The sequence below is a fragment of the Stegostoma tigrinum genome, chromosome 9, assembly GCF_030684315.1.
Source record: "Stegostoma tigrinum isolate sSteTig4 chromosome 9, sSteTig4.hap1, whole genome shotgun sequence".
NCBI classification, from domain to species: domain Eukaryota; kingdom Metazoa; phylum Chordata; class Chondrichthyes; order Orectolobiformes; family Stegostomatidae; genus Stegostoma; species Stegostoma tigrinum.
The window spans coordinates 88,505,616-88,649,794 of NC_081362.1; the positions used below are offsets into that span (position 1 = coordinate 88,505,616).

At 45.1% G+C, this 144,179-nt stretch overlaps 1 protein-coding gene across 2 annotated transcripts; it reads left to right on the forward strand.

The window, feature by feature from the left end:
- The first annotated feature begins 3,815 nt into the window (after nucleotides 1-3,815).
- On the forward strand, nucleotides 3,816-69,098 carry thbs2a (thrombospondin 2a). Of its 2 annotated transcripts, none has more exons than XM_048536419.2 (22): nucleotides 3,816-3,961; nucleotides 4,217-4,411; nucleotides 4,521-5,074; nucleotides 5,297-5,375; nucleotides 22,442-22,638; nucleotides 23,329-23,469; nucleotides 32,018-32,111; nucleotides 38,860-39,030; nucleotides 40,578-40,754; nucleotides 42,103-42,276; nucleotides 42,848-42,975; nucleotides 43,077-43,229; nucleotides 44,628-44,846; nucleotides 48,949-49,056; nucleotides 49,188-49,347; nucleotides 50,016-50,134; nucleotides 51,114-51,348; nucleotides 54,214-54,441; nucleotides 55,415-55,686; nucleotides 60,561-60,658; nucleotides 66,499-66,638; nucleotides 68,238-69,098. In XM_048536419.2, exons 2-22 carry the CDS (start codon nucleotides 4,339-4,341, stop codon nucleotides 68,246-68,248), a joined length of 3,531 nt encoding a protein of 1,176 aa, XP_048392376.1. In that variant the 5' UTR covers nucleotides 3,816-3,961; nucleotides 4,217-4,338; the 3' UTR covers nucleotides 68,249-69,098. The 2 variants fall into 2 exon arrangements, with proteins under 2 accessions (XP_048392376.1, XP_048392377.1); XM_048536420.2 differs by having other exon boundaries at nucleotides 4,334-4,411.
- Nucleotides 69,099-144,179: the final 75,081 nt, after the last annotated feature.

Consider the following 144,179-nt stretch of genomic DNA (forward strand, 5'->3'; position numbering starts at 1 on the left):
CTGGTTTATCTTCTACCTTAATGCCATTTTGCTGTATGATCCGATATCCCTTTTTTAATATGTGTAAATCTATCAAACCTTGTCCTTAATATACTCAATGACAGAGCCTTCATGGTCCTCTGTTGTAGAGAATTCTAAACATTCACCACCGTCTGAGAGAAGATATTCCATCTCATCTCAATTCTAACTGGTCTGTCTCTATTCTGAGACTCTGTTGTCTGATTCTAAACTGACCCGGACACCCCCAGACAGGGGAAATACATATTCTAAATCTACCCCTAGCGAGCCCTGTTAGAAATTTGTTTGCTTCAGCAAGATCACTTCTCATTCTTCTAAACGTAGAGAATAAAGGCACAGTCTATTTAATCCCTCCTCAAACGATGATCCCTTCCTCTCAGGAATTACGCTGAATCACAGTTAATATATTATTCTGAAGGTAAGGAGACCATAGCTGCACTCAAACCAGAGCAACAGGAGACCATTTGGCCCTTCAAGTCTATCTCACAATTCAACAAGGTCACAGCTGATCTTTCTATCTCATCTATACCTTCTCTGACTATCCACAAATCTTTAAATCTCTTCACATCTCAAGCTCCATTGATTTCTGCCTTGACAGAGCCTTTTGTTGTAGCAAATTTCAGAATTTCACAAGCCTCTGAAGAAATTTCTCCTCACCTCTGCGCCACCTGTCTCCTGAAATCCATTTCGGATTTGTTAGTATCTTATACTGATGCACCATCATTGTGGTCTCCCTCGAACAAGGGGAAATATTTTGTCTGCGTCTATCAGATCAAACCCTGTAAGAATTTTAAAGTCTTTTGAGTCAGCTCTCAGGCTCCTCTTTTACTGAGGGATTGAAACATTTTCGATCCCTGTCAACTTAATGAAAACAAGAGTGCATAACACTTCATCTAATTCTCCTTGTGAGCACAGGTCCACAGTGTGAAGCTATCCTATCATTCAGGACAAACTGGCACCGAGCTAGCCATGCACCTCATAAAGAATGCTCACATAAAATTCACACTGGCACTGCATGGGGTGTGCTGCTGGGGTGTGTGGCTAAGAATGCACTGAGGGAAAATTGTTTGGTGCCTGACCTGCTTGACTGTGGGACGCTTTGATGCTGGTGTTGGGCGTCAAGTGTAGAAAGATGTTGAATTCCATAGCCCTGACTCCTCGTACATCGTTGGACAGAACTTGTCGCCTTCCAGTCTCCCCCACAACAGGCATTAGTGAAATATGAAAGTGGGAGGGGGTTTCAGTTCATGCTGTTTTCAGAACATTGTCCTGATGCAGCAAATATGACGTGCAGATTGCGTAGAAAATAGTGCATTCCAAAACTATTCTGTCACTCAAGTCAGAAACAGAAGTTGTTTTGTTTCCCACTCGAAAAGAGTTAACTCCTTGAACCAAGCAATACACTCTTGACTGCTGATCTCTGTGAATAAACAATTGCCTTCAGTAGCCATCTGAATCAAGTGAAGCATAAAGTTTGGAAAAGACTGATTGGGTTTTGATTCCTCATCTGTCTATTTTCTGTGTGTCTGATTGAGGCTCGGCTCACTGTGAGAGAACATTTCCTGATACAATGTCATCCTTCAATTATAAGCTAAAAACATTGGTGGCTATTACACATGCGAAGCAGGAATGGAATTGTACAGTCTGCTCTCACATCAAAGTTGCTTCAATCAAAATATTTAATAATACTCTAAAACAGCATTTACAGATTGACATATTGTTTTCATTGGTTTATTCAAAAGTTTGGGTGATTCAAAATGTTTAAGCACCTACATAAATAAACAACTTTAAGTTGTCAGGCCAGGCTGTAGTGTGGAAGGAATTATTTTACAAACAGTAGTGTAGAATGGAGATACCAAGGTGTACAGCTAAATGAACATAGCAGTATCAGAGGAGCAGGAAGGCTGGCGTTTCGGGTCTAGACCCTTCTTCAGAAAATGGATACTGGATTTATAGTGAGAAATATCATTGGCTGTCTATTAAACCATGTTATTTCTTTGTGATACCATTACTTTGTGCAATAGTCAATGGAGGTGATGATCCAGTGAGGGTGATGATCCAGTGAGGGTGATGATCCACTGAGGGTGATGATCTAGTGAGGGCGATGATCTAGTGTGGGTGATGATCCATTGGAGGAGTTAATTCAGTGGAGGAGTTAATCCACTGGGAGTGATAATCAAGTGAGGGTGATAATCAAGGGGAAATGCTAATCTAGTGGGGTGACAAACTAGTGGAGGAGTTAATCCAGTGGGAGTAATAATCCAGTCGAATTAATCTGGTAGAGGTGCAAATCTAGGAGATGAGTTAATCCATTTGAGATGTTATTCTCAGCAGATTATCGGATCTGGCAGAAATGCTGATCCAGTTAGTAAAATATTCCAGTGGAGATCCTTATCTGGTAATGCAGTTAATCCAGTGATTCTGGTAATCTATTGAATGACTTAATCCAGTAGAGAGGCAAAGCCAGCGGAGGAGTGAATCCAGTTGCCAAATTAATCCAGTGTACTTGTGGACCCAGTGGAGGGGTGAATCCCGTGGGGATGCTGAGCCAGTGGATAAATTGGATGCCAGCCCAGTAGAGATGTTGCCCTGATCAAAGTGCGGGTCAATGCATGAGGGCAGCGAAGTTGTACGAACGAATTAAACTAAACCCATTTCCCAGCCAGTTTGGAATAGTATCTATCAGGAGGAGACCAGTGGAGGTGTATTTGTATCTGCACTAATAAAGATAATCGCTGGGAATGTCGATGACCCAGTGTCCACCTACAGTTGGTCTCCAGTAACCCAGTGTCGGAAATACATAGCAGATTGTGAGAGCGGAGGGAGGGGGGAAGCACAATTTCAACATTTATTGCCCAAAGAACCTAAACTGCCTCTGCTCAGCGACTTTTGAATGGGATTTCCATAAATATGGAGCACAAATTTGGAGTTTTCATCTATAACATCAACACATCAAAAAACACAAACATTGAAGGGCATTCACTGGTAAAGAGCTTCGCAAACGGGCTCGAGACGGGCTGGGAGAGTCCCCGGGCTCCACATTGACAGCGCGCCCGGATTTCGGGAGACAGAAAATTGCTGGGATCCCGTGCGGAGTATATTTTTGACCGGATTTTTCATTCAAGCAGGCAGAAAAAGAAATACATGCGTTTTCATGGGAACAAGGAGATTTGTGAACACTGGGGACCCAAGCCTGCGTGTGTGTGTGTGTGTGTGTTCGTGGCTATGAATCCACTATCAAAACCCTTAGGCAAAAGGGAGGGCTCACATTTATCTTGTTTTCCTCTCCACGTGGTAAAGTTGTGGGGTGTGTGCAATCCGGTGTGGCTTGTTATTTTTTGATATGAATATCACAACAGTTACATTCATATATGCATTTCACAGACGAGGTGGTAGGGGGAGGGGGGGGGTCACTGTACACAGTCCGTCCCTCTGCCCACAGAGTGGAAACTGGGTGGATTATTTTTGGAGGTGTTTGGGGGGGGCGGGTGGTAAAAGGAGAAAATGAGGGTTAACAGGACCCTGGATCCACAACCCGCAACAACACTCCCCCCTCCTCCACCAGCCCCCAGCCCACGGGGAGGGAGGCTGCAGCAACGAAAAGCCTCGGGTCTGTGGAGGGCAGACGGATTATGTAACTTTTCCTGAAAGAATGAATGAGCCGCATTTCCTTTCTGCCCTCCCTCCACCCCCCCCCAACCCCCTTCACCAGCGACTTCCCCAGCGTGATTGACAGCAGCCTCCCCTCAGTCTATATAAACACCATGCAGGGAGAGCGTTCCGCCAGTTCACGCTGTTGAACACAACAGACGTCCCAGCAATAATCTGAATCGCTAACTTCCCCATCACTTCATCACCCCACCCCACCCCCCCCTTCCATTCTCCTCTCCACCACCAATAACTATCACAAAGTTGCTGCTTCCTCGGGAGCTCCGAACGCCAGGTGAGACTATATTTGTTTGCATTATATATCTATATATATCCTAAATATATATATATATATAACACATTTATGAAAACAAACTTATTTTTTAAAAATGACTTTACTTCCAAAAAGTTGCTTGCGACCTTTCTGGTTTGCAATTCTCTCCTGTGCGAAATTGACTCGAATTCGCAAGTTTCAAAACGCGAAATGATGCAGATTTTCATTTTCATATCTTTGCCTGCTGCATTAAATGTTGGTATTCATTTTAAACAGGCAGTGCTGTGTGGAAGTTGTGAAGGGGGTTTGGGGGACGGCTGCTGGCCGCTCGCATCGCTTCCTGTCGCGGTTTGAGATAGCTTTCTGAAGGTCCTGTGTCCTCTTCCTTCCCAGGACTGATGTTACTGAGGAATGGGTTGCAGATGTTACTCTCTGTCCTCCTGGCGCTCGGAGTCAGGAGCCAGTCTCTCGGTAAGTGTCCCTGCTGCTCTTCAGCCAACTACCTCCACTTAACATAGTTGCTGTGTCTTCTCTTACTGATGTCTTCTTTCTCCTTCCTCCTGTCTGTCCCCCACCCCAGCTGTTCCTCGGGATAACGAAGCAGTGTTTGACCTCTTCGCCATCAGCAATGTGAACAAACACACTCCGGGAGTCAAGCTGTACCGAGGTCCCGATCCCAGCAAACCGTCTTTCCGCTTCTCCCGGTTCGACAAGATCCCGGCTGCCTCTGGCGACCAGCTGCAGGCCCTGGTCCGCCTCATGAACTACCATGAGGGCTTCATTCTGCGGGCCAGCGTGAGACAGGACAGGAGGAACCGGGGCACGCTGCTGCTCATCCTGGGACCCGGCTACAAGCGCCAGCTAGAGATTGTCTCCAACGGCCTGGACAACACCCTGGACTTGCAGTACTCGGTGGGGAACTCCCAGAGCCTGGTCTCCTTCCAGGATGTCGACATTGCTGACTCCCAATGGAAAAACATCACTGTCCACGTCAATGGGGAGAATGCTTACCTGTATGTGGACTGTGAGCTGGCAGACAGCTTTATCCTCGATGACCCCTTTTACGAGCAACTCAGTGCGACCAACAGCAAACTCTATGTGGCAAGAGGACTGAACCCAAGCAAGAACTTCAAGGTATGTGTCCTGCCTCCCTTTCTGACACCCTAACACTGGCAGAGCTGCAGGTATCTCCAGTAATTAGACTCTTCGGCACAAGTATGGTGTAATTGAGAATATTCCGTCATTCCTAACATTTTGCTGTCCAAAATGATGCCCCTGTACAAGTAATGCATTTGCTTTTTTCAACATCTCAGGGCTAATCGCTATAAATTAATGGTGTTTCTGTTCTGTCTCCAGGGCTACTTGCAGAATGTACAGCTAGTATTTGGCTCATCCATGGTGGATATTCTCCAGAGTAGCGGTTGCCTTCAGATAGGTAAGGTTTGACTTCTGAGCTACAGCTGTGTGGTGGAGTTGGCTCTGAATTGTTTCCCAGCTTTTGAGTCTTGCTCTGATTTGAAATGCAGCAGTGGGAACACTCAAGATTCCAAAGGGGCTTGACAGGGTGGGCACTGAGAGGCCCCCCAACCCTGGCTGAAGAATGTAGACCACAGGCAAAGCCTCAGGGTAAGAGGATGGTCACTGACGCTCGAGAGGGTTGTGCAGCTCTGGAATCCTCTAGGCTGTGGACACTCCAGTGCTGAATGCACTTAAGACGGTGAGAGGCAGATTTTTTTATTGTTCTCCCAAGTAATTGATGGAGTGAACGGGAAAGGGGAGTGCAGGTTCAGCTGTGATGAATGGTGGAGCAGGCTCAGTTGGCCAAGTGGTCTACATGATCCCTATTTCTTATAAGGCATATTCAAAATGGAATTGTTCTCTATTCCCCATTAATCAGAGGTTATGCCTTGCCGCATTTATGGTGCTTGATGCGAGGGTGTCACTGGAAGCATTGGCTGCCATTGGCTGATTGAGTAGAGTTTTTTTAACCTTGGCTACACTCAGAAAGCTAACAACAATAGTTTCCCGTTTTACTTCATTTCACAAACAAGCAGATTTGGAGAATGCTTTCAATGTCAGGTGTTATTTATGGGAAGTGTTGTCAAAGAAGAGAGGGAACTGCTGTCTCCAGTTTAGAATGTGTGTCTGTTGTCAAAGGAGTGGCTCATTTCAAAGTCAGTCAAAGATATGCTTGATTTATGGTTCCTTTGATGAACTGATGCTTTCATTGGAATAGTATTTAATAAAAATATGTGGATTGTTAATATCTCAAATGCTAGTAGTTATGCCAAAATATTCATTGTTAATGGCAGAATATAGAAGGGTGTTGCAGTCCAAAAAAGTCCCATGCATTTACTGTAGAGGACAGCTCAGAATGGTTTATCTTGACACAATAGCTTTATTTCAAACATCAGTAAAATAAATATTTTCAGACAAAGATAGTGAGATAGTAAAGACTAATAATGGAAGAGAAAATGACATGAAGGTAGGAGATATATTGTTTTTCAGTTATTTTGGCTCATTACAGTCTTTGTAGAGGAAGTAGCTTGAAGATCGATCAGCTACCTGCCCCTACAATGTGGAACTCTGTCGTCATTCTCCTAACTGGCTCAGGATTTAGACCACGTATTATTTGTTTTCCAAACTGGTTTAACCATTCCCTGCACTAGGTGGCAGACAATTCCAGAAAGGCAAAGCAACAGGCTGCCAATGTTGGAAGTCTGACGTTGGAACGGCTCCCCATCTGTGGCGAGGGCAGCTGGTGTTAGCATTTCAGATCCATTTCTGGCGACTGGCATCCTTGACCGTGTGCTGCTCACTCTGCTGGTGCTGCCTGGCTTGCTGAGGGTTTCCAACATTCTCGATGCTGAGAGTTAAACTTTATGAATAGCTTAAGCCTTTACTAGTTCCTGGATCCAATGGCTCTTTTTAGATGGATATCATTTCAAAACCTTGTACAGTGTTCCTCCTCAGGGAAAGAAGAACCTAGCTCCCTTTATTCAGAGACGCACACACTTATCATTAAAACACCGGACATACGGTTGTAACACTGTTGCTTTTTAGAACAGTGTCACCAGTTGCTGTATCTTTGTTGATATTTGTTGCGTTTCTGTCAAATCATTGTGTAAGGGACCAGACTGTATAATGACAAATTAGGGAGATCCAAGACACTAGAAACGCCAGCTACCTCCAGATATCCTCAAGTTTTTAAAATGTATTTTTATCTTTCCTGTGAAATCATTATGACAGCTGAGACACAGCACCAGGGAGCTGGGTTCACTCCTAGCATTGCATGACTGTCTGTGTGGAGTTTGTATGTTCTCATTGTGTCTGTGTGGGTTTCCTCCTACAGTCCACAAAGATGCATGGGTTAAGTGGGTTGGCTATGTTAAATTGTCCTGTAGTGTGCAAGATAATTGGGTTAACTATGGGGATTAGGTAGGGGAAGGCACCTTGGACTGGTGCAGACACATTGGGTTGAATGGCCTTACTCTGCATTGTGGTGACTCTATGAATCTGTTTTATACGCAAAAAATATCAAACGGAGCAGGCAACACTGGGAGAGAGATAGGGAGACACAGAAACTGAGTTAATGTTTCAGTTGGGTCACCTGCTTCCAGAACACTGAATCATGGCTTTGAAGTGTTAACTCTGATACTGTCTCCACAGTCGCTGCTTGACCTGCTGAGCGCTTCTGAAATTTTCTGTTTTTATTTCAGACTTCCAGTATCTGCAGTATTTGGAAGGTTAGGTCAGAGCATTTTCTAAAGGGAGGGCAGTAAGGAATTGTAGAGGAACAGGAGATTTAGCAATCCCAGTGCAGATATGATTTAAAGCTAAACCCGATGTAAAAAGAAATGTAGTGGCTACTGGAACTTCTTAACGTGGCTGGGTCCAAAGGTTTTGGAAGTTACGCTCGAGTAGCAGAGATCTCTGGTTAGGCTGTCGCTGGATTATTGCACTGTATATAGTGGGCATTGTACCTCAGGAAGGATGGAGTGACCAGAGGGGAGGTGTGAAATCAATTCACCAGAACCATTGAATAATGGAAGCCATTCACCTCATTGAGTCTGCACTGGCTCAGTTACCTACTGCTTATCTCGTGCCTTTTCTCCATATTCCTGCACGCCATTACAATCCAAATAACGATTGAATGCCCTCTTGAATGTCTCAATTGAACCTGCCTGTGGCACATTTCTGGACAGTACCATAACTGCTTGTTGAGTGGAAGTAGTTTTTTTTATTTCATCCTTGCTTCATTTGCCCATCCTTTTAATCCAACATAATGTGAGGCCTAGAGTTTAGTGGTAGATTACAAACATTGAGTAGCGTTCTGCTATTTTACCAATCTCAGCGCCTAGGTGAAAATCCCTGAATTTTAGAAGGAGTGGAATAGGTACATGCATTGCTGGTTGAGTAACTCACCAGCCTGTGCTTGGTGCTGATAGATTTATTTCCTTTTCATTTACCGGCATTACCTTGCCTTTATTCTGTTCAGTCTTCAGTGGTTGTATTTTGCATTGGTGCTGTCCTGTGTCCTGCAATGAAACATACATGATTCTTAGGGAAATTTGACAGAGTGGTTACAGAAAGGTCATTAGCCCTTAGTAAAAAAGTTCAGGACCAGAAAGCATCATTAGAGAATATGGGGTCACCTCTTTAAAATAGACACGAGGAGGGTAGTGGGTAGTGAATCTGTGGAATTCTTCACCGCAGAGAACAGTTGAGGCTGGGCCAATAAGTAGATTCAAGACCTCGAGATTTTTAAAGCAGTAGGGGAATCAAGGGATAAGTGGATTTGAGGATTCCAAGATAATAAAATGTGAGGCTGGATGAACACAGCAGGCCAAGCAGCATCTCAGGAGCACAAAAGCTGACATTTCGGGCCTAGACCTTCATCATAGCAGGCCTGCACTGCCAGAGCTGCTGTACTGCAAGTGCGGTGCTAAGCCTGGGCCCCTGTTTGTTGTCTCAGTTGGACACAAAAAGATTCCACTGATTTAGAGAAGACAAGTGTCAGAGGGTGATCAGCAACTGGAAGATTGCCCTGAAGAATAGCTGAAGAATGATCAGCATCAGCAGCTAGTTAATGGTAGTGCATAGAATCATACAGTATAGCACTTGCCCTTCAGCCATCAAGTCTGTATATCAACAGTGTACTACTGACTACACTAGTCCCGCTTTCCCACACTGCCTTGGATGTTCAGACACTTCATGTGCTCATCCCAAGTGCCATTTAAAACTTGGAATGTTTCCTGCCTCAGCTACACCCCCTCTAGGGCACCCCAGCAGTGCATTGGGTGATAAAGGTTTTCCTCAAACCTTTTGTCTTTCACTCTAAAATCACACACCCCCACCCCCCACCTGTAAGATTATACCCTTCTGCTGAGGGGAGCGCATTGATGTACCGGAAAGCTACAATGAAGCAGTTTATTGGGCCTTTTAGCCCTCACGGGCCCTATACAGCCTTTGTGTTTACTGGTTTCTCCCAGTCCACAGCAGCCAGTCTTGGCTACGGTCACAAGATTGGCTCAACTCCAGGAAGCATTCACGTTCGCATAGTTCGCATCCACATTGAGCAATGTGCTCAGCGACTGAGCCTGGTGCCTATGCTAGAACCCACTGCGAGCCAGAAGTTTCAAACCACTACTGCAGTAATTACGTAGCTGGTCTCGAGTGTCACTGCCGGCAACCCATCAAGCACACGTGCGAGTGAAAGAGACACCGCTTGCTGCCAGCGACTACTCACTGCCGCTCTTCTCGGGTATCAGCAGCAGTTTGGTTTTCAGCACTCGGTGCCCGGGAGGGAAGGTGGGAGCGGTGGAGGGGGATTTAAACCCATGTCCTCAGCGCATTTATCTCTGGATTTCTAGTCTGGTGACATTCCCATTTCACCATCAGCTGCAGGACAGGATAATTTTGGTTTGTTCCCAATCAGCCTCCGACAAGCCGACCTTCCACTATTTATATCTTTGCACTCCAGCTTGGAGCGTGTCAGTCTGAAATCGGAGCTGTGGCAGCGTGAGACAGCGGATGGAGCTCAGGCCTGGTTGAGAACAAGCCTGCTCTGTTGTTTGTATTCCGCACTGCATTTTTTGCCACTGTCTGTAGCCTGGCTGTGGTTGATCTGGGTTCAAAAGGCTAATCAAAGCAAATGCCCTTCATTACAGGGAGGGATAGTCCCATTGGAGATGTTACCCCTTAGCAGAAAAGTGCAGGAGCAGAGGCCAATATCAGAGGATATGGGGTCACCTATTTAAGATAGACACGAGGAGGAATGTGGGGAGTGAATCTGTGGAATTTTTAACTGCAGAGAATGGTTGAGGCTGGGTCGTTAAGTATATTCAGGACTGAGAGATTTTTTAAAAATCAGTAAGGGAATCAAAGGATAAGGGGATTTGAGGATTACCAGATCAGTCATAATCTTGTTGAGAAGTAGAGCAGCTTGGATGGTCTGAATCCGATTGGAGGTATCTATCACAGTGGCATTCTACTTCCCAACCAGATTACAACCCATGCCACTGGATTATATTAAGCTCTGCAAGCTCTTGTTTTTGTCCAACCATGTCCTGTGCAGAGGGCCATTGGCAAACCCAATTTGATGATGTCTGCAGGCCACCCCTGCCCACTGCGATGGCAACATCCTCAAACCAGCTGGATTGATTTGATGTGATCTCCCTGTTTCAAAGCCGGGACCATCACACATGGGAGAATCAAGCTGAACAGAAAATGTACAGAAGAGGACAAGATGAAGAAATAACTTAGTCAGCAACTTAAGATTTCTGGGCCCCTTTCCCAAAGATATAAATAGTGGAAGGTCGGCTTGTCGGAGGCTGATTGGGAACAAACCAAAATTATCCTGTCCTGCAGCTGATGGTGAAATGGGAATGTCACCAGACTAGAAATCCAGAGATAAATGCGCTGAGGACATGGGTTTAAGTCCCACCACTCCAGCTAGTGGAACTTAAATTCAATTAATTATGTCTGGAATTGTATAGCCGGTAATGGTGACTATTAAACTATTGATTTGTTACAAAGACCTGCTCAGTTCACTAATCTTCTCTGGGGAAGGAAATCTGCCATCCTTACCTGGTCTGGCCTACATGTGACTCCAGACCACAGCAACGTGACAGGGTGAGTTGACACTTATTGAGAAAGTTAGGGCATTTGGGGGCAGACAACAAATGCTGGCCTTGCCAATGACTCCCACATTCCATGAAGGAAAATAGAATAAAGGAGAGGGGTCCCTGAGGAATCATTGGTACATCCTGTTTCTGTCTTTATTACAGGAAATGCTGTGGGATTAGGGTCAGTTGTTGTTATACTCCTCACTAAGATGTGCCGTAGATGATGTCAAATCATGTGTAGCTGGAAACCAAGAGATTTCAATAAAGCCATGCAGCCATCTACCTTCCAAAGAGTCAAAGAGGTCTACAGCATGGAAACAGGCCCTTTGGCCCAAATTGCCCATGCTGACCAGTTTTCACAACTAAACCAGCCCCATTTGCCTGCGTTTTGTGCATATCCCTCCATACCTAACTGAATAATAAATGGTTGTTAACTGGTTTCCAGCTCTTTCCTATTGAAGCTGCGCAGATCGCATGAATGGCATTAGTTGCAGGAGGAGAAAAACAGGAAGTCTAATAATGGAAAGAGAGTATTTTATAAAGCTAGTAGTATTAAAGATGACAAGACATGTCCCAGTGAGATATGTCCTAAGTAGATGAGGAAAGTAAAGCTTGAAGACATTGGAAGCTCCACCCATACTCTTTCTGTCATCTTTGAGTCTCTGATCAGTGTGGGAATGCTGGAGGAGCACACAACAACATTGGGCAGTAGATACGTTGGTGCAGTGGGCAGGAGAAGGCAACGTGACTGCCAAAGGGATTTCATAATAAGTACATAAGAAGTGAAACAGTGAATTAGGCATTTAAGTCAACTCTGAGCGGGGAATTCAGGAGCCGTTATAACGTAGTGATAGAATTAGTTTGTATGAGACACCTTGTAGATTCAAAGCTTTTCAAATCTTAACATGATTTCCAAAGCACAGTTGCCATTTACTTAATTGTAATTTACGTAAGTGTTCAGGCAATATTGGGGCAAGTTCAGGAAGAAATTCGATATTCTAAAATGCTGAGGTTGAGTTCTGGCTTATCAGGATTCCTGCAAACACATAGAATGACGTACCAGGGTGGGTGGGCAGTTGTACAAACCCCTGCAGGCTGCAACAGGAACACAGGAGTTTTGAGAAGTGAGAAAGACTGTGGCAAACTTAACTCTGAACATCAGGAATAACTTAGAACTTCAGAGACTGATCATCTTCACAATGGTCTTCTGGCTAATTTTGTGGCAGCAGAGGTTCAATCAGAATCCAGTTGGATGAGGTAATGGCAGTTTGTGAATTTGACTTTCCAGGTGGATATGTTGGATTTGCACTTGCCTCATCAGCACATGAAACGGACTGAACCTACTTCATGAACACTGTAGTTTCCATTGCAATGATATTTGAATTTCAACTCATTCTGTTGTGTACATAGTACATTCCCAATTTAGGTCTCTTGATGCCAAAGGGAAGAGAGCTGTTTGCAGCAATGAGATGACAAAGTGTGGGGCTGGATGAACACAGCAGGTCAAGCAGCATCTTAGGAGCAGAAAAGCTGACATTTCAGGCCTGGACCCTTCATCAGCAATTGGTCTAGGCCCGAAACCTCAGCTGTTCTGCTCCTAAAATGCTGCTTGGCCTGCTGTGTTCATCCAGCTCCACACATTGTTATCTCAGATTCTCCAGCATCTGCAGTTCCTGTTCTCTCTGTTTGCAGTAATGAGGCTTTTTGAGTAACAACTCAGCAAAGTTGTGCTCTTGGAAACTGAACTAAAAGTGTGAAATTGGACTGTAATCGTAGGAGGCCTGATTCTATGAACATTGCTGCTGTCTAGTGAGACTTTGATCCAAGAGGACAGTGTCACTGATCTAGGTGTTTGGTGCTATCTTTTTATGTTGACTGCTACTCCTTGGAAATATCTTGATCACTGAACTTCAACAAAACATTTGGTTTGAATGAAAGGTAATCTTGCAAGTGTCAATATCTGATTATTGTGGTTGGATGTAGCACAGACTGATGTTTGCTTAATGCATTATTTAGAAAGTAATAACTTCAAAGCTGTTCACTGACCTTCAAATGGAGCCCCCTTTCTGGGAGGGGTGCGGAAGATAGAAACATGGATTGCTTTCATAACAGGCAGAATAGTTTCCTCTGTAAACCATTTTTTAAATAGTAGGAACTTGAGCTCTGAAATAAAAACAGGAAGTGCTAGAGAATCTCAGCAGGTCTGACAGCGTCGATGGAGAGAGAACAAGAGTCAACATCTAAAGTCTAATATGACAGCTTCAGCGTTTTTTCCAGCACTTTCACTTTTCGTGTGTTTTTTTATAAATTGACTTACAATCTCACTTCCAGTAAAACAGAAAGGAATATTCCCCCAGAGTGGTGTTGTTGTCTCAGGTTGTTTCTTGTTGTCTTTCTTGCGATGTGCATCTCACTGGCAGGACCAGCATTTATTATCCAACTGCTAATGGCCCCTGCACTGAGTTGCTCGCTAACGTGCCAGTCCATCACACCAGTCAGGGAGAGATGATGGCCTAGTGGCATCATCGCAGAGACCCAGATAATGTGCTCGGGATCCAGGATGGAATCCCACCACAACAGATGGTAGAATTTGAATTTACTCTTTTAAAAATGTGGAATTAAGAGTCGAATGATGACCGTGAATCCTGTATTAATTGTGGGGGGAAAGAACCCATCTGGCTCACTAATACTCTTTAGGGAAGGAAAGTGCCATCCTTACCTGGTCTGACCCACATGTGACTCCAGACCCACAGCAATGTGGTCGACTCTTAACTGCCCTCTGGGCGATTAGGGATGGGCAATAAGTGTTGGCCAAGCCAATTATGCCATCATTAAACTAAATTTAAATTCCACCAGCTCTGGGTTCCCAGAGCATTAGTCTAGGTTACTAGGTCAGTGATATGACTACAATACCATCACCTCAACCTAAGTATTGCAATGTTATCTCACTGATAGATATAAAACTGGACGTTGGAAAGTTTCAACAGCTTGATAGATTAAGCTAGTCCATGTTTCAGAAAAAAATCACATTTACTCACCCAGTTCCTTCATCTGTCCAGATAATCTTGCCCTGGATGTTGGCATAAGTGCAGAAGCTCCATGTCTTTAAGTGGAGACCTGTCTGCAGGTTAGCTGGAGGTTCCCTGAGGGGAAAGCACTGTCCTGGAGTTTCCTCAGTCATTGACCCTGGAAGTGAATTCCACATGCACAGAGCTCATGCACTGTGTAAAGTTCTCATACACTGAGTCGTGTATCTATAGTCACTCACTCTGCATCCCTCAGCAACAGGAAACTGTGCACTTCTAACTACCCTGTCCAATTCTTTTAAAGTTGTAAGCACTTCCATCATATTGCCCTAGAATTTTCATTCTTTATTTTCTTCATTTTGTGAATGCACATTCCCAAAGCCAAGTTATAACCTTATTTGCTGAATTTAAGGTGATTAATCCAATACTTTATCTGTATGGGGAAAATCCTTTGTATTTATAAAAACTTAGAGACTTTGTAAACCTTTCAAATCCTTGATATTGTCATTGATCCCGGTGATCATTGCAGCAGTAATCTTGCCCACTGTGATTCTTTATATGGACCAATATTGCCTGGGAATGATATTTCTGTTTCAGTCCATGCACGTATGCTGATTTTCCCTTTCACATACCATCAGGCAACAGTCGAACTAACTGAACCACGTGGGGTGGGGATGCGTCTCCCAGCTAATAACACCCCCTGCTGCTCATGCACAACTCTGCTGGGTCTTCCAAAGCCAATTTGCTGCCTGTTGGATTGAGACCTCCTGCTCTGTCAGTCCCATACCCCCATTGTCATTGGAAATCAACTGAGAAGGCTGAGCACTGTGTGGGGTTTTTGAAAGAAAGGGGAGCTGGTCTACTGGGAGTGTCATTGAGTTAATAACCAAGAGGTGCAAGTTGTTGCTGTGATAGCTTAGGTTCAAATCCTACCATGGTATATAGTGGAAGTTAAATTCACTTTGCAAATCTGGAATTAAAAGCTGGTCTCAGTCATGGCTACGATAACAAGGTGTAGAGCTGGATGAACATAACAGGCCAGGCAGCATCAGAGGAGCAAGAAAGCTGACGTTTTGGGTCTAGACCCTCCTTCAGAAAAGAAGAACAGTCAAGGCTGTTAGATCAGAGTTCCAGAGCTCTCCTTTCTTAACAGCTCTCTGAGTGAACCTACACTGAACGGACATTTGTAGTTCCAGAAGGTGGTTCATCAGCACTTTCTGCAATTGTAATGGGCACCATTGACAGCTACATGCTGTGAACAAATAAATTTATAAAAGCACATTGTCTAACTCTTGAGCATTAGTATAATGTGTTGTATTAACACATTGTTACTGTGCAAAGCTGAAGATTGGCACTGGATAATGATGCTCAGTTAACAAACTGGTGTACACACGATGGACAGAATGGCCTCCTACTGATCCTGTGGAGAAACATGCAGCTATTAAACACAGTATTTACTGGACACTAATTGATAAATATATTCCTTTAGCATAATATTGCAATATTTACATTACTCTAGGGTATTATTATGATATAATTTGCCAGTTTAATAATTTTATATTAACTTGGGGCAAAGTACAGTTATGATACAGTACTTTCAATTCATCAGATTATCACTGATCTTATCGACTCCCCAAGTATTTTTGCATCTCTTACAAAGTTGTGCTCCCTGATTTTTTTTTAGAAAGCATTCACAATACCCAGTAGATGGTTTTCTCAGCAAGCTTGTTGACTTCTAGTGAATATGCCAGCTGTGTTTGGAGGTGTTTAGTGTGTTATAGTGAGAGAATAAACTCTCTTTCAGACCTGATATTGGACAATTCCTTTAATGTCCCAGCAAAGCCAATGAAGGCAAAAGGAGCACAAATTGTGGAGATTTTTGGAATAAGAAGCTATATGGCCCTTGCAGTCCTGATGAGATGTCAATGTAAAATCTATGGCAGTGTGAATTAGTTAAGATGACCAGGTCACTGCAGAGGAGGTCAGGCAGGAAAAATGGACATGGTGTCGCGATGAAAGGGATAGAATAATAAGGTACACGAGAATGAGGAAGGACAACTACTGCTGCCCAAAATAAATGGAGCTGTTAGGCTGTAAGTGACAACTGTGTTAACTAATTCTCAGATAATAAACTATTGCACTTCTGGTCATCATAGGTGGCTGTCTGTTTCAGGTTTGGACATCATAAACTATGGAGGCTGCATTAACACTTCTCCAATGCAGACTCACCAATTCCCTCAAGTACCTCTGTGACATTTTTAATTAATGTAGGAAATTGTGAATGTCATTGTTCCTTGAGCCTACTTCATCAATCAATAAGATAATAGCTGAGCTACTTCAAAGTCTCCTTCCCACACTATCCCCATATCCCTTCAGTCCCTTAGTGTCCAAAATGCTATTGGCTGGGACATTGGATGCCTTCAAGGCAGAGATCGACAAATTCTTGATCTCAGAAGGAATCAAGGGCTACGGGGAGAGTGCAGGGAAGTGGAGTTGAAATGCCCATCAGCCATGATTTAAGTGGTGGAGTGGGCTTGATGGGCCGAATGGCCTTACTTCCACTCCTATGACCCCTGACCAACATACATTTAGTGACTGAGTGTCCTCCACAACATGGTAACAGAAAGTGATAAATGCAGTGCCCAAGTCAGAAATAGGAGCAGCCAGAATCTATATTGCGAAGATGAAGGATGCGTTGAGAACAAGAAAACTCAATCTCTTAGCAAGGAAAAGATTCTTAATATGCCACATTCTAACTGCTGTCCTCTGTGCCTTATAATCCTGGACAATAAGTAAATATCAGAGGAAATTAGAAATATGGATGCCATGAGGCACATTTAAAACTCCACATATAGACTGTAAGACAACTGAAGAGGTGTTTGAGCTTGCAAGAGTTGGAGAAGTCTCAAAAACAACACCCAGAACAGAAGATATCAGTTTTTCGACCTTTTGATCGGAGCTGGAAAGCAACAAAGATCTTTTCTGGTCGATAACAGAAGGACTGGTTGAATGGCGGGTGGGGGATGGAGGGGAGGGGCGCGGGGGGTGGGGGGGGGGAGGTGGTGGTGGTGTGGGTGACCGAGATATAGTGGATGATGGGTGTCAGAGCTGTACAGACTTGGAGATTTGAAGATCACACAGACAGACAAGTGAGGCATGTCACTGCTGGGGATCTGGTCAGGGTAGCTACACGGTGGAGTGAGAGGGAACCCACCACCTTCTGAGGGGAGAAAACCAAGAATTCATAATTCTTTGCCTGAAGCTATTTCTTTTCGTCTCGGTCCTGAATGGCTGAGCTCTTATTCTGAGTCATGTTGCAACATTACCATTCCCTCAGATATCACTGCAATAATGCACCCTGCAGAATATCATTCTGACATTAAAAATGCACCAGATGACCATTCTGGTGTGTATTAATTTCCTCAGTTACATTGTGATATGATCTTCCAGGCTATCATTGAAATAGTATGTGAACATGTATATGTCTTGTGTATCGCTCTGATATTAGCAACTAACGTTGATATCCTGAGAATTGTCATAGCCACAGGGTCATCCAGATCTACAGCACTGTATAAGGCCCTTTTGGCCCATCATGTCACTCTCAGTCAGAAACAACCACCTAACTGTCATGGAATCATTTGCCACTTTTAAACTGTGAGGTTCTCAGACCATTATAGGGATATTAACAGATCCCCAAAATGGTTTAACAATGTTATCATTTCCCCAGCATACCAAGGTGGCTCCCGGGTTAAGAACACATTTTGTTCCTGAGTACGTTAGTAGTTTTATTTGAAAACCCATCAGAACACCATCTAGTATAAAATGTCAGGTTGTAAGTACTCTTCACACGTTGGATCCCTAAAATGATTTTTACTACAGAATCTTGTTTGCGAGGTTGACACAGTCAAATATGCATTAGATTACCTACAATGTGGAAACAGGCCCTTCGGCCCAACAAGTTTACACCGCCCCTTGGAGCATCCCACCCAGACCCATCCCCCTATAACCCACACACCCCTGAACACTACGGGCAATTTAGCGTGGCCAATCCACCTAGCCTGCACACCTTTGGACTGTGGGGGGGAAACCGGAGCACCCGGAGGAAACCCACACAAACACAGGGAGTTTGCACAATCTCCACACAGGCCGAGGGTAGAATCGAACCCGGGTCCCTGGTACTGTGAGGCTGCAGTGCTAGCCACTGAGCCACCGTGCGCATTAATTGGGTACTGCCTGTAAATGGGATTCTGACAACATATCATTTTGATAATGTTGTCCATAATATTGGTAAGCATTCGACTCTTAATCCTGAACCATTAACTGGTCTCTGAATTAATAAGCAAGTGATAAAAACACTAGGCCCATATCTTCCTTTGTATCCCCGAGCACAGACTAATCTCTTTAAGCTGGGCAAAGGTGGAAACTATCATTTGGCTCTTGCTTTAGCTAAATGAATAAGTAATGTTACCCTGACATGAAACGCGCACAGTTGTCAATTCATCCTGTACATTTAGCGGGTATCAGTATCAACAAACACTCATTAATGACACGTTCGAGGGCTGTGCCAGGCTGGTCAAATGGTTGTAAGTCCAAAGATTAATTCAATGAGCCTTGAAGATTTGAGTGGGTTAGCAACTTATTGGGCAGCCTGGACTTTTACTGCCCACTAAGGCAGAAGTATCACCTGGTATGACAACTGAGCCACAACATGTTGTCACCACAGCTCTATTAGACCATAAGGCTGCTCATTCATTAGGGAGAGAGATGACGGATAGTGGTTTAACCTGAGGACCAGCACACCTCAGGCAAGGGGAGAGGCTGAGAAGGGATAAAATGTCAGGTTGTAAGTACTCTTCACACGTTGGATCCCTAAAATGATTTTTACTACAGAATCTTGTTTGCGAGGTTGACACAGTCAAATATGCATTAGATTACCTACAATGTGGAAACAGGCCCTTCGGCCCCTTGATAGTAATCTCAGCTGGCATGGGAATTGGACCCACGCTGCTGGCATCGTTCTGCATTGCAAACCAACTGAGCCAACCAACCTGAGCAGAATTATTTGAGCTGAGGCCCAATGATAAAGGAGTTGTTTGAAAACAGACGTGATATGGGGTGTGTGCTGACTGAATTAATGCCAAGTTGTTTGTCAGTGTTTGTCAGTGCTTGCATGTACTATCCGTTCTGCCTAATTAATGAGCAGTAACGGCCCTTGGCTAAGATAGCAGTTTGACTTATGTTCTCCTGAAGGGAAGAATCATGACTGGTTTTTCGTATTTGGCTGTATTGAGTCAGGAATCTGGAGTTGACGGATTTTGAGGCAGATAGGAAAGTGGAATCAAGACCATAAGCAGATCAGCCACCATTCTATCAGATGGTGGAGTGGTGCAGGGGGTTGGAAGCCCTGGAGTGGGACTTGTACCCACGATGCTCTGACTCCAGCATAAGAGTGCTATCAATGGTATTGTGGTATTATCCCATGTTTAGGCCTTTCTGCATTGGTGGCAGTACACTATTTGCATCACCATTCCTGGGAATTATTTAGCCGCTTGAAGGGCAAATGTGGACTGACCAGGGCACTCACCTGCAGCTGGACCGTCCCATTGTTAGTGGGCATTTTGAGACCTTGTCTTTTTACACTCCATCTAAAGCTTGATGCTGGAGCCCCCTGGTTCTGTACCTGGTAACACAGACAGCCCCCAGCTCCAGCCTCTTCCACCAACCGCCCCCCCGATACACATAAAAAGTGGCTTCCTACCCAATCTGTCTGTCTACTGACAGATCCAGGATGGAGTGCAGTTCTTCCCTAATAAGCCAGCCTTTCATTTATAGAAAAAAAAAACAGAAATTGCTAGAAAAGCTCAGCAGGTCTAGAAGCATCTATGGAGAGAAATCAGAGTTAACGTTTCGAGTCGAGTGACCTAAAACATTAACTCTGATTTCTTGCCACCGATGCTACCAGACCTGCTGAGCTTTTCCAGAAATTCCCATTTTTGTGTCTGATTTTCAGCATCTGCATTCCTTTCAATGTTCAATTCACCTTTTACGTGTACTCTGCCTTAAAGTTATTAACTTGGCATGCATGGTTCATTAAGAACCAGGATGTGCACTAGGCCACGTGTTTTTTCCATTTAGCTGGTTGGAATTTGCTCTATAATCCTGTCGGGACAAGCAAGGATGTGGTGGAGTTCACTATTATCGTAACATCTTGTACCACACTTCAAAGGATAATGAGGAAATAACAGCACAAGACTTGCGTTTATATTCCACCCACCCCTCGATCATCCCAAAAGCCCTTTTCAGCTTGTAGAATGTTCAGTTGCAGCGCACTCACTATTGTAAAGCACAACAGTCCAATTGGTGCAGAGCAAGCTTCCAAGGACAGCAATGCGATAGTGGCTAGGTCAGCTGCTCCTCAGCGATTGTAGGGTGAGGTTCAAATGTTGGACCAAAACCCAAGGAGAACCCTTCTATTCTGAACCAAGTATTGCAGTGAAATCCCGAGACAGCAAATAGGGTCTCACTGTAACCCACCCCAAACAAGCGACAGCACCTTGGATGAGATAGCACTCCGTCAGTAGTGCGGAAGGATTGAATAAATTCCAAGGTAGAGATAATGGAGAAATTAAACTGATATTTTGTGAAAGAGAGATTTGAATGCCTGACTAGGGAGACCTGAAATCTTTCTCGATGGGCTGCACCTGTTTGGTTTCTCTGATCCTTTTTGTGTTTCCTGGTTTCATTTTCACTCTTGAATGGAAGTGACTCAAAAATAATATTCCTAGCAGCATTTATAAGGATAACGATGGCACAGTTTGGTGGTTTTACTTCTGTCTGAGGGAGCTGAGCAGCAATAATGTAATATTTTGTCAACGGCAATATTTCGGATTTAGCAAGGAGGCTGAAGTGTCGAAAGGATGGTGTGTGTCGAGTTTCCAACCATTGGCAGTGCTGTAGTCTTCACATCTGGGCTGTGCTTCCGAAAATGCATCTGCCATCGTTTTTCCTTCATTATTGCACTTTCCAGTTCCCCCACAGTGATTTATTTTGGATGCATGCTGACTCTGGAATCTGGTCCCTAGTGAGTCTCCTAATGTGAGAATTGTATTTGTAAAGTTGGCAGCTTTGATTTCCGCTGCCCTCACTGGCAATAGATTCACCGTGCTGAGTCCCTAGAAATTCTGCCGATTCGTTCCCCGAATGCGCTCCATAAAAGCCAATCACCTGGCAACTGCAAGGAAATGCATTAGTAACTGTTGTTGGGTAGCTGTTTTGAGATTCTTTTTAAGTTCACACTTGGAATGTGGTAATGGGGTCGTGGTGTTGTAGTCATACCAGTGACCCTGGTAATCTGTCGACCCAGTCTAACTCTCTGGAGTCATGGGTTTAAATCCCATCGTGGCAGCTGCTGGAATTCAGTTAGTAATTCTGCAGTTATAAAGCTAATCTCAGTTATAATGGCCATGTCATTACTGAGTGCTGTCAAATACCCATCTGGCGCAGAAATCTGCTGTCATTCCCTGGTCTGGTTGACATATGACTTCAGACTCTGAACTGCCCTCTGAAAGGGCAATTAGGAATGGACGACAAAGTGCTGCCCACTGCCAGTGATGCCCACATCCCATGTAAAAACTAAGAGAAAAACTATTGCCCATTGCTAGAAATTGTCACAGTAAGGTGCCTTCATAAATCCTGCAGCCCATGTGGCATAGACACACACACCCATACAGCTTTCTGTACCAGTAGAGTACAGCTGAGTGACTTGCTAGGCCCTTTCAGGGATAGCTTCAGTGCTGCTGGTTGAGAGTCACAGACTGGCCTATAACATAAAAAGTCAAGTTGCCTTAGTTCTAGAGGACCACTCTTTTATTAAAGAGAGAAAACTGATGGCAGTGGTTACACCATGAGAGGTACATCACAGTAACCTCCGTCAGTAAAATGCATTGAACCCATTCTATTGGCTGTCATTCTACAGCTGAGTTAATTGACCCCCAGGTCCTTCCATATGTGATATGGACAGCAGATGTCCTTTGTTGAAGGATTAGTGAGCCAGATTGGTGTTTTGCAAGTATCCAGCAGTTTTATGATCATTCTCAACGAGAGCAGCATTTTATTCCTGATGTTTATTCATTGAATGTAAACTCCCCCCAGTCACCGGATTCGAACTGCTGTCTCCAGAACATTAATCCGACTAGTGCCATACTTTGTTTTTTCAGTTTTCTTCTGGGACGTGGGCATCACTGGCCGGCCCAGCATTTATTGCCTGTCTTGATTCTCCTCAGTGTGTCCCACCAGACGACTCCAGTGTGATGTGTGTTGACCCTGTTGTTCTTTCTTTCCTGGAACAGCTGAGGCAACCAACAGCAAAGAAAACCAAGAATTTGCCGGGGTTAGTCCTGCCATCAAGACCGATTTCATCGGGCACAAAACCAACAAAGTTGTGGATTTCTGCGACCACTCCTGCAGTGACATCGGAAACATGTTCAAGGAGCTACATGGATTGAGGGTTCTGGTCAGCAACCTGGCCGACGGTTTGGTCAAAGTGGTAAGTGTTGGTGCACCTTCCCGTATGTGTTGGAGGACCAAGCACGAGGTGACACATTAGGGCTAGAGGCAGCTGCCAGAAGGGACAACTATCTAAACCCCTGCCGCCAAAGTTTTTGTTTTATTCAGTCATGAGATATGGGCAAGGCTGGCTGGGCCCAGCATTTCTTGCCCGTCCCTAATTGCCCCCTTGAGAAGTTGGGGGTGAGCTGCCTTCTTGAACCGCTGCACTCCTCCTGCTATGGGTCGACCCACAATGCCTTCAGGGAGGGAATTCCAGGATTTTGACCCAGCCACAGTGAAGGAACGGCAATATATTTCAAAGTGGGGATGGTGAGTGGTTGGGAGAGGGGGTGGTGTTCCCATGTGCCTGCTGCCCTTCTTATTTTGATGGTAGTGCTGTTCCGGGTTTGGAAGGTGCTGCCCAAGGATCTTTGGTGAACTTCTGATGAAGTAAACTATGGTTGAGGATGGCCGGGGGTGGGGAGGTGTTGGTGGCACTGGAAACTATGAACCTGTATGTTTGACCTACAATAGATATGATAAATATTAAGAGTAACTGTAATATAGAGAGTAGCATCGGTGAGTATAGCACACTGTAACGGTGTTGTGAGAAAGCAATACTAAATATGGATCTAATTTTGACGGCTCAGAAACATCACTTTGCCCAGAAATCCTTTTATTTTTGCAGACTGAAGAAAATGTAATCATTCGTGATATTCTAGATGAGACTTTAAAGAAAGTGCCACCAGGACAGTGCTGGCACAGCGGACGCCTCTTCGACAATGAGGAGGAATGGACCGTGGATAGCTGTACCAAATGTACCTGTCAGGTGAGGCCAGTGCTCCCAGGCTCCCCCTCGCTTTCCAATCCCCTCCGTGCAAACACGTCGATGACAAAACATTACTTTATTTCAGCAGTCATTTACTTTATTGCTGGACAGAGAGACACGTAGCTGAAAGTGTTCATCTTGCAGTCAACAGGACAAATGTAAGAATTTCAAACAGTCACAACAGTGTGTAGTGCACAGGAAGAGTGTGCTGATTGGTTGGCGAGTTGAATTTGATTGGCCAAAGCGTTGCCATGAGTACTATGTTTAAGCCTGCACCTTTTGATATGAATTACCTTGGAGCCTGGGGAGCCTATAGCATCTCCTTGGCATCACTTTGACCAATCAAAGTTGACTTGACAACCAGTTGGCACCCTTTTCTTCTCGATTATAAATTGTTGTGTTTGTTTGAAGTTTGACATTCTTGCTTTTGTCCTGATGAGTGTGCGACAAAAAGTTTCAGCAACTTGTCATTCCTTTTATTTAAGGAAGTAACTAACGTTCTGAATGACTGAGAGACAGTTAATATTTTAGAGAAGTGTAATTTCCTAAATTGACGGGCTGGAAATTTTTTCCAGATTTGTGAAGTATAATCACAAATGTAGTTTGTACTGTAGTCAGAAAACACAACTGTTTTGTAATTTGTTCAGTTGCACCAAATACTTAATGGTATAGTTTTAAAGTTACTTTGAAGGCACTGTAACCAATTTCAGGAGGTTTTTTTTAAAGGAAAGACAAGCATTTAGTCCATCTCAGTAAGAGCCGCAAAAACTGCGGATGCCGTAAATCAGGAACAAAAACAGAAGTTGCTGGAAAAGCCTAGCAGCATCTGTGAAGAAAAAAATCAGAGTTAGCATTTTGGGCCCAGTGACCCTTCCTCAGAACTGAGGCCTGACACATTAACTCTGATTTTTTTTTTCTTCACAGATGCTGCCAGACCGGCTGAGCTTCTGACAACTTCTGCTTTAGCCCCGCTGCTTTGCTTGAAGTTATGCAACTTCTGGCCTGTGTTGTGTTAACTGCTGTTCACTGCATTCTGTCATCAGCCTTAGTTTCTCAGTGTTGGGGAGGGGACGGGAGTGAGGGTTTGTGTGAAAGAGGGGCAGTAACACCGGTGAGAGCTCCTGCAAACCATTCTTGTATTAAACGCTCCTTGTCATGGCAAGTTCCACATCCTGACCACTCTTTTTGTTAAAGAGGTTTCTCCTGAACTCCATGTTGTGACAAAGTTATATTTATGCCACCAGTTTCTGATTTTCTCCATATGTTGGAGCACCGTCTCTTTGCTTTCCCCAGCAAACATTTTCGTAACCCCTATCAGGACCCCTCCCCTCATACCCCTCCCCATTTCCTCTTATTTAGAGAAATGATCCAATAGACCTTTCAATCCTTGCTGATTGATACAACGCGTGAGTTCTGGGATCATTCCAAACAGTTTTTCTTGCACTTTCTCCATATCCTTTTCATTAGTTAAAGACTAGAATGATTCACAGCATTCTGCATGTGGTCTGACTGAGGTTCTATACAAATTTAAATAACTACTTTGCTTTTCACTTCAATCATAGCACAAATTAACTGCAGAGTTTTTATGGCCTTATTAATCTGTATCAGTACTCACTGTGTGACCTCCTGTACTCTCTCCACTTTGCATGAGTCATACAGCTGTTCTGCTCTGTCTAATTGCTATCAGTCCCATTGTGAATCTTTTCTCCTGTCTAAAGTCCCAAATAACCTCAGGAGTCAGCCCAAAATTATGTTTAATCTCCCTCGCAAAATTGTGGTAATATCAACAAGTGGCTGATGAAACAGAGACTGAGAATTGCATAGACCTTTGTAAAGGGAGAAGATGAAGATGTTGAGGAAGGTCAAGGATGAGGTCAGACAGACCTGGCTGTGAGCTAACTCTAACACACCCTCAACAGGCTAAGGGAGCACCTCATGGGCTGGGATTTCTATTAATCCATGTCTCACAAGGTCTCAAACTCTTGGGGGTTTCATTTTCTGCTTTCTGACACTCTCTGCCATCCTGTTCCAGAACCCATCAGCCCTTTTTTTTTCTATTTTCTTGCAGCACAAGTTAATCTTGCAGTCAGCTTTCTGTATGATTGTGAGTAGTTCTGGTGCTCGTTTTATCAAAGGGATTTTGAGACTTTGGAAAAAGTGCAAAAAGATTCATAAGTGCTAAAAGGGCTCACTGATGAAAGTAAAAGCTTAAACAGGCTGGAGTGCTTTACGATGGGGAATAACAGGGTAATTTGGTAAAGACCGCCAAGGTAATTTGGGTTTGATAGAGTAGATGCGTGGATGCTGTTGTGATACGGAATTCAGTGTGGTAAGGAATTGGGGTGAATAGTATTTAAGGCAAAGGTGCGTAACTACCCAGGGGAGAAAAGAATACAAGTTTATTGCTGGAAAGGTGCACATTTTGCCAAAGTGTTTCATCTTACACTCATCAGGGCATTTCACAAGAAAACAAATTGAATGGGAAACTAACAATTTTATATTCTTTAAGAGAAGAGTGTGATTGGTTGGCAAGTGGACTCTGTGTACATTCTCCTTGTATCACCTCTCCCAGACTGCTCTTGATGACCAACTGTCACACTCCTCTCATACAGTATAAATTGGTGTTCCCATTAAATTGGCATTCTTGTGAAGTAAAAATCAAAAGAGCTGCGGATGCTGTAAATCAAAGTCAAAAATAGAAATTGCTGGGAAAGCCCAGCAGATCTGACAGCATCTGTGGAAAGAAATCAAAGTTAATGTTTCGGGTTGAGTGACCCTTCCTCTGAACTGAATTGGTATTCTTGTGAATTGTCCTGATGCATGCAAGTCGAAAATGTGTCCCTTTCAGCAATGCTCAGCTTCTGTATTACCAAATGATATTGGAATGCAAGTTTATGCTGTCAGAGTTAGAAGGCAGTGGAATTAAAGGAGGCTTATGGGCGGCATTTCAACCTGTTGTGTTGAGTGACCCATTCCTGTGTGTAGACTTTATGCGACTTTGCTCATGAAATGTGAATTGCCTGTCTCCTTGAATGACTTTGCCTCCTCTTGATGTCCGAGCCAAATTTCCTACATGTGTTTCATGCTCAGCTGTAAACTCAATGAATAGGCAATAATTGGTTACGGCTGAACCATCGGCCAAATTCTTTGGAGCTTTTGGGATCCACTGTAAAGCTGGGGCTGGGAGACTCATTGGAGAGTCAGTGTAATACCCTCACCACCAGCTCCTGGCCTGGAAGCAGAAACCACACCAAGGAGTGAATAATAACTTTTAAAATCAAATTTGCAACAGATGGAATTGAAGTCTGTGAAAGGTTTCGATCGTGATGGTTCCAATCAGCTTTCTCCAGAGAGCTCTGACAGAGGCAGGCCTTCCAATAGCTGTTTGTTTCATCACTATCGGGGCAGAGATCTAAACACATGTTCCCTGGAGTTCCTGGCCAATATTTACTCCTCAACCGACAGCATTAAAAAATAGGCAATCTGGTCATTTATCTTGTTGAAACTTGCTGTGCTCAGAGTGGTTGTCATGACTACTCTTCTTCAAAGGAAGATTTCGTGGCCTAAAGTGCTCTGGGGGGCAGTTTGAGGCTCTGATAGGTGGGTTATATATTCAGTGCATTTATTCACTCTCTTTGTGCCTTCAGGCCTGGCCTGAAGTGTGGACGAGGCGCCACATACCTCTACAAACTGTTAGGCATCAGCTCTCATTGCTCAGTGCTTCCCAGATTAAAAACAGTGTTAGAGGTCATGTAAAAGCTCCTGGTCTGGTGTGATATTCGTCAGGATCGGCCTAACGGAGTGCTGATACTTTCTTAGCCATGTATGTGACTCAAACCTGGAAGAAAGTTCATGTGAAACATCTCTCAATGAATCATAAATTGATACCGCACAAAAGGAGATCTTTTGGCCCATCAAGGTGGTTCTGGCTCTTTTGAAAGAGTAATCCAACTGATCCCATTTCCTCTTGCTGTTCCCCATAGCGCCCTTCCCCCCCCCCCACCCCAGGGTTTTCCTTCTAAAGTAACTCACTAAATTCCTTTTTATAGCTACTGTTGGATCTACTTCGACCTACTTTTCCATCAGTTTGAGAGTTCCAGATAACAGCTGACTGCATTAACGAAGCATGTCTGTTCATATTCCTCTTCTTTCTTTGAAAGCTCCCAATGAGATGGTAACCAGAGCAATTTCCCAATTAAAATCAAAATCATCTTTTCTCATACTGACTTCAGTGCAAGCATGTTAAAAGAATACACACACTTTCTAACACACACACTTACGTACACTTTCTCTCTCATGCACATGCTCTCATACATGCACACACTCATGCGCACACTTTTTTATGCACACATTTACACACACTTGCTCTCACACATATTTACATTCATGCCCAATGTCTCTCACGCTTTCACACTCACATTCACACTGTCACTCTCAAATGCACACGCAGTCTCTCTGACACACACACACACACACACACACACACACACACACACACACACTCTTACATTCACACACACTCTCACACTCACTCTCTCCCACATAATCTCGTAGACACACAGGCACAAACACAAATACACACATAAACACACCCACACACACAAATACACACACATGCACACACAGACACTACACACACAAAATACACACACTCACCAAATACACACACACACACACACACACACACAGACAGACGCACACACCAAATACACACAGGCACGCACAAATGCACATGCGTGCATGCGCGCACACACACACCAAATACACACAGACACACAGGCGCGCACACCAAATGCACGCGTGCGCGCACGCGCGCGCACACAGAAACGCACGCGCGCACACACAGAAACACACGCGCGCACACACAGAAACACACGCGCGCACACACAGAAACACGCGCGCACACACAGAAACACACGCGCGCGCACACACAGAAACACACGCGCGCGCACACACAGAAACACACGCGCGCGCACACACAGAAACACACGCGCGCGCACACACAGAAACACACGCGCGCGCACACACAGAAACACACGCGCACACACACAGAAACACACGCGCACACACACAGAAACACACGCGCACACACACAGAAACACACGCGCACACAAATACACAGTGGTGATGCATTATATTTTACCTGTTGTGTTCTCCTGTCCTTTTGCAGCCAAGTGGAAATTTCTCTGTTCTCCTTGCCCCGGAGAGTGCCTGGAATGCAGTGTAGTAACAGCTCCTCTCTCTTCGTGTTTGATCCCAGATTAGCTTCATTGCCCACGTAAGCTGTGAGCCGTGAGCCAGTTTGTGCGGTGTGCCTTCGTGCTGAACTGACAGTGTTGTTGCATCTGACTGAGCTGGTATGAAACCTGAGACTCTTTGTGAGATAAGAACCATAATGCTGAACAAGACTGTTCTGGGACAAAGGCACAAAATCAAAGCTTTTTGTCTTGTGCTCATCAGGACAGATGCAAAATTACCAAAAGTGCTGTGTGAAATTTAGCATTCTTGCTCATGTCCTGATGAGTGCTTGTTGGAAACCTTCAGCTGTCAGTCTTCCTTTCACATCAGACTCTCAGTCATTGGGTTCAGTTCCTTTATTCTCCGAGATACCTCTGTCTTAACAGCCGAGGGTTCAGGCCCCAATATTCAGGCCAAATACTACAGACCTCAGTGGCTGCAGCATGCAGGAATGACCATTCCTAGATCGCATTGCCAATCTCATTAGCCGAAACATAAAGGTGGGAATAAGTCAGTTTAAATATTTGGAATCAGGAAAAGTGCTGAACCTGAAGGATCTTTTTCTTATTGGAATGCACAAGTTAACAGGTTCAATTCCTTCAAATGTCATTCATATATATTTGGCACCATGTGTTTAAAATTCAAGGAAACTTTTCAGTGTTTAATGTGTCTCATATTGATGCCTTCAAAACTCTTTCAAAGAAATCGATAACACAGAGCAGATCTCTGCATTTGAGACAAGTCGTGTCCTCAAACACTTGCAATGAAACATCAGGAAAATGCTTTTGTTTCCTGTTGAGGCTGGAAGTCTGGTGGTAATCTGAGGAGAGACTCTGAGCGTGTGGATCTGCAAGAAGCCAACTCATGAGCTTCTGCCCTTCAGCTTTACGATCAGAGGCGGTACATTCAGGGAGAGGGAGGGTGGAGTTAAAGGTCAGCTCTGAGAAATTGCTGAGCTTTGGAAATATAACATGCATAAACCACTGTCTGATCCCGCAATATTTTTTGAGGCTGTATGTTTAAATTCCAATTCAAATCTACTCCTTACAGAGCTATGCAAGAAATTCGGGCCCCGCTGATTATTGAAAAAGACATTTTTTAAAAAATGTGCTTGAGCATGAAACTCCTCCCATTTCAGCATTACCCTCCTGGGGAACAGGAAAGTACAAAATACTGGAATAGGAAGTCAGCCATTTGACCCTACTCTGCCATTCAGTATGATTACCGGCTTGTTCACTCATCTCAACTTCCTGTTCCTGCTGTTGCCCCCCCCCCCCCAACCCTTTTATCCCTTTAGTTCTGAAAACTATATCCAGCACCTTCTTGAAAACATGCAATGTTTTGGCCCCGACAGCTTTCTGTGGCCTCTTCTGGATGAAGACACTTCTCCCCATCTCAGCCCTATACAGCCACCTCCATATCTTTAACCTGTCTGGCTCCAGACTCCCCAGTCATTGGGAACATCTTTCCTGTGTTTACCCTGGCCACTCTGTTACAGCCTATACAAGTTCCTGTGTGATGCCCCTTCATTCTTCTTAATTACAATAAATATAATCCTAAACAATCCAGTCTCTCATCATATGTCAGTCCTGCCGTCCCAGAAATCAACCTGGTAAACCTTCATTGCACTCTTCCATAGCCAGAAGATCCATCCTCAAATAAGGAGACCAGAACAGCACACAATACTCCAGATGTGGTCTCACCAGCACAGACAGGCTTTAGCTCCTAGCATGTTGCCCCAACAACAAGCCTGTGCAGAATTATTCCTGTTCCTATTGTCTTTTGTTCCACAGCACCTTGGATCTTTAATCTCCCTCGCCTTCCTACCTTGCCTTGTCCTTTTGTTTTGTTCATTTGCCCCTTCTGCCCTTTCTGTATTACAGTGTAAAGCTATCACATTTCTTCAGTTTTGACAAAGAGCCATTAACTCTGCTTCCCTCAGCACTGATGCTGCCAGACCTGCTGACGTTCTCCAGCACTCTGGTTTTATTTTCAGGTTTCTCGCATCTGCAGTGCTTTGCTTTTATTAGACGTCATTGTACGAGCCTCATGAGCACTATTCTGGATGATGGAGTCGTAGAGATTTTACAGCATTGAAAAGACCCATTGGCCCATCGTTTCTGTGCCGCTCACAAGCATCTAGCTATTTCAATTCCAATTTTTTACACTTGCCCTGGAGCACAGGAGCGAAGAATTACCCTCATTGTCCATCATAACAACGACATCAAATTACATTTAAGTAGCACTTTCAATGAAGTGTAGCATCTCAAACAAAGTTTCAAACCAACACTTGATTTGATCTTGGAGTGTCACTGGATAGACCAGCATTTACTAATCTCTCTGGAGAAGGTGGTAGTGAGCTGCCTTGCTGAACCACTAAGCCCCTGGAGGTTAGAGAGACCCACAGCGCTGTTAGAGAGGGAGATCTGGGTCTTTTAACCCAGTGACACTGAAGATCCGCTGTGACTGTTGGCCATTCACTACCTTCCGAGTGGTTGAGGTTGTAGGTTTGGACGGTGCAGTTGTAGGATGCATGAAGATATCAGGACAGGTGACCGAAAGCGTGGTGCTAGAGGTACTTTGCAAACTGCCAATGGAGTGACACAGAACATGAGGAAAAAGTTCCAGAGAGAAGGGTTTGGACTTTGGTGGAGTAGTGATGAAAATTGGGGATGCAAAAGATGCCAGAGCCAGAGAAATGCAGGTGTTTCTGGGGTGAAATGAAGGTATGAATTTGATTGGGATGGAGGTTAGGGGTGTGGTGGATTGGTGAGTGCAAATGGTAGGCAGTGTGAGACCGTGAGGAGGTTTGAACATAATTTAGAAAAAACTATTTCAATTCCGATAACAATTTATGACTGGAGGGCAGCATTGGGTTGGCAAGTGCGGGGAGAGGGGAAGATGGAGGAATGGTACAGGGCAGCAGAAAATTGGAATGATGTGTTCCCCTCAGCTTAGGTGGCATCACAGAATAAAAGTAACCTCACCATAGCCCTATTCTTTCGTTAGAGAGAAAGATGACTGAGGGTGTTTTAACCTAAGGGTCACCATGAGGAGGGTGAGGTGGGGCTGCGTGGGGGGGTGGTGAGAAGGAGAAACCTTCATGGTTACCTTAGCCACCTTGGGCAGTGAATCTGGCCGTTGGCATCACTCTACATCTCAGACTGGTCGCCTGAGCGAGAAGCCAGGACTGTTACAATCTGCGCTGGTTACCCAGACTGAGAACGCTTCCAAACTTTAGAATGAACGTGGAGTGGGGACGTGATTCCTCAAGAATTCAAAAGGCTGACCTTTTTTCCTGTCAATGCAGGATTTCAGCATCATCTGTCGGCGAATTACCTGTCCCCCAGTGTCCTGTGCCAACCCGTCTTTCACTGAAGGAGAGTGCTGCCCCTCCTGTCTCCGTAAGTACATTGTTGAGAAATGGAGAGCTTTCAGTTGTGTTCCCGTGTCTCACACTTGCAGAAATTGGGAGTTAATGCCCCCTGTTGTGTGCGGAGGGTGAAATTGCCCATTCACTTGTGCCAGAGTAAGGTACAGTTGGTATAGTCCTGTTCTCTTGTATACAGCGACGACCCGTGGCTAGTTTCACCTGAAGGGTGAGGTTCAGAAGGTAAGTCTTCCACAGTGATCCCAGCCAGTGTGGGAGGCAAACCATTGGTGGTACTGTGCATTGCATACCACCCCTCCAGCCAATTGAGCTACCTGGCTCAGTCGGATTGTAAACCCTCTGCTCCCACAGGTGCGTTAATAGAGCCTCACACCAGTTTGTCAAAGAGCAGCCCTTAATAGCCCAGTTAGTATTTAGTCAACACCAACCAAAGAGATCATCTCATTGTTTATCTTCCCTACCCATTATCCATGAGGCTGCGGGGGGTTTCATTTATTCCATAAGGAGCATACCTTGCACAAGGGCAATTTGAGAGAGGCTGTGCCATCCTGTTTTTTCTCTCTCTGATAATACTCTTGTTGTTGTTGCAGAGTTGTTATTTTAACAGGGCTTTGTTTTCACTGAGAGTAAAAATTGCTGGCAGAAAGATCAGCGTAGGTCATCACGATCGGTCTGGAATGGAATGTTGCTGTGCTGGCACTTCCTGGAGGTTGTAAATTTTGGAAGTGTTTTGTCCTTGAGCTATGGATTAGGGTGGGGGGAGGTGGTAGTAGTGCTGGCCTTGGGATGTCAGAGAAAGCTAGTTACTCTGTGAGCATTCCGCATGTGTTATCAACCCGAGAACCGCAGAGCTTCAAACAGGAAACAGCTGAGAGGAAGACAAGAGAGGCAGCCAAACAAGGAATGGTCTGGATGAATGAATGAAGCTGCAAATTCCGCGCAACAGCAAATAGAGAGCAAGCTGCAAAGAAGTCAATGATATTCCCATTCAGCACTTCCTGGTTCAACTACATTCTCAGCCTACAATCGGGATGGCCAGGGCTATCTCCGTGGTGATAGCCAATCAATGAGCCTCCTACTTACAAAAGTAGTTCCAGGGAGAAGGAATTTCAGCGATGGGGATAGATTGAAGAGGTTGGAACTGTTCTCCTTTGACAGAAAGGAGATCTGATAGAGGTTTTCAAAATCAAGAAGAATCTGGACAGTGTAGATAGGGAGAGGCTGTTCCTGCTTGCAAAACGATCAAGAATTAGAAAGCACAGATATATAAAGTGGTTTGCAAAAGCAGCAAATGTGACACAAGGGAAAAAACATTTTCATTCAGCAAGGAGTTAGAGGATGGAAAGTGCTACCTAGAAAGAGAGCTGATTATTTGGGTAGAAGTAGAGTGCAAGGGTATGGAGAAGAAGCAAGAAATTGGTATGAGGTAATGATGCTCATGCGAAGAGCTGGTGTAAACACGTTGGGCTGAATGGCCTCCATCTACCCTGTAACCCTTCTGAGATTCTGTAAGGCTGGACATTGGCATTCAGGAATTGGCACACTGGACTACAATGAATGGTTTGTTTAGTAATCTGCAAAACAGGGAACCTCTAAGGACTAAATCCAGTGTCCAAAGTCCTTCTAGATGGTGGTGGTCGTGGGTTTGGAAGGTGCTGTCTAAACATCTTTGAATTTCTGCAGTGCGTCTTGTAAGTAATATGCACTGCTGCGACTGAGCATTGGTGGTGGAGGGAGTGGATGTAGTGCCAGTCAAGCGGGCTTCTTTATCCTAGATGGCATCAAGGTTCTTGAGTGTTGTTGGGGCTGCATTCATCCAGGGAAATGGGGAGTATTCCATCACACTCCTGACTTGTGCGTTGCTGATGGTGACAGGCAGTGAGAGGTCAGGAAATGCGTTACTCATTGCAATATTGTCCGTGGTGAGTCCAGTTGACCTTCTGGTCAATGGTAACCTCCTGGATGTTGATGGTGGGAGATTCAGTGTGTGATGGTAACATCATTGACTGTCAAGGGGCAGTGGCTAGACTACTGGTGATGGCTATACCTGGCATTTGTGTGGGCATTTGTCAGCCCAAGCCTGGATATTGCTCAGGTCTTGTTGCATTTGAGCATGAACTGCTTCAGTACCTGAGGAGTTGTGAATGGTGCTGAACATTGTGTAGTTATCAGCAAACATCCCCACTTCTGACCTGATGGACGGAAGGTCATCGAAGCAGCTGAAGGTGGTTGGGCCTCGGACACTACCCTGAGGAATTCCTGCAGAGATGTCCTGGAGCTGTTGATGACTGACCTCCCATTACCATAACCAGCTTCCTATGGGTAAGGTGTGACTTCAACCACTGGAGAGTTTGTCCCCTGATACCCATTGAATCCAGTTTTGCTAGAGCTCCTTGATGCCACACTCAGTCGAATACAGCCTTGATGTCAAGGCTGTCACTCTCCCCTCACCTCTGGAATTCATCTCTTTTGTCCATGTTTGAACCAAGGCTGTAACGAGATCAGGAGGTGAGTGGCCCTGGCGGAACCTAAACTGGGTATCACTGAGCAGGTTATTTCTGAGCAGGTGCTGCTTTATAGCACCTGTTGGTGACACCTTCCATCACTTTACTGCTGATGGAGAGGTGACTGATGGGGTGGTAGTTGGCCGGGGTGGGTTTGTCCTGCTATTTATGTACAGGACATACCTGGGCAATTTTCCACATTGTTGGGTAGATACCAGTGTAACTGTATTGGAACAGCTTGGCTAGGGGAACAGCAAATTCTGGAGCACGAGTCTTCAATGCTATTGCTGGAACATTGTCAGGGCCCATAGCCTTTGCAGTATCCAGTGTCTCTAAATGTTTCTTGATATCATGTGGAGTGAATGGAATTGGCTGAAGACTGGTGTCTGTAATGCTCGGGGGACTACTGGAGGCGGTCGAGATGGATCATCCACTCCGGCACTTCCGACTGAAGATTACTGCAAAATCTTCAGCCTTATCCTTTTCATTCATGTGCTGGGCTCTTCCATCATCGAGGATGGGGATATTTGTGGAGTCCCCTCCTCTAATGAGTTGTTTAATTGTCCACCACTATTCACGACGGGAATGTGGCAGGACAGCAGAGCTAACATCTCATCCATTGATTGTGGGATTACTTTGCTCTACCTATCACTTGCTGCATTCGCTGTTTGGTGTGCAAGTAGTCCTGTTTGGTGGCTTCATCAGGTTGATATCTCATCTTCAGGTATGCCTGGTGCTGCTCCTGGCACGTCCACCTGCACTCTCCATTGAACCAGGGCTGATTTCCCTGGCTTCATGGTAATGCTGAGTGGGGACAATGTTGGGCCATGAGGGTAGAGATTATTCTGGAGTACAATTCTGCTGCTGTTGATGGCCCACAGCACCTCATGGATGCCCAGACTTGAGTTGCTGGATCTGTGTGAAGTCTGTCCCATTTCGCACAGTGATAGTACCACACAACATGATGGAAGTTATTTTCAATGTGAAGGTGGGACTTCATCTCCACCAGGACTGTCCGATGGTCACTCTTACCGATACTGTCCTGGTCAGATGTAACTGCAGCTGGCAGATTAGTGAGGATGAGATCAAGTATGTTTTTCCCTCTTGTTGGTTCCCTCACCACCTGCCGCAGACCCAGTCTAGCAGCTGTGTCCTTTAGGACCCGACCAGCTCGATCAGTAGTACTGCTGCTGAGCCACTCTTGGAGGTGGACATTGAAATCCCCCACCCAGAGTACATTTTGTACCCTTTCCATCCTCAGAGCTTCCTTTAAGTGTTGCTCAACATGGAGGAGGAGGACAGTGTGTGGGAATCAGCAGGAGGTTTCCTTGCCCATGTTTAACCTGAAGCCATGAGACTTCATGAGTCCAGAGCCAATGTTGAGGACTCCCAGGGCAACTGGCAACTATGTACCACTATGCCGTCATCTCAGCTGGGCCAGTCCTGTCTGTGGGACAGGGCCCATCCAGGGATGGTGTTGGTAGAGTGTGGGGGCATTGCCTGTAGGGGACGATTCCATTTGTATGTCAGGTTGTTGCTTGGCTAGTGTGTGAGACAGCTCCCCCTTTTTTAGCACTTAAACCCCAGATGTTAACAAGGATATTTGCAGGGTCAGCAGGGCTGTTTCTGCTGTTTTTCTCTTCCGGTGCCCAGGTCAGTGCCAGTTGATCCACCCGGTTTAATTTCTTTGAGATTTTCTAGTGATTGGCACAACTGAATGGCTTGCTAGGCCATTTCAGAGAGGAATTGAGAATCAACCACATTGCTCCGGGGTCCTGATTTCCCGAAGCCCATCCCATTGTTTATAAGCCACAAGCCAGGAGTGTGATGGAATACTCCCCATTTGCCTGGGTGGTGCAGCTCCAACAACACTCAAGAAGCTCGACACCAAACAAGACGAAACAGCTCACTTGATTGGCACCACATCCAGCACCTTCAAAATTCCCTTCCATTGATGCATAATGTACACAAGATGCACTGCATCAGGTCTCCTCTGACAGCACCTTCCAAACCCATTACCACTTCCATCAGGAAGGACAAGAGCAGCATATGCATGCGAACACCACCCCCTGCAGGTTCCCTTCCGAGTCACTCACGACCCTGGCTTGGAAATATATCCCTTAAGTACCTCTGGGTCCTAACCCCGGAACTCTGTCCCTAACAGTGTTCTGGGTGTCCCTACACCCCAGAACACATCAGCTCTTCACCATCTTCTCCAGGGCGATAAATCCAGAGGAAGAATAGAAATTACATTTGTTCTGTGCTCCGAGGTATGTCAGGAAGGGAGATGGGAGAAACAGTATTGTTTGGAAAGTTAGAAGGCTACAGGCAAACAAAAGGGCAGGCAGTGTCCAAGACCCCAGAGCCTTCACAACATTGCAACTGCAAGTGCTTTCATTTCCAAAGCACTAACCGCAAACTCGGAGTGACCTGTGGCAGCCAATGGGGAACCTCTGAAGTCTTCAGCTGTCAGAAAAACAGCAGCAAACCTCCCACCAACGGTAATGAGATCATGACTTTGGAGCTGCTTTGATAATATCAGCTGAGAACAAATTTCTGACCAGAATGCCCTCTGCTATTCTCGGGAACCCTGAGATCGTTGGCACTCACTGGAGAGGGGTAGAAGGGATCAAGGTTTGACATCTCACTCAAAAGGAGGCAGATCTGACAGAGCAGCCCTCCCTCGGCATTGCGTTGTTGGATATACCTCGAGCTCAGTCACTGCAGGCTCGGTTTTGGGTCACAATTATGGTGAATGTAAGGGATGTCAAAACCTTCCAAAGGGTTTGACAGTCTGACCAGCTCCTGCTGTTAATGAAACCTGCAGATTATTAATAGCATATATATATTGCCACTCATAACATGCAGAGAGCCTAAGTCCTGTCAAAACGTAGAATTAATTACTTTTTGCATGACGTGTATGTAGCTGGTGCAGCTGCAACATTCTAGAAATAAATCTGTGATTGTAAGATTGAGGTCATTCACGCATAGTCCGATGCCTATCTTGAACCCTGTTCGGACAGACTGTTAAGTGTTGTCTCAGATTGGAAAGCAGTTTTGAACCTTTGAAGCTGCTGACTTGAAAGAGAATATTGTTAGAGGCTCATGCCAAATTCCAACGTATCTTCAGAGAAGGAAGGGTTGCAAGTGGTGCCTTCATGCAAAAGGTAAACATAGAACATAGAACAGTACAGCACAGAACAGGCCCTTCAGCCCACAATGTTGTGCCGACCATTGATCCTCATGTATGCACCCTCAAATTTCTGTGACCATATGCATGTCCAGCAGTCTCTTAAATGACCCCAATGACCTTGCTTCCACAACTGCTGCTGGCAATGCATCCCATGCTCTCACAACGTGCTGATATTTTTAGGACACCATGAACAGGCCGTGTCTACCTGCCGTTAAACGGAAGGCTGGGAGGTAACCTGTTAAACGGCTCAGAGATTCTGAGCAGTTTTGGTTGAGTGGCCACAGAGAATGTCTTCTGTTGTGGGGAACAGTGGAACAAGAGGCCATCAGAACAAAACTGTTGCCAAGAAATCCAGTCAGGCATTCAGAACAGACTTACTTTATCCAGAGATGGGTGAGAATGTGGAATTCGCTACCATATGGAGTGATTGGAGAAAAATTGGAGAAAACTTTACTGGAAATCTAGACAAGTATTTGAGGGAGAAAGGAATTGAGGGCTATGATGGTGGATTCAGTTGAGGAAAGGTCGGAGGAGGTTCATCAGTGCTAGCATGGACTTTTTGGGCAGAATGGCCTATTAGTGTTGTGTATCCACTATAGTCCTATATCAGTCTTGTACTAGTAATAAAATGTGAGGCTGGATGAACACAGCAGGTCAAGCAGCATCCCAGGAGCACAAAAGCTGACGTTTCGGGCCTAGACCCTTGTGAATGACCTGGCACATTCTCTGCTGGAATAAGTGCTTTTGTTTTCTGTTTCCCCTCTTGCACTGTACTGCCTGCGTTCTTGATTTTCACGATATTACCAAGAAGAGTTAACGGGCACACTCCCTCTCTAGCCAGCCGGCCCTTTGACTCACACAAGCCGCACTCCCCCCACCCAGGGCGATCTTCAAACCCAAACTGTGTGACACCCCTGCCTCCCAACTTCCCACTTCTGCTTTAATCAGCTCGGAAGAGATCTTGCAGTGTGACCCCACGACCTTTCAACTTAGCTTCTCAGCTATTGTTTCTTTTTCAAACAACAGCAATGTGGTGTTCTTTCTCTCTCATGTTCTCTCCCCAGTTAACGACAGTAAAGACGGCTGGTCACCTTGGTCTGAGTGGACAGAATGTTCTGTATCATGTGGCACTGGAACACAGCAACGGGGACGGTCATGTGATCCCACGAGCAGTCGCTGTGAGGGCCCCTCCATCCAGACAAAATCCTGCCAGTCGGCAGAATGTGACAATCGGAGTAAGTCTGACTCACTGTGCGTGTGGGTGGGGGGGTTTCCTCGGATACCACACAATCAGCCAATGACCTGGCGCAGGGTCTGTTGCTGGGCTTCCCTTTTCTCAGTTATTGTTAAATACCTTCACGGGATGCAGCCATCATTGGCTGGGCCAACATTCATAGTCCCAGAGGGCAGATAAGCGTCATGTTGCTGTGGGTCTAGAGTCTGTAGTCTCACACTGGTCAGATATCCTTCTTTAAAGATCATTGTCATCAAAGTTTGCTGTCAATTTAGATTCTAGGTTGTGACTAAATTCAGATCCCACCATCTTCCAGGGCTGGGATTTGGACCCAGCTCCTCAGAGCTTTAGCCTGGGGGCTGTGGAATGCTAGCCGAGTGACATTACCACGATGCCAGGTTCTCCCCTAGTACTTTCCTGTGGTGTATCAGATGCCAGTGTTAACTGGGAAGCCTGTGTGGGGGCTTTGACTGGGAAAGGCCTAGTGGTACACACTAGTGTGACTTTTTCAGTGTGACCCCTATTACCCACAGCTGAAAGTTGAACACCCCAGTTCCCCTCTAGGTCAGACCTATCTTAGGCCCGGGATAGCAGAGGGCTGGGGAAGGAATACATCAGGGTCCAAGAGTTAGGGTCCTGGGGTTTGGGTAAAGGGCAGGGACTCCGGTCTAAAGGATTACCAGGTTCAGACTTGAGTCCCTGCCCTGATCCTAATGTCAGGTACCATCTGGAATGTCCAGCTTTAATCTTTTATTTGGAGTTGTGATGGGGGATGTGGTTAGGTGGGGACAGAGGAAGGTTGGAATGTAATCACCTGAACACAGTCCACCCAACAAATGTATTCAGTTGGCATAGTGATTAGAAAAATTCTGCTCCCACAGAAATCGCACCTGATGCCTCATTGGTTCCTGTCTCCATTGGAACAGAGATGTGATAGCTTATCAAATTCATTCTGGGAAACTAAATACAGTACATCAACAGGGCCCCCCCCCCCTCTCAGCACATATTACTCCTTCAAAGAACTCAAATTGGCGAAGAGTTTAATGCCCATCCCTAACTACCCTAGAGAAGGTGATAGTACCTGCTGCCTGGTGAAAATAAAACCATCGAGCTGTCAGGGAGGAGTTCCAGGACTTTTACTCTGTGACAATGAAGAATCAGTGGTCCAGGCCAGGCCAAGGCAATTTATCAGACCAAAAATCATAGGAGCAGAAGTAGACCATCTGGCCCATTTCAGTCTGTTCTGCCATTCAATGAGATAATGGCTGTCTCAACTCCACTGTCCTGCCTTTTCCCCATTAGTCTACATTTCGTAATGATTGAGAAGTCTGTTCTATCTCAGCCTGGAATGTACTCAGTATCCCAGACTTTGAGTGCTGTGGGTGTCTCAATCTATTTCTCACTGCCACGTGTGTACGATAAATACCTGGGGAGTTTTGATTATCTTAGGTTACCTGCACCAGTTGATCTGTTGTCAGTTTGGGGCAGGGCTGCTATACTTCACGATCTCATCCCCCTCCGTGCTGACGTGAGCATTTGTGTCTTTAGTTCGTCAGGATGGTGGCTGGAGCCACTGGTCCCCCTGGTCGCCGTGTTCGGTCACCTGTGGTGATGGCATTACCACCCGCATCCGACTCTGTAATTCGCCGGTGCCACAGCTCGATGGCCAGGATTGCCAGGGAAACGGACGGGAGACAAAACAATGCATGAAAGCTCCATGCCCCAGTAAGTTCATCTGTGCAGCTACGTGGCTGCTATCTGTGTGTGTCTGCTTTGAGCTGAAGTTGCTTATGGTTTCAGGTATGGCCTAGCAGTTAATCCACAATGTATCATGACTGTGTTATTAAGCTGTTCTTAGCTATGAACAAGGTGTGAAAAAGCAGACACTGCCTTGTTCCTGGTGCTGCACTCTCTAGGAAAGATGTCTAGGCCTGGGAGAGGGTGCAGAGGAGATTTATCGGTGTAGTGTCCATGCTATGGGAGCCAGAGTGAGGCTGGAAAAGCAAGAAGTTGTCCTTGGAGCGCAGAAGGTTAAGTGGGGATTTTATTCAAACTGCTGGGGTTTTTCCTAGAGAAAGGAAAATCACTTGACTCCAACAGAGGGTCAGAAACAGGCGCAGTTTAATTCAAACAATGAAAGAAGTAGGTGGGGGAGTTTTTTTTAATGCAGCAAGTTATTGCGATCTGGAATGAACTCTCTGAGAGAGCGAGGGAAGCTCTCTGATGAAGGGTCTAGGCCCGAAACATCAGCTTTTGTGCTCCTGAGATGCTGCTTGGCCTGCTGTGTTCATCCAGCCTCACACTTTATTATCTTGGATTCTCCAGCATCTGCAGTTCCCATTATCACTGAAGCAGATTCAGTGATGACTTTCAGTAGGGAATAGATTCCTAATCAAAGGGTAAATATTGTAGCGCTGTGGGGAACAAGCAGGGGAGTGAAACTGAATGGAAAATCTCTCCAATAGCCAGCACTAGCCCGATGGGGCTGAACGGCCTCTTCCTTTTCTGAAAAATTCAATGTTTCTGTGATGGAAAATGGTGGGAATGCATGATGGCAGATCCGTCAACACCTGAGAAGAGACCAGATTAAACTTTTGTGCAGGGTTCTGCTTTGATAAGAAAGGACAGAATGACAAGACAGTCCAAGACAGGTCCAGGGTAACTGAAGATAATATCTCTTGTCTCTTCTTGCTTGTTCCACATTGCATCCAGGTACGGTTAGATGCACTCAAAGTCAACTTTGCTGCCAGGTAGATTGTTCTAGCTTTTTGACTTCAGATTTTGAGGTAACCTTTTCATTCGTTTAGAGTTTCATGATCAGGAACTGGGACCCGTTATGAGCCCACAGGAGATTCTGTTGGAGGGAATCGGCAGAGCAGTGGGCTCCCTTCCCCGACTTGGTTCCTGTACTGCTGAGGGGCGCGAGAGAAATGGTTGGGAGCCAGTCTTCTGGGACTGTCTGTCCATGTCGCGCTTTCTGTCCCCACACACCAGGCCTTGATGTGAAAGGCTTCACCAGCCCCTCTTCAGATTGCCATCTCACTAACTGACCGACTGCCTTGTTCCTTCACAGTTGACGGTAACTGGAGCCCCTGGTCCCCATGGTCAGTCTGTACAGCCACCTGTGGAGGGGGATTGCATGAGCGCAAAAGGACCTGCAATAACCCCGTACCCAAGTATGGAGGCAAGAAGTGCCTGGGGGATGCCAAGGACACTAAAATATGTAACAACGACCAGTGCCCAATCGGTAGGTTGGAACTGATTTTAGTTTTTGGAAGATGTGCGGCTATTTTCTTGTACCATTTAACTGCATTTATTGAAAGATGTTCATTCCATGTCTGCTTCTGCACCTTGATTCACTTGCTCAGCCGCTTTTTAAGATGAGTTGAGGGTCAGTCACACTGGATTGGAGTCAGATATGGGCCAGATTTCTTTCCCCAGACGATGTCGGTAAACCCATAACGTTTTCTAACAATCTGAGCCAGCTCAGTTGATGAAATGTCTCCTGTCTAATGTCGCAAGTGTTTCTCCCTTTCTGTTGCTTTTTGCATTGTTTTATTGAAATAAATCTCACCCCGTGGAGAAAGCAAGCAATCGTTTTGTAACGTTGTCGTAGATGATCACTAAGTTAGAAGATCATGTGCAAAATGCTAAAAGGCTGTGAAGATTTCAGTCTAAAAGTAATTACAAAATGTAGTTCTCTTCCATTTATGCAGCAGCTTTGGGAAGTGAGCCTCGCTGTCCAGTTGCTCTGAAGCCTGTAAGTCATTTGTTGTTGGGTTGAGGCCACTCAATTCTCAAATACTGTCTATTGACAGATGGATGCCTGTCCAATCCATGCTTCGCTGGGGTGGAGTGCAGCAGTTCCCCAGATGGCTCTTGGGATTGTGGGCCATGTCCTCCTGGTTACCGGGGCAATGGGACATTCTGCGAGGACATCAATGAGGTATGAGGATGTCAGGGAGGTGGTTGGGTTTCTCGGTGTGGCAGGCCAGAGATCACCAGTCACTCTATTGATTTTTGTTTTTTTTTGCCCTTCTGTTCCAGTGTGAAGAAGTCTCTGATGTTTGCCACCAAGTGAACGGAATTCAGCGGTGTGTCAATACAGAGCCCGGGTTTCACTGTCTACCCTGCCCACCGCGTTACCGAGGGAACCAACCGTTTGGTCTGGGAATCGAAGCCGCCAAGACCGACAAGCAAGTAAGGAGGACACAAATTGGGACTGTTAAGGATGAATTAAATCTTCAGTTTTGCAGCCAAATAGATTAATGTGGCCTAGAAATTAGATTGGATTTTCAGGCACCAGGCAGCCAAGGAAGTTCACGAAATGGAGGGTGTTTGCATTTCCAACAGAATGGGGGTCTCCCACCCTTATTGAGCAAGGGCAAACAAGCTGGGCAACCACGGGGTTTGACCCCCAAGGTCACCATGCTCTGCGTGCTTTGGTCTGAGCAACGTGCCCTATCCTCCCTGAAGTGTGTGTATACATGGCTCTGTATTTCTAACATCATTAGTTCTCTATTCTAGTCAAATGTTTGGAACGCAGATTGAGTGTCATATCAGACGGTTTTGGATTCAAAACTCAAGCCCACATTTACTGAGCCTTGATCATGATATGGATACAGTTAGCATGAACATCTTAAGACGAAAATGAAAAACACACAGATAGGTTCATGGTTCTTTGACCAATGTAATACCAGCAGGCACAAACAGGAGCTCTCTCTCAATGTGTTAGCCTTGGTCCAGTGGTTGCAGTTTTCAGGCTGAAGGTCATAACCTCAAATTCCACTGTGGAGATGTGAGCATGTGGTCCATACTGCACTCTGCAGTACTCAAGAATGCTGTACTATTGGAAGGGCTGTGTTTCCAATGGGATGTTAAAACTGAGGCTTCTCAGGTGAACCTAAAAGAGCGTTTCGGCACTACTTACAGGAATGGCAGGGGTTTGCTTCCTGGTGGCCTGACCCGTATTTATACCCATCAACTAGTATTTCGAAAGCAGATTATCCGGTCATAGTGCTGTTTGTGGGATCTTGCTGTGTAAAAGATGGCTGCCACATTTGTCGCATTACAACAATGGCTTCAAAAAGTACTTGACTGACTATGTGAAATTCTTTGGAACATGCGGAGCCGAGGATGAGTGCGACATAAGCACTGCTCCTTTCTTTCAGTCTTTACTCAATATACATAATGTCTGATGGAAACTAATTTCTGAGGATAGTGTTTTCTCACTATGCCTCTGGCTTTGTACATGGCTGGTTGGGAATAGGGTGACAGCAGGATGGTGTAGAGTTGTTAGGCCTTCCTATGGATTTGAACCCTGATGGAAATTGGTAACTTCAGGAGGCAAGCACTGGAATTCCCTCCATGAACCGCTCCACTTCTCGTCCTTGTTCTGAATTTGGGAAGCTCCACAAAACTGACCTCCTTGATCCGTTGGCTGGCCCCCCTTGTCCTAATATCACCTTACGTGGATCAGTGTTGGGTTTTTGGCTGATGTTGGTCCTGTGAAATGCCCTGAGGGGAACATTGTACTCGCTCAAAGGCTCGACACAGATTGTGGCTGTGACTGTGACCCTCCTATGTTTGTTCCCGCAGGTGTGTGAGCCCCATAACCCGTGTAAGGACAAGTCCCACAACTGCCACAATTTTGCCAGGTGTATCTACCTGGGCCTGTTCAGCGAGCCGCTGTACAGGTGTGATTGTCGGATCGGATATGCTGGGGATGGCATTATTTGTGGAGAAGATTCTGATTTAGATGGCTGGCCCAATGAAGAGCTGGCTTGCACAGCCAATGCTACTTACCACTGTAACAAGGTAAGGACATGGGTGACACAGGGCATTCAGTCCACAAGAGCTGGGTGTCGATAAACACGCAGAATGGTGCTCCTGTGAGTTTTGATATCAATCAGTCTGCTCAGGTATACCTGCTTTGGAAGGAACAGTAAGGTAGTCACCTCCTTGAAAGATAAGGATCTAATATTTTAGATACATCAGTGTTTACAGCACACATTTGTCTTATCATGTCTGTCCCAGGGAACATAGATCTGACTATACTAATCCCATTTTCGAGCCTATTTTTTTCCCCAGCTCTTGGCCCATAGCCCCAGCATTGTGCCAACATGGTTGAACACCAAAACATTGCTTAAATACTATGAGAATTTGTGACTCAACCATCTTGTGCTCCTGAGATGCTGCTTGGCCTGCTGTGTTCATCCAGATTCACACTTTATCATCTTTTTCAGGCACTGAGTTTCAGACTCTTCCTCCACCCTCTGGGTGAAGGAAAATTCTCTTCAACTCTCCTGTTAACCTTCTGTTTCTTAGGTTAAATCAAGGTCCCTCAATGAATGGGAAGCAGTTGATAGAGGAAGAAAAGATCCGGGGATATAGATATGCAAATGATTACGAGCTCCAGACAGGGTAGAAGAATCGTTCAAAAGTGCAAACAAAATTCTTCAGTTCATTTCTAGGGGAGATAGAATTGAGAAGTGTAGTTATGTCGGACTTGTATCTAATTTTGCCTCAGCTGCATACAAAGCACTTTGCAGAGTTCTGGCCTTCATCACACAAGAGGGAAGTAGAGAATCTGGAGAAAATGCAAAGATGGTTTGTAAACTTGAGATCAGAACTGAGAGGTTACAAATATCAGGAGAAAGTGAACAGGCTACAGCTCATTTCCCTGCAAGAAAGTTGAGGGTTGATCTCGGAAAGGTGTTAAAATTCTGAAGAAGCTTGATAGGATAGATATTGAGAAGATGTCTCAATGTGCAAGGGCTTTCAGTTATAGTTAGGATAATCGCTTGGAAATCCTATCAGGAATTCAGGAAAGTATTCAGAAAGTGGTTAGTGTGGAGCGAGCCACCACAAGGAACAATAGAAGGAATTATAAATTTTTTTTAAAAATTATTCGTTCATGGGATATGGGCATCGCTGACTGGGTCACCATTCCTTGCCCATCCCTAACTGCAAATGAGAAGGTGGCAGTAAGCTGTCTTAATGAACTACTGCAGCCCATGTGGTATAGGGAAACCCACAATCCATTAGGAAGCAATTTCCAGTGACAGTCAAGGAACGGCGATATATTTCCTGGTCAGGATAGTGAGTGGCTTGGAGGGGAACTTAAAGGGGGTGGTGTTCCCATGTATCTGCTGCCCTTGTCCTTCTGGATGGAAGTAGTCGAGAGTTTGGAAGGTGCTGTCTGAGGATCTTCTTGGTGAATTTCTGTAGTGCATCTTGTAGATAGTACACACTGCTGCTACTGAGAGTCAGTGATTGAGGGAATGGATACTTGTGGATGTAGTGCCGTTCAAGTGGGCTGCTTTGTCCTGGATGGTGTCAAGCTTCTCGAGTGTTGTAGGGGCTGCACCCATCCAGGCAAATTCCATCACACTCCCGACTTGTGCCTTGTAGATGATAGACAGATTTTAGGAAGCCAGGAAGTTAGTCACTACAAGATTCCAGCATCTGACCTGCTTGATACATGTAATGTGAAGGTAAGTAAAAGGCCTAAAGGAGAAAAGAACAGAAGGAAATATTGATGGGAACAGAAGGAAATATTGATGGGTCTCAAAGAAGATGGGTGTGGGAAGAAGTTTGTCAGGTGCAGAAACACCAGGGAGGACCAGTCGGGCTGAATGTCCTCCTCTTGTATTTAAAATTTTGCGCCACAGCAGTAGAATGTCAGACACAAAAATTACACACACAGCAATCCAAGATGGTGCAGCCAGTCAAACAATATAACACCAATGCTCTTTGGCCAGTGATACGTCATGTGGTCAGCATTCAAATCAATGTGGCACTTAATGTGTGTTTCGGAATTGTAATCACAGTTTCTTCTCAGGGTCAGGCAATAACAACGAGACATGCTGACTTGACAGTGAACATTTTTCACTGACGCACAGACATGCACTTAGCCTGTGACCCTGACCTAACTTCACGTGGCACAATTCCAAAGAAGATTATTTATCTTTTCTTTTAAACAAATCGTGTGATGGACCTATTTCTAGAGGGAAAATGAACTGAGCCTGGAGCTGGAAAGCTAGAAAGCGAATCCACCATCCCTCACTTATCATGGAGATGACAATAGGCTTGAAATATGTTCCTGATTTGAATGGAGATTTTTGACCCCAGCCGTGTCGCTGGCGAATCTCACAGTCAGCTCACAAATCCTCCCCCAGGCAGAAATCTTACACCTAACAGTTACGTCAGAAAAAGCAAATCTGATACACAAGCATGTTTTGAAGAAAAATATTCCCCACTCGATCTTTCACCTGTTAGTGATTATGATTCTGTCTCTCTCTCGCTTCCTCCCTCTACCTCTCTCACTTTGTTCCTTTTATCTCTTGTCTGCCGTCTCCCTCACTTCATCTCTCTTGCTGTCCCTCCTTTTTAGCACTGGTCTCTCTCAGTTCATCAGTTTGTCAATATCTCTTCTTTTTTCACTGTCTCCTTTGCTTCTTCTAACTGTCTCTCACTGATTTCACCTCTGTCCTTTATTGTCACTGTAACTGCCTCTCTCGTGCTCTGTGTCTCACTCCATATCTCTCACTGACTCCTCCTCTGTCCGTCTCTCAACTTTTCTCTTGCAAGCTTTGAATTTATTCAAGCATGTTTAACTAGTGTTGACGGTGTTCCCAGCAAGATTGTAGGGTGGCACGGTGGCTCAGTGGCTAGCGCTGTTGTCTCACAGCACCAGGGACTTGGGTTCAATTTCCAACCTTGGGTATGTGGACTTTGTGTGTTGTCTCTGTGGGCTTTCTTCGGTTTCCTCTCACAGCCCACAATTATGGGGGTGGGATGCTTTTTGGAGGGTCAATGCAGACTTGATGGGTAAAATAGCCTGTTTCTTCACAGTAGGGATTCAATGATGACAAAATCTATTCTTTCCATTTTAGTGCATCATAGTGACCTTAGACTTTGATGTTCTTACATATAAATTCTGTCTGTGACTGTGCGAGTGAATATGATGGAGATTAGAGCTGATTCTTCCAATTCCAACTCCAATTCCAGCCTAAGAGCACAGATCTCCCCCGAATGTTAGATTTCTGTGAACTCTGCCCTAAGCATAGCTGCTTCCAGATTAAACATTAAAATCTGGAAGTGAAAAGCTGGGATGATGTCCTTCAGTGAAGTGAATCTGCTCGTACTCGCCCTCTCTGCATATATGTGTGGCTCTGGATACACAGCAAGGTGGGAGCCTGATCTGCCACTCAATTGTATCCAGGGCTCCCAGGGATGGTCAATAAATGCCAGTCTTTGCCAGTGAGGCTAATGTTGCCAGTGGTGACTTTAAAAGTAAAACGAATCTATCAGTGATCATCGCCAACTGCCTCATGCTAATGGGTTTAGATGTTAGGAAACAGCTTTAAACTCTGAACTTTAATATACTGCAGTTTGATGGACACCAGCTGTGGAAGAAGGAGTTGGAAGGAAAGGATTCACGATTGTGAAGATCTGCAGAAATTAAATACAGTTGACCTATTTCCTAGAGAATCAGAAATGGCTCTGCTTTTGGAATGATAAAGTGCCACACTTTCACATCTGAGGAGGGAGGGATCTCTGTCCTGTATTCTGATGAATGAGCTATCGCTGTGTGTTGAACTAGAACCCTGTCCAGTTCAGTCAGTTAGCCTTACAGATAACGGCAGAAATAGTCATCCATTCAGATGTCGTCGGTGCTGGGAAACTTTTCAAAGTAGGCCACACAGATAAGGAAAACTCTTGCAATAAATGGTCCCCAAGGCACTGTTTTTATTTTTGAATAAAAAAGGAAATATTTCTCACAGAACTTACTGGAACAGTTTGGGCAAATCAGAAAGCTGGCCTCCAGGACTTGACCAAGGGTTTGTGCCTGTGAATACAGCTGCAGGCCCTTGATGTTCTGGTAACTTCTTCTTTGCTTTAATCTTGCAAACAGGATAACTGTCCTCACCTGCCCAATTCCGGACAAGAGGACTTTGACAGGGATGGCGTGGGTGACGCCTGCGACAAAGACGACGACAACGACGGCAGAAACGACGAGAGGGTGAGTTCCGGAACCTCCTTTTCGCCCATCGTGACGAAATGCCTCGTCCCGCGTGACTTAAATCCGTGAGGGGTAATCCTTCTCCGGCTTTTCCCTCCCCCTTTTTATTTCCTCCCTCCTTGTGCTTCCAGGACAATTGCCCTCTCCTGTACAACCCTCGGCAGTTTGATTACGACAAGGATGATGTGGGCGATCGATGTGACAACTGTCCTTACGACCACAACCCAGCGCAGATCGACACGGACGGCGATGGCGAAGGTGACGCCTGCTCGGTTGACATCGATGGAGACGGTGAGTGTGCCAAGGACCGGGGCCAGCTCACTTCCCCGCCAGGAGACTGAGTGGGCGAGAGGGTTCTGGCTCTCAGGGCAACCCTTTGGAAACTGCTCCCGCTGAGGGCTGTGGTCCAAATAACAAAGGGATCCATACCACCCGGGAGGTTTGCTTTAGATAGGAAAAGACCAATCCACTTGAGTTTTCCTCAGCGGGGTGGGTGTACAGGATATTTTCCTACTTACGTGGGAAATTAACATCAGGGCCAAGAGTGTCAGTCTGTAACATTGCCACCAGGGAATTGGGGAGCTCCTCCTTAACCCAGGATGGTTTGTGATAAGACATAGCGAAGGCAAATTGTTTTGATGCCTTTAAAGGGAAGCTGGATAAGTGCGTGAAGGTGAGAGGATTGGATAGAGTTATTTGAAGTAGGCTGACTGGCAACTTGTTTGGAGCATACTCGCAGAGTATGGATGAACTGGGCTGAGTGACAAGTGTCTATGCTGTGTAATTCACAGAATCCTTACGGTGTGGAAACAGGCCCTTCGTCCCAACAAGTCCATACCGAAATTGGGCTTATTCTCCTTGGAGCGTAAAGTTACGTTAAAACCTGAAGCTGATTTGATCATGCAGCTGATGTGTTCCATCGTTGCTATCTTTTAATTATCTTGTTCCAACATCAATAGATATCCTGAATGAGAATGACAACTGCCCTACTGTTTATAACACCGATCAGAGGGACACTGATCAGGATGGGGTTGGAGACATGTGTGATAACTGTCCCCTTATGCATAACCCTGACCAGGTAAGAAGAACACAGGCGACTGTTGTGCCTAGATTGGAAGGGGAGTGTCTTTTTACAGTGGGGTGTCGATTGGCACTGGGGTGTCAATTGGTAGGGAGGTATCGATTGGCACTAGGGTGTCGATTGGCAGGGAGGTATCGATTGGCACTGGGGTGCCTATTGGCAGCCTGTGGTAGTGGGCAGTGTACTGGGTAGCAGCAATGACTTGGCTGAGAACAAGGTCCCTTCATGAGTTTAACAAGGTTGACTTGAAATTCCTGGTTGTGCTCACTCTGCTTTCCCTCAACATGTCACTCGTCTTGGTCCTTGTTGCCTTTGGGATTGAGCTGTGTGCTGCAATTTAGCTGCTGCATTTTATACATTACACAAGTGATCGCACCACAGAGAAAGCACTTCATTGGCTGTGTAGTGCTTCGGTCTTTACTTAGTTAGAAATTACGGATGTGAATGTTACTGGCTAGGCCAACATTTATTGCCCATCCCAGAGGGCTATCAAGAGCCAACTACATCGGTATGGGTCTGGAGTCTCATGTAGGCCAGACCAGATAAGGATGGCAGATTTCCTTCTCTAAAGGAGAAACCAGATAGATTTTTACGACAGTCGATAGTAAAACTGACATGAGACTAGCTTTTTAAAAAGAGTTTAATTCAGACTTCACCATCTGCAATGCTGGGATTTGAACCCATGTCACCACAGCATTAGCCTAAGGATCTGGATTACAACCCTAGGCAGTGCTTTCCTTTGTGTGACTCCAGTCCCCCCTTTCATGATGGGCTCACAGCACAGATGCGGTGTGTGGGGCTGGGGGCACCAGATACTGACATATGCTCCCATCTCGCGAACAGCTAATCTGATTCACTGCTAACCCACTGCCCTTCACTCACTCTGGTTGCTTGGTGCTTCAGATCACTCCGAAGTTGTGAAAGGCACTATATAAATGCAAGTTTGTCTTGTCTTTCGTGCGATGTTGCCCTGCAGGAAGACTCCGATTCTGACCTCGTGGGTGATCAGTGTGATGACAATCAGGACATCGATGAGGATGGACACCAGAACAACCTGGACAACTGCCCATATGTCGCCAATTCTAACCAGGCTGACCACGACAAGGATGGGCAAGGAGATGCCTGTGACCCTGACGATGACAATGATGGCATCCCTGATGGGAGGGACAACTGTCGTCTTGTCCCCAACCCTGACCAACTCGACGCTGATGGTGAGGTTTCCTCTTCACTGATCTGCTAACGGACCCAGTGATGGTCTCAGGAATGGTGCTGGTGGAAGACAATTAGTGCGCTGATACTGTAGAAATGGGGAAACTAGAGGCAGAAGTGGGCCATTTGGCCCTTCTTAGGTGCTCTCTGCTGATCCTCAGTCTCAATGCCATATTCCCCCTTGATTCCTTTACAATCCAAAAATTTAACAATCTCTTCCTTGAATAGACAGTGATCCAGCCTCTACAGCACCAAATTCCATAGGTTGACTAAACTCTTGGGTGAAGAGATGTTTCCTTAGCTCAGTTCTAAATGATGTACTCTGTAATCTGAGACTACTTTCCCTGGTTCAGTACTCCCCAAGGTCCTGTCTAACTGTAGTGAGACATCCCTACTTCTGAACCCAAATCCTCCTGCAGTCAAGGCCAATATTCCACTTAGTTTCCCAACAGCTCGCTGTACCTGCCTGCTTGAAATGACTGGCGTTCAAAGACATCAGATCCCTTTCATATACCCACACTTGCCAAGAGATATCACCATCTAATTAATACCCTTCCACATTATGGTGCATCTTCCAGGTGTTTCCCCACACACTCAACTTGTCTAGATTGCCCTGAAGCCACCTGCATTCTCCTCACAAAGTCAGGAAGCAAAATAAACACCCATTTCAGGGGGTAGTCTGCCTTAAAGATGCAAACCAGGATTCTGCATTGTAAGTGAGCTCCAAATTGATCTAATGAATACTGTGTCTGGGCTTGTATGAAGAAGGTGGGTGGGAATTGAGTAAAACAAGCTTTGTCAGAGGCCATTCGGCCCTTCGTATCGGTGTTGGTTTCTTGAAAGAGCTTTCCAGTTAGTCCCACTCTCCTATTCTTTCCCCACAATGCTGCGTTGTTTTCATCAACAAGTATTTACACAGTGCTTGGTTGAAAGTTATTTCTGAATCTCTTTCTGCTGCCCATTGAGATAACACGTCCTTAATCAGAAATCCCTCCATTTAGAAAATTTCCCATTGGCCAGATAATCGTCGATGAGTTGTGCACCATAATCATTTGGATCATTCCGAGTCTGAGGGAATTGCCCAGGAAACTGAAGATTCCACAGTGCAGTTCCCTTACGCCCAGGACCCTCCAGAAGTATCCATTTTAAATCCTCAGAATCCAGGATTTCCCACTACTGTTAAGTCGGTTGTTACGCAGGAATAGTTAAACAATTAAAGACGTAGTCTGGCTTCTGAGTAACTATTAAACTGAAATACCAGTCTGCCCCACACACCACCCATTACACCCCCACCAGACCCCTGGGCACCTCCCAGACACCCCATTTTCTCCACCTGGGAACTGACATCCTCTCAACCAGCTCTGAGAATTCCCACTCCTCCAGGGCTCTGACACTCCACCCTCTCCCCTCCCAAAATCCTGCTCTCCCCTTGTATTAGTATATCCCACCTACTGCTACCTACTCTAAACCATCATTTATCTGGCCCCTTGCCCACCTGGCATCCTACCCAGCTTGTTTCCTGGACCCCTACCCAGCTTGTGCACTGCCCCACACCCATCTTGCGCCCTGGTCCGCTACCCACCTGGATAGAATTGTACAACACAGAAACAGACCGTCCAGTCCAACCTGTCCATGCCGACTAGATATCCTAAATTAACCTAGTCCCATGTGCCAGCATTTGGCCCATATCCCTCGAAACACTTCCCATTCATATACCCATCCAGATGCTGTAATGGTACCCACCTCCACCACTTCCTCTGGTAGCTCATTCCATCCATGCACCACCCTCTGTGTGAAAAGTTGCCTCTTGGTTCCTTGCTTAAATCTCAGGTGAGCTTAAACTTATGCTTTCTAGTTTAGGACTCCCCCAACCCTGGGAAAAGGCCTTGCTTGTTTAGCCTATCCATACCCCTCATGATTTTACAACCCTCTATAACGTCAGCTCAGCCTCCAATGCTCCAGCCTCTCCCTAATGCTCCAGCCTCTCTCTAAAGCTCAGACCCTCCAAATGTGGCAACATGCTTGTAAATTTTTTTTTTAACACCTTTCAATTTTCACAACATCCTTCCTACAGCCGGTAGACCTGCACACACTATTCCAAAAGTGACCTAACCAATGTCCTGGACAGCTGCAACATGACCTCCCAACGCCTATACTCAATGTACTGACCAATTAAGGCAAACATACCAAACACCTCCTTCACTATCCTATCTACCTGCGACTCCGCTTTCAAGGAACTGTGAACCTGCACCCACAAGGTCTCTTTGTTCAGCAACACTCCCCAGGACCTTACCATTGAGTGTATAAGTCCTGCCCTGATTTGCCTTCCCAAAACGCAGCACCCACATTTATCTAAATTAGACTGCATCTGCCACTCCTTGGCCCGATGGCCCATCTGATCGAAGATCCTGTTGCAGTCTGAGGTAACCTTCTTTGCTGTCCACTACACCTCCAAGCTTTGTGTCATCTCCAGACTTACTAACCGTACCTCCTATGTTCACATCCAAATCATGTTTATATAAATGATTTCAGTAACCGAATACAGTAACTGACTGCTGTGATGTGAAACAGTGGGCCATACCTTGCCTTCCCCTGACTGTTCTGCATGGTCAGCCATCTGTCAGATTTAATGTTTATGAAGGTGCCCTGATCGGAATCTCTTGTCAGAAACTCAGAGTATTTGCTGAATGTAACATGTCCGGAATACAATCACCACTCCTTGGAGAATCCTGCCCGGTTTTCTCAGCTGACCACTTGCCAATTCCCTGAAATCTGCCCCCTCGAGTGAAAGCAGTACCTCCTCGTCTCCTCTAACAGAATACTCTTGGGGGTTGCACGAGTTAACTGCTTTTGAATGTTCCTGGCAGGTGATGGCAGGGGGGATGCGTGTAAGGATGACTTTGACAACGACAGCATCCCGGACATTTACGATGTGTGTCCTGAGAACAGTGCCATTAGCCAGACTGACCTGAGGAAATTCCAGATGGTTCACCTTGACCCGAAGGGAACAACGCAGATCGATCCGAACTGGGTGGTGCGTAACCAAGGCAAGGAGCTGCTACAGACAGCCAACTCTGACCCAGGCCTGGCTGTTGGTAAGTAACAATGAGACCCCAGAGCCAGTCTGAGGAGGCGTCGGCTGCCTACTACCTTGTGGTGCTGAGGCCTGAGGCCTGTCCCATTCACTTTGTATGTGCCAAGGTGACTGGGCAGCACACGGTTGGTGCAATATTGTGTACTATCAATCATACAAGGCACATGAAGGATGTGGAATGCAAACTCATCTACAGTGCTTCTAGTGAGGCAGTTGATGGAGCTAGGCGCTAATTTCCAAGTTAATATTAGCAATGAATACCAAAAGAAAGGCCGAATGAATATTCCCCAGGACAGCGATTGGACTTGTCCTGACCCTTCCCTCCCACCCACCTACACCCTTGTGAGACTCTCTCTCATTATGCAGGAAAGTCCGTTAAAAGGTTCTTAATTACCTGAGGCTGTGATCTATTTGCTAAGAACACCCTCCAGCTTTATCGAGCACCAGTTTCCCACCCTCCTCACACTCCTTGCGGCTCAGTACTAAGTGTGTTTTCGGAGATTTTAATTCCTAAACACTTAAACTCAGTGATGCACCTGGCTGCTGACATTTGCTGAAAGCACACTGCAATGAACTACACTTGTGGTGTGAGATGTGGTTGATATCTTCAGATAAATCATCTCCCCACGGCAGCCCAGCCTGAGCTCTGTGCGCCTGTGTGCATGCGTTTTTGTTTGCACGTAAAGTCTCTGATAGAGATAAGGTAGCCACTGACAAAATGCTGAGTGGAAACTCTCCCCCCCGCCCCCACCCCACAACCCAAATTTTGAACCACTCCATGGAGTACCTGCCCTATGTGGTGTAACCGTTTCAGGAGGTGCTTCCCCACCACCTTCACAAGGAATGGGGTGATAAACACCAACCCACGGCTTAGGAATGAGTAAGCAGGAGTGTTGAGCTGTGGTAAGATGATCTGTACAGCCTCCTGAATTTCAAGTGCCCTGAAGGGAAACCTCCCTGTTGCTAACCCACAGGCTTCGACAAGTTCAACGCTATCGACTTCAGCGGCACCTTCTACGTCAACACGGACCGCGATGATGACTACGCCGGGTTTGTGTTCGGTTACCAGTCCAGCAGCCGGTTTTACGTGGTGATGTGGAAGCAGGTCACACAGACCTACTGGGAGGAGAAGCCATCCAGGGCTCACGGTTACGCTGGCGTTTCCCTGAAGGTGGTGAACTCCACCACGGGTCGCGGAGAGCACCTGCGTAATGCGCTGTGGCACACCGGCAACACCCCCGGCCAGGTAAGGACTGCACAGTTAGGCTGACACCGTCAGACTCGTGCCTCCCTTTACGCATCGGCCCTGCCTGAGCAGGCAATTACTTTGCATTGAATGTACAGAAAGAAGTCATTAGGTCCCTTGGGCCCACCTCTGTGGCTGTCCCACTGCAGCCAAGAGGGAACTCCCTACCATCTTCAGGGCACACAGGAATGGACAATAAATACTGGCCTGGTGATGCCAACTTCCTGTGAATAACAAAAACCAATCTTTATGCACAACACAAGCGCCTTTCCACCTTGCAGCAGCTAATCCTGTCTACATATCCTTCCATTCCATTACTTCGCCAGCTGACATACCACTGACCTCACTGTCTCCCTGGTGGCCGTGGTTCCACCTTTCAGTTGTGCTCTGCATCTGTGTTTCTCCTGAATTCCTCTTTGGGTTTATTGTTTATTGAGACCCTTGGTTTCAAATTTCTCCAAGTCTGCTTGACCCCAAGCAAACCACTTTCAGGCCACCCTTCGATATTCCCATTGGTGAAGGAAAGAGGCTCGGTTCATTGGTCAGGGCCAATTCTGGGAAGTTTGTGAGCAGCGTTTGCTTCATGTGACTATTTCCTGGTCTTTGTTCCATACATCAAACTCTCGGGGAATGTGAATGCCAGGCAGAGTCACTGAAGGACTACAAATGAGAGGAAGCAAAGGGACTGCTTTGTATAAACTCCTGTTTAGACCCTGCAGTACTTCACAAGTGTCTGTGTGTGCATGGGTCACTGTGTGTGTCTGTTGTGGGTGAAGTCCAGTACACATTTGTTCAATCCTAGACTAGGAACTTTGAATCGTTAGGAAATCATTTCCCATCATGTCTGTGCTGGCTGTTTGCAGCAGCTAGCCTATTTCCCCACCTGTTCCCATAGCCCTGCTTTTTTATATTTTGGGTTCTGGTCCCATTCCCTTTTTTGAGAGGCATGCTTCTCTCTCCATCGCAGCCAGAGTGGTTATCCACACCCTAACCACTTCCTCTGTGAAAAGGTTCATCTTCCTACCACCATTGCCCCTTTTCCCAATCGCCTTCAGAATCCTCTGGTCCTATTCCTCTGGTGGGAATAATTTCTCTCTGCTCTGTCCAGAGTCTCAAAAGTTCAAACAAAAGTCCTCTTGACCTTCTCTGAGAAGAACAGCCCCAACTTCCCGATCCGCAGAACTGAAGCCCCTTGCCCTCAATTTCTATATGTAGCCTTTTTAACACTATCCCCAATGCTGTCTGTCTTATTAACTACCACATCAGTGTTTTATTCACCATGTACCTCCAGGTCCTTTTCTGTCTGAAACCTTTTAGAATTGTACTCTTTCTATTGTCTTTTTCTCTCCTTCCTACCAAACTGAATCACTTTATACATCTCTGCACTGAATGTCACCAATACCTCCCTATCCACACGGTCTCAACATCTTCTCACTGCCCTCCACAAACTTCATACTTTGCATGAGTTCTGAATCATTTATTTTGAAATTGTACCCTGCACACCCACATCCAGAGCGGTTATGTTTTCTTTCAAGACAAGCAGTGGTCCTAGTATTGACTCCTTTGGACCCCAGTGTGTAGTCAGTCTGAAAACAAAAGACCTTTCACTGCATCCATGCTGCCTCAGGCCCTTCCATTTTCACAGGGTGAAAGCAGGAGGAAAGAGAAGGTAGCTAGCCTGGATTCCTGACCATCTGAAGGGGCAACACCATGAAAGGACAGTCAGTTATAGAGAAGTTGAGGAGAGGCATGCCTGAGCTCTGGCTAAATGGAGCAACTAAAGTCTGGCTTTCGGGACGTGAGAGAGACCGAGACAAAACAGAGAATGTCAGAGCAGCCAGCTCATGCATGTTCCAGGAACAGACGTGGCTTTCCTGAGACTAATTTCCATGGACTGGTGCTCTTTATCTGATTGAAGAGATACTGCCTAGACCAAAGATGCACCTTGATGCCTCTTACTTTAGCCCTGATGACTGAGGAGCTTAGCTGATGTTGCCCAGTGAGTATCTTCCAGCCCTTGTGCCATCATCACCAGAAGTTTCTGCCTTCACCTAGCCCAAGGCTGGAGGGGTTTTGGCACTTTGAGTGGAATGGGTCCAGGGGTCTGTCTGAGCGTGAAACCTGTCCCAATCACTCATCACTCCCCTTGACTCCTGATGGGTGCTGATTTTCCTTGTTTCTTCCATGGTCTGGTAATGCCTCAATTATAGGATTCTAAGCTTTGTTTTCAACTCTCTCTCAGGTCTCACCTCTGCCCAACTCTGTCACCTCTTCCAGCTCCACAAACCTTTGAGATCTCAGCAGTTGTTTAATTCTGCTCACCTTAGCTCCCCCAATTTTAATCATCTGTGTTAGTTTTGTCTGCCAAAGTCCTGAGCTCTACAATGCCCTCCCAAATGTCTGTCTTTTCCCGTTTCTCGCACTCTTTGTATCGCTCGTACTATCTTTCATGTGCACTTCAATCTCATGTCTGCTCTGTCTCTGTATCTAATGCGCACTGTCTATATCTCTCACATATTCCCTCTCTCTATCTCTTGCATGGTCTCTCTCACACTTGTGCTGTCTCTTACTTACTCACTCTCTCTCTTGTTTGATATTTCTGTTGGCCTTTCACTCACCCTTTCTATTGCTCACTCACTCCCTCTGTCTCTCTTTCACTCTGTCTCACCTTGAGATGTTCCTGTGTTAAAGGTGCTAAATATTAGCGGTCTTCCACTTAAGAGATGAGGAGGAACTTGTACTCTCAGAGGGTCGTACATCTTGGGACTTCTGCTCGACAGAGCGTGGCGGAGGATTGTCTCTGCACATGCTTAAGAGCGAGTTAGATTTTTGGCCAGTTGAGGGTTTCGAAATTTAAGGGGACAGACAGGGAGGTGAGGTTGAGTCCACAGTCTTCTCAAATTGTGAAGGAGGCTGAAGAGACTGATGGCCTACTCTAGCTCCGAGTTTGTTTTGAGTCGCCAAGGGAGACAACCAGATGGTGTGGGAATGATGCCAGACTGGGTAAGGAAGGGCCAACTCCCTCAACAAATTGGATTTTTATGACAAGCCAGCAGATGTCTCAATCATTCATCTGGTGCCAACCCACAGGTTATGTCATGTACTAAACTTAGCACCAGACATTGGCATCGAGTTGGGATTTGAAGCCATGACATCTGGGTTCATAAAATTGCTGAGCTCCCATAGCCTTCGCTCCAGCTCAAACTCTAAGCTGAGTTAGTAGTAATGATCTTCCCTCACCTCATATTGGCAAGGGGTTTTCCCTAGAAAGCTCGTGACTGTGTTCAGTGTTAGCTGTGGGAAGTGTAGGATTAGCTGCAATCTGTTTTTGGTAGGCATGTTTATAAAGGGATATGGAGCTAAGGCATGTACATAGGATAAAAGTACCCATCAGCCATCATCTATAGAATGGCTGATAAATTGTTAGCATCGAAGAAACTGAACCTGAACTTTAGGAAAAAAATACTGAGGTAATAGTGTTATCATCCATCAAACTATCGGTAAGCCAAAGGCTTATTTGAAATGTGCGAGGAACAGGGCAATGTTCCACATATCCACAGCCTAATGAGGAGAAAAGAGTAAAGAAGCCCATACCATTGAAGTCAGGAAGGTCACACCATTGAAGTAAACAGTAGATTTACTAACTGAAAGGAAAGATCAACAAATACTGGAGGAGAAGGAACCACAGAAAATAGGAACAGAAGTAGGCCATTCAGCCCTTCAAGCCTGCTGCTCCATTCAACATGATTATGGCTGACCATCCAACTCAGTCCCCTGTTGCCACTTTCTCCGCATAACCTTCGATCCTTGTAGTGATTGGAACCAGGTAGACCTTGTTGACTAAGAGATCCTTGATCGTCCCAGGTTAAAACCTCAATCAGGAAAGCCTACGCTGAGCAACAGGGGATTAAGTAAATCAAAAGCGACTTGGTGATGGGATACCAGTTATTTCACTCCTGGATTGCCTGTAGTGGGTGCTAGCTTTCTATGTTTTGTGGACAGGTATCTCCAAGGCCCATTGTGTTGCACCTTTCTTTTGTTCTCCCTTCCAAATGAATAACTTCAAATTTTTCCACACTATAATCTATTTGCTAACTTCTTGCCCACTTACTTAACATATCAATATCTCTGTAAACTGGTGTATCCCTCCCACAGCATGCCTTTTCACCTATTTTACTGTCGTCTGCAAATGTGGCTGCAGTGCACTTCCTTCCCCCAAGTCATTATTGTACCTTGTAAACAGTTGTGAAACCAAAAGGTGTAAACAGGAGATTCAGAATCTCCTTGATTCAAGGGGACTGACTGAGCTGGCTGGTCACAACCATGTATTGTGCACAAATGTACAAAGGGTGACTTAGTGATGGGATACTGGCCCTTGTGCAGTTATTTCAATTCCCTTAGCCCCAAGAAGTAGATATAACTCTTCCAAGAAAACATTGTGTTTTGGCTTCAACTGTTTCCATAGGCTCCCCACTGTCCGGGTGAAGAAGGTTCTGCTCATCTCAGTCCCAAATAGCCAACCCCATATCCTCAGACTGTGACCCTCGGTTCTGAAATCCCCAGGAGGAGAGAAGTAGATGAGGATAGAATGTACTGGGTGCAGTGATTTGTGTGAGCGTGTAAGGATGGACCGAAGTGAAGATTCGTTGGCAGCCAGTCTTTTCAGGAGAAGAATGAACTGACGAATAAACTTTGTGAATCAAAGGAAGAAAGGAAATCGGAGCAAGATTAGGCCACTTGGCCCATTGAGCCTGTGCAACTATTCAACGGGATCATGGCTGATTATCTACGCCCATGTTATTTTCTTCCCTGGTGTTATTTGTGTCCAGAAATACATTGAATTCTGCCTTCAAGTGCGAATCTCTTTGTTTCAGGTTCGAACATTATGGCATGATCCCAAGAATATCGGCTGGAAGGATTATACCGCCTACAGGTGGCACTTAATCCACCGACCCAAGACAGGCTTCATCAGGTAAGTCACACATTATCCTCACACAAATACAGAGGGTAACAGACCTGGGGGCTCAGGTGCATAGGTCTGTAAAATGGCACAGACTGGCACAGAATGTAATCAAGTCAGCTAATGGAGCACAGTCCTTTATATGGAGTGGAATGAAGTATAAGGACACAGAAGTTACGCTGCAGTTATACAAAATCCTGGTTTGACCCCCACTTGGAGCACCATGAACAGACCTAGGCACCATACCTTAGGAAAGATATACTGGCCTTGGAGGGAGTACAACATAGGTTTACAAGAATGATACTGGATTTCAGGGGTTAGGTTATAAGGGGTGATTATACAATTCAGACCTGTTTTGCCTAGAATTTGGGAGGTTAACAGGTGCTCTGTCTTCGTCGTATTGGTGAGTCCTAAACTCGAGGGCATAGGTTTAAGGTGAAAGGGAATGTGGACCTGATGGATATCTTTTTCATGGAGAGGGTGGTGCATGTATGGAATGAGCTGCCAGAGGAGGTGGTGGAGGCTGGTACAATTACAACATTTAAAAGGCATCTGGATGGGTATATGAATAGGAAGGGTTTGGAGAGATATGGGCCAGATGCTGGCAGATGGGACTAGATAAATTTCAGGCACCAGGTCGACATGGTTGAGTTGGACCAAAAGGTCTGCCTTGATGCTGTTTAACTCTGATTCTACAACCCTACAGGAAATGGCAGGGTAGATGAACTATTTCCACTGGTTGGGGATTCTAGAACTTTGGCAATAGTCTGAGAAGTAGGGTCAGATCATTCAGGAGAGATGCTTCCACGCTCAAAGGTTGGAAGAGGTTTGGCACTCTCTTCCACAAATGGCAGCGGATGCCAGGTCAGTTGCTAATTTTAAATCTGCAAGTTTTTTTTTGTAATTAATTGAAAAGCAGTAAGGGAGATGCACCAAAGCAGGTCTACAGAGGCAGGCCACCGAGGAGCCATGATCTAATTGAATGGTGGAACAGGCTTGAGGGGCAGAATGGCCTACTCCTGTTCCGAAGTTTCTTTAAATGATGGCAAATCCTACAGTGATCTAGAACCGTTTGTCCTGGAGAAATAACACAGAGACTGCCTAGAGTTGGAAATTCCACTCTGCTGGCATGGGAAAAACCTTGGCTAGTCTGCCCTATCATTTTGTTTTGAACAGCAATTTTGCCAGGCAGCAAGAGAGAGGATGCAGAGGTTTTTTAGATATATTGATCAATTCATGGCATGCGGGCACTTTAATTTGGTCTGGAGACAATGGTGATGAGCCGTCTTCGAAAAGCATTGCAATCTTTGGGGTGTAGGTTCACCAGCAAAGTGTTTGGGATAGAGCTCATAGAACCCCACAGTGGAGAAACAGGCCATTCAGCCCAAGAAGTCCACACTGACACTCTAAAGAACATCCCGCATCGACCCAGCCCCCTACGTGTGCATTTTCCCATAGTTAATGCACTTAACCTAAACATCCTTGAGCACTATGGGCAATTTAGCTTGGCCAATCCATCTAACTTGCACATCTTTGGACTGTGGGAAGAAACCTACACAGACACAGAGAACATGCTAACTCTGCACAGTTAAATTGAACCTGGGTCCCTGGTGCTGTAAAACAGCAGAGCTAACCACTGAGCCAAGGCTCCCAAAGGTTCTGGTATTTTGAAGGAACGCTGATATATTTCCAAGTCAGGATGAAGGGCAGCTTGCAGGTGATGGTGGTGGTCCCATCTGCTGCCCTTGACCTATAAAGTGGTGGAGGTAGAGGCTGCAGATTTGGAAGTTGCTGTCGGAGAAGCATAGGTGAGTTTCTGTAGTGAAAATGGTACATGCTGCTGCTATTGTAGTCAGTGATGAAGGCAGTGAATACTGAAGGTGGTGGATGGGGTCCTGATCAAGCAGGCTGCTTTGTCCTGAGTGGTGTCAAGCTTCTTGAGTGTTACTGGGGCTGCACCCATCCAGACAAATGGGGAGTATTCCATCGCACTCCTGACTTGTGCCTTGTAGGTGGTCAGGTTTTGGGGGAGTTGGAACATGAGTTACACAATACAGAACTCCTAGACATTGACCCGTTCCAGGAGCCGCAGTATTTGTACAAAGTGGTAAAGTGCCATCAGAGACAAAGACCTTCAGTTACATGGACAGACTGCAGAGTTGGGGCTGTTGTCCTTGGAGATCACAAGATGAGATTTGGGAGAGTCATTAAAAGGTAATAACAGCCATTGATTGTATGATAGACGCATAGAATGGTTACAACTCAGATTGAGGCCTTCGCCCACTGTGTCTCTCCTGGCTGTCTGAAAGTGAGGTAATGTTTCAGGGGCATCTGTTCAAATCCCACATGGTTGATGGTGACATTTGAACTCAGCTTTTGCAAAATCAAATCCAATGGGAACCGTACGGCCACCATGAATTGGATTCACTAATGCCCTTTAGGGAAGGAAGTCTGCCATCTTACCCCTGGTCTGACCCAGATGTGACTCCATGTACAAGATTGTCTTGTATCGGTATGACTGACCCAAAGTCAGTTCTAAGCTTCAGAAACATGACCATCCTGCCGTGGAGGATAGGGTGACCCCCCCCCCCCCCCACCCCCCCCAAACCCCTCCATTCTGCCTTTAATGAAGGTCCCAGGGTATATCTTTGTGGGAACACTCTGTTCCAACTGAAAATCCTTCATGTAGGACTTGAAGCTGTCAGCGAGGTATATGTGTTCATAAGGCCATTAGATGTAGGAGCAGAAGTAGGCCATTCGCCCTTAAAGACCCAACTTCAACAGCCCTCTGTGGTGAAGATTCCACAGATTCACTGTCCTCTGAGACAAAAAATTCTTCTTCATCTCTGTGTTAATTGTGTGACCCTTTATTTTGAGATTCTGCACTTTCGCCTTGGACTCTCCCACAAGGGGAAACAACCTCTCCGCATCTACCTTGTCAAGTCCTCTAAGAATCATATATATTTGAATAAGATCTCCTCTCATTCTTCTCAAGCCCAACGAGTATAGACCCATTGTACTTAACATCTCTTCATAAGGCCGTTCCTTTATACCTGCTCTCAGTCTGATGAACCTTCTCTGGACTGCCTCCAGCACCAGTAAATCTGAAGCTAAGTAGTGAAGTCAAGGCAAGGGTTTCAGCAGTAACTGAGCCAGGAGAGGAGTCTGGAGATGTTACAAGGTGGAAGTGGACTGCCTTTGTGATGTCTGGAATGTTAGAAGCTCATTGCTGAATCAAATGTGACACCAAGGTTGGAGACAGATTACCACAGTGAGAGGCAGATAGTCATGCAAGTTCTTTCATAACGGCATAAGAAATAGGAACAGGTGTAGGTCATTTGGCCCATCAGCCTTGTTCTTCACTCAATAGGATCATGGCTGAACCAACATTCTTCATGACCACTTTCCTGCCCTTTCTCCCCATAATCCTTAATTTCCCAACTGATCTCGAATCCATCTCTCTCGGCTTTAAATGTATGCAAGGGCTCTGCCCCACGTCTCTCCATGGCCAAGAGTTCCAAAGACTCTCAACCCTCAGAAGACATTCCTCCTCAGCTCAATCGTAAATTGGAGCCCCTTTAATCTGAGACTATGCCCTCTGGGCCTAGACTCTCCCATGCGGGGAAAGATCCTTTCAGCATTTACCCTGTTGGGCCCTTTAAGAATTCTGTATGTTTCAGTGGGATCACCTCTCATTTTTCTAACTCCAGTGAGTAGAGTCCTAACATGTTTGGCTTTGCCAATAAAACAATCCATCCATACCAGGGATCATCCTAGTGAACTGAGTCTGAACTGCTTTCAATTAAATAATGTCTTTCTTTCAATAAGGGGAGTAAAACTGCTCACAGTGCTCCCGATGTGGTCTCAGCAGAAACATGTACAGTTGCAGTAAGATTTTTCGACAGTTACGCTCCAAACCCCTAGAAATAAGGGTCCACATTTCATTATCCTTCCTGATTGCCTTCAGGATCTGTGTTAGCTTTCTGTGTTTCATGCACAAATGTATCTTTCTTCTGTACTGAACCACTGATAGTCATACAGAGATCTTCAGCTGCTATTTTCCTGGAGGTGTTCACTGATTGAGTTTCACTTGGTTGACACCTCTATTGAAACCGAAGACAGAAGAATCCCTGAGGAATGCAATAAATCCCATCACACCACAGCTCCCTTTCAACGACACAATTTCCAAGGTGAACAGTGGGCATTTTAGTCAGAGCCCAGAAAATATGCACGTTGAGTTCTTACTATTTGATTCAAAAGCATTTTGAAATCCGAAACCATTCAATAAAGAAGGAAACATGTAAAGAATGAAGTGAAAATCTGACTGGGATACTTCTGTCTCCCTTTACAGCCATCCTTAAGATCTGCTTCTTATACCAGACTAATGACGACTGCCCTCATGTTTCACTATATGGCTTGGTGTCACCAGTTACTTTCTAACACTCCTCTGAAGCACCTTGGGGACAGTTTATTACTTTAAGTGTTCCCTAAATCCCAGTTGGCTTCACAAAGCGAATGTGTCACTGTGGCACACAGTTCGCCAAAACAGAGAAATTCCTGCTTGTTGACCATTTCCTGACTTGCAGAGAAGTTACAAACTTCCAATGTTTAGAAATTAATCTTTAAAAGTATTGGTATGTCAGTCTCGTCGACCATTCAGTTAGGTTCAAAAACGCTACTCACAAGGACAAAAACAGAAGTTGCTGGAAAAGCTCAGCAGATCTGGCAGCGTCAGTGAAGAAAAATATCAGAGTTAATGTTTCAGGTGGGTGACCCTTCCTCAGAGCCGCTCACAATGACCTCTGCAAGGCCATTTAAGGATGGGCAATAAATGAAGGCACAGATAGTGACACCCATTTCCCCTGAATGAAGGAAAAGTAAACTTTTGTTGTATTTTAATGCCATTTCCAATATACTAGTCTCCATTGATGGTGACAAAGTGGTGTTTTACAAATACACTGAGGGTGAGCTTTCAAAGTATGCTTTGGAAGTCGACTTTCATCACTTAGGGACTAGGTTCACCTCCGTATAACCCAGCCTAAACCTAGATCACAAACTGGAATATCTGACAGCAAAACAAGGCAGACAGGAGTCTGCGGGTTCATCTCTCTCTGAAGAGCAAAGAAATCAATAATTGTCTCTGGCTGTGTTATTGACAACAGCTCCCACTAAGCTGCATGCTCCATAGCCACTGGGGATCTCTGTGTCCATCAGAGAGCATCCCTGTGATGGACTTCTGCTTCTGGAGCAGCCGAAGGAATTGCAGGGAATGCTGTTGGTGAACTTTACAAGTGTTCAGGGCAAGCATTGTCTTTAAACAAAATGCAGAAACAAAAATGACTGCACTTTACTTTAAATACTGCCTTTAGTCTATTCATCTGATTTTATGGAGTGTGCCTGTGTGTGTTACATACAGTCATATGACGTGCTCTGAGTTAGAGGAGTTAGTGAGGGACATCTATTTTGAATGTAAACTGTCTAGTACTGTGCCACTCTGTTGCTTATAGAATCCGTGCTGATGCGGGTGCCTTCATGTTTCGTTGACGTGGTTGCAGTACAATGAGAAGTTGATTTCAAGTATCTGACATTTGTGGTAAACACCGAATGCTGGAGAAACTCAGCGGGGTCTGGCAGTGTCCGTGGAGAGAGGGAGAAGGAGAGTGTTTCAAGTCAGGTGTGATTCTTCTTCAGAACTCTGGGCTCTGCTGCTGTTGGACACAGATGTTGCCAGACCCGGCTACAATTTTCCAGCATTTTCTATGCTTGTTTCGGATCGCCAGCATTTTGGTTTTCTCCGTGAGTATCGTTTGGTCCATTAGGAGACATCCTCAGTTCTGCTTCTGTTTCTGCAGAGTGGTGGTGTACGAAGGAAAGCAGATCATGGCTGACTCTGGCCCTATCTATGACAAGACGTTAGCTGGTGGACGACTAGGGCTCTTTGTCTTCTCCCAAGAGGCCCTGTACTTCTCTGACCTCAAGTACGAGTGTCGAGGTAAGCCTGTCTGTTGTTCTTTTACTCTGGGTGTTTTACAGCAGAATAAGTGATGTATACATACTGTGGCACCACTCACAATATATGGTTCCACTCCAAGGTGATATTAATAGGACCATCTCATTCTTGCTGACCCACTCACTGGTTGAAGCAGCCTGGACAAATTTGGGATAACAAGGTAGAGCTGGGTGAACACGGCAGGCCAAGCAGCATCCGAGGAGCAGGAAGGCTGATGTTTCTGGCCTAGGCCCAAAATGTCAGCCTTCCTGCTCCTCTGATGCTGCTTGGCCTATCGTGTTCATCCAGCTCTACACTTTGTTATATCAGATTCTCCCGCATCTGCTGTTCCTGCTATCTCTGGACAAAGTTGGAATGGGTTATTTGCAGTTTTTATGAAATAGATTTTATATTATAAATGTAGACATTTGCGCATTATAGTTACATTTCATGCTATTTTGCTTATTTACTACATATAATTAAAATATGAACTTTTCGTGTGAGTACACAATGTGACATGCTGCAAAGTAATTAAGTCCCTCTCAATCATAGAGCTGTCCTGTTCTGGTTATAACTCAAGGGGGGATTCTTGTCACAGTGTTTAACGAAAGAACAGCAAGAGGTCATTTAGCCCTTCCAACCTGTTCTGCTGAGAAAGCGCCAGGGAATTGTTGTCTAGATTTTATTGTGTTACGCAAAAGTGGTCAACAGTAGTTCCCTGGTGCATGCTCTGTGTAAAAGCCCCGATTAACCAGAATAGAAGACCAATCAGCACCATTTTCTCAGGCTGTTGCTCCCTCTGAAATTTGGCATTCTTGCATCTGTCGTAATGAGTGCAAGAAGAAGCTCTGACAGTATGTCTCGGCAATATACCTATCTTCCTTGAAACTTGTAGCTAGCACAGCAGGGAACAAGGAGGGTACATGGAGTTTGCATTTAATGCAAAACAAATGGAATATTAAAGTACTGAAGTGTTGTTGCACCTGTACAAGGCATTGGAGAGACCGCATCTGGTGTACTCTCTTTACTCAAGGAGGGATTGTGTTGGATGCAGTTCAGTGAAGGCTCACTAGGTTAATTCCAGAAATGAAAAGCTTCCCTTAAGAGGAGAGATTGAGTGGTTTAGACCTATACTGGCTGGTGCTTCAAAGAATGAAAGGAGATCTCATTGAAGTATACAAGATGCTAAAGATGACAGAGTAGATCTACAGAGAACGGGGTAATCTAGAATGAGAGGACATAGATGCTAGATTGAAAACAGAGATAAGGAGAAATTACTCCTCTCAGAGGGTAGTGAACCTGTGGAAATCACTCCCTCAGAGGGCAGGGGGTGCCAGGTCATTGAATAAATTTAAGGAGATAGCATATTTTTAAACTGGCGATGGGTTGAAGGGTTATGGAGAGCAGGCGGGAAAGTGGAGTTGAGTCTGAGGTGAGATCAGCCATGATTGTATTGAATATAGAGAGGGGTCAAGGGGCTGAATGGCCAACTTCTGCTCCTAGCCCTTGTGAGGCACCATTTTGTCGAGTTGAAAGGGGCCTCACGGGCCCCGTTTTCCCCTTGTGTGCAAAGAATTTTAATGCAATGTCTTGTTTCTGCAGATAACAACTAAGCACCTGTTGGCGGCACATGGCAAGGAATCCCTGGACAAGCTGTGCCGCCCCGTCACCTCAATCAGACTGGGAGTCCCTTTTTTTTCCCCACCCACCCATCCCTCCTGCGCTGTTGTCCTGAGTGTATCCTTCAACCCACAGCCCCTCCACACCTTTCCCCACAACCCTCCACACCCCCCGCCACACCCCCCCCCACCCTCAGCACACACAACTCCATTTACCTTCAGCTAGCTGCTCACTCTCGCTCCATGCACCAGCTCCCTCTGAATGGCCTGGCAGGAATGCAGCAAACCCAGATGTTCCCGACAGGAAGCTGACTGTATCTCCGACACGTCTTGCAACCATGACTTTACCTAGATACAGGGATTACTGATCATTTAACAAACGTATCGTACTGCAATATAAGCCTGTCATTGCTATTTTCTAATAAGGCTGTTTTCAAGGAAACCCACGCAGCAGCCTCTTATTTTAAGAGAAAAAGAAGGAAGTCTGATTTAACAATGTTTAAAAATGACATCTTCTGGGAAACAAGAACGAATTACAAAAAAAATTTCAAAACACTTTGTTTACAACTTTTTCTATCACATTTCATTGTCTGTATATAGAAGCTTTCAGCCATTTGGTGTTATTGACAGCACAGCTATTGCAGTAATAGCATACAAATCCTATAGACACTGTCTTATGTACCACTGAATTGATTTAAGTGACATGCTCAGCTGAGTGAAAGCTATTCTGGGCGGCTGCTTTAGGGACAAAGCAAGCTGCAACCAATAATATATCGGCTTAGTCTGAATATATGTGGATGTGTATCTATGTATATTCTATATATCACATATCATTTTTTTTAAAGTTCTGTTTTATTCTACACACATTGCAGTCTTTCAGTGTTAGTGACAGCTATTAACGCTCCTTCTGACATGAAAAGCTACCATTTCCTCCTTGTAACCCTTCTGTACCTCCCCTCCCCTCCTTAATCCCACACCCTCACCCCATCCCCGTTCCATTTTACCCCACACCCCCAGAATCTTTGGACAAGGAACATCAAGTGGTTCCACAGGTCATCACACAAAGCACGACCACCTTTTTAAGGAGAGAGAAAACAGTTTGCAGAGGGTGAGGGGGCAAAAGATGTGAATATTTAGATTGTATCATATTTTCCTATTTAATTTATTTATGTTTTTATTTTCTTTTTTTTTCTCTCTCTCCCCCCCTTTCTTTTAAAAAAAAAGTTGTTTGTGGGAAGCAGTGAATTTTGCCAAAGATTGTAAATAATTTATTTATTTGTTTACACTGAAGCAATATCGAAATTTGAAAAAGAAACTTGGCCGACAAACCCTAATCTATATTTTTTTGATTAATGTTAGGCAAATAAACTATCGAAAAGGCTGAAACAGTGTTCTGTGAGTTAAACCAATTTGTGTTAATACGCCACATCTTTGTTAGTCAAATTTGCTCCACCTTGTTTCCGTTTAAATTGTAAAATAAAAATAAACTCTGGTGTTCTGCAAAGCAGGAGAGACCGAGGCCTATAATTTGGCCTGGTGTTTCCCTTGGATACTGTGCAGGCCCCTCGTGACACTATTGATGACCTCTTTATTAATCTGCTCTGTACCTGAAGCAAGTGGCACCGACTGAGCTTGACCGTTCTACATAATATTCACTCGAGCAACAAGCCCTTCCCGACAACCCGTCTCTGACCTCTTCCTGGCAAATTCAAACTGGGCAAGCCTGCCAGTAATAAATAGGCCCTGTCCGACCGGGCCCCTCAAACCACACCCTACAGCGATCGCAGGGTCGGTTTCGCCAACTATTGCTGGCAACAGTCAACTCCCACATTTTCCATTGCTCCATTCTACTCATATTTACCTCAAACACTTCACAATGAGTGTATCGCGATATTCCGCACCGCCCCCCACCCCCAGCCTTAGAACAGCAGGGTAACCATGTGTTGTTTGATCCAAAATCTTGCCACGTCAATGCATGCCTTCACATTGTAAAGGTGTTGAGTACTGCAGGATTTGTTTCCATTCAACAGATTTTGACACTTGTTCATTGTGCTCTTTTTCTTTGGAAGTATATAAATATACGCATAAACGCGCACACAAGTTTAGCACATTAACTGTACATAGCTAAAGGGTGCAGTTTGTTACTGAAGCATTTAATAAAAATACTCAGCTTTACGTTTCAATATTCATTTATCAGAGTTGCAACACGTGCTTGCAAAGAATCTCTCTCCTGTACAACAATGCATTTTCGGGACAGGTGATAAAGCAGACCAGAGCCAATCTATGTGGATACTTCCCTAGGTACAAAACTGTTGCACTTACAACGTGCCTCTGTCATGAGTTCAGCCAGTGTGTCGTAGATGCTGAGAGGAAAACAGCAACAAACTGTAATAGTTCACGGAAGTCTGGGATTGTAAGGAAGAGAATATCCAGAAATTCCAGAAACTTGCGCAGTGTGGCCACTGTTGAATGTGGAAGGAAATGCAGCAACAAAATCACACATAAAACAGTGCCTCAAGCAGCAAGTTGGCAGAATCAAGGTGTGGTTGAGGACAATTACTGGTCAGAACATCGTGAGAGCCAATCGACATTTAAAACTGTGCCGTGGGGTCGCACCTACTTTGAACCCATCTGGTTCACTGGTGACATTTTTGGGAAGAAAATCTGCCATCCTTAACTGTTGTGGCCCACGGGTGCCGTCCGATCCACAGCAAAGTGGTTGGCTCAGTTCAAGGGCGGTCAGGGATATCCGGCGAATGCTGGCCTTGCCTGTGATGCCTGTAAAAGAATAAAGATGAAAAGAACCCTGTCTTTTATAAGCCAGTCTGTCAAACTGCCTTCTCACCCTGTCTATGAACCCTCTCCTTAGAAAGAACTATATTCAATTGTTTCTTGAATACATGCCCACTGCACAATCAACATCTTCCACATTTGCATTGGATAGTGCACAATACACAGCCTTCATAGTTGCGCTGTCAATGTTGATGAAATTACAAACTGCAAAAAAAAAATTTGGTTTACTCATTTGGTTGTTATGATCAGGAAGGCAGTGCCAGCAAAGGTATCAGAATCAAACTGATTTGAAATTTTCAGAAAATAGTTGGATACACACTTGAAAAACAGGAGAGTTTCCAGGCTGTGGGGAAAGATCAGAGAGTGGGATTATTTGGATGGTTTCTTACAAAAGAGCTTGTGCAGCCATGATGGGATGAATGGCCTCTTTCTGCACTGTATGGGTTTGTGATGTTTTCTGTGAGTCTTTGGAACCAGAGAATGGGCGTGAAGGTGAGCAAGAGCCTTCCAGAGCCAGAGGACAGAATATTGATGGATGGGGTATAAACAATGCAAGCTCTAAGCAGGGGGTAAGGATAAGTACGGCGTTCAGGAGTGAGGAGAACATTCCGAAATAGTGCAGGGGTTGGAGTCATCTCTGCGTTAGGTATGTTAAGCTCAAGATACATCACAGCAACTCCATTCTGGTCCTGTATCAGGAAGGAATGTTTCCTCAAACTGGTCCTAGACTTAGTGGTTTAGAGAGTGAGGAGACAGGACAGATATTGGCACATACATAGAAATTGCCTGAGCAGTAATGGACATGTGAAGTAAAAACAGACAGTGCGAGAGATGATCAGCAGAACTGGCAGCATCTGCGGAGAGAGAAACTGAGTTAATATTTCGAGTCTGGTATGACTTCTTCAGGCATGATGAACTGTCACTTCTGAAGAGAAGTTAACCTTCAAAACGTTAACCCTTTCTCTCCACTGTTGCTGCCAGACCTGCTGAGTTTCTCTGGCATTCCTCGTTTTTATTTCAGATTTCCAGCAGTTTTTGTTTTGCGTTTAATAAGCATCTTAACCTTTCCTTGACCTTCTTTATAGGTTCTAAAATTAACGGAATCTCGAGACTAGGAAGTGTTTCCCCAGTGAGGGGGAACCAGTTCACTGCTCTTCCTGAACTCTCCTGCTATTCCGTTTCTATTTCACAATTCCTCAGGTCAGGAAAGCTGGGCAGGACCCAGGTCTGGCTGGAACATAAATCTCCTCACTCCAAAACATCCTCCATTTAACTGAGAACCTGACGGGGTCATAAGTAACTTTTGACAGAGCTCGTCCTTCCACATTGATAGGTTTAGGGTGGCTCGTTTCTAGGGCACTCGTTGCAGCACTATTGCCTCCTGCTGTGCAGTGTGGGTAAATTGAAATCCAGTGGCCTCCCCTTCCCACAATGGGAAGATCCTACCGGGCACGGTGCATATCCCGCTTTTGAGAATCCATCATTGCTCCCACTCTACTTGAGCTCAGCACAAAGAATTAAAAACAAAATGGCAATGTTAATTAGGAATAAAGCTTGCATCTTTTAATTGTTTTTTAGCTGAAGGCAGTGTGATGTGCTGCAGCCAATGCAGCGTAATGCTATAGGGCAGTGTCCAATCCCTAATGTGTGAACTGATGGAAGAGCCTCTAGTAAAACTCTGGCCTATGGGAACAAACAGTTTACCTGCTCCGCTATTCCCTAAGATCCTGGCAGATGCTGATGGAGAACTCATCTTCCCGTCAAGCCCCCGATATTCTTTGACTGCCCGCCAATAAAGAATCAGCCTATCTCCTGCTCAATGACCCTGCCTCCAAAGCTTTCTGGGGAAGAGCATTCCACAGACTTTGAGCCGCTGAGAGGAGAGGAGGAAGGGAAAGGGATTTGACACTAAATGGTGCCGTTGACCTGCCTGACTTGCTGCCACACATCTGACACTGGAATGCTTTGACCTCCGTGAGCTGAGTCAGTGCACACTCCCAAGAAGTACCCTGAGGGAAGCGGGAGGCAGGAGTTGGGCCTACTTCCAGTTGGCACAGAGACAGGATGCCTGGGCATGAAAGGACAGCCACCAGTCCCCCGAAACTGGGGAGGCTTTTCCAATTCAGAGAAGTTGTCAACTGCATGAAGAGGCACCTCAAAGATAAGCTGCTTCCTCAGGAACTTGTTAAAGCTTCACTAAAAATACTTAGAGCAAGGTCAGATTGGCAAAGTGCAGGACGGCATTTAAATACCGCAAAGCCCAGGGTAGCCAGGGGGCCCTGTAAGATTGCCAGGCGTCACCACAGTACTGCGGCCTGTAGGCCTGGAGTCATGTGACACTTGAGCCTGGAGTGACTGCGATACTGGGGGCCTGGAGTCACTGTGGTACTGGGGCTTGGAGTCACTGTGGTACAGGGCCCTGGAGCCACTGTGGTACAGGGCCCTGGAGTCACTGTGGTACTGGGGCTTGGAGTCACTGTGGTACAGGGCCCTGGAGCCACTGTGTTACTGGGGCCTGGAGTCACTGTGGTACAGGGGCCTGGAGTCACTGTGGTACAGGGCCCTGGAGCCACTGTGGTACTGGGGCCTGGAGTCACTGTGGTACTGGGGCTTGGAGTCACTGTGGTACTGGGGCTTGGAGTCACTGTGGTACAGGGCCCTGGAGCCACTGTGGTACTGGGGCCTGGAGTCACTGTGGTACTGGGGTTTGGAGTCACTGTGGTACTGGGGCTTGGAGTCACTGTGGTACTGGGGCCTGGAGTCACTGTGGTACTGGGGCCTGGAGTCACTGTGGTACTGGGGCCTGGAGTCACTGTGGTACAGGGCCCTGGAGTCATTGTGGTACAGGGCCCTGGAGTCACTGTGTTACTGGGGCCTGGAGTCACTGTGGTACAGGGCCCTGGAGTCACTGTGTTACTGGGGCCTGGAGTCACTGTGGTACAGGGCCCTGGAGCCACTGTGGTACTGGGGCCTGGAGTCACTGTGTTACTGGGGCCTGGAGTCATTGTGGTACAGGAAGCCCAAAGTGAATTGGTGGCCCAGCTCAGTAAATCATTGAAGTGTCATAATTAGACACAGAAAATAATCACAGAAGACTAATGGAACTCTGTCCTTTGTATTTGTTCATGGGATTTGGGCATCATTGACTCGATTAATGTCTGTTGTTGCACTGAGTCATTTCCCAGGCCATTGTTGAGAGCAGCAAAAAGTCATTGACAACGCAGTGAACCTGCACTCCCATGTAGACCCAACCAGCAGATATCCCCCCTTAGGAGGAATGAGTTCTCTCAGATGAGCTTTAATAACAGTCAATGACAGTTGCTATGGTCACCATCACTGAGACCAGCTCTATTTTGCAGAATTATTCGTGGAATTTAAAATTCCTTCAAAGAGGGATTTAAACTCCTGCTCCAGTGACATTACCATTAGGCATGAGCTCCCTCTGAAAATAAAGCGAAATTATCATACTCCTATCAACCATGGGGCTCCTCTCATTAAATAGAGATAACTGTTAGTTCTTTAGCCCAAAGGCCACCACACGTCAGGTAAGGGGAGAGATTGAGAATGAGAGTCCATTTGGGGATCACCTCAACTGATATGGAAATTGAATCCAGGCTGTTATCATTCCAGGCCCAGAGGCATTGTCTAAAACTTTAGGTTAGCACTGAAAGAACTTAACGTAGGATACATTTTTATGCACAGTGGGTGATGGAACATTGGAACTTTTCTCCATAAACATGTGTTCATACCAGATCCCTTGTTACTCTTCCTACTGAGATTGCTGGATTTTTGTTAAATCATTAAGGACCATGGCAGGGCGATCGGACACAGACCAGTCAAGAGTGAATTAATGGGTAAAGTGGCATACACAGAGGTATGTGACCTCCTCCTGTTCTTATGCAAAAATATTGACCCGCTCACCTGGTCACTGAGGGGGACGGAATCATTGGTGCTTGCAGAGGTGTCACAGATGTGGGAAAGCTGACAGTCCAGGCCAAAAGAGGGATATCTAACTCCGGTGTTCTTGTTCCCTGTGCATACACCTGGAGGACAGGCACTTGGACAAAGGCACTTAAGGCCAAAGTGCGAACGAGGAATCACATCCCAGCGAAGAACCAAAGTCAATTTTACTTTTCAAATGCAGATTGGTGACCTTTGGTAACAAAAGCCATGAAGACAAGGCAGAGGCAAAAAGATATCAAGATCAACCAGGATGCAGCGGTGCAGAGGGCCTGACCTTCAGCTGTGTGATTATTGAGCTGGCTATTCAAGTGATGGGCATTACCTGGAAATTCACTTGTGCTGCTACACAATGAGGGCGATGGAAACTGTGGATTTCAGCATTGAGGGCATATATTTATAATGTAAACAAAAGTGTAAATGGCTATAAAGATTGGTTCCAGTTCTATCCTTCACTGCTTAGCTGCCTGGTTCGTAACATTCTCCTGACCCCATGTCAGACTGACTGTTCTCCCTGAGAACATTTGCCCTCTAATTTTCTCCTGCCGCTCCTTTCCTAATCTTTGCTGAGATACAACTCTCCTTCCGATCGGCCTAGACTCCAATCTGCACGCGTTAAACCCGGAGAACAGCAAAAAACCAACATTGCTGGTGTTCACTCTTTGAGCCTTGCTGTGCGGAGCTTCTCTATGGATGGAAATAATCTCTCTTCCACTTTGCAATCTTATCATCAGAGGAGTCACACTTTTAAACCTCGCAGGAAGCTTATTTGATGGTGAGCCCGACTTCTTGGGTTTTGCTAGATTCTTCACAGTTCCACAGTTTTCAGAACTCGATGGAAAAAGTGAATCGTTCTTCAGTGACTTGCTTCCTGTGGTGAGTGACGGGTCTCACTGAATAATCTGCACTTTTGGACATCCACTTGTGGCAGCTAAATCTCAGAAAATCTATTTCAGAAACTCGCAGACGATACCCAAGGGATTTGTGGAAGGACGCCTCTGACTGGGAAGCATTCATTTCCCTGAAAGATTTATTCGTATTTCACAGGCTCCTGTGCCAGAAATCTGAATGTGGAAAAAAAAAGAAAAAAATGACCCGCGGAACAGTAGATTCCTACTTTCACTCATAAAACATTTCAGAGAGAAGCAGTTTTATGGAGCACCATGTCTTGTGTTGATGTTAGAAAACAGCTTTGAAAACCGTCTACTGTCAGTATGCAGTCAAGAGATGCTGGCACACTGTGCATAGCAAGATCCCACAAGCCAATGGGAGTTAAAGGCTGTGTTGGATGGTGTTGCTGGAGGCAGGATGAACGAGGACTGAGGGAAATTGGCTCCACTTTTTTGTCGCTAAGAGAGCAGGATGAACCTCTCGACCACCCTCTCTTTGAGATATCTGGCTTTTAATCAGGCTGGTGGGACCCCCTGTTCCCTTCCCACCCCCACTCCTATTGAACCTGTAGGCTGGAGAGAAGGCTCATGGCTGTTTTACACATCTCACCGCCAAATGCAGTTAGGAAATTGGCAACTAACACCCAGTGTACATCACTGACTAATATCTCATATTCCTTCATGTAGTGTGTTATAAATCAAGTGCTGTTATTCCCAGAGCCATCATTGTTATGGACCAAAGCAAAAAAAAAGGAACTGCGGATGCTGTAAATCGGGAACAAAAACAGAAGTTTCTGGAAAAGCTCAGCAGATCTGGCAGTATCTGTAAAGGCAAAAAACAGTTAATGTTTCAGGTCTGGTGACACTTCCTCAGAATGTCTGAGGAAGGGTCGCAGGATCTGAAACGTTAACACTGTTCTTGACCAGGTCATATCCCCTCAAAATATACTAAGAAGGCAACCTAAACCCCAATTTTTTCTTATTTTAAAGGCAGATGAGAAGTGAGTGTTCCAGGTGTGATGCAGCTGGTCAAAGCACTCGGCTTTAAGCAAACTACAATTTATTTAAATGCTACAGTTGAAACACAAACAAAACAAAACAGAATTTACAGTAACTTAACTATTGGAAAATCTAACCGACCCAATACGGTAACTTACCTAATTAACTGTTCCAATATCATTACATCCTATAAACACTCCCCTTGGCAAAAAGGTAAATTCAAACACAGATTCTCACAGGCCGGAGGGAACAATGTCTAGAGAGAAAGTTCGGAGAAAGTTAGAGGAATTCTTTGCTGAAGTTTTCAGCACTTCTGGTATTCAAAACATCTTGTGACTGCTACAGCTAAAAACAAAGGTAGAAAAAAAACCTGAATTGGGAGATAGCATCATCATATCACAAATTTAAACATTTTAAAATGAGTAGTCAAAATTCCTCAATTGATTAGATTTTAAGACTCAGAAAGCACAGGCCAGGTTTCTGTACTGAACAAAAATCGCTTTCACAAGTTGTTATACTCCAGCTTATTATAAACTATGACACCACAAATTAAAGCTTTCTTCCTTTTATAAACTTTACTTTATGTACACACACAGTCAGACAAGCAAGGAAAAATTGGTCATGAGTGGAGAGCAAACTGGGAGGCAGTTCTGCAGTTCCTGGCCACAGGTCTGATACTGCCCAGAGCTTGCTGTTCAGTCACTATTCTTCAGATGCTTTCACTGGTTTGCAAGAGGCACAGGGTATCTGGTTCACTTTTAAAAGGTCTCTGGCTTATCAGTTAAAAGCCTCAGCTTAACAAAAACTCAACTGCTGATGGAAAGCTGAACTGTTTTCTTCAGGTTTAAGATGGGTTTTACGGGGAGACAACTCTTGAATGAACAAAACTCTTGCGCCGACATTATTCCTGGTCTCAAGTTGTTTGGTTACCTATGAACCAATCACACAGATGTTGGCAAGCTAGACTTTTATCATCAATAACTGGTTGCTAGTTCATAGGCCAATCAACTTTTTATTGCTGGCTAGCCCCATCTGTACACAGAAGCTCTCGACTCCAGTTCATCAGTAAACAGCTTAACTATTACTCATTCAAACTGCAGTTGACACAATGAGGGTCAGGTTACTTGCTTTTCAAAATATGCTGCAATCCCTTTAAAACACTCACTTCAAAACAACTCTTTCCAGTTTCAGTCCAGACTTTTAAAAACTGCAGAAGCAAAGAGAAAGAGTCATAATAATAAGGGTCTGCCACACTTGTGATTAAAGTCCATAGCAGGAAGGGAGAGAGGACTTATGTCCCAAACTGGGGGTTTTTCTGAAATAGAGACATCAGGTTGTGGTCACTATCAGTTGATACTGACATCACTGCAGTCATACACAAATGGCCGTGCAGAGGTATTGTAGAGCACAGATGTGTGGTATAGAAGCAGGTTCACTGCTTTCATGCATCATTCATTGTTACTATCAGCACTCAGTGGCCCCCCCGTACCTCCCCATCAAATTATAACCTTTCATCTACAAATTTATCTCAGAAAATTATGGAGAGAGAAATGTAATGAAAGGTTAACCCCCACTCACCTCCTCTCCACCTCCACCCCTCCCAGCAACCACACCCAGCAGCCCAAGTAACAAGGCTCATTTGTCCCAGTAACAAGGGCCCAGCTCTCCCAGTGACAAAGGCCCAGCTCTCCCAATAACAAGGGCCCAGCTCTCCCAATAACAAGGGCCCAGCTCTCCCAGTGACAAGGCCCAGCTCTCCCAGTGACAAGGCCCTGCTCTCCCAGTGACCAGACCCAGCTCTCCCAGTGACCAGGCCCAGCTCTCCCAATAACAAGGCCCAGCTCTCCCAGTGACAAGGGCCCAGCTCTCCCAATAACAAGGGCCAGCTCTCCCAGTGACAAGGCCCAGCTCTCCCAGTGACAAGGCCCAGCACTCCCAGTGACAAGGCCCAGCTCTCCCAGTGATAAGGCCCAGCTCTCCCAGTAACAAGGGCCCAGCTCTCCAGGGACATAGGGCCCAGGTCTCCCAGTGACAACGTCCCAGTTCTCCCAGTAACAAGGGCCCAGATCTCCCAGTGACAGGGCCCAGCTCTCCCAGTGATAAGGCCCAGCTCTCCCAGTGATAAGGCCCATCTTATCAGTGCCTTCTACTTAGGCCCAGCTTTCCTCTGTTTTTAACATTACCTATCACACATAAACCACCTTTCCAGCTGGATCCTTAGGGGTGCCTGCCTACTCAGGCTGTTGCTCTCTATTGTCTCTACTGCAGGATGGATGAGCAGAGTTACTGATTTTTCCAGGGACAAGGGTGCTGTCCGTTAACTAAAAGTTGTCCATTTGAAGGTTATGATTTCTGTCAGCAATAACTCCCCAAAAAATACCTGATGCAAACGATTCTTCACTAAAGTGTGACAACCTGGAGTCTGCAGTACTACTTCAGGAACAGTCAGTGTCTGCTCCATGCAACGGGGTCAACAGGATCAAGCGTTTAAAGATGTAAATTCCATCAGTAAGGCTTTAATTTAACAAAGATGGTATCGCCTCAGTGAAATACCACCAAGCATTTCACACAATAGCTTTGAACATAGTACTACAGGATGTAGGAGCAGAAGCAAGCCATTTGGCCCATCAAGTGTGCTCCACCATTCAGCAAGGCCTCAACTGATCTGATAATCCTCAACTCCACTTTCCCCATAATCCGCAATTCCCTGGGTGTTCAAAAATCTGTTCATCTGCACCTTGAACATAATTAATGACCTAATCTCTACAGCCCTCTGTGATAAAGAATCTCACAGATCCACTACTCTCTGAGAGAGGAAATTCCTCCTCATCTCTGTCTTTAATGGATGTCCTTTGTCTGAGGTTCTCCCCTCTGGTCTTAGACTGTGCTCCAAGGGGAAATAATCTATCCTCAACGACCCCATCAGGCCTCTTAAGAATCTTAAATAGTTAATAAGATCACTTCTTGCTCTTCTAAGCTCCAAAGAGTACAGGCTCGATCTACTCAATCTCTCCTCATTAGACAGTTTCTCCATTCCTGGGATCAGCCTGGTGAGCCTTCTCTGGATTGCTTCCAAGTCCAGTATATCTTTCCTTAGGAAAAGGGCTCAAAATTGTTCATAGCATTCCAGCTGTAATCCGACTAGTGCCTCGAATAGTTTTAGCAAAACCTCCCTATTTTCATACTCTTGTTTCCTTTGAAATAAAGACCAACATTCCATTTTGCCTCCCCTATTACCTGCTGGACGTGGGTGCACAAGGGCTGAGAAATTCTCTATAACTTTCGCCATTTAAATCATATTTAGTTCATCTACCTTTCCTGGCAAAGTACAAAACTTCACATTATCCTTCAAATTATTATATCTGCCAGGATTTTACACATTTGCTATGCATCTCTCTGAGATGAGATTCTCGTCCGTAACACTTGCCTTCCCACCTTTCTTAGTGTCTCCATGAAACTTGGCGATAGTAAATTTACCCTCCTCATCGAAGTCATTAAGATATTTTGTAAATAATAGTGGTCCCAGCACAGGTCCCCGTGGCACTTCACAAGTTTCAGGTTGCCATCTTCAAAATACTCACCTTAACCTGGCTCTCTGTTTTCTATTAGTTAGCCAATCCTCTATCCAATATGTCACCCTAATATACGACGCTGACACCGTGAGTTCTTATCTTATTAAGTTGGTTGATGTGTCATACCTTATTAAATGGCTTCTGAAAATCCAAATATTTTACATCCACTGCTTCCTCCTTATCTATCCTGCTTCTCACCCTCATTAAAAGTTTGGATGCATTTTCCAGGCATGATTTCTCCTTCGTGAAACCATGCTGACTCTACTTGAACATATTATGCACTTCCAAATGCCATACTATTGCATCCTTTACAATTGGCTTCTCTAAAGCATTTTTCCAGTAATGGCCATTATTAACTGTCCCATCCTTGCCTGTTTGTTTGTCTTCTTTTTATAAGTAAAGATGTTACATTAGCAATTTTCCATTCTTCTGGAACTTTCTCAGACTGTAAGGATTCGTCGAATGTTACAAAATCCACTATCATTTAATTTAATCTCTTAGGATTCATTCCATCAGGCCTGAGGACCTATCAGTCTTTCCTTGGTATTTGTGTCACCAGTGATAGTTCTTGAAATCACTTCTTCTTCTCCTTATTCCTTCTTGATTATTTCATCATTTTGGAATGTTATTAGTTTCTTCTACCATGAAGACTGAAGCAAAGTTTTCGTTCAACTCTGTCATTTCCAGGCTCCCCATTATTCTTTCCCCAGCCTCATTCTCTAAAGTGCCTATGTTCACTTCAGCCTCTCTTTTTCTTTTTATATATATTTAAAGAAGCTCTTACTATCTATCTTGATAATACTTGCAATTTACCCTCAATGTTCTTCTTCTACCTCTTACTTTATGAGCATCTTTGTTGGTTTTAAACCTTCCTTATCTTCCGGTTTACTATTGATTTTTGCTAGATTGTATGTTTTTTCATTTAATTTGATGCTGTCCTTAACTTCCCTGGTTAACTGTGTTGACTTATCCCTTTCCTACAATCCTTCTTTCTCACTGGGGTATTTCTTTGTCAAAAGCCAGGAGCCATTTTCTTAAACATCTGCTGTTGCTCATCAACTGACTTTACTGCTAAACTCCTTTCCCAGTCCGCTGCGGCCAGGTCTACCATCGTTCCTTTGAAGATGCCATTATTTACGTTTAGCACCGTTATTTCCTCCTTCTTAAACTGAATACAAAATTCTACCTTGTTATGGTCACTGTTTCCAGGGAGATCTTTTACTCTGACAACATTTATCAAACCTGCCTCATTACGTAGATTCAAAGTAGCCTATCTTTCATTGGATTGATAGCAAGCTCTTCTTGGAAACTGGCCCAAGCAAACTCTTGTTACTGCCTCCTGACGACCTCTGCCAATCAGACTATCGCAACGATGATTAATGTATGCTTTTTTTACATGTCCTCATTACCTCCTATTTATTCTGTCTTACCACATGCTGCTGTGATGGGCCTATAGGCTGTTTCTGCTGTTATCTTCTTGCTCTTTCCGTTTCTTACTTGCACCGATACGGATGCTATATCTTGTGATCTGAGGTCATGTCTTGCTATCATGTTCATTCTTTCCTATGCTGGCTATGCTATCTACCAGCCTTCCATCCCATCTCTACTTTTCAAAAGTCGTGGATATTCAGTTCTTGGGTTGAGATAGATCCTGTAACATCTTCAAAAATGAGCCAAGGGTTTGGACTAATTGGATTGCTTTTCAAGAGAGCTGGCTCACACTTGATGGGCTGAATGGCCTCATTCTGTGCTACGCTGACCTATGATTCTGAACAAGATGATGATCTGGGGAGGGGTGATGGTACTCTCAAGGGAGCAATTTTGACACAAGGAAATGCTCTTCATGGTCAAGGGCAACAATGTAGCAGTGGGTTTCCTTTAGGGACAAAATATTTTGCGGGAAACCAGAGCACATTCCCACAAAGGGGAAAGGAAAGGCAAATGAAACTAAAAGCTCCCTGGATGAGCAAAGAGTTCAATACCAAGATGAAACAAAAGAGGGGGACAACTGAAAGCTTGATAATGTCATTGAGGACCAGACTGACTATTAAACTTACAGAGTGAAAGATAAATAGGAGGAACGAGCAGCAAAGATGGGTATGAGATGAGACTGGTTACTAGTGTAACATAAAATCCAAAGTCTCCTATAAGTATATAAATAGTGGAAACGGTGGCAAAAACAGGCTGGTGTTGACCAGGAATCATTAAAAGGGTCTGTGCATTGAGGCAGAAGTCATGGCTGAGTTGTTAAATTAATATTTTGCATCTTTTACAAGGCAAAAGATTTTTCAGTGTCATAGTGGAGGAGGAGGTACTTGAGATACTGAAGGGGCAAAAAGTAGATACATAAGACGTACTGGAAAGGCAGGCTTTATGTAAACTTCATAAGTGACCAGGACCAGTCGGGATAGCTCCGACATTGCTGAGGGTGGCAATAATCATAAGGCCATGAGGAGTAGGAACATTGGCAGGACTAGGCCATTCAGCCCTTCGAACCTGAACTGCTTACAATAAAGTCACGACAGATGCAATTACAGGTAGCTCTGCTGTAACACATGTTTCATTAACACAAATTGGCTATAACATGATTGATGAATGGTGTTTCAAAAACCGAGAGCATTGAGGATGCTGAAATCAGAAACATAAACAGAAGTTGCTGGAAAAGCTCAGCAGGCCTGGCAACATCAGTGAAGGAAAAAATCAGAGTTAACATTTCGGCTCCTGTGACCTTTCCTCAGATGAATATCGCATGCTATTTGGATAACTTGAACTTTCTGCTGCACAGCCGTAAGTGATTTTCTGTAGCAATTTCCCTATAGCGTGATTTTTCTATGGCATAAGGATACACAAGAACACAACAAGCATGTTATTGGAGACCTATCTATACCTCAATTTTCTGGTTGATCTCCCTTCACCCTTCTCTCTCATCAGTTAAAACCTATCTGACTTAGCCTTAAATATACTCAATGCCCCAGCCTCAATCCACTTAGGGAGGGCAAGAGAATTCCAAACACTACTGTCCCTCTGGGAAATTAAGTTCATCTTCACTCTTGTCTTAATCAGGAGACCATTTAATTTTAAACTGTGGCTGCAGACTGCCCCAAGAGTCAAAATATCCTTTCATCATCTACCCACCAACTCCCCTTAGAATCTCTTGGGTTTCAATGGATCACCTCTCACTTAACCTGCTCAAACTCTCCACAAAAAACCAACGCTTTCACCCCAGGAATCAGCGAAGTAACCTTTCTCTGAGTTGTTTATGATGTGAGCATATCCCTCTTTAGCTTGGGAATGTAGTCCACCAAATTGTAGCAATAATTCCCTACTTTTTCTGTTCCATACAGAGGGTATTTTCAGAATGGCTTGATCCCAGAGAAGACCAGCAACTTCATGTTACAATCCTGGCCAAGATCATTAAATTATTTTATGAGCTGCTTAGGGACAAACAGCCTTCATTTTTAAAATCACACAAGGTGAAATCCAGTGGACTTCATCCAGCTTCACACTTTGTTATCTTGGACTTCCTAATTGATACAGGATTCGACAATATGGGACAAATGACAATAAACATTACAATACAAATTCAAACAGTAACACAATCTATGATTTGTATTTATTTCCAAAGCCCTGACTCTACATGTGATAACTATGGCACCATGGTTTGGTGACTTATAAAACTTCTCACTGCATTGTTTTGTAAAAATACACGTGACAATAAATTGCTATTCTGTTCTATTCTATGGGTTATAGGCTGTAATCAAACATACCACTGTTACAGAACAAATATGATGTGGCGGTGGCAGTGCTTGATGAGTGAACAGGATCAGAAGTCACAGGGCAATAAGGAAAATTTTACAGATACAGCTACATGCACCAACCCCCCACCCCCACTGTACTGTTCTGTACCTGTAAAATCTTCCTTGCTGACCCATTTTGACGCCATCACCCTGATAAGTTATAATCACATCTCTATCTTAATCGGTCTGTACTGTTTTGGATTACTTGTAACTTTGGTTAGAGTCTCAGCCTGCAACTCTTATACCTGCTATGTTATTCCTGTCATCTGGTTTACCTCTGTCACCACCTTATTTTTAATTTTTTTGTAATTATCTCTCTGCCTTAATTAATCAGATTAAAAATCAACAATTCACTTGCTATTCAGCTGGTGACACTTTACTCACACCATCTGCCACTTTTGATCACCTGCAGAGACGTATTATTCAGCCTATCAGCATTCCACAACACACCATTGGTGTGATCTTTTGATCTCCCTGCCTATTAATTCTGTGCCTGTGTGCTTCCCTTCACTGCAGCTGACGAAGGAGCAGTGCTCCAAAAGCTTGTGATTTCAAATAAGCCTATTGGACTATGGCCTGGTGTCACGTGACTTCTGAGCATATCAGATAGCATGAGGAATCAAGACACATCCAATGGATTTATGACCAACTCTTCCCCAGACATTCACAAGACACCGGTGAGTGTTTCAGAGTTAGAACAGGGCGAGGGAGTAGAAGAACAGTCAAATGAACACAGGAGTTGGATCAATTTGGAAAGCCTGTTGAGATTGGCAAGAATAGTGAGAGAATGAGTCACAAAATGTTGCAAGGTTCATTGCAGGAGAATATGCATGCAATTTCTGACACTAAGCCATGTGAGGTACCAGGACATGGGACCAAAAGGAGGTCAGTTTTGTTCAGATTATAGAAGAGAATTCAAGAGCTTGGGATCTAGGTGGCCTGAGAGGAAGTGAAGAAATTTGTGTTCAGGATGCCCATAAGGACCCAGAATGAGAGAGGAGCAGAGATATAAGAGGGCCATAGGACTACGACACAGAGCAAGACCCTTCAGCCTATCATGTTTGTGCCAGCCAAGAGCAACCACAACTATCCTAATCCCATGGAGGAGGCTGCAGGGTTACGGAGGAGGTAGGTCATGGAGAACTTTAAACGAGCCATTTATGGACTTGCACAGACAGAAAAAATGGATAAGCTTTAATACGTAGGTAGTTTGGGAGAATAAGTGGGCCAACAGAGATTTTTAATGAGTGATGATTTAACCAATAGAGCTCCGGAGAAATGGAGCCTGGATGAGATTGGAATCTTTGGCAGCGATACCAAATTGGAGGAATGCAGTGTAACAACAGTGTAAGGTTTTGGTGTTGTTCAGGAGATGAGAATGCTGAGCAGTCAGCTCACTCTTTTAAATAGATCAGAGCTGCTTCTGCATTGGGTTTATTGAATTGTTCGAGGTGTCAGTTCCTAATAGCTGCAGCTCCTCAAGATCCATTTTTCATTCTTTCCCCGACCTGTTGAATTCCCAGTTTCTGTTGCCAGTTATAAACCTGCCGTATCTACCACATCTAGGCAAATTCTAGAGGAATGAAGCTGTCTCCCTAGTGACCCAATCCAGCTCATCTGGCAAGTTCATACTGGAGTCGTCACTGGTTACGCAAGATGCATGCACTGGGATTAAGTGAAAGCCTGCTCGATAAGACAGGCAAAGGATTTGCATTTAATTAAATTCTGGCAGAAATCTAGGGTGTGCTTGCGTGTTTTCATAATAAATCCCAGTCATTACGGAAAGTGTTTATCTGTGTACTGTTTTAGGCGCAGGATAGTGCAAGGTGATGTTAGTCTTTGTTTCTGGCAGGTCCACACTTTCTGAATGAAACAGCACAAGTATGTCAAGTATTAATCTCCACCGCTTGGCGGCCAGGTAGAGACATGACTATTAACACATGTGTGTACGTGTGAATGCGTGTGCCTATGTCTGTGTGTCTATATACATATGTGTATACATGTATATAAATATGTATACATGTCTGTGAGTATGTGTGTGTGCATGTATATGCATGTAAACACACACAGACGTGTAAACATGTGTCTGTGTACAGATTTGTGTGCCTGTGCATGTGTGTATATGTGTGCTACGTGTGTGTGTGTGTGTGTGTGTGTGTATGTGTATGTGTGTGTGTGAGTGTGTGTGTATGTGTATGTGTGTGTGTGTATGTGTGCTATGTGTGTTTGTGTGTGTGTGTGTGTGTATATGTGTGCTACATGTGTGTCTGTGTGTGTGTGTATGTGTGCTACGTGTGTGTCTGTGTGTGTGTGTATGTGTGCTATGTGTGTTTGTGTGTGTGTGTATATGTGTGCTACGTGTGTGTTTGTGTGTGTGTATATGTGTGCTACGTGTGTGTGTGTGTGTGTGTATGTGTGTGCTACGTGTGTGTCTGTGTGTGTGTATGTGAGCTATGTGTGTTTGTGTGTGTGTGTATATGTGTGCTACGTGTGTGTTTGTGTGTGTGTGTATATGTGTGCTACGTGTGTGTGTGTATGTGTGTGTGTGTGAGTGTGTGTGTGTGTGTGTGCTATGTGTGTTTGTGTGTGTGTGTATGTGTGTGTGTGTGTGTGTATGTGTGTGTGTGGCTGTCTATGTATAGGGCATGTGTCCTTGCCAGTAACCTTGCCCCGTTGGATCCGTACGTGTTGGAAGGACCAAGCTGCATAAAAATGTAAGAAAAGATTCTTTGACATGATGTGAAATGACGTGAGAGTCAATGCTCTTTAAAATGATTGATGAATGGCTTCACATTAATTTCACAGTTTGGACAATGATCTCACATTGAGATATCACCTCATAACAGGATGAGGAGCTGTGACAGGGCTGAAATTGAAACCAGCATCAATTGCAGTCTGCCGTGCTGCTTGTATTAAAAAGTTAGCATTGCTACTAATTAGCTCTGATCACACAGCACAAGCCGAGCGCCTCAAAAGGAGAGAAATGTATTAACTCTCTTTGCCCTTACTTGATTTGTTACTTTAGTCTTAGTTTGTCTATTTATGCATCCCCTAAACACACTGGAACATAAAGGAAACTAGGTAATGGAACACATAGCTAATGAGGGTGGAGAATGGATGCTTTCAAACAGACATTTGAAGTGCTCTTGAGGAACATGAATTTTCGTGGGCTCCAGAAATACAGTGGGGGAAACAAGACTGACAGGACCAGTCCACTGAGGGCCTTCAAGAGATTGGTGGGCTGAACAACCTCCCTCTGCAACTGTAGCATCTCCAGTGAAATAGCACAACTTGGAATGTTGGGATTTAGATTTCACCCTATAACAGTGCACTGCCCTTTTTCTAAATGCAGGTCTTTAAGGTAAAGCTCAGCTTTACCACATTTAACATTTCTTTTTGTATTGTTTGACCGTAATCCCTGTGCAGAGGCCTGACCCTCCACTACATCTTGGCAATGTGTCAGTGAATGCGAGCTATCTCAACAAGACTGCACATCACAACCCCTGGATGTTGTAATTACTGAGGTGACAAATGTTCAAAGTTTCTCTTCTAGCTACAGAGGCAAAGCTTTTTTTTTTCAAAAGAGTTTAGTAATGGCCACCGATTCAGCTTTTAAAAAAAAATAAAAGCAGGAAGTGCGGGAGAAACTCAGCAGGTCTGACAGCATTTGTGGGGAGACAAACAAAGTTATGTTTTGAGTCTGTTATGATTCTTCATCAGAATTGAAGGCTAAATGGGAATTGCTTAAAAGTCTCTCGGGATCAATTTCTTGTATCAATGCATTTCTTTTATTCATTCATGGTGCCTGGGCAACACTGACTCAATCAGCATTTATGGCCCATCTCTAATTTCCCAGAGGGCAGTTAAAATGCAACCACATTGCTGTGGGTCATATGCTGAAACAAGGTCTTAAAGGGCACTAGTGAACCAGATGGGACTTGCCCAGGGCAACAGTTTCATAGTCATCATTTGGTTCTTAATTTCAGATTTTTATCAAAGTCACCATCTGCCACAGCAGGATTTGAACCTTGATTTCTGGAACATTGTCTGGGTTTCTGGATTAATTGGCTAGCATTAACACCACTCAGCCATCAGCACGTCCCCACGCCCATTTCTACGTGTGAACTTCTGCCTAGATATTCAAATATCATCTATAAAGGACATACATGTAAATCTGTATCTAAATACAGACGTCTCAAAATACCAGTCTAAACATTTAATATTTTTATCTGTCTATATGCGCAAAACTTCCAAAATTAACATGTGGGTGGTCTGTGTTTTGTACTGTTGCCATTTTCTACCAGCTCATAACAAAGGCGGAAATTGCTGGAGGAAAAATTCAGCAGGTCTGCCAACATCAGTAGAGAGAAAGCAGAGTTAACACTTTGGGGTCAGGTCTGCATGAGTTTCTCTCGCAATTTCATTTTTTGCTTCAGATCTCCAGCATCCTTAGTCCTTAGCATTTTTTTTCAACCAGTTTATATTTGAAATGAAATGAGACATGAACACAGCATTGACAATAGTGTTGAATATTAAAAGAGCTTTATGAATTATGCCTTCATACAAAACTTAAAGTTGCACAAGGATTTTATAATCATAATTACGATTAATGAGAGCCATGTCACCTTGTTTAGCAACAATGTTACACACCAGTGTTGCCCATGTCACCTTGTTTAGCAACAATGTTACACACCAGTGTTGCCCGTGTAAAAAGTTTTAAGCTTACAACCTTTCCACAATGTTCAATTCAGCGTGCGGCTGTTATTCTGACTCCAGTCGATCGCCGAGGCTGAACGCCCTCACAGTGACGAGTTGAAATCTGTATTGTTATAAGAAGGTTTTTCCTTGCGATCATTTACCTTGCTCAACAAATCGTTCCAATTCAGTCCCTCAGCATGGGATTAAACCTATAACTTCCCAGCTCCATGTCAAATAGGCAATCATCTTAGGATGGCCACTTTGTTGAAAGACTTGCATCTTTAAAATCTTTTCATGGCCACTGGATGTCAAAAGCACTTCACAGCCAATTCAAGGTATAATCACGGTTGCAATGTACGAAACACAGCGGCTGGCTTGCGCTTGTCAAGCCCCTATACATAATGTTATGATAATGAACACACAGCCAGCTTTTAGTAAGATGTTCTCTGCATTTCTTCAGGGTTCTAATGTGGGACATTTTGCAGCCCCAGAGGGGGTAAACAGGGCTCCAATTTAATATCTCGGTTCATGGAAAGTGTCTTCAACAGGGCTCTTTTTAAATGGGGCATGTGAGCACTTTTTTGTTGTCTACAGCAGCATTTGAACCAAGAATATTACACTTCAAAGATAGAGTCACAGAGTTATACAACTCAGAAACAGACCCTTCATCCACGCCAACCAGATATCCTAAAGCATTTGGCCCATATCCCTCCAAACCCTTCCTATTTATATACCCATCCAGATGCATTTCAAATGTTGTAACTGTACCAGCCTCCACTACCTCCTCTGGCTGCTATTCCATACATGCACCACCCTCTGTGTGAAAAACTGCCCCTTAGGACTCTTTTAAATATATCCCCTCTCGCCCTGAGCCTATAGAACATAGAACATAGAACATTACAGCACAGTACAGGCCCTTCGGCCCTCGATGTTGTGCCGACCTGTCATACCAATCTGAAGCCCATCTAACCTACACTATTCTATGTACATCCATATGCTTATCCAATGACGACTTAAATGTACCTAAAGTTGGCGAATCTACTACCGTTGCAGGCAAAGCGTTCCATTCCCTTACTACTCTCTGAGTAAAGAAACCACCTCTGACATCTGTCCTATATCTTTCACCCCCTCAATTTAAAGCTATGCCCCCTCGTGCTCGCTGTCACCATCCTAGGAAAAAGGCTCTCCCTCTCCACCCTATCTAACTCTCTGATTATTTTATATGTTTCAATTAAGTCATCTCTCAACCTTCTTCTCTCTAATGAAAACAGCCTCAAGTCCCCCAGTCCTTCCTTGTAAGACCTTCCCTCCATACCAGGCAACACCCTAGTAAATCTCCTCTGCACCCTTTCCAAAGCTTCCACATCCTTCTTATAATGCGGTGACCAGAACTGTACGCAATACTCCAAGTGCAGCTGCACCAGAGTTTTGTACAGCTTCACCATAACCTCTTGGCTCCGGAACTCGATCCCTCAATTAATAAAAGTTAAAACACTGTACACCGCCTTAACAGCCCTGTCAACCTGGGTGGCAACTTTCAAGGATCTATGTACATGGACACCGAGATCTCTCTGCTGATCTACGCTACCAAGAATCTTACCATTAGCCCAGTACTTTGCCTTCCAGTTACTCCTACCAAAGTGTATCACCCCAGACTTGTCTGCATTAAACTCCATTTGCCACCTCTCAGCCCAGCTCTGCAGCTTATCTATGTGTCTCTGTAACCTACATCCTTCATCATTATCCACAACTCCACCGACCTGAGTGTCATCTGCAAATTTACTAACCCATCCTTCTACGCCCTCATCCAGGTCATTTATAAAAATGACAAACAGCAGTGGACCCAACACCGAACCTTGCGGTACACCACTAGTAACTGGTCTCCAGGATGGACATATCCCATCAACTACAACCCTCTGTCTTCTTTCAGCAAGCCAATTTCTGATCCAAAATGCCATATCTCTCACAATTCCATTCCTCCGCATTTTGTACAATAGCCTATTGTGGGGAACCTTATCGAACTCCTTGCTGAAATCCATATACACCACGTCAACCGGTTTACTCTCATCTACCTGTTTGGTCACCTTCTCAAAGAACTCAATAGAGTTTGTGAGGCACGACCTTCCCTTCACAAAACCGTGCTCACTATCCCTAATCAATTTATTCTTTTCTAGATGATTATAAATCCTATCCCTTATAACCTTTTCCAACACTTTACCAACAACTGAGGTGAGGCTCACTGGTCTATAATTACCAGGGTTGTCTCTACTCTCCTTCTTGAACAGGGGAACCACATTTGCTATCCTCCAGTCGTCTGGCACTATTCCTGTAGACAATGAGGAGTTAAAGATCAATGCCAAAGGCTCGGCAATCTCCTCCCTGGCTTCCCAGAGGATCAAGTATAACTCCCATCCGGCCCAGGGGACTTATTTGTCTTCACCCTCTGATTTCTAATACCTCTTCCTTGTGAACCTCAATCCCACCTAGTCTAGTAGCCTGTATCTCAGTATTCTCCTCGACAACATTGTCGTTTTCTAGAGTGAATACTGTCGAAAGATATTCATTTAGTGAAATGCCCTCTAGTTTTGTATTCCCCTGCCCTGGAAGAAAGACCTTTGTTATTCACCCTATCCATGCCCCTCATGACTTTGTAAACCTCCATAGGGTCGCCCCTCAGCCTCCGATGCTCCAGGGAGAAAAAGCCCCAAGCCTATTCAGCCCCTCCCTCCAACTCAATTCATCCAACCCCGGCCACAGAGTTTAACAGCATCCTTCCTGTAGCATGGGGGAGACTAGGATTAAACACAGTATTCCAACTTGAACTGCAGCTGACACACAACAAGCTGCTGGTTTGGGGACCAAGCTGCTCCTCTGATGCTGCCTGGCCTGCTGTGTTCACCCAGCTCTACACCTTGTTATCTCACTGTATAGAGCATAGTGCTATTGGTGGTCAGCACTTCAAATGATATTTAGCCAGATCACCTAACCCAGTGATGGCATTCCATTGCTTGGAATTGTTGGTGAACAGAGAGACATATTGCTGAGCTTGAAGGGCCAGATGCCCTACTCCTGCTCCTTGTTCACATGTTCTTATGTACAGGAGAAGAGGACATTGATTGGCTGAGGCACTCTGATAAGGAACTATAGGGTCCCCAGACTCTTGGGTTATTCAAAAATCATGCAAGGTCTGAACATATTCCTTTTGATGGCAGACGATGGGCTGCTATATGTGAATCATAGAATCCCTACAGTGTAGAAGCAGGCCATTTGGACCCTTGAGTCCACATTGACCCTTTGAAGAGATCCCACCCAGATCCACCTCCTACTCTATCCCTGCATTTTGCATGGCCAATCCACCTAGCCTACACATCCCAGGGTACTGTGGGCAATTTAGCTTGGCCAATCCACCTAGCCCACACATCTTTGGACTGTGGAAGGAAACTGGAGCACCCGGAGGAAACCCACGCAGACATGGAGAGAATGTGTTGAGGTATACAAGATAATGAGAGGCATAGATAGAGTTGATAGCCAGAGACTATTTCCCAGGGCAGAAATGGCTAGCACGAGGGGTCATAGTTTTAAGCTGGTTGGTGGAAAGTATAGAGGGGATGTCAGAGGCAGGTTCTTTACGCAGAGAGTTGTGAGAGCATGGAATGCGTTGCCAGCAGCAGTTGTGGAAGCAAGGTCATTGGGGTCATTTAAGAGACTGCTGGACATGTATATGGTCACAGAAATTTGAGGGTGCATACATGAGGATCAATGGTCGGCACAACATTGTGGGCTGAAGGGCCTGTTCTGTACTGTACTGTTCTATGTTCTATGTTCTATGTTCTATGTTCTATGTTCCACACGGACATTTGCCCAAGAGTGAAATTGAACCCCCGGGCCCCTGGCACTGTGAGGCAGCAGTGCTAACCACTGAGCCACCATGCTGCCCCTAGAACTTTATGACCCAATGGTGCGAGCAGAACTTTCTGCCTTTTCTCTTAGAGACACATTGATCTTGTTCCAGCAGTAACTCAAGAATTTCTCTGTAAGAATTCTCCTCGGAATTTTCACCTGTTGCACTCTTGGATCTGTTTCCTTTCTTCCACTGCCCACCAGAATGGGACATGTTTTTGAAGACAACATATTTAAATATGTGTGGAGTGAACAAAGAAGGCAAATATTTAGGGGAAACATAATTCCATTATTACTCATATATTTCTTACAAGAATTTCAGCCAGCATTATACTTGCTGGTAGAAGATAATAGCTGGTTCATTTTTAGGCATTGCAGATGTTCACAGTGTGTGATCATGTGCAGTTTTTCCACAATATTTTCAGAAAACTAACTTAATCATGGTTTTAGTTGGGAAAGAATGGTTCATGACAGGAACGGCCACATAACCATGACTTGATTGCCTCAGTTCTGTTCTTAATAAATGAGGAAATATGTGTCTTGAGAAAGAGACATGCTCTATAACTAAAGGAGAAAGGATCTCAGAGAGAATGGATGACATATAAAAATGGTATAGATAAACAATCAAATGTTTATTTGTTGACCAGTTCCTCTACCCTACAATGTGGGAACATAGAACATAGAACAGTTTAGCACAGCACAAGCCCTTCAGCCCACGATGTTGTAACGAACTTTTACTCTCATCCTAAGGTCTATCTAACCTCCAACCCTACCTTACACTATCATCCATATGCCTTTCTAATAGCTGCTAAAATGCCCCTAATGAGGCCGACTCCACTACCCTCTCTGGCAATACATTCCACGCCCCTACCACTCTCTGAGTAAAGAACCCACCTCTGATGTCTCCCCTACATCTACCTTCATTCACTTTAAAACTATGCCCCCTCGTAATAGCTACCTCCACCCGAGGAAAAAGTCTCTGGTTGTCCACTCTATCTATATCTCTGATCATTTTGTACACCTCTATCAAGTCACTTTTCATCCTTCATTGTTCTAAAGAGAAAAGCCCGAGCTCTCTCAACCTTTCCTCGTAAGACCTTCCCTCCATTCCAGGCATCATCCTGGTAAATCTCCTCTGCACCTTTTCCAACGCTTCCACATCTTTCATGTAAGAAGGGAAGACTCACTGTTATGCCCTCCTCATCCCTCCAGCATCTCATCCTGTCAAATCTGCCCAGTGACAGGCTCAGGTTGGAGGGTCATTTTAAACCCAGCCCAATTTTACTAGCCATTGACTTCGAGCGTAAATTGAGTACCAATCCCGACTTGAAATCTATCCTGTTCTCACCAGAGAGGTTAGGATAAGGTCACAGTTGAAGAGACAGTTTGCTGGTTAGCAGGGTTGGTTAGCTAGGATGGCTGTGAGTAATGCCAACAATGTGAGTTCAGTTCCCACACCAGCTGAGATTACCTTATCGGACTACCCTTGTCCATCTCCCTGCTCACCTGAGGTGTGGTGACCAGCTCCATCTCTCTAATGATAGAGCAGCCCTATGGTCCTATCGGGCTATGATAACTTTATTTAATCAGTGCCATTCTAGTTGGGCCATGACTGTTTTGAAGGGCAACAGATACATGGGAACACTCCCTCCAAGCTACTCAGTATTATCTTTTAACAGCCATTAGGGATTGGTAGCAAGCAAAGAAAAATAACAATAATGAATGTGCTGTTGCAAAATTCCTTGAATTGGGTTAAGACAAGTCAGGAATGAAATGAGCAGAAGTGCATATTATACAGCAACAGCACCAGCTGGGAATCTACACCAAGGCATATTATACAAATCTTTTTTTGCATAAAGCTAAGAACTGCAGATCTGGAACAAGATAAAAAGTTCCGACAGAAATTCAACAAGGCTGTGGAGAGAAAACACAATTAATGTTTCCATTCCAGGGACCCTTCTACAGAACTCGTACATCCATTAACTACCTCCCACTCTCTCACATTTTTTGGCCAGATATCAACATTGTGGAATTTCTGGTCTCAACTTGCCTTTTCCTGGAACAATTTTCATGGCTTTTTAGCTGAAGCTCAGTGTTATGTAGCCACTAAGCCCTCCCTACCTTTTCTTTAACTTGTTTTGGTGTTTACTCTCACTTGAAACTGAATTCCTAACCTTTCATTGACCGGGTTTCTCTCTGATTCACATCATTCGTCTCCTTCATCTAATCATTGACTTCTAGATATCACCCAGTGTAAATAAACCCAAGCCTCAAATCCCTCCATGGTTCCCCTTCTCTTTCTCCGCAAACTCCTCTCGCCCCAAAGAAACTCTCTAAGGTTTCTAACTTTGGTGTTTTAATGAGGTATGATGAGAATAGGAATGGTACATTCGGCGTTCCCACTGTACACAAGATCACATTGTGAGCAGGTAGCACAGGATGCTAAATTAAACCAAGGACAAGTAAATTATTGTTTCGCTTGGAAGTAGTGTTTGAGTTCTCGGATGGTGAGAAGGGAGGAGGTGATGTTACATTGCTGGCACTTGCACACATAACTATTTTCTAAAAGGAATGGACTTTTGGGATAAATGAGGAGTAGGGCAAATTTTCAACTGAGGGATTACATTGAAGTCCGCAGTTACCACGAGTGGAAACATTCACTCCTTATTTACTCACCATAAACCCTTGTAATTTTGAATATGTCGAAAAAATCTCCTCTGCTATAAGTGTAATATTAATGTGAGATTGCAGTCAGAGTTTGGATGTCTCTGTACACCCATCACGAAAGCGCAGCTGGGCTTAATTCCTCCATTTGGGTTAGATTGGAACTATCTGGTCCCTCTTGTGGCACAGTGGGAGTGTCCGTACTCCTGGACTGGGAGGCCTGGGAGGCCTGGGTTCAGATGCCACCCGCTCCAGCGATTAAAAAGAAAGGTCAAATTTTAAAAAAAGTTTGTGGCCCTCTTGTGGCTCAGTGATAGTGTCCCTGCCCCTGGACCGGGCTTAAGCCCTACCTGCTTCAGAGGTGTGTAATTACATCTCTGAACAAGTTGATGAGAAGTTATCTAGATTGTGAATATCGATCTGTACAAGCCAAATAAAAACCAAAAGAACTGTGGATGCTGTAAATCAGGAACAAAAACAAAGTTGCTGGCAAAGCTCAGCTGGTCTGGCAGCATCTGTGGAGGAGAAAACAGGGTTAATGTTTCAGGTCTGGTGGCCCTCCTTCAGAACTTTTGAATTTGTGCAAGCCACCTGGTTTGTTATTCCAGAATTCGATCTTGTAGCAACATCGCAATAAGGGTCAGCTGCTGGGAAAGGCATGCTAGCCATTCCTGAAATGAAGCAGTTTTGTTATTTCTGTCAATGAATTGAAGATGTTTGCTTTCTCTCCAAGTTGGGCTGTTTCATTCCTCCGTTACTGTCCCGTTAGTCATTAGCAATGGTCAGAGTATAGTCAGTTGTGTTTTATCTTGAATTTCAAAGCCCTCACATTCAATAAACATTAACAATCCTGTGGCTGCTTCCTGAGTTTAGGAATCATCTTGGCTTCTTTGCTCTGAGCTCCAAACTTCTTTTAAAGCATTGGTGTCACTGGTTGCTAACAGCAGGCTAACCTTAACATTGGATTTTAAATAAAGGTTGTTAGTTTGCAGCTGTCCGAGCTGCTGCTGAGAGATAAACAACAGGGGAGAAAATGTAACAAAGAGCTAGGTAAAACCTTGAGGAGTGAGAAGAGAAAAGTGGATGAAAGTTTCTGCTAAATATCCTGGAAGCTGGTCACTTTCAAAAAGAAGACATCCCTAAACTCCATCAATCTTTCATCATCCGATTCCAATTGTGCATTTTTAATTTATTCGAAAACATTGGATGGCTCCCAGTGCAGAGGCTGGAAACTCGATGGTGAGTAGCTCCTGAGGATCCAGAGCCTGCCTACCATCTACAAGGCACAAGTTATGAGTGCTTCCCACTTGCATGGATGGGTCCAGCTCCAATAGGACAAAAGCTCAACATTATCCAGGACAACGCAGCCCTCATGATCAACACTCTACCCACCACCTTCAGGCACATTGGCCTTCATTGCAAGATGAAGTAGGCATGTCTTACTACAGTTGTACAGGGCCTTTGAGAGACAGCACTGGACGTACTGAGTGCAGTTTTGGTCTCACTGTCTAAGAAAAGATTTGACAGTGCAGCAAAGGTTCACTAGGCTGACGCCAGAGATGACAGGACTGTCCTATGGGGAGAGGTTGGTTCAGCTGAGCCTGTATTCTGTCGAATCCGTACACTGCGGAAATAGGCCATCTGGCCCATTGAGTCCACACCAACCTTCCAAAGAGCATCCCACCCATTCCTGTAACCCCACATTTAGCACGGTTAATTCACCAAACCTACACATCTTTGGACTGTGGGAGGTAACTGGAGTACCCAGAGGAAACCCACGCAGACATGGGGAGAATGTGCAAGCTCCACACAGACAGTTACCAGAGGGTGGAATTGAACCTGGGTCCCTGGTGCTTTGAGACAGCAGTGCTAACCACTGAGCCACCGTGTTGCCCTGAAGCTCCCCGAAGCTTAGAAGAATAAGAGGAGAATAACATACTAACAGGACTGGGCAGACTAGATGCAAGAGGGTGTTTTCCTTGGTTGGGGAATCTGGACTTGGGGTCACAGTCCAGGATACAGGGTAGACAATTTTGGGCTGAGTTGAGGAAAGACTTTTTCACTCAGTCAGTCACGAACTTGTGGAATTTTCTACCACAGAAAGCTTTGGTAGCCAAGTCCCTGAAGATCAAAAGAGACAGATGCACTTTTAGATTTTAATAATATCAATGAGTATGGGGAGAAAGTGGGATTATGGGATTGAGGTACAGGATCAACCATGATCACATTGAACGGCTCAGAGGGCCGAATGGCCTAATGTGCTCCCTGTTTCTGAAGATATGTTTCTACGTTTCACCACTGAAGCACAGTGACAACATTGTCTACCATCAACAAGATCCACTGTGCAACTCAACAAGACTCCTTCAAAATCACCTTAAGTAACCCGCAAACTTCATCACCAGGAAGGATAGGGTAACAGATGAATGCAGACACTATGTACTTTCCTGCCATTTGCCCTCCAAGTCACACAGCATCCTGACTTGGAAATATATCACAGTTCCTTTGCTATCAGTGGATCAAAATGCTGGAACTTCACAGGAAGGAAACTCACCACCACCTTCTGAAGGGCAATTAGGGATGGGTACCGAATGTAAAGATTGCAACGCATGAAAGCACAAAAGAAAAGTTGATTTGTATAGTAAATTAAGATCTTGCTTTTAGCACTTTGTACACAAAGTAGCCATGACTGAGCAAACTCCAGGTTTAAGAACTGTTCACCAGGTCTATTATAATAAAATGTGAGGCTGGATGAACACAGCAGGCCAAGCAGCATCTCAGGAGCACAAAAGCTGACGTTTCGGGCCTAGACCCTTCATCAGAGAGGGGGATGGGGGGAGGGAACTGGAATAAATAGGGAGAGAGGGGGAGGCGGACCGAAGATGTAGAGTAAAGAAGATAGGTGGAGAGGGTGTAGGTGGGGAGGTAGGGAGGGGATAGGTCAGTCCAGGGAAGACGGACAGGTCAAGGAGGTGGGATGAGGTTAGTAGGTAGCTGGGGGTGCGGCTTGGGGTGGGAGGAAGGGATGGGTGAGAGGAAGAACCGGTTAGGGAGGCAGAGACAGGTTGGACTGGTTTTGGGATGCAGTGGGTGGGGGGGAAGAGCTGGGCTGGTTGTGTGGTGCAGTGGGGGGAGGGGATGCACTGGGCTGGTTTAGGGATGCAGTAGGGGAAGGGGAGATTTTGAAACTGGTGAAGTCCACATTGATACCATATGGCTGCAGGGTTCCCAGGCGGAATATGAGTTGCTGTTCCTGCAACCTTCGGGTGGCATCATTGTGGCAGCGCAGGAGGCCCATGATGGACATGTCATCAAGAGAATGGGAGGGGGAGTGGAAATGGTTTGCGACTGGGAGATGCAGTTGTTTGTTGCGAACTGAGCGGAGGTGTTCTGCAAAGCGGTCCCCAAGCCTCCGCTTGGTTTCCCCAATGTAGAGGAAGCCGCACCGGGTACAGTGGATGCAGTATACCACATTGGCAGATGTGCAGGTGAATCTCTGCTTAATGTGGAATGTCATCTTGGGGCCTGGGATGGGGGTGAGGGAGGAGGTGTGGGGACAAGTGTAGCATTTCCTGCGGTTGCAGGGGAAGGTGCCGGGTGTGGTGGGGTTGGAGGGCAGTGTGGAGCGAACAAGGGAGTCACGGAGAGAGTGGTCTCTCCGGAAAGCAGACAGGGGAGGGGATGGAAAAATGTCTTGGGTGGTGGGGTCGGATTGTAAATGGCGGAAGTGTCGGAGGATAATGCGTTGTATCCGGAGGTTGGTGGGGTGGTGTGTGAGAACGAGGGGGATCCTCTTGGGGTGGTTGTGGCGGGGGCGGGGTGTGAGGGATGTGTCGCAGGAAATGCGGGAGACGCGGTCAAGGGCGTTCTCAATCACCGTGGGGGGAAAGTTGCGGTCCTTAAGGAACTTGGACATCTGGGATGTGCGGGAGTGGAATGTCTTATCGTGGGAGCAGATGCGGCGGAGGCGGAGGAATTGGGAATAGGGGATGGAATTTTTGCAGGAGGGTGGGTGGGAGGAGGTGTATTCTAGTTAGCTGTGGGAGTCGGTGGGCTTGAAATGGACATCAGTTACAAGCTGGTTGCCTGAGATGGAGACTGAGAGGTCCAGGAAGGTGAGGGATGTGCTGGAGATGGCCCAGGTGAACTGAAGGTTGGGGTGGAAGGTGTTGGTGAAGTGGATGAACTGTTTGAGCTCCTCTGGGGAGCAAGAGGCAGCGCCGATACAGTCATCAATGTACCGGAGGAAGAGGTGGGGTTTGGGGCCTGTGGAAAGTTACGGTCCTTAAGGAACTTGGACATCTGGGATGTGCGGGAGTGGAATGTCTTATCGTGGGAGCAGATGCGGCGGAGGCGGAGGAATTGGGAATAGGGGATGGAATTTTTGCAGGAGGGTGGGTGGGAGGAGGTGTATTCTAGGTAGCTGTGGGAGTCGGTGGGCTTGAAATGGACATCAGTTACAAGCTGTTTGCCTGAGATGGAGACTGAGAGGTCCAGGAAGGTGAGGGATGTGCTGGAGATGGCCCAGGTGAACTGAAGGTTGGGGTGGAAGGTGTTGGTGAAGTGGATGAACTGTTCGAGCTCCTCTAGCCATATGGTATCAATGTGGACTTCACCAGTTTCAAAATCTCCCCTTCCCCTACTGCATCCCTAAACCAGCCCAGTGCATCCCCTCCCCCCACTGCACCACACAACCAGCCCAGCTCTTCCCCCCCACCCACCGCATCCCAAAACCAGTCCAACCTGTCTCTGCCTCCCTAACCGGTTCTTCCTCTCACCCATCCCTTCCTCCCACCCCAAGCCGCACCCCCAGCTACCTACTAACCTCATCCCACCTCCTTGACCTGTCCGTCTTCCCTGGACTGACCTATCCCCTCCCTACCTCCCCACCTACACCCTCTCCACCTATCTTCTTTACTCTACATCTTCGGTCCGCCTCCCCCTCTCTCCCTATTTATTCCAGTTCCCTCCCCCCATCCCCCTCTCTGATGAAGGGTCTAGGCCCGAAACGTCAGCTTTTGTGCTCCTGAGATGCTGCTTGGCCTGCTGTGTTCATCCAGCCTCACATTTTATTATCTTGGAATCTCCAGCATCTGCAGTTCCCATTATCTCTGACACCAGGTCTATTAGACAGGGAGCCCAAGAACATAACAAATTGGAGCAGGAGTAGGCTGTATGACCACTCACTCCTGCTTCCCCCATTCGGTCCAGTTAAGGCAGACTTACTACGTCAATTCCATCCTCCTGTCCATCTACACGTCACTTGATTCCTCACTGATCAATAAATCATCGACCTCTCTCTTGAACATCTCAATGGCAAAGCACTCTAAGCCCTTTGGGGTAGGCAGTTCCAAAGATTCAGGCATCTCAGAGTGAAATCCTGTTCCCCTGCTTCAATCCAAATGACTGACTACTTCCTTTAAGTCGCCATAGTTCTAGATTCTGGAGGCCTGCTTCCCAGATTACTCGCTGCTCAAGGCAAAGTATGGATGCTCATTAAATTCTGGACTTGCTAATCCTGCTCACATCCGATGAATCAATAAAACAGTCACCTTCTCTCAAAATGTTGCGCGTTTCAATGCAATTGCTCCATTCTCCTGAACTCCAGAAAATATAGGCAGTATCCTATCAAGGGGCTCTTTAATTTAATTTGTTTCATGGCTTTCCCAAAGTTGTATAAGGAGAGACCGTTGTGCCAGTGTAGCCTTGAGCATCTCATTAGTTTGCGGCCTTCTGCAACTGATAGGCTTCACAGGGCCTAAGTGCAATATCACCCCACGAAAAGTACACCATGATATAATTTCAAAAATTTCCTTTGGAGTTTATGTCCTTTTCTAAAGAACTCCTTTAAAAGGCCCATCAATCATTAATAGGATCTGTTTTGGTTTCATTTCTGTCTCATGAATTTTCTAAATTAGTTGACAATAGACAATAGACAATAGGTGCTGGAGTAGGCCATTCGGCCCTTCAAGCCAGCACCACCATTCATTACGATCATGGCTGATCATCCACAATCAGTATCCTGTTCCTGCCTTATCCCCATAACCCTTGATTCCACTATAAGAGCTCTATCCATCTCTTTCTTGAAATTATCCAAAGAGTTGGCCTCTACTGCCTTTTGGGGCAGAGCATTCCATATATCCACCACTCTCTGGGTGAAGAAGTTTTTCCTCAACTCTGTTCTAAATGGCTTACCCCTTATTTTTAAGCTGTGTCCTCTGGCCCTGGACTCACCCATCAGCGGGAACATGCTCCCTGCCTCCACAGTGTCCAATCCCTTAATAACCTTATACGCCTCAATCAGATCCCCTCTCATCCTTCTAAACTCAAGTGTATACAAGCCCAGTTGCTCCAATCTTTCAACAATATGATAGTCCCGCCATTCCAGGAATTGGCCTCTTGAACCTACGCTGCACTCCCTCAACAGCAAGAATGTCCTTCCTCAAATTTGGAGACCAAAACTGCACACAATACTCCAGGTGCGGTCTCACCACAGCCCTGTACAGCTGCAGAAGGACCTCTTTGCTCCTATACTCAATTTCTCTTGTTATGAAGGCCAGCATGCCATTAGCTTTCTTCACTGCCTGCTGTACCTGCATGCTTGCTTTCATTGACTGATGTATAAGAGCACCTAGATCTTGTTGTGCTTCCCCTTTACCTAACTTGACTCCATTGAGATAGTAATCTGCCTTCCTGTTCTTGCCACCAAAGTGTATAACCGCACACTTATCCACATTAAACTGCATCTGCCATGTATCCGTCCACTCACCTAGCCTGTCCAAGTCATCCTGTATTCTCATAACATCCTCCTCACATTTCACACTGCCACCCAGCTTGGTATCATCAGCAAATTTACTAATATTACTTCTAATGCCTTCGTCTATATCATTAATGTTTATTGTAAACAGCTGCGGTCTCAGCACCGAACCTTGCAGTACCCCACTGGTCACTGCTTGCCATTCTGAAAGGGACAGTTTATCACTACTCTTTCCTTCCTGTCAGCCAGCCAATTTTCAATCCAGCTCAGTATTTTGCCCCCAGTACCGTGAAAGGGAGGCTGGAGGCCCATGGCAGTGGTGCAGCAGTGGGGCAGGGTTCCGTGCTACTTAGTTGACCCAACTTTGATTCCCAGCCACTGCAGTTTGTTGAATTGAAACCACTCAAATCAGTAATGCCAAGTTTGGAAACGCGTTTGACCCATTGCAGTTGGTTCTCACCCGTACCCATGTGTCCCTGGCAGGGGACAATGCAGTGCCAATTAATATGCTTCAGGCATTTTTCAACCCGTGGGCACTGCAGGGTCTGGGATGCATCATCATCCCAACCTTCCAAAATAACATTATTAGTTCAATTTTGTATGTTTCTTTTGATGGCTTGATTTGTGCTACAGTGCCTCCTTAAGGGGAAGTCAGTTGTTTCTTTGGCTTGATCTGGATTCATTTGTTTTAGTTGAAATGGTAGAAGTGCTTTGCTAAAACTATACAAGGCTCTAGTCAAACCACAGCTGGAATGCTACGAGCGGTTTTGATTCTCTTATCTAAGGAAAGATATACCAGCATTATAGGCAGTCCAGGGAAAGCTTACCAGTTTACCTGGTATGGAGGGATTGTCATATGAGGAGATGGTGGGGAGGTTAAGCCTGTACTCATACGAATACAGAGGAATAGAGGGGACATTATACAAGATTCCTAGGGAACTTGGCAGAGTAGCTATAGGACAACTGTTTCCTCTTGTCTGACAGCCTCGGACTAAGTGGTACAATCTCCAAATATGGTGTCACCCATTTGAGATAGAGATAAGGAGGAATTTCTTCTCTCAGAGGCTAGTGAATCCATTGAATTCTTCATCACAGGGTGCTGTTGAGGCTGGGTCTTTGACTATGTTTAAGGCTGAGATAGATTTTTAATCAGTATGGGAATCAAGGTTTCTGGGGAAAAGGCAGGAAAGTGGTTGAGGATTATCAGATCAGCTGTGACCTTGGTGAATAATGGAGCAGATTCAATGGGCTGAATGGCCTTTGTCTTATGGTCTTATGGTATAGAGAGATTGCTGGGTTAGTATGTGAGAGGCTGACGTGTAAAGCTGCATTCTGTAAAGAAATGAACTATCAAGAAAATGATTTGTATCTCGCTTCATATTTCACGACCTGACTTGTGAGGAGGGGACAGGAGGGTGCATTTAACAACCTGCATATGTTAGTTTTTACACATCCTTAAGGTCTCCCATCCTGTTTCAAAGCAGTAACTTACGAAGGCTAGCCACTGTTATTTAGCAGGCAAACATAACCAATTTGGGAAAAGCAAAGGCCCAAGCAGAAAGTTGCCTAAACGCATGTTTCCTGGACACTGGCCAAGGAATACAGAGAATCTTGGATCCTCTTATTCCAACAGTGTCACAAGCTTCCATCAGTAAATAGCCTCAACAGTTTGCTGAACAGTGAATTGACTGCCCTGTCTGCCCAGACAATAAATCGTGGCCACTGATCACTAGCTTCGCTATGGCCTACATTGGAATGCCTGTCTCCCCTGAAACTGGCTGACCACTGTTTCTGTCAACTTTCAAATAAGTTGACCACAGGACCATAATTCATTTGTCCAGCTCGTCAGATCTGTAGACGACCACAGAACTGGAAGCGATTGAGAAAGAAACACCAGCCGTTCTTCATCTTTGTGGTTTGGGAACAGCAACATTAACTTCTCAAATTTTCCGCATTTAGCTAATAAGACATTGCACATTGCAAAAGAATGACAGAAGCTTTAATGCAATTAGTTTCAATCATTAATCATGCTACTAAATGGATATTCCACCGACACTGTTATTGGGGAGCGCAGCTGTGTGACAGGCCCAGGTCAATAATTGTGGATACCCTATTTGTTCAATGCGCCTTTCAAGAAGTTGATCAACAAATTAATACAACTGCAATTTGCTCAGAAAGTTGGAAGGAAACCAGAGGGTTTATTTAGTTAGTGTCAGTGTAACAAACAGCAAGGCTGCAATATATCTCCAGCACACAGTGCCCAGTGTTCAATTTCTGGAAGAACCACACACACAAAAAAATAAAAACAAATATACAAATGATTCTGTTGGCGAACAAATGATGGAAGGTTTTCAGGAGGCTGAAATTGATGACGGAGTGCTGAGATCCATTTTGGCTCTCACAGTGCAGCAGGTGACCATTCAGTCCTTAAGGCTTGTGCCAGCCCCTTCAAAGGGCAATCCAGTTGGACGCACTTGCTCACTCTTTCCCAATTTTCCCCGTCAATTTTTTTTCCTCTGCCCAGTGGCAAGAGACATGGCTCTGACGTTGTTGGGTCTGGCACAGGCGAAGGTGGAGGAGTATGGGCCCAGCGCTGAAGATGGTGCCCGAGGATCGGTGACGCTGGTTGGGTCTGGTGTAGATGGCGGTGAAGCGGTGGTGAACAGATGGCAGCCCTGGCATCAATGATGGTGATGAACTGGCTCAGAACTGATGAACCCTCTTCAAGCTATGTCTTTTGTATCCTTGTTCTTAAATTATTCAAAATGATGCTGTATTGTGGAAGCTTTTCACTGTATTTTATTGTATCGTTTCTTTGGAGGCACTAATGTGATCCCTGGTTTGGTCTGATTGTCTTCTAAATGAAGATTAAACAGGCTGAGACTCCACTCATTGGAATTTAGAAGAATGAGAGGTGACGTCATTGAAAAATATATGATTCCTAAGGGGCTTCATAGGTTAGATCCTAAAAGGATGTTCCCCGTCATGGGAGAGTCTAGGATCCGAGGTCATAGCCTTGGAATATAGGTGTACCAGTTTAAGACTGAGTTGAGGAGGAATTTCTTCTCTCAGAAGTTTGTGAGTTTTTGGAACTCCTTGTCATAGAGAGCTGTGGGGGCAGTCACAAGGAAGCAGACCCTTCAGTCCATCTCGTCCATACTGACCAGGTAGCCTAAATTTATCTTTGTTAATATTTAAAGCAGAGACAGATGGATTCTTGATCAGTTGTGAAATCAAGGATTACAGGAAAAGGGCAGGAAAGTGGACGTGAAGTGTGCTGGATGAGCTATTGGTTTTATTAATGGTGGAGGAGGCTTGAGGAGCAGAACACCCACCCCTGTTCTTATTTCTTACAGTCTAAATATTTGTTATTCTTCCCAGTTTAGAATTTCATGGAGTTCATCTCACCTTGCGACAGAAGGTTAAATTCTGTTTCAGAGCTAGTAGGAACTGCAGATGCTGGAGAATCTGAGATAACAAGGTGTAGAGCTGGATGAACATAGCAGGCCAAGCAGCATCAGAGGAGCAGGAAAGCTGATGTTTCGGGCCTAGACCTTTTCTGAAGAAGGGTCTAGGTCCGAAACGTCAGCCTTCCTGCTCCTGTGATGCTGCTTGGCCTGCTGTGTCCATCCAGCTCTACACCTTGTTATCTCAGATTCTCCAGCATTGGCAGTTCCTACTGTCTCTGAAACAATATTAACCCTTTGAGTGAAGATGCTTTTCCTCATCTCAGTCCAAATTGAACTACCCAGTCGTGAAGTGTTGTTTGTTAACTGGGACCTGGGAATATTTAGCTAAAGAAGCTACGTTCATAACATGGCCAAACAGGTAGAGAACCAACTCTTAAATCCTTCCACACCACACCAATGCTGAGTGGCAGTGTTGGAGGGAATGTCAATGGGTGGGATGGCTGGATGGAAAGAAATTGGAGTCTCTACCATCATTATCCGTAGCTCCAGGCTACAACATGCTTGTATCAGAGATAATGGGAACTGCAGATGCTGGAGATTCCAAGATAATAAAATGTGAGGCTGGATGAACACAGCAGGCCAAGCAGCATCTCAGGAGCACAAAAGCTGACGTTTCGGGCCTAGGCCCTTCATCAGAGAGGGGGATGGGGGGAGGGAACTGGAATAAATAGGGAGAGAGGGGGAGGCGGACCGAAGATGGAGAGTAAAGAAGATAGGTGGAGAGAGTGTAGGTGGGGAGGTAGGGAGGGGATAGGTCAGTCCAGGGAAGACGGACAGGTCAAGGAGGTGGGATGAGGTTAGTAGGTAGCTGGGGGTGCGGCTTGGGGTGGGAGGAAGGGATGGGTGAGAGGAAGAACCGGTTAGGGAGGCAGAGACAGGTTGGACTGGTTTTGGGATGCAGTGGGTGGGGGGGAAGAGCTGGGCTGGTTGTGTGGTGCAGTGGGGGGAGGGGATGCACTGGGCTGGTTTAGGGATGTAGTAGGGGAAGGGGAGATTTTGAAACTGGTGAAGTCCACATTGATACCATATGGCTGCAGGGTTCCCAGGCGGAATATGAGTTGCTGTTCCTGCAACCTTCGGGTGGCATCATTGTGGCAGTGCAGGAGGCCCATGATGGACATGTCATCAAGAGAATGGGAGGGGGAGTGGAAATGGTTTGCGACTGGGAGGTGCAGTTGTTTGTTGCGAACTGAGTGGAACTGAGTTCATCCCCTCCCCCCACTGCACCACACAACCAGCCCAGCTCTTCCCCCCTACCCACTGCATCCCAAAACCAGTCCAACCTGTCTCTGCCTCCCTAACCGGTTCTTCCTCTCACCCATCCCTTCCTCCCACCCCAAGCCGCACCCCCAGCTACCTACTAACCTCATCCCACCTCCTTGACCTGTCCGTCTTCCCTGGACTGACCTATCCCCTCCCTACCTCCCCACCTACACCCTCTCCACCTATCTTCTTTACTCTCCATCTTCGGTCCGCCTCCCCCTCTCTCCCTATTTATTCCAGTTCCCTCCCCCCATCCCCCTCTCTGATGAAGGGTCTAGGCCCGAAACGTCAGCTTTTGTGCTCCTGAGATGCTGCTTGGCCTGCTGTGTTCATCCAGCCTCACACTTTATTATCTTACAACATGCTTGTGAAAGGTAATGTTGCCACTTGGGTCCTCAGGAGTGCACGGCCAGCTCCAGTGACGAGGTGGTCAGTTTGGATCAGATTGATGCCAACAGCTGATGCCAATTCCACCTGGGGTGGTTTTGGGGCCTGTCTCTTTGCTCTAGTCATGGTGAAGGTCATGGTGGTGTGAATCAGATTCATCTTCAGGAAGAGAAGCCTATGTACTGCTTTATTTATAAAACAAGCACCACACCTCATGGTAATAAGTGTCACAGGATTCTCAGCTAAAGAACAAGGAGTTGAAACTGCAAAATAATTCACTATTCATGTCCTTACAAAACCCTGTGACTACAGAAGCAGCCTTCGACATCTTGTCCGTGCCCGCAAATTCCGTTCATTGCTTTCAACCTTATGGAACATTCTGGCCTCAGTTTCATTGTTGTTTCACTTTACTGCACCTGTGCCACTTTACCTCTTAATCTGAATCCTAAATATTTCCTTTTAAGACTCCACTTTAAAATCTTCCTCTTATATCCTGACTTGCCAATATTTCAGTCATGTGTCCGAGCGTCTTGGGATTGGAGTCTGATTTTGGAGCAGATTACCAACATGACTGCCTCACATAGACATTTGGTTGGCCCAGACCTGGCTCTCACTCAGCCAAAGACCTGAGCCAACAGAGATAATGGGAACTGCAGATGCTGGAGAATCCAAGATAACAAAGTGTGGAGCTGGATGAACACAGCAGGCCAAGCAGCATCTCAGACCCTTGGTCTAGGCCCGAAATGTCAGCTTTTGTGCTCCTGAGGTGCTGTTTGGCCTGCTGTGTTCATCTAGCTTCACACTTTGTTAACCTGAGCCAACAGGTCTGGTTTCAGTTTGGTGATGTGATAAAATTCACGTTACCCAGCATCCTACCAACCGGAATTTTCTACCTACTAGAACCTCCAACATCCCCTGCAGCAGTACAGGAAATGGGCCTTGTGACACAGTGGTAGTAAGCCTACTTCTGGGTCAGAAGGCCAATGTTCAAGTCTCACTTGCCCTAGTGGTGTGTCATTAACAGGTTGTTTAAAAAGTTTTTTTTAATATAAAGTAACAATATTTTCCAACCAAAGTGAATGCATTTATGAAGACACTAAATAGGAACAGCAGACTATTTAACCTCTAAAACCTGTTACTACATTCAATAATATCATGCTAATTGCGTCTCAAATTCCACATTCCTATCTATTGTCTCCTGATCTCCTTTGAAGAACCTTTATAAAAGGACCAGGTGAAGACTGAACTACTTTTTCTCTGTATTCAGAGTGAAAAGAGACAAAGGCCTCTATGAGCTGGTGTGTACATTATTTCCTTCAATTCCTATCATTTACCATGAGCTGCAATGGGTTCATTGGGCTTTTTTTTCCCCCTTTACCTGTAGCACCATTTTTCTGAATAACGCCAACTTTTAAAGTCTTAGAGTAGACTTGAACCCGGGTTGTGGATGTTGTGGCTGGTTGGCTCACTGAGCTGGTTCATTGATTTCCCACAGATGTTTCACTACCCTGCTGGGTAACATCATCAGTGCAGCCTCCAATGAAGCACCGTTGTGTTTTCCCACCTGTTATTCGAACCCTGGAGTCTGTTGAGCTGGAATTCCTCACTTCCGGTTTTCCTTCGCAGTGGAATGTGTGTGGGGTCAAGTTCTATGTGTTTATTGAAGGCTTTCTTAGTGGAGTACCAGGCTTCTAGGAATTCCCGCGCTTGTCTCAGCTTTACTTGTCCCAGGATCTTGGTGTTGTCCGAGTCAAATTGGTGGCTCTCCTTATCATTCCAAATTGACCCATTCTTTGATGAAATGTCTCCCATTCTTTGTGACTGTCTCGTACCTCAATGTTCAGGACCCAATTCTGTCATGCAATGGTTATCTAATTATAGTTATTTGCCTTCAACATGCACTATCAATTCGTTCACTTCCTCATCCACGCTGTGAACATACAGTTACAGAACCTTTGGATTGGGTTTTTTCCTGTCAGTGTGGCCTCTAGCCCTGACTATTGCTGATTCCTTGACTTTTTTTCGCTCTGTCCCATCCTGCTGTTCTCTGTCCCTCATTTCCCATTTTATTGTTTTCCTCTCATACCTTGTTTAATTCATATTTCCAGCATTTGCAGAGTACTGTATTTGTGTGGATAGATTCTTGTTGGGTAAGGTTAGTGAGGGATATGTATCTAAGTTGGGATAAATAGACATAAGGTACAGGTGAGCTGTAACCAAATGGTGGAGGGACTGTTGCTATGTTTTCTCGACCATGAAACATTTTGCACACTTTGAGGAGGTTCCCTTCAACTTCTCGACTGAAAAGATTAACTTCCTCTCGGCTTATCTCATATCTTACTGCTGTTGCTCTGGATCTCAGATTACAACTCCCCTACGTTCTTGCAATTTAATGTACTGTCGTGATGCTGACAGAGCACACCACACTCTAAATATAACTAAAAGTTGGCTGTTTGCATCCAGTCTGGTCTCTATTACTAACACTAGAGAACCACTTAACACTGGTTTGTGGGGAGAAATCCTGGCAGTGACTTTCCTATGCTCAGTACATTCTGTATGAGACATCTTCGGTGCTGTGGTCCGATTTCTTTTTTGTTATGTAAGAAAGGCTTGCATTCTGTACTCACACAGCCGCCAGATTTAAACTGCTTTGTAGTTAGGAAGCATAGCTGCTGTTTATAGAATCTCTACCGTCTGGATACAGGCCATTTGGCCCATTGAGTCCACACTGACCCTCTGAAGAGCAACCCACCCCTATCTGACCTTAGAACCCTGCCTTTCCCATGGTTAATTCACCTAGTCTGCACACTATGGGTAATTTAGCATGGCTAATGCACCTAACCTGCACGTCTTTGGTCTGTGGGATGAAGCCCACGCAGACCGTGCAAACTCCATACAGTCACCCGAGGCTGGATTTGAACCAATGTCTTTGGTGCTGTGAGGCAGCAGTGCTAACCACTGAGCCACCGTGCCACACAGCAACATCAGGAACACAAAAGCCAATCTATGCACAACAAGCTCCCATGAACAGTGATGGCTTGTGACGTTGACTGAGGTCTACTCCCAGCACCATGGGTTCTGGCACTATCCATCTGAGAGTCGGAAGGGGTGGGGTGCACCTCAGATCAATCACTACCTGGAAGATGGTACCTCCCAGAGCGCAGTACTCTTTCAGTGTTGCTCCGCAGCGTTATTCTTGAGTCTCAGGCTCAAGTTCATAACTGAGCCCACAATCTTCTGACTCGGAGAATGGGCATATTACCAGCTCAGCCGTAGCCAACACAAAGTTACCTCTTGTGATTTAAACAGCTTTATGGTCCCTGGTTTCTGAAAAACTCTGTGACTACCCTACATTGGGTTAATTGGGAACAAGCACCGCAGGCCACTCTCGAACAGTCACACACTCACATTTGCTGCTGTTTAGATGTGCAACCAGAGAGGGGTGACTCATTGCATCTTCAAGGCTGTGAATAAACCAATAGTGGTCGGGTACGAAAACACAAAGATCTCATCTTTTTGAAGGATTAAATGTTGTTATAATGCTGCAAATAAAAGCTAATTAGAACTGTCTGGAATATCTGTGAGTTTCAAACTGTCAAGTGACACAAAAAGCTCAGATGGTCCACTTTTGCCTGGTGCCTAGGGGTGTCGGATCGAGGAAATGGCTCAGATTCTGGTGATTCCAATGTTGCAAAAGAGCCCAATGTTCTACATCAGCCTTCCCTGAATGTTGAGAGCTGCTCAGATGCGGAAATCTAGATGTTGCCTGGCAACAATGTTATGATGCTCCAGATGTTGAGATTCCACCCCCAATCCCGCTTCCCCCCCAGTGCCCAACCCCACTACCATTCCCCAAATGCAGTCAGTTGGAAATTCCTAGACTGAGGGCAGCTCTCCAGGGATGAGTTGAGGAGAGTTGGGGGAGCGATGCATACAAAATAGCGAGGGGAGGGAGACAGACAACCTGCTGCCAATGTTGGGGTAGATGGGAGGAGACTGGTGCTCCCTGAGGCCATTTGAGCCATTTAAGAGGCAAGCATAGTGCCTTTTCCCATTGCTGCTCTGTTTTGTCTGGTGGGCTCTTACAGGGGGCTTGAGGGAGTCTCTGTTACTTGAGTATTCTTTGGCCCATGGAGGGGACTTCAGGCACAATGGTGGCCCACTTGGCAATAGCACCATCAACATTCCTCACAAGCCTTCCAGTGGTGCCCTGCTGGATATGACCTGGCACTCCCTGACCCCCTAAGCCATACTTTGTTGACAGCGTGGTGTGATTCCATTGTTTGATTTATTATTGTCACATGTGTGAAGATACAGTGAAAAGTGTGCTAACCAGGCAAATCATACCTTACATAGGTACATCAGAGTAATAGAACAGAATGTAAAATATAGTGTTAGAGCTCCAGTGAAGATGCAGAGAAGGATCAACTCTGATATACGACAGTTCTGTTCATAAGCCTGATAGAAGCGGGGAAGAAACTGTTCTTAAATCTGTTGGTAAGTGTTTTCAAACGTTTGTATCTTCTGCCCGATGGAAGAGGGTGGGAGGGGTGTTTAATTATGTTGGCTGCTTTCCCAAGGCAGTGGGAAATGTAAATGGAGTTAATGGAAGGAAGGCCAGTTTTTTTGCTGGGCTGGGCTGCATTCACAAATCTCTGCAATTTCTTGTGATCTTGGGCAGAACAGTTGCCATACCAAGCTGTGATGCGTCCGGATAGGATGTTTTCTAAGGTGCATCTCTAAAAATTGGTAAGAATCATGGTGGACATGCAGAATTTCCTTAGCCTTCTGAGGAAGTTGAAACATTGTCGTGCTTTCTTGACTGTACCGTCTACAGGATGGACCAGGATATATCGTTATTGGTATTTACTCCTATGGCCTTGAAGCTCCTGACCACCTCCGTCACAGCACCATTGATACAGAGAGTGGTGTATCCTCTACCCTACTTCCTGAAGTCAATGGCCGGCTCCTTCTTTTTGCTGACATTGAGGGAGAGATTGTTATACTCACACTATTCCACTAAGCTGTCTGTCGCTTTCCTGATTTTCTGAAGAAGGGCCCAGGCCCGAAACATCAGCTTTCCTGCTCCTCTGATGCTGCTTGACCTGCTGTGTTCATCGAGCTCCGCACCTTGTTATCTCAGATTCTCCAGCATCAGCAGTTCCTACTGTCTCTGTCGCTTTTCTGTACTCTGTCTCGTTGTTGCTTGAAATCCAACTCACTCTGGTCATGTCATCAGCAAAATTGTAAATGGAGTTACAGCTGAATGTGGCCACACTGTGTGTATAGGGAGTATAATAAGGGGCTGAGTACGCAGGCCTGTGGGGTACTGGTGCTTCGGATTATGGTAGGGGTGGTGTTGTGTCTATCCTTACTGATCACTGTCTGTGGGCCAGGAGGATGACGATCCATTTGCAGAGTCCTAGGTCTTGGAGTTTGGCAAAAGTCAGTAAATAGGAGTCTGATATAACTGTCCTTGCTATCCAGATGTACCAGGATGAGTGTAGGGCTAGGGAGGTGGCATCTGCTGTGGAACTGTTGTGATGGTAGACAAATTGTAGTAGATCAAGGCAATCTGGGAGGCTGGAGTTGATGTATGCCATTACTGACCTCTCAAAAAAACTTGATAATGTTGGATGTCAGCGCCACCAGACGGTTGTCGCTAAAGCACATTGTCTGGTTTTCCTTTGGCACCAGTAGGAAGGAGGTGGGAACTTCACAGCGTAGTAGGGAGAGGTTAATGACGTCTGCAAATACTCCCACCAGCTGGTCCTCAAGGGATCTGAGTGCGTGGCTTAGGTCTCCATCCAGGCCAGTCGCTGTCCATGGGTTCACCCTCAAGAAGGCCGATCTGATGTCTGCAGTGGTGACTATGGGTACAGGTGCACCCGATGCTGTCAGGGAAGGTCACGTCATTTCACTGACCTTCTGTTCAAATGAACGTGGAACACATTGAATAAAAACCGAAAGAACTGCGGACACTGTAAATCAAGACCAAAAACAAAGTTGCTCGAAAAGCTCAGCTCGTCTGGCAGCATCTGTAAAGGAGAAAACACAGTTAATGCTTCTGGTCCAGTGACCCTTCCTCGGAACATGGAATACATTGAGCTCGTCGGGGAGGGATACATTGTTCTCAGTGACTCTCCTCACCCTCACTTTGGACCCTGTTAGTTGTGTAAGCCTTGCCACAGTCAGTGTGTGTTCATGCGGTCAGTCTGGGAGCCTAGTTTAGTCTGGTATTGTCTCTTGGCATCCTGATGGCCCTGTGATGGGCTGGCAGCTCCTGACAATGGAGTGGGTAGCCTTTTTTTAAATGGGGGCAGAGATCTAAAAGCTACCAATGACCACACCAGGCCCCAAGGGGTCTTATCTTTTACTCTCAAGCATTATTGCATTTGCAAATCCTTGGAGAAACAGATCAGATGAATAATACTCTTTAAAAAATTGCTGCCAAAAGGATGATCAATCTTTAAAATGGATTTTCACAGAAGGCACTGGAAGCAAAAGTCTTAGAATAATTTGGATGTTGCAGCTGAATGTTACAAGTGGGCAAATTATAATGTTTTCTTGAATGGATGGGCTTGTTCAGACAGGATCAACCTCGTCATCCCTGTTATGGGCTGACACTGGGGTATGTGACATCTGGGGTAAAAAGGGACTCTTCTGTTCACTTCGAATGGCACATTCTGCAGTTAAGCCTTTATCAAAGGCTTCGACATGGGAAATGATTATATCTGTCTGTAGCTCTGCGAGTGAATGCAAGATGTGCCCCCTTGATAAAAGTGAAGATGCATGAAATCCCAACCCGTCTAAAACATGAAAATGAAGTAGATCCCTGTCTGGAGATGACGTGGATACCAGTCATTGCACTCCTCAAAACAAAGAGCCCGTGGAAAAGACAAGCTCTGCCTTATGAGCAGTTGACTGAAGTCCAAAGGGGTCACTTGTCTGGTCAGGAAACCATTTGTAAGCCATCGTCTTTGATCATTATAAATTCTGACTCATTGGCTTGGCCTGGGAAGTACAGCAATTGGGATTTCCCACAATTTCAATCGGCTTATCAGCTCTTTAAGTGTTGGAGTGTAATCACAGAGGAGGCACCAGCGATAACATTAAACATTAAATGGAAAGAATTACCTGAAGACAGGGTCTGCACTGAATCTACAATTAGTTTCCTCCCCATAACTGGTGAGGCCACAAGAAATAGGAGCAAGAGGTAAGCCATTTGGCCCTCTCAGCCTGTTCCACCTTTTAGTAGGATCATGGCTGCGCCAACATTCCTGACTGATTAAGAACCAAAAGGACTGCAGATGCTGTAAATCAGGAACAGAAACAGAAGTCTCTGGAAAAGCTCAGCAGGTCTGGCGGCATCTGTGAAGAAAAGATCACAGTTAACGTTTCAGGTCCGGTGACCCTTCCTTAGAACCCTGAGTTCTGAGGAAGGCTGTCCTGACCCGAAATATTAGCTCTGATTTATTCTTCACAGATGCTACCAGACCTGCTGAGCTTTTCCAGAGACTTCAGTCTTCATTCCTCACGGATTACTGCAATTAGTGGGATCCCCTGGTATTCACTTGTGTTCAACCAAATCACACAAAAGCCACAGTTTGTATTCCTTTTGTGTGTGCCTGCTGGGTGACACAGATTGGCATCAATACAACAAACAGACAGGGTTTGCACATGAATGGCCTACTTGCATTGATGATTGGCAACACAGCTGAGAGCCTGTGGAAGAAATGTTCAAGATCACTCGCAACACAGCGCAAAAATGTAGAATTTGTTTTATTGTTGAGATTCGAGGAGCAGAAGGATCAGTAATGCTGTTTGTGGGCCACCCCGGTTGAAATTTTAACAATTCCTGAGTGCTTTGGTCACCAGCTTTGCCACATCCCAATTTGATCGCCCAGCAACCACTCCTCAGGGCTGTTTACAGACATCTAACCAGGCATTGTCTTTGTGATATTATTGCTGGGCTGTTAATCCAGAGACCCAGGCAATGTTCTGGGAACTGGGTTCAAACCCTGCCATGACATCTGGTGGAATTTGAATTCTCTATTTTAAAAAAATTCTGGAATTAAGAATCTAATGATGACTATAAATCCTATTTGGTTCACTAATGTCCCTTGGGGAAGGAAAGTGCCATCCTTACCTGGTCTGACCTATATGTGATTCCAGACCCACAGCAATGTGGTTGACCCTGAACTGCCCTCTGGATAACTAGGGGTGGGTAATAAATGTTGGCATAGTCAGTGATGCCCTTGTACCGTGAATGTATAAAAAGAATTCCGAGCCACTGGCCCCAGTCTGAGGGGAGTCTTGGACTTTCTCTCCCTCCAACTATTTGTCTAATCTCCCAACTGCCTTCGCTTGAATGGCCGGCAACAAGTTGTTTATGTGCTATCTGGGGCTTGTCAATGGGTAAGGCTCCTTTCCTCAGCTAACTAACCATTATCCTGTCACTGGGTAATCGCAGAATGGATTCCAATGGCCTGGAGATTGCTCATTAATGACCTTGGAGATAAAACAAAACTGCCCACAAAGATCCTACACATACCAAGACATTGTCTTTACTTTTTCCCAATATTAACTTCACTTTTGACAGCTCTGGGTTTTACCTGGAAAGGAGATCTTCTGAGTGGCCTCACCATTGAGCTGGAACCTCTAAGTGCTACCCCAGTAAGCTATGCAATAAAGCTTTATAAGAAACTGATTAAGTAACAGCTTGTAAATCCTTCCAACACACACAGAGTCATAGAGTCATACAGCATGGAAACAGACCCTTCTGGCCAAACCTAATCCCAAACTAACCTAGTCCCACCTGCCTGCTCCTGGCCCATATCCCTCCAGACCTTCCCTATTCATGTTCTTATCCAAATGTCTTTTAAACATTGTAACTGTGCACACGCTCACCACTTCCTCAGGAAGTTCGTTCCACACGTGAATCACCCTCTGTGTAAAAATTTTGCCCCCATGTCTTTTTTAAATCTCTCATCTCACTTTGAAAATATGCCCCCCCAAGTCTTGAAATCCCCCATCCTAGGGCAAAGACACCTGCCCTAACCCTATCTGTACCCTTTATGGTTTTATAAAACTCTATAACATCACTTCTCAATCTCTGATGCTGAAATGGAAAATGTCTCAGCCTATCCAGTCTTTCATCACAACTCAAACCTTCCACACTCAGCAACATCACGGTGAATCTCTCCTGAAACCTCGCCAGCTTAATAATATCCTCCCTATAACAGGACTAACCAGAACTGGACACAGTACCCCAGGAGAGTTCTGTATCCTGTACAACCTCAACATGATGTCCCAACTCCCACACTCAAAGGTCTGAACAATGAAGGCAAGTGTGCTGAACACCTTTTAACTGTCCTGTCTGTATGTGACACAAATTTCAAAGAATTATGTAGCTGAGCTCCTGGGTCCCACTGTTCTACAACACTACCCAAGGCCCGACCATTAATTGTATAAGTCCTGCAAAGTCCATAATTTCCAATACCCTTTCAGAGCATGGGGAATGGTACCTGAAGAGAATGGGGAAGTCAGCTGCTGAGCAAAACGGATAGCATCAAAAAGGTGAAGCGACCAATCACGTTGAAGCATTCCCATGGACAGCAAACCAGGAAGTAACAAACCGGTCTTACCATTCACTTCAGAAATTTGACAGGAAGCAGCACAAAAACTGGTGACAGAAATAGAAACTATTAGGAAAGCTCAGCTAGTCTGGCAGCGCCTGCGGAGAGAAATCAGAGTTAATGCTTTGGGTCGAGTGACTCTTTCTTTCTGTCCCTTCTGAGGAAGGGTCACTGGGCTCGAAATGTTAACTCTGACTTTGTTCCATGGACACTGCCAGACCTGCTGAGCTTCTGCAGCAACTTCTGCTTTTGTTTCTGATTTACAGCATCTGCAGTTCTTTGGTTTTTGCATAAATTGGAGCGAGATGAAGAAGGAAGCCGAAATATCTTGAAGAGCACTGAATGACTTATTTTCAAACTCTATACAATTTTTGGCATAGAAAAGAGAAATTTGACATCTTGTAAATACAAAATTAGTTTTTTTTCCAGGGTCATAGATGTTGCTTAGTGGAATTATCGTGTATATACTGTTAAAACTCCAGTTATGTCTAAATTAAGAAAGAAAACAATTTCCAGGTGTATTAATGCATTTATATCAATTCATACCAAGGCAGTAAGTTTCTATTTGATGAAAATTTTGGGACAACCTGTACTCACTGCAGTTTACAGAAATGGGAGGGGACCTCGGTGAGACATGTACAGTTCTGGGTATGGGTTAGGCAGAGGAGATGACAACTCCTCTGGCAGCCCGGGTCCACACCAATAGTAACAGCCTCAGGATTCGGTCTGAGCTGAGGAGGAATTTCCTCCCTCAGAGGGTGGAGAACTTATGGAATTCTCTATGGAAGAAGGCTGTGGAGGCGAAGGCATGGAACATGTCTAGGAAAGGAATCGATTTCTAGAAGTTAAAGGCAGCAAGGTATAGGGAGAGAGCGCCGAAATATGGCACAGATTGAGAAAATGCCACGTACTTGTTGAATGACAGGATAGGCTTGTTGGGCAGAATGGACTGTCGCTGCTTTATTTTTCTATGTTTTTATGATTTCTATCAGTGAGGCCTACAATAACATACACCACAAGGGAAGCAGGGGACCGATTACAGCAGCTTCTGGATTTCCTACTCCAACTCCCTGTGGGGGGGATATCAGAAGCTTCTTAAAGTAAAGAGAGTGAGCAGCAGCTTGGCTATCATTACAACACCACAATCCTAATTAACATCCCTTTCTGTGCACGCTAGACTTGGCTGTCTATAGTTGAGTGTACACAATGAGGGAGGTCGCTGGGTCTAATGCTCTAACTGCCTGCTATGTTTGTACAGGAAAGGGGGCTTACATGAGTTCCATTTGTCATGTTAGATCCATAATGGTGGAGCATGCAAATGAGCAAGAAGACTCAAATTCAATACTCAATGGTCTAACTTTGACTTTCTTTTGTCAATAAACATCATCCAATCATTTATGATCAGCTGATTAAGCCGCTTTAGGAGATTTCCTTGGGCCACACAGAATCTGGAACTATAATGGACCTCCTCAAGTATTAGATGTCCCACTGCCTTGAAGTATCACGTTTAGCATGTAATTATTTCACGCTCAGCCCAGAGAATCACATCAGCCGTCTACATTTTCAATGCTCTCACTTGCGGCTCCCCCGATGCACACGGGACAGAAAGCAAACAGGCTTGAGTTTCTATATGTAGAGTGGAGTTGAAGGAGAGGTGGAGTCCTCTTTCGACAGATATGCATGCCAGACACTGCCTCGGATGGAGGCTAACATGAGCTCTGGAATATTGGGAACAGATGGCCCTCTCAAACAACAGCATGAGTGCCAGATCGCAGTGTGATATCAACACCTTCCTGGCTGGAATTTTAATAGCTCTCCACGCGAATAAAATTTCAGCACTGCAGTGAAAAGTAGAATATATTTCTTCTAAGTCATCACAAGTAGAATTGCTTGCCCTAACATATCAGGAGGGTTGAACAGGGAGTACTTCTCTGTATATATTTGACTGTGTCGCATCTTGCTTGGTTTTGTCCAGTTGGCTTATGTGCAACGCATTCAGATTGTGCAGTACTTACTGCTTTCCAAGATCAGACTCGCCCTGTTGCCTAGTTATTGAAAAAATACGCTGCAGGTTCAGCCAGCAGTCAGTGCCCCAGGCCTCCAGGGTGGCATCGACCTGTGACCTCAACACATTGTGACCCACGACTGCAGGAATCTTGTGTTCACACTTTCATATTTCACTCACCACCCCACCCTGAGCATTTGCCACTCCCATTGAAACATCGAAAAAGAGGAAATAGGAGGAGAGTTGGCCATTCAGCCCCTCAACCCTGCTCCATCATTCATTATGATTACAGCTGATCATCCAACTTGGTGGTTTATTCCTGCTTTTCCATCATAACCCTCACGGAGTCCCACACTCTCTGTCTAACTCCTTGAAAGCATACAATGTTTTGGCCTTGACCTCTTTCTGTGGTAGTGAATTCCACTGGCTCACCTCTCTCATTTCAGTCCAAAATGGTTTACCCTGCATCCTTAGACTGTGATCCCTGTTTCTGGACTTCTCTTCCAACAGGAACATCTGACTATGTTTGCCTTGTCTAGTCCTGCTAGAACGTTATAGGCCTCTATGAGATCTCCCTCACCTCCTCATTCTTCTAGACTCCAGTGGCTATAGTCCTAAACATACCAGTCTCGCCTCACACAACAGTCCTGCAAACAGTCTAATAAATCTTTGCTGTTCTCCCCCTATAGCAAGGACATCCTTCCCATTTTCAAATGCAACGCCTTTCACAAGTAATTCATTCTTTCTTTTGCATCTTTCCCACATCTTTGGCTGGTGGGTGTCAACAAGCTCCTGATGTTCAGGATTTCATTTCACGCCATGCTGTTCCCTAGTGTCAGCTACTCACTCTGTCTGCCAATGTTTGGAAAAGTTGACTTCTTTTGATAGTTGGCCGGTTCACTGACTGGCAAGGCGATGACTTGGAGCTGATTATCATTGGCTCACATACAATCTGCTGTGACCATGATTCACCGTAACAAGATCACAGTGACCAAGCGACCTTACATCCCGATCTTTGTAAGTAAATATCAATGATGACTTTTCGCCTCTGACCCCTCCACTGGCTTCTGGGGTTTGCCTAATTTATTATACGCTGGCTTTCCGATCCTACCCTTCTCTGCAATAATATCGGAATGCATTTACAAAATGTTTCCATCTGCTGATTTGGCTCGGCTCTGCACTACCAACTTTTTCTAAAATAAATTCAAGAGTAGTAAATGTGGAAATCTCCACGGCTAGTTTCCATAATTCATTCTTATTGTCGAACTATTTGTCGTACTGCATTTATCTGGTTTTCAAGCCCGGCTTGAAGCAAGTGGCAGCCACTTTGTTCAGCTTCCACCACCATCTGTGCATTTACAGAGGGGCAGCACTTCAAGGAAAACCCTTCAAATTATGTTTTAACACAATTTCTCCCAACTCTTTTCCATCAAGTTGTTACAACCTCGAGAATGCTGCCTGAAAGGGTGGGTGGAAGCAGACTCCGTTGTAATTTTCAAAACTAAATATGTGGAAGAGGAGAAAGACATCCAGGCTGATGGGGAATCAGCAGGGCAGTCGGACTAAGTGGATGGCTCTTTCGAAAAGCTGGCATGACCACAAAGGGCCAAATGGCCTCTTTGTGTGTTACATTGTTCTAAGATCCATCTGCTCTAAAGCTTCTTCGACTATTGGTGGTGATGCTCTAAAAGCACCCCAAAGACAGTCTAACCATTGGGTTCAGATGTTAATGTTACCAACTGGATGCCTGATTGCCAAACTTCATCCTCTCCTCATAATCCACACATTTAGAGCAGCACAGTGGCTCAGTGGTTAGCACTTGCCTCACAGCACCAGGGACGCAGGTTCAATTCTCACCTCGGGTGACTGTCTGTGTGGAGTTTGTACATTCTCCCTGAGTCTGTGTGGGTTTCCTTCGGGTGCCCTGGTTTCTTCCCACAGTCTAAAGATGTGCTGGTAATGCAGATTGGCCAGCTGAATTGCCTATAGTGTCTAGGGGTGTGTTGGTTGGGTAGAATAACCATAGGAAATGCAGGGTTACAGGGATGGATCTGGGTGGAATGCCCTTCAGAGACCTGCTTCCATGCTGTAGGGATTCAATGATTCTATCCACATCCAATAGGTGGTCAATTTAGTAATAATGTGAAGCTGGAAATCCTATTCAATGTTAAACTTCTCCACCCAAAAAAACACATTTCTAACATTTATTCTTGGATTATGACATCTCTATAAAAGTCAACATGTGTTGTCCATCCATAATTGCCCTTGAAGCAGTCAGCCACCTACCACAAACAGCTTACTAGCCCTTTTCCAAGGGCAATTAAGGATCAACTTCATTGCTATGGGTCTGGAGTCATATATTAGTGAGACAGGCCTCAGGAAGCATCAGTGAACCACATGGATCAATCATTAATGTGACTAGCATATTATTACTGATTTATTAATTAGATTTAAATTTCACAACAGTTCTGATATGATTTAGCTCATGTTTCCCAGACATTAAGAGCACAAGAAATAGGAAGAGGAATAGGCCATTCAGCCCCTTGAGCCTGCTCTACCATTCAATAGGATCATGGCAGATCCAACATTCTTCACATCCACTTTCCTGCCCTTTCCCTGTAACCCTCGATGCCCTGACTGATCAAGAGACCATCTGTCCCAGCCTTAAATATACACGAAGACTCTGCCCCCAAAGATCTCTGTAGCAAGGAGTTCCAACGGCTCAGAACCCTCTGAGAGAAGAAATTCCTCCTTATCTCAGTGTTAAATGGGCACCCCTTTATTCAGAAACGATGTTCTCAATACTCCAGATTAATAGTCTAGCAAGATTGCCATACTCCTATGGATCCTAGGGCTGCCATGAGAGAAAGTAACAATTGGTGGCGAGGTTACCTGACGGTCACGATGCCTCAGGTGAGGTATCACTCTTCAGTATAAGCTAGACATTCTACCAACTGAACTAATTAACTCAAGGAGTCTGTTGACATTAACACTCATATATAATACCCTGTTGTAGAGGCAGCACAGGGCCAACTGATGCGGTAGCAAGCCCATGCTACATTGTTGTGCCATTTGCTATCTCAATACATGTGGGCAAGTGGTAGTATAGTGGGCTAGACTAGCTCATTCATTACCCCAAGCCAATACTTTGAGGAAAGGGGTTCAAATCCCGTGTTGGCACGTGGTGAAATTTGAACTCAACAAAATCTGACATTAAGAGCTAGCCTTATGGTGACCATGAAATGATTGCCAGTTTTAGTTAAAATAAAACTAACTAGGTTCACTAATCTCCTTTTGGCCATCCTTGCCTGGTCTGGTCTATATGCAGCTCTAGACCCATGGCAATGCTGTCAACTCTCAACAATAAAATCCTGGCTTAGCCATGTCCTCATCATTTTAAAGAAAAGCTGGAGGAGCTCAAAATATTTTCTCAAGATACAAATCTACAAAAAGCTGTCCTGTGTATGTTAATCAGTTTTTGGCATTTATGATGGGAATGCAAACTTGTTTTCATAAAGGACAGGATAGATCAAGGGGTAACAAAGTGTGGAGCTGGATGAACACAGCAGGCCCAGCAGCATCTTAGGATCACAAAAGCTGACGCTTCGGGCCTAGGCCCTTCATCAGGTTTTTTCTGATTTTTGTGATGATGTTTCTGATGAAGGGTCTAGGCCTGAAACGTCAGCTTTTGTGCTCCTGAGATGCTGCTTGGCCTGCTGTGTTCATCCAGCCCCACACTTTGTTATATCGGATTCTCCAGTATCTGCAGTTCCTACTATCTCCGATAACGAGACTATCGGTGGCTTTGTGACTTTTTGGTTTTCAAGCACTAAAGTCTGATCTTTGCTGAGGGATCCAGATTGGGTATGTGAGTCAAAACAGAAGAGGCCAGTCGGCCCTATAACACTACTCTGCCATTTTCTTTTACTACCTCGTGGGATGTAGGCGTTACTGTCAGGACCACCATTTATCTCCCATCCCTAGTTGCCCTTGAGAAGGGAGAGGTGAGCTGCTTTCTTGAACCGCTGCTATAAACTGACCACAATGCTGTTCAGGAAGGAATTCTAGGATTTTGACCCATCTGCTGCCATTGTCCTTTGAGATGGAAGTGGCCGTGGGTTTGGAAGGTGCTGTCTGAGGATCTTTAGTGAATTTCTGAAGTGCATCTTGTAAATAGTGCACACTGCTACCACTGAGTGTTCAGTGATGGGGTGAGTGGATACTTGTGGATGTGATGCCAATCAAGTGGGCCTGGGTGCTGCCAGGCTTCTTGAGCATTGTTGGGGCTGCACCCATCCAGTCAAGTGGGGAGTATTCCATCACAACCCTGACTTGCATCTTGTAGAAGGGGGACAGGTTTTAGAACATAGAACATAGGACAGCACAGCACAGAACAGGCCCTTCAGCCCACAATGTTGTGCCGACCATTGATCCTCATGTATGCACCCTCAAATTTCTGTGACCATATGCATGTTCAGCAGTCTCTTAAATGACCCCAATGACCTTGCTTCCACAACTGCTGCTGGCAACGCATTCCATGCTCTCACAACTCTCTGTGTAAAGAACCCGCCTCTGACATCCCCTCTATACTTTCCTCCAACCAGCTTAAAACTATGACCCCTCGTGCTAGCCATTTCTGCCCTGGGAAATAGTCTCTGGCTATCAACTCTATCTATGCCTCTCATTATCTTGTATACCTCAATTAGGTCCCCTCTCCTCCTCCTTTTCTCCAATGAAAAGAGACCGAGCTCAGTCAACCTCTCTTCATAAGATAAGCCCTCCAGTCCAGGCAGCATTCTGGAAAACCTCCGCTGAACCCTCTCCAAAGCATCCACACCTTTCCTATAATAGGGCGACCAGAACTGGACGCAGTATTCCAAGTGCGGTCTAATCAAAGTTTTATAGAGCTGCAACAAGATCTCACGACTCTTAAACTCAATCCCCCTGCTAATGAAAGCCAAAACACCATATGCTTTCTTAACAACCCTGTCCACTTGGGTGGCCATTTTAAGGGATCTATGTATCTGCATACCAAGATCCCTCTGTTCCTCCACACTGCCAAGAATCCTACCCTTAATCCTGCACTCAGCTTTCAAATTCAACCTTCCAAAATGCATCACCTCACATTTATCCAGGTTGAACTCCATCTGCCACCTCTCAGCCCATCTCTGCATCCTGTCAATGTCCCGCTGCAGCCTACAACAGCCCTCTATACTGTCAACGACACCTCCAACCTTTGTGTCGTCTGCAAACTTGCTGACCCATCCTTCAATCCCCTCATCCAAGTCATTAATAAAAATTACAAACAGTATAGGCCCAAGGACAGAGCCCTGTGGAACCCCACTCACCACTGACTTCCAGGCAGAATATTTCCCTTCTACTACCACTCGCTGTCTTCTGTTGGCCAGCCAATTCTGTATCCAGGCAGCTAAGTTCCCCTGTATCCCATTCCTCCTGACCTTCTGAATGAGCCTACCATGGGGAACCTTATCAAATGCCTTACTGAAGTCCATATACACCACATCCACAGCTCGACCCTCATCAACTTTTCTAGTCACATCCTCAAAGAACTCGATAAGGTTTGTGAGGCATGACCTGTCCCTGCCCCTGCATTTTTGGTGAATCATTATTGCAATTATTATTACAGATTGATTTAATCAGCTGAATGTAAATTCCTCAGCTCTCATGGTGCAATTTGAACCTTTTTCACTGGATCTTTAGTCCAGGAACATAACCACGATGCTATCACACCTTTAACAGCCTGTTGAGCAGTCCTAGGCAGTCACGCAGTCTTAGTAAAGCCCTCTAAATAAAGCGAACGCTGCACCACATTCCAGAGATTAAAGAAGGCAATCCATCACAGCGGCCCCAGAGCGATATGCACAGGAGATGAGCTGCCACAGATGCCAATTGGGTATGCACAGGCGAGCAGAGAATGAGTGATTCTGTGCCATTCCAGTAACCATAGAGGCCACAAGGAATGTCCAAGAAGGGGATTTTGGGAAATTCTGGATTAAAATGGGCAGTTCACCCTCCAGAGAAACTGAGCAGGAAGATTGCTTTCATAGGAAGGGTGAAGAGAAAGTCACCTCTTACACGTGTGGTCTACTTACTACTTCAGGAAACCCACTTAGCTCCAACATTAGCTGAAATCACCTTTGGCCCTTGTGAAATGTCTAATTTCCACAAGCTCTTGTTTCTTATCCAAAGATACATGTGATTGCCCAGTTACAGACATAATCGGCAACATCATAGCTACTTAAAAAAGGAGATGAAGGAACTGTTTATTCCGTGTCATGGCTCTCACTGCTCGATACAAGCAGTCACGTATAATGTTGGGAGGTTCTGATATCTCTTAGAGCACAAAACATAGAACAGTACGGCGAAGTACAGGCCCTTCAGCCCATGATGTTGTACTGAACTTTTACCCGAAACCTAAGGACTATTGAAACTCCACCGCTACCTTACACTATCATCCATAAGCCTGTCTAATAGCTGCTTAAATGCCCCTAATGAGGCCGACTCCACTCCCCTCTCCGGCAAAGCATTCCATGCCCCTACCACCCTCTGAGTAAAGAACCTGCCTCTGACGTCTCCCTAATGTCTACCTCCTTTCACTTTAAAACTACGCCCCCTCGTAATAGCTACCTCCACCTTATGAAGAATTCTCTGGCTGTCCATTCTATCTATACCTCAGATCATTCTGTACACCTCTATCAAGTCTTACGCTGGAGTTAACGAATGGAGATGGGGGTCACACTAAGTAAATGAAAGTATTCTATTACCCTGAGACACTGGAGAATCTGAGCTAACAAGGTGTAGAGTTAGATGAACACAGCAGGCCAGGCAGGTCTGGGCCCAAAAACATCAGCCTTCCTGCTCCTGTGATGCTGCTTGGCCTGTTGTATTCTATTACCCTGTTTCTTTTACCCTCCACCAGTGTGGGTGCATCCTATTCACATTTAGGTGGATAAGGTGTTTAAAAGTCATAAGGGATACTTTCCTATATTAGCCATGGCATGGGGTTTAGGAGCAGAAAGGTGACACTGGAACTGAGTAAGATGCTGGCCAGGCTACAGCTGGAGTATTGTGTGTAGTTCTGGAATCCATTGTATCAAAGGGATGTGATTGTGCTGGAGAGGGTGAGGAGGACGTTTACCAGGCTGCTATCTGTGCTGGAGAGTTTCAGTTACAAAGACGGATTGGACGGACTGGAGTTGTTTTTCTTCGAGGAGAGGAGATTGAGATGGAACATGAGTGAGATGTATAAAATAATGAGGAGCATGGATAGGACAGACAGGAAGACGTTTCTCCCCTTGCTGGAGGGATCAATAGCCAGGGTCATAACTTTAAAGTAAGGGGCAGGAGAATTAGAGGAGAAGTGAAGAAAAATGTTTTCTGGAATCTGGAACTCACTGCCTGTAAGGGTGGTAGATACAGAAACCCTCATAACATTTAAGAACTGCTCAGGAGATAGTAGGAACTGCAGATGTTGGAGAATCTGAGATAACAAGGTGTAGAGCTGGGTGAACACAGCAGGCCAAGCAGCATCAGAGGAGCAGGAAAGCTGACATTTCAGGTCTGGGCCCTTCTTCAGAAATGATGAAGAATGATTTCTGAAGAAGGGTCCGGGCCTGAAACGTCAACTTTCCTGCTCCTCTGATGCTGCTGGCCTGCTGTGTTCATCCAGCTGCACACCTTGTTGTCTAAGAACTGCTTAGATGGGCACTTGTGATGCCAAGGCATGCAATGCTATGAGCTAAATGCAGGAAAATGGGATTAGAATAGTGAGATGAGTGATAATGGGAACTGCAGATGCTGGAGAATCCAAGATAATAAAATGTGAGGCTGGATGAACACAGCAGGCCCAGCAGCATCTCAGGAGCCCGAAACGTCAGCTTTTCTGCTCCTGAGATGCTGCTGAGCCTGCTGTGTTCATCCAGCCTCACATTTTATTATCTTAGAATAGTGAGATGGTTATTTTTGACAAGTGCAGACTTGATGGGCTGAAGGGCTTTTGTTGCGCTGCAGATCACTTTTCTTCTATAGTCCAATACTTTCTGTAGCAAAGACTCAGGAGTCAGGCATAACACATTTGTTCTGTACAAGTTCATAGTAGATTTCATCCTTGACAGGAAGCAGAGATGGGCTGAGAGGTGGCAGATGGAGTTCAACCTGGATAAATGTGAGGTGATGCATTTTGGAAGGTCGAATTTGAAAGCTGAGTACAGGATTAAGGATAGGATTCTTGGCAGTGTGGAGGAACAGAGGGATCTTGGTGTGCAGATACATAGATCCCTTAAAATGGCCACCCAAGTGGACAGGGTTGTTAAGAAAGCATATGGTGTTTTGGCTTTCCTTAACAGGGGGATTGAGTTTAAGAGTCGTGAGATCTTGTTGCAGCTCTATAAAACTTTGATTAGACCGCACTTGGAATACTGTGTCCAGTTCTGGTCGCCCTATTATAGGAAAGATGTGGATGCTTTGGAGAGGGCTCAGAGGAGGTTTACAAGGATGCTGCCTGGACTGGAGGGCTTATCTTATGAAGAGAGGTTGACTGAGCTCGGTCTCTTTTCATTGGAGAAAAGGAGGAGGAGAGGGGACCTAATTGAGGTATACAAGATAATGAGAGGCATAGATAGAGTTGATAGCCAGAGACTATTTCCCAGGGCAGAAATGGCTAGCACGAGGGGTCATAGTTTTAAGCTGGTTGGAGGAAAGTATAGAGGGGATGTCAGAGGCGGGTTCTTTACACAGAGAGTTGTGAGAGCATGGAATGTGTTGCCAGCAGCAGTTGTGGAAGCAAGGTCATTGGGGTCATTTAAGAGACTGCTGGACATGTATATGGTCACAGAAATTTGAGGGTGCATACATGAGGATCAATGGTCGGCACAACATTGTGGGCTGAAGGGCCTGTTCTGTGCTGTACTGTTCTATGTTCTATGTTCTATGTTGCCCAGCAGTTTACAAATGCAACCATGAAGGTACTAAACTGTACTCATGTCCCTGCAAGTCTGATATTGTTTAAACAACTGTCCAGGTTAAAAGAAACTTGTATTCTTGCTCTGAACTTGCTCCTCAACACCAGGGAATGACTGCATGGTTGGACCATGTGTTAGGAATCATTAGGTACATTTATCTTATTGGATAGTCAACAATTTACTGCAGCTACAGAATGGACATTATTTGTGATGTTTGCTGACCTCATTACCACAAAAGCCATGTTAACAGCAATGAAATACCGTTAAGAACTATATCTTCTAATTTTGTTTCTTTTTGAAACTGTGGGCTGAAATGAGAAACAGCCAGCATCTGAAAGGGTAGCTGTACATTTTGAAAGCAAGTAAGCTCATACCTATTGCAGGCATCTTGGAAACTATGGTTTGAACAAGGAGCAGTTGAAGTTTGAGTTGTAGATGATTTGGAGATGAGAAGGTGGACAGATGTAGCTTTTGATGGCAACAAGGGCTTGATTTGTCTATGGACTAGTGACCAGATATCAATGATAGAGACTTTTTTTTAACCTACAAACAACTGTGTGAATGGTTCATAGGTAACTGAACAGCTTGGAACTGGTAACAAGTTAGAGAGAAAGAGAGAGTTTTCTGATCTTCCCCGGCTCATGAGAAATTCCTTTAACCTTTTCTGACTGTATATGCATAATGGGCAGTTTATAAGGGCATCAATGCTTTAATTAGTAGTGCTGTTTGCCTGTAACTAAAGTCTAATTATTTATAATAAATAGTAATTTTTGTTTCATACAAAATAACCTGGTCCAAGCTTTCTATCAACCCTAATCTGAAAGTCAGGTTAATTGAGGAATTTCGCTTACTTAATAAAATCTTTAACTTTTGTGATGATTCTAGGAATAATGGGGCTTGATTTCCAACAAGAACCCCAGAGAGGTTTAACCAAGACATCCACTACGGGATCAATATTATCGATTCAGTCATTCATACGATTTTCAGGTAAACGCAAATCATTTCGACCAGTTCTAAAGCCAAAATCTGTGCATGCTAAATACTGCATCTGCTGAACGCGTTGTGGCCTTCTCCACATCGGGGAAACCAAGAGGAGGCTTGGGGACCACTTTGCTGAACACCTACGCTTGGTTCGCAATAAACAACTGCACCTCCCAGTCGCGAACCATTCCAACTCCCGCTCCCAATCCTCAGACGACATGTCCATCCTGGGCTTCCTGCAGTACCATAATGATGCCACCTGAAGGTTGCAGGAACAGCACCTCATCTTTCGCTTGGGAACCCTGCAGCCCAATGGTATCAATGTGGATTTCACAAGCTTCAAAATCTCCCCTCCCCCAAACACATCCCAAAACTAGCCCAGCTCATCCCTGCCTCCCTAACCTGTTCTTCCTCTCACCTATCCCTTCCCCCCACTTCCAGCCGTACCTCCATTTCCTACCCACTAATCTCATCCCACCCCGTTGACCTGTCCATACTCCCCGGACTGACCAATCTCCTCCCCACCTACACTCACCTTTACTGGCTCCATCCCCACCTCTTTAACTTGGCTGTCTCCTCTCCACCGATCTTCTCCTCTATCCATCTTCGATCCGCCTCCCCCTCTCTCCCTATTTATTTCAGAACCCCCTTCCCCTCCCCCATTTCTGAAGAAGGGTCTAGGCCCGAAACATCAGCTTTTGTGCTCCTGAGATGCTGCTTGACCTGCTGTGTGCATGCAGCTCCACACCTTGTTCTCTCGGATTCTCCAGCGTCTGCAGTTCCTGTTATCTCTAACGCTGCAACAAAGATGTTTGGGGGGAATTAATTTTTTCCCCTAATCCTTAGGTGTGGAATAGATTAGCAAGTGAATGAAATCACAGAAATAAAAGCCCATTGTGTCTTTACCTGTTCTCTGAGCATTTTGACTCAGTGCCAATCTCCTGCCTTTTCTCTGTAACTTTACACATTGTTTCAATTTAAAGTATCATCCAGTGCCCTCTTAAATGCCACAATTGAACCTGCCTCCACCACCCCCCTGCCCCCAGCAAGGTGGCACATTCCAGGTCCTAACTGCTGAATTTGCGGAAACATCTTTCTCAATTTGCACTTGTTTCTGGTTTGCAGAACACTTCAAAATTGCTCCATCTCGTTCTCAATCCCTTTGTGAGTTGGGAACACTTTCTCCCTGCCTGTTCTGTCAGCACCCCTCATGATTTTGAAAAATTCTATCACATTTCCTGTCAGCCTTCTCCTCTCCAATGGCAAAAGTCCAAATTCTCCAGTCTACCCTCAGACCTGAAGTTGCGCGTTCCTGGAACTGTTCATAGCCTCCAGGAAGATTCCAATCAGCCCCTTAAGCCTACTCTGTCTCTCAATAAGAAATCATTCTGGAGGTATTTCAGCTCCATATCCCTCATTAGTGCCTTGAAAAACATATATAATATATTAGCATTTGGGAATTTGGTTTTCAACTGATGGTAAAACAGGTCATATATTTCAGGTCTGTGAAGGTAATTTTTTGAAAACGTCAAAAAGCCATTTTTGAGCAAGAACTTAAGCTGAACAACTCGATCAACTTTCTGAGGAAATAATTGATGAAATGCTTATGAAGTTGTACTTTCATGACATGCATCCACACAGACCAGGAACCAAAGTCAGGTTTCATTTGAGAACGGTGTCATATCAGCCAAAGGTAGTAGGAACTGCAGATGCTGGAGAATCTGAGATAACAAGGTGTGGAGCTGGATGAACACAGCAGGCCAAGCAGCATCAGATGAACAGGAAGGCTGATGCTTTGGGTTTCCTGCTCCTAAGATGCTGCTTGGCTTGCTGTGTTCATCTAGTTCCACACCTTGTTATCAAGGCTTTTCCTAATGTTCAGTTAGGAAATGTCTGTGAAGTCACTGGCATCTGTGTACCTTGGAAGAAGCAATAAAGAGAGAATCCTAAATAAAATCTGAAAGGACTGTGGATGCTGTTAATCAGGAACAAAAACAAAAGTTGCTGGAAAAGCTCAGCAGGTCTGGCAGCATCTGTGAAGAAGAAAAATCAGAGTTAACATTTCAGGTCCGGTCCTGAGGAAGGGTCACCGGACCCGATATGTTAACTGTGACTTCTTTTTCACCGATGCAGCCACTTCTGTCTTTGTTTCAGAGACAGAATCATGTTTGGTGAATGTATGGAAAGTTGCCAAAATGAACTGTTTGCAACCTCATCAGCTAAGTAGAATTTAAAATGTTAAGATAAGGTCTATATTTCACTGGCTTTGAGAGTGTGTAAAAACATTGCTGGGAGGAGAAAAGGTTTTTTTTATTTTTGCTGTTTATGATAGGATTTTTCTAAATTGTCATATAGCTTTTCTTTTGTTTAGTAAATTTGTGTTCTTCTGTTAAAAGTACATTGGCAACCTCGTGTGAACATGCTCAGTGAGTGACCACTATGGTAATTAAAAAAAACAGAAAAAAAATTAAACTCGCGATTTATCAAGCCAGATTAGACTCTGGGATCTGACTTGTCTATCAGCTGGGATCGTAACAATACTGTTGTTCAACAAAAATCATCTGGTCGCCATCTTCAACGCTCCTATTGATCACCATCAAAACAGATGCTTTTTTTTCCTTTATTTATTCACAGGGTAACAGCATCAGTTGCCCATCCCCAATTGCCCAGAAGGCCGTTAAGAGTCAACACATTGCAGTGGGTCTGGAGTCACATGTAGGTCAGTCCAGGTAAGGATGGCAGTTTCTTTCCCTAAAGGACACTGGTGAATCAGGTGAGTTTTTTCCCAACAACCAACAAAGGACTCATATCATTACTAGATTCTTAACTCCAGATATTTATTGGATTCAAATTCCACCATCTGCCGTGGCAGGATTTGAACCCAGGCCCTCAGAACACTAGCTAGGTTTGAGTCTCGGGATTAACAGCTCAGTGATAATACCAGTAGGCCATCAGCTCCCACTAAAGGAGGGAGAGAGTCCTGGATTTCTGTTGTTCTTTGTGTCAAGGAGCCTTTCCTCATTTCCTTCCTCGGGTTATAGAGATGTACAGCACAGACCCTTCAGTCCAACTCGTCTACATTGACTGGATATCCTAATATAATGTAGTCCCATTTGCCAACATTTGGTCTTTCCTAAAAGGTCTGCCTCTAATTTTAGGTCATCCCATTGTCCTTGGCACAGGCACCATAGGACTCAGTTTTTCTGTACCTTTTGAATCAAACACTTGCAACACTGCCAACAGAACACTTCACATTCATCTCATGCTTAAGGATCCAATGTAACCTCTCCTCTTAATTCAGCTTAGTGCAGGCTCTGGGTAGCTCCCTTTGATGTGAAGTACTTTGCCAAAACTGGAGGCAGTTCTCCAGTTGGAACCTCTGTACCACATGAAGTATAAGCTCAATGTTCATGTCCTGAGCTCCCTGTGTCGACCCGAATTGTATGAAGCTCTGCCAAGGCAGTGAGATAATGGACTTGGAGAGGGTCAACATGACAAGGGATTACAGTATGAATGATAGGTCCCTGCAGAATAGTGACAATCGCTTGATAAGTGTGTTTACCCATAGAAAATAGCAGGGCAAGTAGATAAGGTGGTTAAAAATCCATGTGGAATACTTGCCTTTGTTAGCCAAGGCATAGCAAGTGGATCTTGCTGGCTACTGTATAAAACTCTAGTTAAGCCACAACAGAGCATTGAGTTCTGGTCACTGTGTTTTTTGGAGGTTAGGTGGGGGATCTGTTAGATGTGTACGAAATAATGCAGGTCGCAGACAGGGTGAAGGGGAAATGTATATTCTCCTTAGCAGAGGGCTCAACAACCAGGAGTCATACAGCTACATTAAGAGGAGAACTGGGGAAACTTTATTTTCACCCAGAGTCCGGTAGGATATTGGAATCACTGCATGAAAGGATGGTCAAGTCACAAACTCTTGTAACATTTAAGTAGTATTTCGATATTCATTAATATTGCCTTAGCCTCCAAGGCTATGGGCCAAAAGCTGGAAAATGGGATGTGTGGAGGCAGATCTTTGTTTACTAGCTTGGGCATGATGGGGTCAAACTACCTCGCCCTGTGCTGTAAACATCTAGGAATCTATGAGGTGGGTGTGAGTCGACTGGGTAGGAAGAGGGAGTCCTGACAAAGGGTTTTGGCCCAAAACGTTGACTTCCCTGCTCCTTGGATGCTGACTGACCTGCTGTATCTTTCCAGCCTCACACCTAGCGACTATTGCCTGGGTGAGAACTCTCCCAGTGGCCAGGGGCCAACATGAATTGCCCGCAAACAACTGCTGTTAATAAAATGCCATCCATGAGGCTTTTCTAGTCACTGATTGTGGGATCTTTCTGTGTATAAAAGGACTGCAGTTTTGCTCTTCATTGTAGTGATCATTGCACTGCAGCTGGAACCTTGGAGGATGACCCAGGAGCTGAGAAGGTTCTAGGCGAATGTAGTTTTGGCATTACTTATCCCCAAAGTGACTCTGAGGAAGTTTCTTGATGTCGTCGAGCAAATCTCCTCATTGGTTCCTCTCCGTCTGATCTAGAAAAGAGAAAGCTGAGCTGTAATCTGATGGAGCTCTTCAAACATGGGAAGAGATTTAATCAGGTGGAGAATACCCACCAGGAGAAACCAGATGGCCCTTTCCTGAGCGATAAATTCATGTAAAACTTTCATTGGGCTCTTTCAATCAGAGCCCAATTAAATGTTTTCTTCAGTCCATTTATTACAAATATATGTTTCTTATTTCCTGTTCCAAAACCCACCACTTTTCAAGTTTCATGTCAATCTTCCTTTAACGTTCTATCTGAATGATTCGCCCAGTTTCCATGCAATATGTATCCCTCAAAAAACGCTCTCTCAATGACAGGTTTATGCTCATCAATATAATATAAGGCACTTGTCTGTATCACTTATGGATACTGTTAAGCACAAAGAAACCAGAACAACCCCCACCCAGCTCTGCTAATCACTGCCACCCCAATCCTCATCACTTTTCAATCATCAGATCTAAGACATGGGAGCAGAAGTAGGGCATTCAGCCCATCCAGTCTGCTCCACCAATCAATGAGATAATGGCTGCTCTGGTAATCCTCAGCTCCACTTCCCTGCCGTTGCCCCTTACTGACTCCCTAACTGATTAAAAACCCATCTCTCATGGCCTCGCATACACTTTACCTCATGTTGCTGCACAATCAGCCTGCCAGCAATCCCATAAACATCCATCACCTTTAAAATCGTCACATGTAGAATTTCAGGAAATGAAATACCTACTTGAAAAATCCGAGTATGTTACAGTCTACAGAATGTCAACATCCAAGTGGGATTGTTCCCTTTGGAGGCTTGATGTAGGTATGCAAAATCGCAAAGGGTTTTGATGGGAAAGCTAATGGTGTCAATGGCAGAGGAGTAAGTGCCATATCAATAAAAGGATTTACATTTTAAATAATCAGGATCAGTGAAAATGGTTAGATCAGTTGGCTGGAAGGCTGGTTTGCAATGTAGCATGAGACTAACAACATGGGTTCAATTCCCACACTTGTTGAAGTTACCATGACAGACTTAACCTCTCCCCTTGCCTGAAGCGTGGTGACCCTCAGGTTAAACCTGACTGGGGGTAAAGTGGGACTGGCAGGACCATTCTAGTGCTAATGTCCTTGTTAACCACATAACTAGGGAAGTAGAGAGGAATTTAAAGGGAATAGTTGGGGTTAAGGGATCGAATTTGGGAAGATGTAGTAAAATCAAGCAGAGTAAAGTTGTTAATATAGGGAAATAATAAACTGACCATAACAGGAAGTGATGAAGAGAATAGGCAGGATCATCTCAGAACCTGAATGGGGGTGGGTAGAGCTGCGGCAAGAAAGTCGGGAAAATCCTGTGAGATGGACTGCAAGGAGCTTTTCAATGTTGAGAGATGGAAAGCCTAACCAAGATGTTGAACGATGAGGTGAGTGATGTGAGGCCTATTCCACTACATTAACATCTCATTATTGCCTTATTAGTATGCAGATTCCCAGCTACTGACTAGGAACCAGACACTGAGAATTCCTGACTTGGAAATTTGCACGGGTGCCTGGTGACTCCACCTCACTGCTCAATCCTCTGGACCTCCATCTTGGACCAACATCTCAGCGGACACCTCCTGGGCAGTGACCACATGCTCCCTATGCCCACTAACCTTGGCATTCGATACACATTGGCCCCACTGCATTAACTTGACACACCACAGATCCACTTACAATCCAGTTCTACAATTCAATGCTGCCCTTCCAAGCTCTCCAGCATGTTTCAGTGGCACACTGTTGGAGTGGGGGTGGGGGTTGATGTTAGTTAGCTCAGTCAGTGGCTAGTTTGAAATACAGTGATGCGAGCAGCATGGGCTCAATTCCTGCAACAGCTGAGGTTACCATGCAGGATTCTCCTACTTAACCTCTCTCCTCACCTGAGGCATGGTGACCTTCGTGATAAGCTCACCAGTAGCCCTACGTTCTGATAGCAACTGTATAGAACTTTAGTCAGGCCACATTTGGAATATTATGTACAGTTCCGGTTGCCACACTACCGGAAGGTTGTGGAGGGTTTTCCAGAGGGTATAGAAACAATTTACCAGGATATTGCCTGAATTGAAGGGTTTTAGCTATGAGGAGTGATTGAACAAACTTGATTTGTATTCACTTGAATATTGAGGCTGAGAGGCAACCTAGTAGAAGTCTTTTTTTAATTCATTCATACAATGAGGGCATCGCTAGCTAGGCAGCATTTATTGCCCATCCCTAATTGCCCAGAGGGCAGTTCAGAGTCAACCACATTGCTGTGGGTCTGGAGTCACATGTAGGCCAGACCAGGTAAAGATGGAAGGCTCCTTCCCTCAAGGGCATTAGTGAACCAGATGGGTTTTTCCTGACAATTAAAAGTGGATTCATGGTAATCATTAAATTCTTAATTGCTGATATTTATTGATAACAAGCTCCACTGTGGTGGGATTCAGACTCGGGTCCCCAGAATGTTACCTGGGTCTCTGGAATACCAGCCCAGCAATAATACCACTAGGCCATCACTTGCCCCAGTAAAGTTTACAAAATTATGAGAGGCAATGTTATAATGGGCAATGATAGAGTGGTCAGAATAGTTGGAGTCTTTTTCCCAGGGTAGAAATGTCAATTTTGAGGGACCACAAGTTTAAGATAGAAGCGTATCTGCTGGTGTAGGGAAGAATCAGAGTTGACTTTAATTGAAATGTAAAATTCAGAAAAGTCTCGACAGGGGGTGTGTGGAGAGGGTCTCTCCTCTTATAGAAGAATATGGAATTAGGAGTCATGAACTCAAACTCAGGTGTCAACCCATTTAAAGCCACCCATTGGGGCAGTACAGTGACTCAGTGGTTAGCACTGCAGCCTCACAGTGCAAGGGACCCAGGTTCGATTCCAGCCTTGGGCGAATGTCTGTGTGGAGTTTGCACGTTCTCCCCGCGTCTGTGTGGGTTTCCTCCCACAGTCCAAAGATGTGTAGGTTAGGTGGATTGGCCACGCTAAATTGCTCGTAGTGTTCAGGGGTGTGTGGGTTATAGGGGGATGCGTCTGGATTGGGATAGTTCAAGGGGCAGCATGGACTTGTTGGGCCGAAGGGCCTGTTTCTACACTGTAGGGAATCTAATCTAAAGTGGAGATTAGGCAAAGGATTGTGAGTCCTTGGGGCTATCTCAGAGGGAAAGATGGTGGAAACAGAGCCCTTGGACAGTTTGAAGGCAGAGGTGGATTCCTGTTTAGCAAAGGGGTGAAAGTCATGGGGTGAGTGGGATTATCTATTTGAATCTATGCTCAGATCTGCCACAATCTTATCGAACATCAGAATTGGTTCAAAGGGCTGAATGATCTACCCCTACTCGTCATTTGTATAGCTCCTATAACTAACAAGAGGTCTCTGAAAACAATGTAGACAAACAGGAAGAAGGATAATACCCAAAATATTGACTGCTTCTTTCCTCCAGAAGCTGCCTGGCCTGCTGTGTTCTCCCGGCCTCCTGTTTGTCTACCTTAGATTCCAGCATCTGCAGTTTTTTTTGTCTCTGAAAGCAAGTGCAATAATACCTACTGCCTCCTCTATTTTCTAACGATTGCATGTTGAATTCAATCTAATCCACATCTGTAGGCATTTAAACACTTTCAACTTCTACATGCTGAATACTTCAGTGACTTCTACATCTGCTGTAGATTCCTTTGCTAATTTTATGGTATCTGGAATTTGTCCACATCCATTACTGTGAAAAGTGATGGGGAAGAATTCTTGTAACATAATTCTAATGCTTTGATCGTTGTGATCTTTCCTTTCCCCCACCCCCCCAACAATCTAAGCTTTCACATTTTGGATTCCTCGCTCTCCAATCCTGTGTTTCAGAGTTACTGGCAAGACTTTGTAAAGGCTTATTTACCACTAATGTCTTGCCTCTAACGTCCATTGCTGCAGTTCCCGAGCACGTGATGGACTTGGGTGACTGGTGTTCCTGTCAGAAGCAGGAGGAGGTGGGGGCATAGAGCAGGTGATGGTGGGGGAATCAACAAGAAGGGGAGGCTGTTGTCCTGGACCAATCAGACATAGACCTGGCCCCCAAGGCTGGTTTTGGCCATCATGACCATTTCCCTCGTACAGAGGTAAAGCTAACCTCCAACATGGCCCCAACGTGTGTCACTTCAGGGGGTCACACAAAGCATTTCCAACAAGATTAACAATCAACTTGGACTTCAGGATGAAGTATGCTCATCTTACTTCATTTTTGATAAGTCTTGACCCACTCTTTAACACGCCCCAATATTCCCTGGGCCATCCCTCAAACGCACGTCCTTCAACAAAGGCTCCCAGCTGGACTTTTTATGAATCTAAAGTGGCCATTTGACCCTGAATCCTGTTGGTTGCATCTCCTCCCAACAGGGCCTGGCCACTCACAGCTTGTCCAGGACAGGAATCAGAGCTGCTGTTTGATTTCTGGATTTCTTTCATCACAATCTTCAATCCACCATGCTGCTGTCTCCTGACCTTTCCAATTTCCATTCACCTCAAGTGAATGCAGTCTGACCATGTGGGACTGCAGAAACATTACAACCCAGGGGGCAAATCCAAGCAATTTTGACTTTCAAGATAACAAAGTGTAGAGCTGGATGAACACAGCAGGCCCTTTTCTGATGAAGGGTCTAGGCCTGAAATGTCAGCTTTTGTGCTCCTAAGATGCTGCTCGGCCTGCTGTGTTCATCCAGCTCCACACTTTGTTATCTCGGATTCTCCAGCATCTGCAGTTCCCGTTATTCTGATACAATTTTGACTTTCATCCTCACTCTCAGGCTGTTAGCGATATTCACCCCATGTGATTACCCATGCAGCTTGTTGGGCCATTTCACAGCCAAACAGTCCGCTCTGACAATGTAGGCCAGACAAGGTAAAAGAAGGAGATTGCCTTCCCCAACCGATAATAGCTTCACAATCACCGTTAACTAAGGCTATACTTACATTCCACATTTCTGTCAGTAAATTAAAATGCGGTAAATTTAAATTCCATCCTACTGCTCAGTCTATCCTGTGTATCACTACAGTACTCTCTCTCCATCGGGGTGCTGTTTTATCTCTAAATAGGCCGTCTCTCATTTAATTCACCTCAACTTATCAGCCCCTGTACGTTTTGATGGAACTTTTTCGGTTCCATGTTATTCAGTAATTGTCATATATTTACTTTTCACATCTTTGGACACAGGTTTACAAAATTCTGCATTTCTTCTGTTCTGTTTTGTAATTCTATTCCACTTACTTGAACTGTTATCGTGGGTTTAGGCTTGGATCACAACTCGTAATCAAGTATGAAGTAACAAACATGCCACACAAATGCCAGCCAATGACCATCTCCAATAAGAGACCAGTGTTAGCATCACTGAAGCACCCAATTACTAACATTCTGGATGTACCATTGACAGAAACTCAGTTGGACTCACCAAATAAGCACTGTTGCTATGAAAACAGGTCAGAATCTAGGAATTACTGCAGTGAGTAACTCATTTCTGACTCCCACATCCTGTCCACAATCTATAAGGCACAGGTCAGGAGTGTGATGGAATACTCCCCACTTGCCTGGATGGGTGCAGCCCCAACAACACTCAAGAAGCTTGACACCATCCAAGACAAAGCAGCCCATTTGATTGGCACCACATCCATTAACATCCACTCCCTCCACCACCGGCGCTCAGTGGCAGCAGTGTGGACTATCTACACGATGCACTGCAGAAATTCACCAAAGATCCTCAGACAGCATCTTCCAAACCCACAACAACACTGACCTAGAAGGAAAAGGGCAGCAGATAAATGGGAACTCGACCACCTGCAACTTCCCCTCCAAGCCACTCACCATCCTGACTTGGAAATATATCACCGTTCCTTCACTGTCGCTGTGTCAAAATCCTGGAATTCCCTCCCTAAAGGCATTGTGGTTCAGCCCACAGCAGGTGAACTGCAGCAGTCGGCAAGGAAGCTCACCGACATCTTCTCAAGGGGCAACTAGGGACGGGGAATAAATACTGCCCCATCCAGCAATGCCCACATCTCATGAATGAATAAAAAGCAGCAAAAGGTCAACTCCAAATTGCAAATGGTTATGCTTGGTCACATTTTACACACCACCTTTGTCAATACTCTCTCTAATGGTATAAATCACACATACCTTCATGCACTGTTTGAAATGCCGTTTCGTTAACAGAATGGAAATGGAACGGTTTGCGGTTGAGTGCACTGGTAGTGTAAGTATTGCCTGAGGACTCAGATACCTTCGTAAACCCATACAACTGACTCAATTATCCCAAAGGTAGGAGAATCTAAAACTAAAGGGCATAAGTCTAAGGTGAGAGGAAAAGATTTAAAAGGGACCTAAGAGGCAACTTTTTCATACAGAGGGTGATGCCTATATGGAGCTGCCAGAGGAAGTGGTTGAGGTGGGTATAATTATGACATTTATAAAGCATTTGGATAGGTACATGGATAAGGAAAGTTTGGAGCAATGTGGACCAAATGTAGGCAAATGGGACTAGTTTCATTTAGAAGCTTGGCTGGCAGGGTCTGTTTCCAAGCTACATGACTCTATGGCTAGAACCTAACAATTCACAAGTTTTTACCTGTTTGATAAACCATGTGGTGTGTTCACTCACCATATTGAATGAAATCTAATGAAGTGGAAACTGCTACCTGTAAAAAGAAACATTACTATTCTAGATAAAGAGCTGTTAACAAACAACAGCAACCAATACAAACCAGTTAGATTGGTGACAATATGCATTGCGGAAATTAATACTATGTAGTAATTTAGGAATTCCACATGTGCACTCCCGATCTGAGCAAGCTTTGTTTTTCCCATGTCTTCTGTGCCTAACCCTCAGTTTCCTTACATCAATCTTCCAAAACCGACATAACTTGCCTTTGTATAGCACCTTTAAAGACTTAGTGAAACATATTTTATTTTGGATTTCTTCATGAGACCTGGGCATTACAGGCTGGGTCAACAGTCATTGCCTATCCCGTATTGCCCCTTGAGAAGGTGGTAGTGAGATGCCCTCTTGAACAATTGCAGCCCATCTGGTGTGGGTACCTTGGCTGTGCTGTTAGCCTGGGAGATCTGGGTATTTTCTTTACTGAGTGAAAGTGAAGGGGCAATGATAGAATGTTCCAGGTTAGAATGATGCGTGTGAGTTGAGAAACATGTTCATAAATGAAGTTTGATACTGAGCCAGGTACAGAGCGAAAAGGAGATGCTTTTGCAGAGGTTTTAATGAATATCTTAAAGGAGGAAGGCAGCTGTGTCTAAGACTAGAGGGACATTTCACCCAGACAGTGGTAGAAATATAGAACACACTGCGTGGCACAGTGTTTGAGGTAGGAAATCTCAGAATATTTAAGAAAAATCTGGATGAGCAATTAAAATGCCAGAGCATATTCAGCTTTGGACTAACTCAAGACTGGGCATCCATGAGGCGCTGTAGGCCATCAACAGCAGCAGAATCGTACTCCAAAACAATCTGCAACCTCATGGCCTAGCATATCCCCCGTTCAGCATTACCATCAAGCCAGGGGATCAGCCCTGGTTCAATGGAGAGTGCAGGAGGGCATGCCAGGAGCAGCACCAGGCATACCTGAAGGTGAGGTATCAACCTGGTGAAGCCACCAAACAGGACTACTTGCACACCAAACAGCGAAAGCAGCAAGTGATAAGTGGAGCTCAATGACCCCACAGCCAACAGATCAGATCTAAGCTCTGCAGTCCTGCCACATTCCACTGGTGAATGGTGGTGAACAATTGAACAACTCACTGGAGGAGGCAGCTCCTCAAATATCCCCACCCTCAATGATGGAAGACCCCAGCACATCAGTGCAAAAGATACAGCTGAAGTCTTTATAGCAATCTTCAGTCAGAAGTGCCAAGTGTATGATCCATCTCGGCCGCCTCCAGTAGCCCCCAGCATTACAGATACCAGTCTTCAGCCAAATCGATTCACCCAACGTGCTATCAAGAAACATTTAGAGACACTGGATACTGCAAAGGCTATGGGCCCTGACAACATTCTGGCGTTAGTATTGAAGACTTGTGCTCCAGAACTTGCCGCTCCCATGGCCAAGCTGTTCCAGTACTGTTACAACACACAGATTATGTTGAACTACAATTCTGCTGCTGTTTACCAGACAATGTGGAAAATTGCCCAGGTATGTCCTATACGTAAAAAGCAGGACAAATCCGCCCCGGCCAATTACCGCCCCATCAGTCTCCTCTCCATCATCAGTAAAGTGATGGAAGGTATCACTAACAGTGCTATAAAGCAGCACCTGCTCAGAAATAACTTGTTCAGTTTAGGTTCCGCCAGGGACACTCACCTCCTGATCTGGTTACAGCCTTGGTTTAAACATGGACAAAAGACCTGAATTCCAGAGGTGAGGTGAGAGTGACAGCCCTTGACATCACAGCTGCATTCGACCGAGTGTGGCATCAAGGAGCTCTAGCAAAACTGGAATCAATAGGTATGAGGGGGCAAATGCTCCAGTAGGTGGAATCATGCCTTGACTCATAGGAGGATGGTTGCAGTTGTGGGAGGTCAGTCATCTCAGCTCCAAGACATCACTGCAGGAGTTCCTCCAGGTAAGGTGCTCATCCCAACCATCTTCAGCTGCTTCATCAATGACCTTCGCTCCATCATAGGGTTAGAATTGGGGATGTTCGCCGATGATTACACAATGTTCAGCACCATTCATGACTCCTCAGATACTGAAGCAGTCCATGTTCACATTCAACAAGATCTGGAAGGTGCCTGGGCTTAGCTGACAAGTGGCAAGTAACATTCATGCCACGCAAATATGACCATCACCAACAAGAGACAATCTAACCACTGCCCCTTGACATTCAATGGTGTTACCTTCATTGAATCCCCCACTAACAACATCCTGTGGGTTATCATTGACCAGAAACTCAACTGGACTCGCCACATAGATGCAGTGGCTACAAGAACAGGTCAGAAGCTAGGAATACTGTGGTGAGTAACTCATCTCCTAACTACTCAAATCCTGTCCACCATTTACAAGGCACAAGTCAGGAGTATGATGGAATACTCCCCCTTTGCCTGGATGAGTGCAGCCCCAATAACACTCGAGAAGCTTGACACCATCCAGGACAAAGCAGCCGACTCTGACTGTTGACTCAACCTCAGCTTGTACAGCGAAGTTTTCCATGTTTTAAGTGTGGCAGGGGAGCCCTCAGGCACAGTGTTCCCAGTATTCCCTAGGAAAGGAGAATATTTATTGCTAATCCTCTGTCACCTTTGACCAAGTGGTGGTGAGCTGCCGTCTGTGGGATCTGACAGGGCTGGTATTTTGACCCAGTGGCTGAGGAGGATAAGGAGATAAATATGCAATTTGTGTCTCGGGGGGAGAATCCAGAGAGAAGGTGTCAGCGCTCCATATTGGAGCAGTGATCCGTGGAAAAGGCCTTTTCCAGTCTCCCGTACTCGCACAGATTCACACCACAGCAGTTTTGAAGAGCAAATTTAAGTAACAGATGGGGAACAAAAACAGATGGAGCCTTCTTTTTATACCTCAAACAAAAGTTTGTAAATGTTATGATGTGACTGACTGACGATATTAATAAGTGATGCTCGAAGGAATGGAACATGACAAGTCAATGTGACTCACTGGAATCTATAAGTGTAGTTCGGGGAAGAAGGTTTAACCAGGACTGCTACAGTTGGCCAGTAGTAACCACTGTTATTGTTCAGACTCATCCGTGCAGCCCACAGCTGAAAAATATTTTGCCCACAAAATTTCCGGGAATGGCGCAGCAAGAGGGATAAACAACGGCCCGGGTAATCATCATTTAAGCAATGAGGATTTAAAGACTGGAAAGTTGACACAGACAGGGTTGGGAAGGGGAATGAATTAAAACAGGACACATTCAATATCAGATTGAGTTGAGAAGGAAAATAAAGAAATGGTAAAATCCCTGCGAGGCGAGACCCATAAACCAAACTGAATGAATTTACAGAGTGCACCCAAAATGAGGAAGTAACCACCAAAGTTTCTTGTAACTTATAGACACATCAGAACAAAAGCATTCCAATCATGGATTAACAGGCAAATTATACTTCAAAAGGTAAACATCACTTTTAATATGTGAAGGAACAGAAGTACCGCTCACACATGATGAGAAGTTAATTATAGGCATGTCTGGCATTTAGCAGCTATACAGTTCAACAACGTACAGACACAAAGCCAAGAAGCTTGTCAACAGTCCTCAGTCTAGTCAGTGAGGTTAACCTCCAGCACAGTAAGTCAAGGGCAGCCTCCAATGCCAGTCCACAGGATTGAACACCCTCAGCTGTTAAGGGCAGTCAATCTGGATCTTCTGCACGTAAGGGATGAGGAGGTGCATGTCATGCAACTGTCTCAATGTCTCGACTCTGTCTATCCCACCGTGGCTAGTTTTCCTCTTGAACTGAGACTGTGGCACAAATTTAAAACAAATCTTAGGTTTGCAGCTTTAGGGTGCTCCCACTCTCATGTACATCTGCTTCTCTGTTCCCTCATATCATTTACACATAAATGGCAGTGAGTTTGTTAATTTGACAGGAAATTCTGACTCAACAGGTTACTCCTGGTAATAATTA

Coding starts and splice junctions, on each gene's coding strand:
- thbs2a (XM_048536419.2), top strand. CDS start 4,339: ATGTTACTGAGGAATGGGTTGCAGATGTTACTCTCTGTCCTCCTGGCG. Junction 39,031..40,577: donor GGCAGAATGTGACAATCGGA/GTAAGTCTGACT, acceptor TTGTGTCTTTAG/TTCGTCAGGATGGTGGCTGG. Junction 50,135..51,113: donor TTATGCATAACCCTGACCAG/GTAAGAAGAACA, acceptor GTTGCCCTGCAG/GAAGACTCCGATTCTGACCT.